Genomic DNA, 143,205 nt, shown 5'->3' with positions numbered 1-143,205 from the left:
AGAGAGAGAGAGATGTTAAATTTTTGTTTACATTAGAAATAAAGAAGAAAAGAGGTGGATGAGACATAAGACTAAGAGACATATTAGACATATTAACCAGTTTATTATAGGCCCAGCAGAGTAGGGAGACTAAGGGAGAAGAGAAAGAGGGTTAATGGCTGACTGCCATGGCCAGTCGCCATAGAGAGAGAGAGAGAGAGAGAGAGAGAGAGAGAGAGAGAGAGAGAGAGAGAGAAGCAGACAGAGAAGAGGAGAAGAGTAGAGAGTGTAGAGAGAGAAGTGTAGAAAGCATAAATGGGCAGGGTCTGTCTTTTAAAGGGGTCCTTTGCACCTTCGTGCAGACTCAGTTCCCATGGAACCCTGGGCTGACCAGGGTACTGCCTGTTCCACCAGGTAACAGGGGCAGGCCAGCATAATGCCTGAACCTTTCAAGAGTCACTGTGTACCTCTGGCTGGCCTGGAACTTACTATGTAGACCAGGTTGGCCTTGAACTCACAAAATCCATCTGCCTTGGCCTCCCAAATGCTAGGTTTAAAGGCATACATTACCACAGCTGGCCTTGCTTTCCTTTCTTGAAGCAGCAATAAATCCATTCAGAAAGTGGTTGATTACTCCCATAACGTTCTTGCCACTATTGCACCAGTGGACACATCCGTCAAGCTAGTTATAGCTTACAGGGTCACAGCTTCACAGCTGACTAAAACTGTTGATCACTTTTCTCCCCAGCAGACTATAGCGTCCTTAGGCACTAAGAAAGCTAGCCAGTAGGGATGAAATGTTCAGGTCATTAACAATTTGATTTCTCCATATCCTGTGACACAAGCATGTGGTATCTTCAGCAATAGGTCTTACTGTCAAGCTTGGGATGGCTACCGAGAGCAATGGCAACACCCTGTAATGCTTGGAAGTGGGGATTGTCTATAAGACCTACCTGTTCAACAACTCAAGGAGAGCTGTCTACATCTGACACTGGTCTTTTTGTTTGATAGCCGTTGGCATCTGGGCGCATTAGCACCTGCCCCCAGGATAGGATAACTTCATTTAAACTCTTTTTACATACGTATGTGCGTGTATGTATCTAATGATTTAGAAACCTTCTAAAAAAGATCTTTAGTGTTTATCCCTCCTGATAGCCCCCTTCTCTGCTCTGTCCTTCCATCCCCTCCCCAACTTAAACCTTCCCCTTTCTCTCTTCAAACCACTGGTGTTTTACTATCTTCACCCCTTAAGAATACTGAAAAGTTGCCGGGCATTGGTGGCGCATGCCTTTAATCCCAGCACTTGGGAAGCAGAGGCAGGTGCATCTTTGTGAGTTCGAGACCAGCATGGTCTACAAGAGCTAGTTCCAGGACAGCCTCCAAAGCCACAGAGAAACCCTGTCTCGAAAAACCAAAAAAAAAAAAAAAAAAAATACTGAAAAGTGCTAAATAAGTATTCACCATTTCAGCCTGGCAGGAACTACCTATGCATTTTGTAGTCTAGGTTCGCTAACTGCATTTGTTTGTATTTTTGTTCTGTTTTTGAGAAAGGGTCTCATATATCTGAGGCTGGCCTCAAGTTTGCCAGGTAGCAGAGAAGAAGATAACCGAGAACTTCTGGTCCTTCAGCCTCCATCTCCTTAGAGCTGGAATTATAGGCCTGTGTCATTATGCCTATTTTCATGCAGTGCTAGGGTCCAGGGCTTTGAGCATGTTTGGCAAGAACTCTACCAACTAAGCTAAATCTCTAGTTCCCCCTTCCTGGGCTTTTGAAATCCCTCCCTAATACCTCTAACAAGTAGCTCCTAAGCCTCAGCTTACAAAACTTCAGTGACAGGGGGTCAGGACCAGGTCATTCCAACTACTTAAAAGGACACCGACATGGCAAAGTCAAATGCTTCTGAGAGTCAGGTAGGTGATGAGAAGGAAGGAGACAGAATGGGTGGGGAAACAGCAAAGGGAAGTGCACATTTCCTATTTAGTGGTGCACTGCTCCTTCCCGCCACTTGCTGTCCTGAGAGGCCTCAGGGCTACATGGAACTCCCTCTTTACTCACAGAGATCCACCTGCCTCTGTCTCCCAGTGCTGGAATGAAAGGTATCCCGATTTTGTTTTTGTTTCTTGAGGCAGGATTTCACTATGTAGGCCAGGCTGGCCTTGAGCTGACAATTCTGCCTTTGCCTCTTAAGTGCTGGGGTTACATGTGTGTGCCACTCTGCTCAGCGTCATATCCTTTTACCGTTATCTCTCCATCCCCCCAATGTTCCCTGCTGGAAACTGAGGTCAGGGTGGGGATGAAGCTCCTTTGCTAGAATGTTTTCTGAGACACGTGCAGCTGTGGATTTCATCTCCAGCACTGCATTAGTGCCAGGAGTGGTGGAGCATGGCTTTAATCCCAGCGTTTTGGAGGTGGGGGGCAGGAGGATCAAGAATTCAAGATCCGGCCCTGGAGAGATGGCTCAGAGGTTAAGAGCAGTGACTGCTCTTCCAGAGGTCCTGAGTTCAATTCCCAGCAACCACATGATGGCTCACAACCATCTGTGATGAAATCTGGTGCCCTCTTCTGGCCTGCAGACATACATGCAGGCAGAACACTGTGTACATAATAAATAAATCTTAAAAAAAAAAAAAAAAGAATTCAAGATCATCTTTGGCTGCACAGAAATTTCTGGATCATCCTGGGCTGTAACCTTGAGACAGAAAGAAAGGGAAAGCTGGAAGAAGGAAGGAAGAGATGGAAGAAGGGTGGGCATAATCGCATCTAAATCTTTGGGAGTGTGTCTCATCATTTTCTCAAAACAAAATGTAAAAGTAAAAAGGTCCATCTCAAATAGCTTCTCATAACTGTGAATTTTCCTTACTGTCTGTGCATGCCAGTCTCCTACTGTCATCATCAGGGGCTTTAAACTTTCCACTCTCCACCCTTTACAATGCTGAAATTATGCTTTAAAAAAAGAAAAAAAAAAAAGCTGCTGACAAGAAATAAATGATGACTTTTTCTTCCTTTTCCTGAAGATTTGCTATGTCACCCAAGCTGTAGTCAACTCTTCTTGCTTGTGTGACCAACTATCTGATAAAAAGCAACCTCAGGAAGGAAGAGTTTATCTTGGCTCATGGTTCAAGGGGACACAGCGTACCCTGATGAGAAAGCATGGTGGCAGGAGCAGGTGGTGGCTGGTCTCACTGCATCTGCAGTCAGCAGAGACCACAGCTGCCACTTCATTGGGTTTTTCCTGTTTAGTCCATTCCTGAACCCCGGGGCTTTCCCACTCAATCAAATCTTTCTGGAAGCACCCTGCTAGACATGCCCAGGGGTAGGGTTCTGCAATGATTTTGAGAGAGTCAGGTTGACAAGAAAAACTAGCCACAACATTGACCTTGCACTTGCAAGCCTCCTGCCTCGGGACTCTGGGAGCCAAGATTACACGTGTGCCACCACCACCCCTTGTATAATATACTTTTCTGTCTTTTTTTTTTTTTTTTTTTTTTTTTTTTTCCGAGACAGGGTTTCTCTGTGGCTTTGGAGGCTGTCCTGGAACTAGTTCTTGTAGACCAGGCTGGTCTCGAACTCACAGAGATCCACCTGCCTCTGCCTCCTGAGTGCTGGGATTAAAGGCGTGCGCCACCAACACCCAGCTATGTCTTTTTTTTTTTTTTTTTTAAGAAACTGCTTTTCTAACTGTGTGTGAGGATGGATAGGCAGGAGAATATGTGGTGTATGTGTACATGTCTGTGTTGGGGTGGGGTGCACTTGCCTGTCCACATGGGGAACCTGAAGGAAGATATCAGATCTCCTATATCACTCTCCATCCCATTCCTTTAAACAGTCCTTCTGTCGCTGCTCCCCATAGCACTGGGGTTATGAGCTATCTCAAGACCATGCTTGGGTTGTTTGGTACATGGATGCTAGGATCCAAACTCAGTCATCATCATTTGCACACTAAACAGTCTTAACAGCTCATCAATCTCTCCAGGACCTCATCATTTATGTTTTTAACATTTGTTTTATGTGTGTGGGTGAACATGTTCCATGCCATGCATGGGGACAAAAGGGAACAACTTTTGGGAGTTCTGTCCTTACACCATATAGATCCTGAAGACTGAATTCAGGTTATCAGTCTTGGCAGCAAACATCCTTACCTGATGAGCTGGCCCTAACTTACGCTTTTTCTTGTTTTCTTTTTGACATAGGGTCTCACTGTGTAGCCCTGGCTGGCCTCACAGAGATCCACCTGCTTCTGCCTCTTGAGTGCTGGGATTAAAGTCTTTTTTGCTTGTTTGTTTGTTTGTTTGTTTGTTTTTCAAGATGGGGTTTCTCTGTAGCTTTGGAGCCTGTCCTAGAACTCATCTGTAGACCAGGCTGGCCTCGAACTCCCAGAAACCCACCTGCTTCTGCCTCCTGAATGCTGGGAATAAAGGCTTCTAATGTATGTTTTTAATAGGTGTCTTTGTGTGCTGCTATGGGCTGGTCACTGTGCTGCAGAAGATGTACATACAAAAGACAAAATCAAGTCCTGGGAGCTCCGTACAAGCCCTGCTTTGATTACTTGGCTTCAGTGACTCCTGGCTCTGATATTGACACCATTACTCTCACCATCCCTTGTCATTTACTGTGCCTTACATTTAGGGTAGTGTTTCATGCTTATTATCCCTTCAGCAAATCCTCACAGAAAGCCTTCAAGGAGACACTGAGGAAAGCGAGGTCCAAGGGTTAGAGATTTAGTTCCATGTCGAGCTTCCCTAAGAAATTCAAGGCTGTGGGTTACATCCCAGCACTGGGGGTTGGGCTGGGAGGAAGAGAAAAGAGACCCAGAAAGGTGAACATGACCAAGGTCACACAGCCATTAAGTGCCCGAGGAGGAAGCAATTATCATCCAGCTCTTGCCTGGCTTGCTTCAAAAACATCAAAGATGTGAATTTAGAAGCTGTTAGCTCCATTCCCAGTCTTCTGAGCCTCTCTCAGGTCACACAGTCTCATCCATGCTGAACCTGGGCACCTCGCCAAGTGACAACCATTAAGCCTGTCTCATGTACTTGGCCTCCATCCAAGCTCAACGTCTTATTTCCTCTTGAAAGGGGCTCAGGGATACCACCTCCTTACCATGCAATAAATAATTCCTGTTCCTTTACAGTCCTTTTACATAACCCTCTTCCAGCCTTCTTGCCCAAATAGCATCAAATATCAAAGAACACTGAGCTCTATTACAGGCAGGGCTTCTCACATTGGCGATTGCTGTTTCACTAGGATGCTAGAGGCCTAGCTAATAAAGTTTTGTGGGTTTTGGGATTTTTCCCCCCTTCTGTGTGTTAGGGATTGGAACCCAGGGCCATGTGCATACTTTCCAAGTGCTATAGTGCTCACTCCAAAGTTCAAGCTAGACTTGAACTCCTAATCTCCCTGCTTCTCCAGCCTCCCAAGTGCTGGGATGAGAGGCATGCTACATCATACCAGACTCCATATTTTATTTAATCTTTATAATAAACCTGGACATTGTCACTTGTAGATATATTTTACAGATGGGGAAACTGAGTACTAAAGAGGTGAGTGATATACATTGTGTCACCTGCTAGATAAGAAAGGAATTGGAATTCAAGTCCCACATTGTCTATTCCTGAAATCTGTTAGCCTAGAACTGTGCTGTGCAGCAGGACAGCCAGTAGCCACAGGTGACAACTCAAACATGAATTAATCAAAACAAAGTAAACGGGACTTACTTTCTCAGAAGCTCTGGTGTCATTTTGGAAACTAAGGGACTACATGTGACTGGTGGCTGCCATATTGGAGGGCACCAATATAGAGCATTTCCACCACAGCCAGAGATCTGTCAGACAGCCCTGTTCTAGAATGTCAGAGAAGAAGGAAAACAGTGCTTTTGCCACACCGTGGCGAGCCAGGCTTTACTATTGGTCAACTCTGTAGGAAGTTCATTAGGAATTCTTTCTTGTAGGCAAGTTCATAATACAGGCCAGGGATGCTAGCACAAGCCTTTAATTCCAGTGCTCAGGAGACAGATGCAGGTGGCTCTCTGTGAATATGAGGACAGCCTGGTCTACACAGTGAGTTCCATACATAGTGAGAACCTGTCTTAAAAAAAAAATCACAGTAAAACCAGCCATGGTGGTCTAGAGTGATAGCTCGGTGAGTTTGTTGCACAAGCATGGAGATATGAGTTCAGTCCCCAGCACCCACATTTAAAAACCACATGGGACAGGCAGTGGTGGCTCAAGCCTTTAACTCCAGCACTTGGGAGGCAGAGGCAAGCAGATCTTTGTGAGTTCGAGGCCAGCCTGGTCTACATAGCGAGTGCCAGGACAGGCTCCAAAACTACACAGAGAAACCCTGTCTTGAAAAACAAAAACAAAAAACAACAACAAAAAGCCACAGCCACATGGGGCCTGGAGAGTGGTTCAGTGGTTAAGAACACTTACTGTTCTTGCAGAGGATCAAGGTTCAGTTCCCAGCACCCACATGGCAGCTCACAACTGCCTGTAACTCCAGTTCCAGTGCATCTGATGCCCTCTTCTGACCTCCTCAGGAACCAGGCAATCACATGGTACACATACCTACATGCAGGCAAACACTCTTACACATAACATAGTAAAAAAGAATTCTAAAAACTATTAAAAAGTCATGTGATAGCATGCTTTTGTAATCCCAGTGCTTGGGGGCAGGGGCGGATCCCAATAAAATGCTTTCTTTTATTAATTTCAATGGCCATATGGTCTTGTAAGCACAATAGAAAAATAACTAATACAGGGACCCTCTCCTTTCTGTAATATGAGATGGATTAATTATCCCCCTCCATCTAGGAAAAATCACCCCTTAATTGGTTCAAACTTAAGAAACATCCTATGGATTGCCCCTACATTTCTCTTTCCCAGGTTCTCAGGAAGAAAGCACCTTTAGACTATGATGCTTTCTTGACATCCACGATTGGCATATGGCCTCCTGGGACCCTATCATGATGAGGATTACGATTATAATACGCAACTGTTCCTAACTACAGATACAACTTCTCCACAACCTTCATTCAGGCAGTAACTTGGCACATGGAGTTAGTGCCTTTGACAAGAAGCTCAGTGGCAGGAGACCTGGTTCTCCAACTGGAGGTGGCAAAAAAGCCAATGCTTGCACTCAGAGCTGCGGCAGCTGCAAAGGAGACATAAGTGACTGGGGAATTCAGTTCTAAGCTAAGGTGGCACCAATATCCACCTCTTGGCTAAGAGGCCAAGGCACTAAAGATGTTCAGTATCCTAACAAGGGGTCCCCCTAGGGGATACTTTGGGAATACACAAACATACACACACACACACACACACACACACACACACACACACACCTTGCTCTCCTCCTTAAGGAACATCCCTATGGGTGAAACAGACCAATAGTTCTCCATTTTTCCCCTCCTTTGTCTTCTCTCCTTTCCATTGCAGGCCATCATGGAACACTTACCGTTTGGCCTCTCCCCTTGAATGTATTCCTAACCACTGCTTTGCTGAGCCATATGATCTCAGAAAAAGCATATTACATTTTACTGAAATACCATGTGGCCCCAATACCAGCAACAAGGCAGAAAAAGACAGCCTTCAAGTGGCAGCTTTAACTATAACCCTGCCCTTCTGTTAGATCTTGACTGTAAAAAGCAAGAAAAATGGTCTGAGATCCCACATGTCCAGGCATTCATGGCCCTTCACCAAGACACTTCCAGTTATAATAGAACCAGGGAAACCAAAGAGGTTTCAGAGGTTTAGTCCATTTTCATCAAGGAGGGGGGTGGTGGTGACACACAGGAAGACACTGTGTTGGAGAAATAGCTTAGAGTTCTACCTCCAGATCAGCGGGCAGCAAGAAGAGAGAAAGAGCCACTGGGCCTTTCTGGTTTGGGCTTCTGAAACCCCAAAGCCCACCCCTAGGACATACTTCCTCCAACAAGGCCATATGTCCTAATCTTTCAAATAGTGCCACTCCTTATGAGCCTATAGGGACCATTTTCAAACTACCACACCATCTTCTGGCCTCTGAGGGCGCCATGCATGCACATGGCACGCATACATACACAAAAATAAATAAATGTGGTTAGGTATGGTGGCACAAAACTTTAGTCACATCACTCAGGAGGCAGAAGCAGGTTATCTATGTGAGCCCAAGGCCAACATAGTCTATGAGTTGCAAGCTCAGATGTCTACAAATGAGCATGCTAACTTGATGTCTTAGAGGGGAGACCAGCATCCTTCCACAGAAGAGGCAGATGGGCACGGGGAAGTGCTGGAGTAGGGACACAAAAGCTAAGAAGAGAGAAATGAGGAGGAAAAAATGATAAGCCGAGTTCACAAGGAACAACTCTAAATAATGAAATTGTAGAAGAGTTTTGAAGACGCGAGAAGAAAACTACTAAAGAAATAATACATTTCTAGATCAGAAGCATATCAATCTCTAAGTGAAAGAACCCGACTAGCATTGGATGGACACATTGGAGAAGTGTTTCCAATTGTTTTAATGTCACAGATAAATAGGAGTATCTGGGGGTTGAGGAGATGGCTCAATGGATAAACTGCTTGCCATGCAAGCAGAGGACCAGAGTTCAGGTCCCCATGACCCATGTAATGACATAAATAATAGTATGCTTCTGTAATCTTTTTTTTTTTTTTTTTTGAGACAGGGTTTCTCTGGAGCCTGTCCTGGCACTCACTCTGTAGACCAGGCTGGCGGTAAATTCACATAGACCTGCCTGCCCCTCCCTCCTGAGTGCTGGGACTAAAGGTGTGCGCCACCACTGCCTGGCCTGTAATCTTAGTATATCTGAAATGAAGCATATAAGCCAGGTAGCCTGTATACCCGGCAGTGAGCCATGAGTGACCTGCTTCAAGTAAGGTGAAAACAAACTTCAGCCAGGATTTCTTTTTTCTTTTCTATTTTTTTTTCGAGACAGGGTTTCTCTATTTTTTCTGAGATAGGGTTTCTTTGTGGCTTTGGAGGCTCTCCTGGAACTAGCTTTTGTAGACCAGGCTGGTCTCAAACTCACAGAGATCCTCCTGCCTCTGCCTCCCAAGTGCTGAGATTAAAGGCGTACACCACAACCACCCAGCCTCAGCCAGGATTTCTATCCTTGCAAAACTGAGTCAGCCAAGCATAGAAGACAGGTTAGTGCCCTGGGAGTCCATTTGTTCTTAGTGGTGCACACATCCCCATTGTAATGATGCACTCAGTATCCTAGTTCCTTCACTTGCACACATAGCCATCTGCAAGACATGTACCCAGCAATTTGAACCCCTACCTTCATGAACTACACATACACCCATCTCTGAGCAATAGTGTAAGTTTTCCTACCCCTAGTAACAAGCAAATCAAGACAGTTTATATTCATATGTATTTACAAGGCATCCTGATGTGAAGAGTAGAAGGGCCAATCAGACCTCAACTAGTTTGGCCGCTTACACAGTCAGGCAAAAGCATGTCCTTCATAAACTTTTAGGAAGAATTCTCTGCATGTCATCTTATGCTTATGCACAATTGGACATGTGTATGATTAAAATAAGATGCATTACAGAAAACAACATTTGCAGTTGACACGATGACTTAATTTTTCAGGCAAAAATAGAGAAACACTCAAGCATCTTTGTAACCAGCTCCTTCTTTTCTTGAATTCCATAGGAGGAAGCTTCCAACAAGAATTGGGGTTCTTGAGCTTCCTCATTCATGTGGCTTGTCACCCATCTTGACAGTCTCTCCCTCTATAATCTATACTCTTGCTTTGTTCTTAGTAAAGTCATCTTGCTTTGTTTGCAAATCTGTGTGAGCTCTTATTTTCAGTTCTTCGGATAAGAGGCCAAGAACCTGGAAGCATCTTGCCTGGACTCCGTTAGCAAAACCATGAGTCAAGTGTGCAAACAGTAGAAAGACATTCCGACATTCAAAGACTAAACACTTGTTTCTAAGCATCCTTTCTCAGGAATGCACTGGATGCTGTACTCCCAGGAAATGGGGAGCAATACAGAAGACACAGGGTCCAGGGCAGACAGCTCAGCCTGCATGTAGGATATAGGGCAATGGGTACCAGGAAGCCTGGAGAGCACAGACAGGTTTAGAACTGAAGTGTTTGGGACCAAACGAAGAAGGTAATCACCAACTACTGGGGTGCTTAAGCATCTAGAACAATTAGTATTGTACTAGAGATAGAGGATAAGCATGGCGACTCAGACCCATGATCCCAACACTCAGGAGGTTGAGGCAGGAGGATTACCATAGGTTTCAAGCCAGCCTGGGGTACAAGGTGAAAGCTCATGTCTTAAAAAAATAAAAACACGGCTGGGCGATGGTGTCTCATGTCTTTAATCCTAGCACTCGGGAGGCAGAGGCAGAGAGAGGCAGAGGCAGAGGCAGAGGAAGGCAGATCTCTGTGAGTTCGAGGCCAGCCTGGACCATACATCAAGTTCCAGGCAGCCAGGGCTGTTATACAGAGAAATTCTGTCTCTAACAGGCAAACAAATAAAATAAAACACAGGGGCTGGAGAGATCTCAGTGGTTAAGAGCACTTGCTGTTCTAGCAGGGGACCCAGGTTTGGTTCCTAGCACCCACATGGTGGCTCACAATTGTCTGTTACTTCAGTTCCAAGGGATCCAATGCCCTCTTCTGGCCTCCTTGGGTACCAGGCACACAGGGGTTACGCAGGCATCCAAGCAGGCAAAACACCCATACACATAACATTAAAACAAAACAAAATAACAACAACAAAAACGGCACCAAGAAAACAGGTCTGGGTGATAAGAGTTCACATCTAGCTTTCACGAGGCCCCAGGTTTCGTCCCCAGCACCACCTGGGCCGGGCCACTAGCGCCTGGCACAACTGTGTACATTTGTTTCGATATTCCAGGAGGGGATCCAATCTGGCCTCGACCTTGCTGTCTGGGGATGATCCTGAACTGTTCATCCTCCTGTCTCCACTTCCCAAGTGTTAGGATTATAGGCGCGAGCCATCATGCTCAGCCAAGGACTTTTGACTTGATGGTGCGAATAGCAGGACTCTCAAGATGCTCTCAAGGGTGGGTGACGTGTTTCAGGTTTTAAAATTATTATTCAGGTCATCTCATCGGGAATGGATTGTCAGAGCAAAAAGTCTATAAACAGAGAGAGTAGGAATTGCAGGCAAGGCTAAAGATGACGATGGCCTGGCCTTGTTTGTGGTGCTATCCCTTGTTGGTGGAGAAATGCAGCGATATTTTAAAGGCTGACCGAGGGACGCTGTAGGTGAATGGAGGTGACAGGCAGAGCAGAGGATTTTCCTAAGGATTTGGCTTCATCCCTGGGTGAACCCTAATTGGGAGCCACTCAATACTAATCTGAGACCTAGATCAGAGAACTGACGCGAAAGAGCTTTCGGGAGGGGACGATGAAATCGCGCAGTGCGGCCAAGGCACTGAGCTCCGTTTCACAGAGGGAGAAACAGGGACAGGAGAGCCGCGGATGGAGTCCGGGGCCCTAGGTGGGTCAGAGTGTCGGCGCGCGCAGGGAACCTGGGAAGCCCGCTGCACACCGGGTCCCGCCCCTCGGTGGGCTGTCCGCGTCCCGAGGCCCAATAAAGTTATTGAAATTGACGCGGTTGCTAAGGAAGTGGGTCGCCGAGCCGGGTTGCTAAGGAAGTGAGCGGCCGCGTTCTCTCCCCATCCGGGGCAGCGGGGAATGGCTGAGCCCGGGGTTCGCCGCCGCCGCCCGGTCTCGGCTGCGGCTGCAGGTGAGTTCGGGATGCGGGGTCCCCGCGGGGCGCCCAGCGGCGTCGCGGCGTCGCTGTTCCGCGAGCCGCAGTATCCTCTGCCTGGCCTCTGGGTTATCTTCCCCGCCAGGCTCCTTCTCGGGCGCGGCCGGCACGACCCCTCATCGCGGCCGCCCCTGCTAAGTCCTCACGGCCGGTTCGCGGCCGTAGTCCCGGGTCCTGGCTGGGAATGCAGCCCAGGAAGCAAGTGCCTGAGGTCCGAGGCTTGGGGCTGTGCCTGGCTCGCTGTGTGACCTTGGACAAACCCCCTTGCCCTCTCTGGCAGCAGCAGACCTGTCTGCCCAGTGGGGTCCTGACACTTGCTGAGAAGACGTGTGCATGAAAGGGCTCCAAGTGGGAAGAGGGAGAGTGGCCAGGGTACTCTACGTGGGGACCAGGAGTCCTGTTTGAAGTCTGTGTGCTTGAGTTTGAAGCTTCATCGCGTGGCATTGAGTCCTCTACCCATCTGTAAAGTGGGATAATGGACTGCTGTGGGAAGCCAGTGTGGCAGGGCGTCTGGAGTAGCTTGGCACATGGGGCTTAATTAGCAGATGTTAATTACACAAAATGATGAGTTTCATTATGACGTTTCATGTCTCATTCCTGTGTATAATGTATTTTGGTCATGTCCCCCTCCCGCTGGACCTCTCCCTTCTTCTAGTCCCTTCTAATTCCATGCTGTAGGGCAGCTTGCAAGAACTAGGTGCAGGGTTCTTTGCAGGAGCATGGGCATTTTACCAATGGCTACACCACAGAAGAAAATGCCTCCTACCCCTTCAAACACCATTAGCACCGCACCTCAGGAATGGGCGGGGTCTTGTGAGCCCCTCCCCCTAGCAACCGTTAACTGCCTATAAATCCTCGTGTAGGGGTGGGTACTTGTGAGTTCCCCCTCTACAAAACACCTGGTTAGTGCTTAACACACCACAGTGAGGTATTGGAATGGGATGGAGCCTCCCAGGACGGGAAAGATAACTTGGGACCAGAGGGCTTAGGTGTGTAGCTTGTCAGCTCACGGGTATTCCTACCACCCTGGTCATTCCCCACCCACAGTTTTACTACTTGGTCTGCTCAAAGAAGGGGAGTTGTTGACCTCTTAAGTGGTACTGGTGGGAAGAAACCCAGAGATAAAATTTTGTAGGTGGCGGGGTTGTTATGGTTTTGTTTTGTACTTGTGCCATGTCCATCACGGGGTATATTTATAAGAAGAGAAAGGGCATATTTATCCCTTCTGGGAAGTGCTTAGAGCAGTAGTGATCATTTACAGCTTGATGATTAAGAAGCTTTTTTTTTTTTTTTGAGGCATATTATCTCATTTAATCTTCACAGACTTTGTCAGGCAGCTGGTGATGTCACCTGTCTTGTAGATGAGGAAACTGAGCCTGAGAAAATTGAATTGGCTTGTCTAAGAATCTGAGGCTTACAGTGTGATGGAGCTAGACATGCATTTTACCCCCCCCCCCGCTCCCCAATGCCTCTGCTTTCCCAACAGTAACTGCTAGAAGGCCACAAGGGTATTTTGAGTTGCTTCTAATTGCTTTGGCTAGAGGTTGTTCTCCCAATGGCATGGAAACAAGATCTCAGAAAAAGCTTTGTTTGTTGAGTTTGTTACTAGCATATATTCATTTTTAATAAATTTCATTGGCCTTTAAAATACTTTTATTACTGTAGTTTGTGTGTGTGTGATGTATGAGTGTGAGTGTGTGATGTATGAGTGTGTGTGTGTGATGTATGAGTGTGAGTGTGTGATGTATGAGTGTGTGTGTGTGATGCATGAGTGTGTGTGTGTATGTGTGTGTGATGTATGTGTGTGTGTGATGTATGAGTGTGAGTGTGTGATGTATGAGTGTGTGTGTGTGATGTATGAGTGTGTGTGTGATGTATGAGTGTGTGTGTGTATGTGTGTGTGATGTATGAGTCTGTGTGATGTATGAGTGTGTGTGTGTGTGTGTATGTGTGTGTGATGTATGAGTCAGTGATGTATGAGTGTGTGTGAGTGTGTGATGTATGAGTGTGTGTGTGTATGTGTGTGATGTATGAGTCTGTGTGTGTGATGTGTGTGTGAGTGTGTGATGTATGAGTGTGTGTGTGTGTACGTGTGTGTGATGTATGAGTCTGTGTGATGTATGAGTGTGTATGAGTGATGTGTATGTGTGTGTGTATGTGTGTGTGATGTATGAGTCTGTGTGTGTGAGGTATGAGTGTGTGTGAGTGTGTGATGTATGAGTGTGTGTGTGATGTATGAGTCTGTGATTTATGAGTGTGTGTGAGTGTGTGATGTATGAGTGTGTGTGTGTCTGTGTATGTGTGTGTGATGTATGAGTCTGTGTGTGTGATGTATGAGTGTGTGTGAGTGTGTAATGTATGAGTGTGTATGTGTATGTGTGTGTGATGTATGAGTCTGTGTGTGTGATGTATGAGTGTGTGTGTGTGTGTGTGTGTGTGTGTGTGATGTATGAGTCTGTGTGTGTGCTGTATGAGTGTGTGTGAGTGTGTGTGTATGTGTGTGTGATGTATGAGTCTGTATGTGATGTATGCGTGTGTGTATGTGTGTGTGTGTGATGTATGAGTCTGTGTGATGTATGAGTGTGTGTGTGTGATGTATGAGTGTATGTGTATGTGTGTGATGTATGAGTGTATGTGTATGTGTGTGATGTTTGAGTGTGTGTGAGTGTGTGATGTATGAGTGTGTGTGTGTCTGTGTATGTGTGTGTGATGTATGAGTCTGTGTGTGTGATGTATGAGTGTGTGTGAGTGTGTGATGTATGAGTGTGTATGTGTATGTGTGTGTGATGTATGAGTCTGTGTGTGTGATGTATGAGTGTGTGTGTGTGTGTGTGTGATGTATGAGTCTGTGTGTGTGCTGTATGAGTGTGTGTGAGTGTGTGTGTATGTGTGTGTGATGTATGAGTCTGTATGTGATGTATGCGTGTGTGTATGTGTGTGTGTGTGATGTATGAGTCTGTGTGATGTATGAGTGTGTGTGTGTGATGTATGAGTGTATGTGTATGTGTGTGATGTATGAGTGTATGTGTATGTGTGTGATGTTTGAGTGTGTGTGAGTGTGTGATGTATGAGTGTGTGTGTGTCTGTGTATGTGTGTGTGATGTATGAGTCTGTGTGTGTGATGTATGAGTGTGTGTGAGTGTGTGATGTATGAGTGTGTGTGTGTGTGTGATGTATGAGTGTGTGTGTGTATGTGTGTGATGTATGAGTGTGTGTGTCTATGTATGTGTGTGTCTATGTATGAGTCTGTGTGTGTGATGTATGAGTCTGTGTGTGTGATGTTTGAGTGTGTGTGAGTGTGTGATGTATGAGTGTGTGTGTGTCTGTGTATGTGTGTGTGATGTATGAGTCTGTGTGTGATGTATGAGTGTGTGTGAGTGTGATGTATGAGTGTGTGTGTGTGTGATGTATGAGTTTGTGTGATGTATGAGTGTGTGTGAGTGTGTGATGTATGAGTGTGTATGTGTATGTGTGTGATGTATGAGTGTGTGTGTCTATGTATGTGTGTGTCTATGTATGAGTCTGTGTGTGTGATGTATGAGTCTGTGTGTGTGATGTATGAGTGTGTGTGAGTGTGTGATGTATGAGTGTGTGTGTGTGTATGTGTGTGTGATGTATGAGTCTGTGTGATGTATGAGTGTGTGTGAGTGATGTGTATGTGTGAGTGCCACCACCTGCTATGCTATGTGGAGGTGAGCAGTCAGCTTTGTGAATGAAACTCAGGTCAACTCAGGTTGTCAGACGTGTGTAGCAAGTGCTTTACCTGCTGAGCCATCCATCTCCCCTGCCCCATTGTGACTTTTTTTTTTCTTTTTCGAGATAGGGTTTTCTTCCTGTAGCCCTAGCTGTTCTGCAACTAACTCTGTAGACCAGGCTGGCCTTTAACTCAAACAGACCTCCTGCCTCTGCCTCCCAAGTACTGGGATTAAAAGCATGCACCACCACCGCCTAGTAGTGAGGGGTTATTTATAAGAGTACAGGCAACTTATTCATGTTTCAGTGATTGAAGGAAGTGCTTCTTCCTCAGCAACCATTAAGAGCCTATATTATATATCCTCAGGGAGGAGTGGGGCCTTATGGCCCTTCTCCCTCCATGACTGAATATCGATGGGCTCAGTCTCATGTATCTCTACACAGGTAGCCGCAGCTGCTGGGGGCCACAGCTATATCCTACCCAAAGACAGCATTCCACGCTCCACTCCCTTTCCTCTGCCTCTTTTATTTCTGCCCCCTCCTCTGTGATGTTCTCTGAACCTGGGAGGGGGTAAAATGTTCCCATTAGGCTGAGCACTCAGCAGTCCCTTACTCTCAACACCTTGACCAGTTATGAGTCTCAGGAAGCTTCTGTGAGCAAAGCTGACTCTATCGCTAAAGACTTCAACCTAAATACTTAGAACATTGTTTGACAGATATATCATGTCTATTTAGTAATACAACAGCAGTGACTTCCCCACTAGGGCCTATGTCCTCTCCAGCCAGGGGCTTTTGACCACATGGGAATTCCTTTTTGTGGTAAGGGCCTCAAATCCAAGCAGAAGGTTGTTACTTACCCTGTGACAGTCCCGCCACTACTTCACAGTGGGCACATCTCCCTGGGCAGGTCATTATTACAGGATGAAGCATCTGCAGCCCAGTGACACTGTTGGTGACAGTTCTTCCCCAGTAAGCTGCACAGCACCCATCGTTCAACCCCGTGAACCACAGCCAGCAGCAGGGAAGCTTCCAGCTCAGTTTCAGCTTGGGTTCTCTGTTATGAAACCAAAGTTTATGGTATCTTAAGCAATAAGTTCTTACTATATCATTCTGGTGGGCAACCAATAGCGGTGGCATTAACCTGTTTTGGTCCCTCAAGGGCATCTCCAGTGATTTGAATGGGGACTGCTGAGACATCCAGCCCTGTGGATTGAACAACTGCCTGTTTCTTGGCCTCTATGGTGAGTGACAGCCATTGTTGGACTACTGCATCCTGTAAGCCAGTCTAATAAATCCCCTTTTAATAAATACTTTCATTCTCAGTTCTGTTCATTTAGCAAACCCAGACCAAAATAGTATCATTCTCCAACAGCTCATGGAGAGGTAGCCCACCCTTGACACTGAAGTTTTCCCATAATAATTTTATGGCTTTAGGAGGGAAGCATCATTGAAATAGATAGCATTCAGAGTATGAATTCCCACCCCCTCCCTGTGCTGGTATGTTTAAAAGCAGCATTCAATATCTCTCAGCCCCTCTTTAGTGAGGGGTTTGGGCCAGATGACACTAAAGGCCCCGTCAGTGCTGTTGTGGTCAAAAGCACACAGTTGGGCTGCTGGGTTAATAAAATCTTGGTCAGCCGCTTTCAGACTGTCTGCCACCAGCAGTTGCTTTATCATTTGTGTCACAGTTCTTCACCCACAGAGCAGGTGATAACATTAACATCTTATTGGGCTAGTAGGAAGAGTGACTTGAGCCTGATCTGTGTGAACTGCCTGGCACATTTGGTAAACGTTGGCTGTCATTATTTGGGTTTAACCTACCACCTGTACTATGTTTCATATTCTATTTGTGGTTGATGAATGAGTGCAGTGTGTGGTTATAATCTCAGATCTGTCAATCTTACAAGATCATCATAAGCATGAGACACTTGCCACTGCGGCTTATATAAATGCTGGTATTATTGCAGGCTTTCACCAGGAACCAGCACTTCCATGCCAGGATGGGCTGCAGAGAAAGGAAAAATAGGGGCAGGGCTGTAGCTCAGTTGGTAGAATGCCTGCCTAGTGTGCATGAACACTGGATTTCATCCCTGGAGCCACATAGAGCCTGACATGGTGGTGCATGGCTGTAATCCCAGCACTCAAGTGCTGAAGGCAGAAGAATCAGAAGTTCAAGGCCGCCTTGGCTCTATGTCAAGTTTGGGTCAATCTGAGCCACATGAGACATTGTTTCTGTTTGTTTGCTTTAAGGAGGAAACTGGCTATAGAATTCATGATTTTGTTGCTTGGCACCAAATTCGGTAAATGTTTATTACATCTCTATCCCAGGTATATAAAGGCTCTTGTACCCCCACAGCCTTCAAGGAACCCAGAGCTTAATTTGCAAGTAGCTGTCATTTGACAGAATTTGATCTCCCCACCCTTTCAGTTTTAGTGGTTTACTAAGGCTTTGTGCACTCGAGGCAAGCACTCTGCTAACCGGCCCCACCTCCTCTTGGTTTTTGATTTTCGATAGGGAGGCTCACCTTGTTGCTCTGGCCACCCTCTAATTTCCTAAGCTCAAGTGATCTTGTCACTTTAGCTTCCCAAGCAGATGGGACTGTGGGTGTATGTCAACATGCCTTGACTTGTCTGAATGGATTCATGTGTTTTGTTTGGGCTGGCCACAGAGTAAAGTCAATGCTGTCCACTACTGTGTCCTGAGGTGTCTGATAGGTACCTGGGGGTGGGAAGGGGTAGGAGTGGGGAGCCTCAGGTTGCTCCTACACCTCTTTATTTCCTTGTTATCATTCTATTTCCCCTCCTTTACCTTTCTCCTCTCGTTTTCTTTCCATTTCTTCTTGTTTTCCCAGGGTTCTGTTCTGTAGCCCAGGCTGGCCCTCCTTCATGCCAGGTCCATACACATTTCATCTATGGGTTTTCAGGTCACTGAGGAAGAACCTTGTCTTGTGGTAGTGGACACACAGCTGTCTGTATGGATATTGATGCTTTTGAGCTCTGAAATGGGCCATTACTCAGTCTCACTGGTACTCTTCAGGAAGGGGAGGTGCAGATTAAGCTCTCAGTGGACAATGGGGGAACTCAAGGAAGAGAAGCCATGCTGCTGGGAAGTAGCTAACCTCACAGTGCTCTTGCTGCTGTGCTCCTTGGGCTTCGTTTGTGTGACATTTGCTGAACAACTGCTATGTGGTAGCCCTGTATAGTCTGGGGGTGATAGTGAAGAGATGGATGAGGCCCTTGTTCTCACAGTTACAGTTCAGCAGGCACAACCTGAAAACCAAAAAGTAGACAGACGAGGGAATCTGAAGAGGATAAGCACTGTGGAAACAGTAGCTCAGGGGTGGGCACTGCTGCTGTAGTTGAGTGATGAGAAAAGTCGTCTATGAGGTGATGGCATTTTTGTTGAGGCTTACTTTCAGGAAATGGCTCACTGTTTGAGGGGATACCACAAGGACAAAGACTTCAAGGTGGGAACAAGCTTGGTAAGTTCCAGAAACTGCAAGAAGTGGCTGTATCGGGGTGAGTGGAGAGGTGGCTGGGGGTGCCAGTGGGAGCTGTTACCATAGAGGGACTTACAGGCTAGAGTAGTCTAAAAGCAATGGGAGCCATTGAAGGCTTTTGAGAAGAAGGTGTCATGATCTAGGTGTTTTTTGTTTTTCTTGTTTTTTTAATGTGTGTGAATGTTTTGACTGTATGTATGCCTGTGCTCCACTTTCGGCATGTCTACAGAGGCCAGAGGGAAACGTCTGATCTCTTGGGACTGGAGTTACTGAGGGTTGAGAACTACCATGTGGGTATTGGGACCTCTGGAAGAGCACTTACTGAGCCATCTCTCCAGCCCCTAGTTGCTATTTTAATTTATTTAGCATTTTTGGAGATGGGGTCTCATGTAGCCTAGGCTAACCTTAAGCTCTCTATGTAGTCGACTAAGTATGGTCTCAAACTTCTGATTCTTTTGCCTGTCTCCTGTGTGTGGGGTTATAAGTATATGTGACTGGGGCTGGAGAGATGGCTTAGAGATTAAGAGCACTGACTGCTCTTCAGGAGGTCCTGAGTTCAATTCCCAGCAACCACATGGTGGCTCACAATCTCATGCATTATGAGATCTGGTGCCCTTTTCTGGTGTGCAGATATACATGGAAGCAGAATGTTGTATACATAATAAATAAATAAAATCTTAAAAAGTATATGTGAGCACATCAGTGCATGTGGGTCTGGGGCTGAACTCAGAACCTTGTGTGTGCCAGATAAGCCCTCTACTAACTGAGCTTTACACCTGCAGCCCCTAGTGTTTTGTTTTGCTTGTTTTTAAACCACTTGGAGGGCAGATAATGAGGTTCAGTGAAGAGTGCTCTCCTAGTGTGCTTATGCCCTCTGTTCTGACTCCAGCATCACACAAGGAAACACAAAAGAACGTGAAATCATTCCGCCCTCTGACCTATGAATCTGACAGAGTTTTCAGTGGCAGCCAGAAGGCTAGGTAGGAGGTTAGTAAGATGGTGGCCTTCTAGGGTGGTGGCAACAGAAGACATGTTTTGGAGGTGGGGCCGCAGGATGGGAGCATTAAGGTGACTCCTGGGTCTTTTGGCTTGAGCAGTTAAGTAGATGTTAGAAGTGCCATCTGCCTCTAAAATGTTAGAGGGCTTTTTGGTGAGGTGCCATGAGAGAAACAACTGAAATATTCCAAGAGGCCCAAGGTGCAAACAATACCGTAGGCCCCTGGGAGGGGTCCCCCACCTTCTGCTGAAGGAAGACAGCCAGGAGGATGACAGAGATCCTTGGGCATCCAGAAGACCTGCTTTTTTCTAGGCTGGCTCTATGCCAGTCTGTGGAGCAACAAGTGTGGGCTCTGCTAGGGTCGTGCTTACCTGTCTCAGGCTGTTAGTTAGCATTGTTGTCCTGGCTTGTGGATGGTGGCTGATGGAGGTTGGATGAGCCTAGCCAGCCAGCTCTGGGGGAGAGCATAGACTCACTAGCACAGCTCACTTCCAGCACCTCAGATGGCTATGCATTCCCTGCCAAAGTGCCTCTTTCCTGGCCACTGGACAGTAGGTCTAAAGGTTCAGAGCATTTTAGAAAAAGGGAAGGCTTTGAAAAGCTGCTATATTCTGCCAGAGTTCCTAGAGCACTCTTGAAAGGAGCAGCTCATCCAAGCAAGGGATCCAGGCCCCATTTCACATGTACCAAGAACAGCCTTTGCAAATCTGCCATCCAGTGATGCATGTTCAGGGTTGTAGACCGTGACATGTAGGACCATACTGCCTGCTATGTTATCTCTGGTGTTTATGGTGCTTCCTTCCTGGGCTTCTCTCCAGCCGATCCTCAGTCGTGGTCATGTGGAGTATGAGCTGTCCTGTTTTCAGGTGAGGACACTGAGATACTGAGAAGCCATTCCTGTTTGTTAGTGTATTAAGTACCTGCAAGTGCTGAGGTAGGTAGATTCTTGCTGGTCCAAGTGTGTTGTACGTGACAGAAGTACTCTAGAAAATGCAGTCTAAGCCTAGATTGGAAAAATCAGGGTCTGAGTTTTACCACGATCCCTAGGTACACTCGCCTAGGAGATCCCTAGGTACACTCACCTAGGTGACCAAGCAAAACTAGGGACTCTTTCCATTTTTCTCTAACCGGGCCTTGGTAACTGCAAGCAGCCATGGCAAGGAGCTAGCTAGCTACTGGAAAATCTGATGGTGGAGCCTCCCAAACAGCTGGATGATCTGAAGGTAGAGCTATCCCAGCTGCAGGTCACTTAAGTCACTGTCGTTGTCACCATCAGCTGTGTATTCAAGATCCAAGTTGTCAAATCCATCGAGTGAAAACCCTCTGGGCAAAAGTACAAGTCCCGGACCTAAAGCCTTAGGAGCTGAGAGCCATCCACACCCCCACCTCCTTCACCGTGGAGTGGCTGTGCCTGTTCAAGGCGGTGGTCATGTCCTGAGGTCGCCCCAGTGGTGATAGTGATAATAATGAGATGATAGTGTGTCGTGATCGCTAATGTTTGCTGAGCCAAGCACTTGTAAGCCTTCTTTCCTTCCACAATAGTCTGTACAGAAGTGTTTCTCCCACTTCCCAGAAGAGGGAAGTAGAGACACCGAGGGTCAAATACTGATCCCACATATGCTGATCCCAAGTCCACTGTGTGTTTGTGTGTGTGTAGATGTGGGCAGGTGGAAATCAGAGGACACTTACTGTAAAGTCAGTTCTCTCCTTCCACCTTTATGTGGGTCTCTGTTGCCCACTGAGCCATGCCTCTGGCCCTCTACTGCCCAGCATGGGTCTCTGTTGCCCACTGAGCCGAGCCTCTGGCGTGCTAAGCACACAGTCTACTACAGAGCTCCACCCTTAGCTGCATCTATTTTTCAGGTGAGCAGTGACCACAGCACCCATGAGCTTTGTCAGAGGCCTCTCTTCTGTTCCTGGGTAACTAATTTGAAATGCTAACAGAAACAAGTGATGTCAAACCAGGTGCAGTGGTGCTTGGTTATAATTGTAGCACTCAGGAGGTGGACGCAGAAGGTCGGCTGGCCTTGTAAGAGATGCCATCTCAACACACAAAGAAACAGACCAAAAAGTGATTTCAAACCTGTTTGAGGAGATAGGACACTCCTCAGGCGTTTTAGAGTAATGATGAGTCTCAGTATTTGATGACTGAGGCTACAGAGACCCAGCTGAGGGCCAGCCTAGGCTAGTTCCAGACCTCACACAGCCAAAGTTGGACCCTGACCTTCTCTCCTGAGTCACTTAACCCCAGCTCATTCTTATTCCTGCCGATTACATTCCAGTGGGAGAGAAGAGGGTGATGGGAGTCTGCGGTGCCTTTAGAAAGTTTCTTGTCCAGGGCTGGGAAGATTGCTTAGTGAATAAAGTTGCCTGGTGACCTGAGTTGAAAGTTGAAGACACACTTGGTGGACAGAGAGAACCAGTTCCTGCCTCACGTGCACAGTGATGTTCACCCATGGGTGCACACACAAACAGATCAACACAATATAACAAACATTTTTAGGAATTGAAAAAAGCAAACAAAGCTGTGGTAATGCATGCTTTTAACTCAGCACTCAGGAGGCTGAGGCAGGTGGATCTCTGTGAGTTCAAGGCTATTGTGGTCAACATAGCCAGTTTTAGGCTTGCCAGGGCTAAATGATAAGACCCTGTCTCAAACTCAGCCCCCCAAATTTAAAAGTATTTTAAAAGATTTATTGGCCAAGCCTATGCTAGCACAGAAAATCCTGGCAGGATTTTAGTAGTAATTCTGCCACTTGTGCTGTGACGTGACAAATCAGTGTCTGTCTCTCCTTGTGTATGTTTATGTATGTCTGTTGCTGCAGACACAAACACATGACTGCTGTAAGATGGATGTTTTCTTCTCTCTTGGTACCTCTGTGGTGGGCTTTCTCCTAGATCTTGTGGGTAAGGCTTTCAGGGCACATTCTTAGAATTGTCAGCTCTTGTCATTGCCACCAATCTGCATCTTTATTTACATATCTTTCTATCTATTTATTTAATTTTGGTTTTCGAGACAGGGTTTTGCTGTGTAACAGCCTTGACTGTCTTAGAACCCACTCTGTAGACCAGTCTGGCCTCAAACTCACAGAGATTCATCAGCTACTGCCTCCCAAGTGCTGGAATTAAAGTTGTGCACCACCACCGACTGGCTGCCTTACATCTTGAGGTGGGAATGTTTAAGGATCAGTTAATCCCGGTGACACATTGTGTCTCCCCACTTTGTCACCTGATGGCAGACACTGAGCTCTTTGCTGCTGGCAGATCTATCTTTAGCAGACTGTTGTATTTAAATCTTCGTTTGCATTAGAGATCTCTCTCATCGGTGATAATAGGTTTTTAGTTTGGGCAAGCATTTATAGCATTTTCATTTTCTTACACTAGAACACAGTATAGATGTGGATGTGGACCAGGTGAAGTAGAAAGATGACTGGGATTTGGGACATTAACACAGTCACCCACACTGGGGTCCTTCATAGCCTCTTCAGCACTGGTATCAGTGGGGCTGTGTGGCCTTTTGTGTAGGACACAAACTAGGTAGAATAGGAGCTCTAGCAGCCCAGGGGTGGCAGCAGTCATCACTCTGCTGATGACTCAGGGGCCTGAGCTAGCTGCTCCATCATGGAACAGAAGTGTCTGCTCAGGTGACTGAGATGACTGCAGAAGGTGGTCTTTGGTTTTGCAAGAGGAGCAATAAGGAATTGGAGACACTCTGAGAAATGGTGCCTCTTCCATGATGCTTCACTTGGCAGCCTTTTTAAAAAGGGAAATTTTTCGTGAAAATAAAAATTATTTCCATTGGGGAAATATCAAGGAAATCGTGAAAAGATCAAAGTAAGGTTCACCCCAAGTCCTACGACATAGAAATAACCCTGTTAGCTGTTACTGTGCATGTGCAAATATATTCCGAAGTGTGTTTTACCTTAGAGATGTGCCGGTTCTGTGTGTTTCTCCCACTGTCCCCAAGGCTGTTTCCATGATTTAGAGACTTAGTATGCTACTAAGAGAATGAGGTAGTGATGGTTTTCCTCATGCAAGTCCATCCTTTGTCCACATTTCTGGTTTTTTGTTGCTGTTGTTTGTTGATATGGTATTGGGGACTGAAACTAGTGCCTCTTGCACATTGACCACTAATCTGTGTCCCCAGCCCATTTCTTCTTTTATGTTGAGAATTCAAACTGGCCTTGACTCTCCAACGTTCTTGCCTCAGCTCCTCTAGGAGCTGAGACTACTGGTATGTTCTACTGTAGCTAGTAGTAAGTGTTTATATTTTCAACCATGATTAAAAGAAATTTTTAATGAAAAGCCGTTGTCCAGAGGGTGTTTTTCTGCTTTCCCATTTTGGAAACCTCAAGCACAGAAAGTAGAAAGGAACCAGGTGTGGGTGCACACCTTTAGTCCCAGCACTCGGGAGGCAGAGACAAGTGGATCTCTGTGAGTTTGAGGCCAGCTTGGTCTACAACTCGAGGGCCAGGACAGCTAGGGTTGTCACACAGAGAAACCCTATCTTGAAAAACAAAACAACTACAACAAAAAAGAAAGTAGAAAGGAACTGTGACCCATCGCCTCCAGCCTATACCAGCAGCAGGCAGTCCCCTCCACTAGCCCTATGTACTTCATCCTGCAAATTATAGATGGTATAACTTTATCTGAAAATGATTGTATCTATCTCTGAAAGATAAACTGTGTTTAAAATACTGATTTTTATTTTATGTTTATATGTGTGTGTGCAACACATGCAGAGGTTTCCATGGAGACCAGAAGATGTCAGACCTTCTGAATTACAGGTGGTTGTGAGCCACCTAATATAGATGTCATGAACCAAATTTGTGCAAGTACTCCTAACTGCTGAGCCATTTCTTCAGTTCCTCTTTTTACAAACATTTTATTTTATTATATGTAGTATGTGTGTGTATAGTATGTATGTGCGTGCAGGAGTGTGTATATATGGGGTATGTGTGTATGTACAGTATGTATTATGTAGATATATGTGTATGTAGTGTGTGTGTGTGTGTGCAGGTGAGTGCTGGGGTTAAAGGCGTGCACCACCAACACCTGGCCAAATTCAGGTTTTCAAGCTTGCTCGGCAAGTGCTTTTTACTCACAGTGACCCTAGAAACTTCTTGTCTTTCCTGGATCAATACATTGAATGAGAAGTTTTTGGCAGGAGGCTTTTCCAGCCCAGTGGGAGTTCAGAGTGTGGTTCTGATTGTCTGCTGACATGGGGAATGGGGGTTGCACAGTGGGTGAGTTGACAGATGGTACAGCCTGGAGAAGGGACAGGGCAGCACCCTCTGTCAAAAGGAATGTGTGCAGCATCTTCTCTTCTAGGAGTGGCTCCTACTGGTTCCTCCAAATGTCTTCAAGGGCACTCATGCCAGCACTGGAGAAAATAACCACCCTATGGCATTTAGCCATGACTAAAAAGCTCAGCTGGCAAGAGAAGAAGAACTGTTTATTGTATACCCCACCTGAGTTACTATTTTTCATAAAGAAGTAGGGTGTGGCACTGGGAGGATGGTCATCTTAGTAAAGTGCTTGTCGTGCACCCACGTGGACATGTGCTCTGATCTCCAGAACCCACATACAAAGCTGGGCATGGCCGTGTCAGCCTGTAATCTCAGTGCTGGGGGTGTGCTGCTCCCCAGGCTAGCAAATCAGTGAGCTCCAGATCCAATGTGAGACCCTGAATGGAAAAGTAAGTTGGAGAGGTGATAGAGGAAGATCTCTGTTTTCTACTCCCACACCCATGGACACCCACACACAGGAAGTAGAGAACAAGGCAGGTGTGGTGGTGCACACATATAATCTCAGCACTTGGGAAGAGAATGCAGGAAGGTCAGGAGTTCAAAGTCATCCTCAGCCACATAGTTCATGGTATGGGACTAGGTACCCTACGCTACACGAGACCCTGCCTTAAAAAGGACAAAGAATGGTGAGGCGGATATGAATGGAGCTTTGCTGCACTGTGTGTGGGGGCTGTTGACTGACACAAAACCCCAGGCTCACTGCGGGGTGTCCTGGAAACTTGCCTATATTTGTAGGAAATTTATGGGTATTTCGCTATTAAATACAAAAAAGGGGTTTCTGCCCCACCCCCGGGTAAATGCTTTGTTTGTATCACCAAATGGCAGAGTATCCAGTACCAGTTTGTATTCAGGGCACGGCTTATCTTACTAGGCTGCACTTTCAGGTTGTTTTCTTAGAACATGTCTGTCTTCAGATGCTCAAACCCCAAATGAAGGTGCTAGCCTGTCTCTCTAAGCAGGGAATGGCTTTATTGCTTCTTCTCACCTTGATTATAAAAAAGCAAATAATAAACCCATCAAAAATTCCAAAGAACAGAAAGAAAGACAGACAAAAGAAGACATGTAAGCTCACCAATCAGAGAGCACTGTGGCCTTGGGTTCTAGTGCCACTCAGGGGCGCAGTTCTTCAGGGCATGCTTCTTGATGGAAGCCTCACTTGACCAAACTTTTAGTTTTAAACAGGGTCTAACAGTGGCACTGGCTGGCCTGTTACTTTCTATTTAGATCAGGCTCGTCTTGATTGAACTCAACCACCCGCCACTCCCTCTACTGGGATTAAAGGTGTGCACTGCCACTGCCCGTTTTGCATGAGATTCTTCATACTGAGAGCCAGTGAGGGGCAGCATAAGGGCTTCTACCTATGAAGTTCTGACACTCACGCTTGCATTTTTTTTTTCTTTAGTCACAGTAAGCATTTTTTTTTTTAGATTTATTTTTATGTTATGTGTTTGAATGTTTTGCCCACATATATGTCTGTATACCATGTGCACACACACACCTGGTGCCTGAAGAGGTCAGAAGAGGGTGTCAGATCACTGGGAACTGGAGTTACAAATGGTTGTGAGCTACTGTGCAGGCTCTGGGAACTGAACTCAGGTCATCTGCAAAAACAAGTGCTTGTAACTGCTGAGCCATCTCTCCAAATCCTACCTACATTTTAAAAAAGATTTATTTTTATTTGTGTGTGTGTGTGTGTGTGTGTGTGTGTTGTGTGTGTGTGTGTTGTGTGTGTGTTGTGTGTGTGTGTCCATAAGAGGAGGGCAGATCCCCTGAAGCTGGAGTTATAGACCATAGTAAGTCACCATGTGGGTCCAGGGAACTAATCCTGTGTCCTCTGTAAGAACAGGCAGTGGTCTTAACCATGGAGAGATCTCTTTAGCCCCCTAATTTAACTGCTTTAATTAGGTAATATATTGAAATTATTCCAAAATGTTTTTGTTTCTGAGATAGGGGCTCATGTATCTGCAGCTTAGGTCAGCTTCAAACCAGTATAACTGAGAAGGACTTTGAATTCTTGACCTTGTTGCCTCCACCTCCCCAGTGCTTGTATGATAGCTGTGGACCACATGTCTGCATTTATTTGGTGCTGGGGATCAAACCCAGGGTTTCATTTATGCTCAGCAGGCTTCTACCAACTGAGCCATAGCTCTAGCTCAGGTTGCCTAGGTTGGAGAGATGGCTCAAAGGTTAAGAACACTGTCTGCTCTTCAAGAGATCTTGAGTTCAATTCCCAACAACCACATGATGGCTCACAACCATCTATAATGAGATCTGTTGCCCCCTTCTGTGCAGAACACTGTAAACATAATAAATAAATAAATCTTAAAAAAAAAAAAAAAAAGGCCGGGCGTTGGTGGCGCACGCCTTTAATCCCAGCACTCAGGAGGCAGAGGCAGGCGGATCTCTGTGAGTTCGAGGCCAGCCTGGTCTCCAGAGCGAGTGCCAGGATAGGCTCCAAAGCTACACAGAGAAACCCTGTCTCGAAAAACCAAAAATAAATAAATAAACAAAATAAAATAAAAAGGTTGACTATTTCCACGCAATTTAAAATCCAGTAGGTAGGGGCTGGAGAGCTGGCTCAGAGGTTAAGAACACTGACTGCTCTTCCAGAGATTCTGAGTTCAATTCCCAGCAACCACATGGTGGTTCACAACCATCCCTTATGAGATCTGGTGCCCTCTTCTGGTGTGCATATATACATGGAAGCAGAATGTTGTATACATAATAAATAAATAAAATCTTTTAAAAAAAATCCAGTAGGTATTATAAAAGTGCACACAGTGAAGTTCTTTTCCTGCTCTTGGCCCAGCCACCTGGCTCTTTTAGGGAAACCAGCTGTACCATTACTGCTATCTCTTGCATTTCCCTCCAAATATTTGGAGGTTGGATGTGTTGTTATTTTTGTTATGTTTAGACAGAATCACTCAATGTTGTCCAGGCTGACCTTCAATTCACCATCCTTTGCCTCAGCTTCTTGAATGGTTTGATTACAGGTGTGTGATACCACACCAGGCTACCCTCCAGACATATTTTATGCACTCACAAGAAAACTAATCCCTCAATGCAAATACCATATTCTCTTAAATATTCTATAAGGTAGTGATGTTTTGTAACTAGAGATGAGCAAAGTGTGTGTGTGTGTGTGTGTGTGTGTGTGTGTGTGTGTATGTGTGTGTGTGTGTAGATCAGACTGGCCTTGAACTCACAGTGATCCACCTAAGTGCCTCTGCCTCCAGAGTGCTGGGGTTAAAGGTGTGTACAACATGCTTTGATAATGTCTCATTTGCTCACTTTGGTTTTAAGAGAGAAATTATAAAATATTGCAAGTTAAGTTGAATCTGTTTCCATCTCTAATTACATCTTCTCACTTGTTTCCTCCATTGTCCAGTTTGGACAGCTGGTAGTCATCATTGGTGTGTACCCTTCTCTACGACTTGGTGTTGGTTGGTTGGGTTTTTGGAGATAGGGTTCCATCATGTAGGTGAGTCTGGACTAAATCTTGCCAATTCAAGGACTGGCTAACTTTCTCTGCCAAAGTCCAGACTGGTAATTATTTTTGGGGTGAGGGGGGGCTCATTTTCTCTGTTACAGCCACTCCACTCAGCCATTTTATAGTCATTGTAGATCTAGGCATCTGCAAACAAAGGGTTATCGCTGTTTCAGTGAAATGCTATTTAAAGAGATGGGTGTGGATCAGATTTAGGCTGTGGCTTGTTTTGCAGACCTCCTATTTATTACTTTACTGACTGCTGTACTGGGCCATCTGTAATATGGATGTACTATATTTTAATTTTGATTCCCCTATAAATTGATGTGTAGGTGTCATTTTTTTTCTATTATAACATTGCTGGGGGATGGATATGTAGCTTAGTTGGGGGAGTAAAAGCAGGAGAATCAGAAGTTCGAGTTGGTCTCAGTTATATGGTGAGTTTGAGGCCACCCAGTATCAAAAACAGAAAAGAAGCATCCTTAGCTTTGTTTCTCTTTGCACATGTGCAGGATTCTATTAGGATGTGAACACATGGAGAAGGAGAAGGCGGAGGTGCTGAGGGTTTTCATGCTGGAGAGTGACCCCTGGAATTCCCATATGCTGAGCACAGCTGCACCACAGAGCTGTTATCTTTCTGTTTGTTTTCTTTGAGACAGGAGTCTCACCATGGAGCCCTAGCTGTCCTGGAACTTCCTACGTAGACCAGGCTGTCCTTGAATTCAGAGAGCTCTGCCTGCCTCAGCCTCCTTAGTGCTGGGCTGTTTTTCTTTTTTAAATAGTTGCATCTATGTATTGTGTATGGATGTGTTTCTGAGTGTGAATGTGTGTGAGTGTAAGTATATGTACAGCTATATGCATGTCATTGTGCTTGTGGCTTCCAGAGTTTAAACTAAGGTTGTCAGGCATTGTAGCAAGCATCTACCCAATTAGCCATCTCACTGGCCCTTTCTTGATTTATTTTTATTTTTTCGACACTGAGTCTAACAATGTAGCCCCGGCTGGCCTGGCCTCAAACAGAGATCTGCCTGCCTCCACCGAGTACTAGGATTAAAGGTGTGCAGCACCAAACAGGGCATCCCTTTTTAAAAATTAATTAATTAATTAATTAATTAATTAGTTTTATGTTCCAGCCACATTTTCCCCTCCCTCCTCTCCTCCCGTCCCCCTCCCCCTTTTTTAAACAGCACACTAGTCAATAAAATGTAAGCAGACGGCTGGGAGTATGGTTCAGTGGTGGAGCACTCTTGTAGCAGCACATGCAAAGCTGTGGCCTCAATGACTGACTACTCAGACACTTTATAAAACAAAACCATTTCATGAAGAATGTGACCAGTTTGTGACCTCTGTCCTAGTAACCGAGAGTTGCTCAGAATGTAGTCCACACCAAATTCTAGACTTTGAGGTGAGTCTCCACGACAACCAGCAAAGCAGCTTGTATCCAAAATGAAGTGCTCAGCAAAGAGTGTGGAAGACTGTGGCTCCCCTGAGAAACATGTAACTGATCTTCTCAGCAGGCACAAGCCCCGAGGTTGGAGAACTCCGCTCTGCACAGCCAGCCAGCCAGTGGGGCTTAACCTGAGATGTGGGTTCTGACAGAGAAGGTTCTCCCGAAGCAGGCGGCTGGCTGAGTTTCTCTCAAGATTTATCACTCTGTGATTAGACCTACAGGAGAGCAGAAGGAAGGTAAGCCAGCATCCTCCTGAGAATGCCCTCTCTGCAGAGGAGGACCCAGAGCAAGACTGGAAGCTCCGGAGGCAGGAAATCGATTTAGTCTGTCTTCTTGACGTAAGACATCAATAACACATGGCTACCACTCTAGCTGGGTGAGCTCTGAAAAGAAATGTGTTCAGAGTTGACGAGATTTAATGAGAGGCCTCATCTTTAGGAGTTTTTGTCAGGAGTTTTGAAGATAGAGATTGAATGTGGATCATTAAATGCATTCTTTTGTTTATATCATACTTTGTAGCTCAAAAAATGTAGTAGCCAGGCCTGTAGGTATTTGCTATGGGCTTTTTATGGAGCAGGCTAAGGAACATTGTTTTCACAGGTGTGAGTGGGGACAGACTGCCTCCCCAGGAGGACATGGTGCACTGGACCCTATCCTCTCTAATAGGTTTTCTGTACCATGATGATAGGTTTCTCAACCCACGAAGTATGCCAGATCAAGCCAAATTGAAAAAGCGAAAGAACAGGTTTATTTGAGCAAAGCAACTTCCGGGTAAGTCCTCGAGCCCCAGAGATCAGGCAGGAGAAGTCACGTGGCCAAACTAAGGCAGGGAGCTTATATACCCTGTAGGCAAGGGATGACTCATCCTCCACAAGCTGGGTTTGTGCCCTAGTATGATGAGAAACTGACTGCTTTAGGTGGGGTCTTGGGCCGAACTGTGCCTCTGGTGCCTTTTCTTTGTTGGAGATTCTCTGAGAGGGTAGGGTTTGGAGAGAGAGGAATGGGGCTTTCTGGATCAAGCAGGAGTGAGCTGGAGGTTCCAGCTGAACACTCTCACAGCCCTGCCCTTCTTCACCCTCCATACCTTTACCTTCTTGAACTCTACAGTCTACCTGTTTGACTGGCAGGTGCTGTATCTGCAGCCTTCCCAAAGGAGGCTCTAGGGCCAGTGTTTCCTTTTGTGCTCACACCAGATTTGGTAGGCCTCTGTTGGAATTTTGAGAGCTATGGCATGTCCTAGTTTGCTTTGTGTTGCTATGATAAGACATCATGACCAAAAGTCACTTGGGGAGGAAGGGGGATTATTTGGCTTACAGGTTACAGTCCATCATGAAGGGAAGCTAAGGCAGGAACTTAGAGAACACGTTCAGTGAGAGTAAGAGATCTGGCTCTTCATCCTAATTTTTACTTTTACATTTTATGTAATATTTTTATCAATTCTTTGAGAATGCTGTACAATGTATTTTGATCATCTTTACCCTCTACCCTGCCCCTCCTTTTATTCCCTCCTAGATTTACCCTCCCTGGCCCCTTCCAACTTCATGTTCTGTTTTCTTCTTTTCTTTTCTAATAATCCACCAAGTCCAGTTTATGCTGTTCATTTACTCGTGGCTATCGGGCCATCCACTAGAGTGTGGGTGACCTACCAGGGGCCACACACTCAAAGAAAGCTGACTCACTCTCCCTCAGAAGCCATCACTGGTCAGTAGCTCCTCAGCCGGGGCTGGGGGCTAGTGAGCCCCTCCCCCACGAGTACTAGACTATTGACTGACTTGATCTTGTACAAACTACTACAGCCGCTGTGAGTTTGTGAGTGTAGTAGGCCTGGCATGTCCAGAAGAATCTACTTCATTCCTTTCCTCCCTGACCTCTGGCTTCTGCAGTCTTTTTTGCCTCGTCTTCTACCATGGTCTGTGATCCTTGTACACGGGGCGGGTGATATAGATCCCCATTTGTGGCTGCACACTCTCCACAGGGTTTTTTCTCTGCACTTGGCCAAGTGTGAGTTTCTGCATTAACTACACCAAGAAGCCTCTCTGATGAAGTCTGACAGCTGCACTGATATATGGGTATAGATATGCAAATGCAGAGTGCAGTTTAATATTATGTCGATTTATCAAAATCATGGCAGTAGGTTCACTCTTGGAGTCTGTAAGCTCCCTCCCTATTCATGGGTTCTTGGCCAGATTTACTAGGCATGCATTTCTCCCTGTGTTGTGGACCTTAAATCCAACCGGAAATCAGTTGGCCACCTCCACATCATTCCTGGTAACTATTGCACCACCCATGTGCACAGTTTATCCCACCAGTCATTGTAGTCAACAGGACTCACAGCTGAGTCCTCAGCAGCCTCATAGCATCTTCAAGAGGACGAAAGCTAGCCTGCAGGAAGGCTGGGTACCAACTTGATTTCTCCATTCCTGTGACCACAGGAATGTGTAGTGTCTTCAGCAGTAGGATCATACCATTAAGTTCTGGTGTGTAACCAAGAGCAGTGACCATAGTCTTTATTATTTGGGGGTCTCTGTGTCACACTGACCAACCACTTGAAGGGAGGTAACCTATATGTGCCACTGGACTTTTTCATTTGGCAGCTTCTGGCTTCTGGGAGGAGCATTGTCCTCTGTGTAGCATAACTCCAGCTCTTCTGCATGCTACAGTTACAGATGCATGCATCCTTTGACTTAGCAATGCAGCCTCTGAGAATTTACTTTTACAGGTATGTTTGTCCACACATTAAATGATTATGTATCCTAGGTTTTCACAGTGGACTATCAGAAACAGCTCAAGTGTGTCTTTTTTGTTGTTGTTATTTGTTGTTGTTGTTGTTGTTGGTCATTTATTTGAGACAGGTCTTATTATGTGGCCCAGCCTGGCCTCAAGCCCATAATCCTCCTGCCATAGCTGGGTAAGTGCATCGATTCCCAGTATGCACCACTACATCCAGCAACGTAAGTGCTCCTGTAGCAGAGGTAAAATAAGTTATGATGTATCTGTACAGTGGGATAGTATGCTGCTGTCACAAAAGAGAAGGCTCCATTTGTTGAGGACACGAATTTCAAGATAGGTTGTAGTAAGAAAGAGCAAGATGTAAGCCATTGTGTGTTTCTGTGCATAATGTCACATTATTTAAAAAATTATTAGATTAAAAAAAGTCTGATAATGGGATTAGAGAGCTACATTAAGAGAACTGACTGTTCCTCCAAAGGACCCGGGTTCAATTCCCAGAACCCACATGGCATCTCACAACTGTCTGTAACTCCAGTCCCGGGGGATCCAGTGCTGCCTCCATGGACTGCATAGACATACATGCAGACCAAACATCCACACCCAAAATAAAGATAGAAGGCAAAGGTCTGATGATGTCAGTCTGTGGACAGGAGAACTGGGTGGCTGGAGAATGGCAAGGGAGCAATGTGTGTCTCTAAAAGGGCTTTTGAATACTAATTTTTAAAACATGAATTGTCTATTTTTTTTTTAAATTCCTCGCACTGAGGTTATTGGGAGTTTTCAGTCTTTGTGTCCCTCTTGGCTCTGATCTAGTCTCTCTTTTGTCTTTCCTAAGAACACATCCAGCCACCTATTCTGCCTTCTGAGTTTCCTGACAGCAAACAAGCTTCTGTTTTTCTTTTTCTTTTCCTTTAAATGTTTTTACCCTTTTCCTGTTGCATTTGAAATCTATTAAATTGATGGCTGAATGCAGCGCACTATTCCACGTCCACATTTTGCATAAACCATTTTATTGATTCTTAAAATTGAGAAGTATTCCCAGCACGAGCTAGCATCCAAGCCAGTGCACAGTTGAGTCCTCTCTAAAGTGTCCTGTGGCCCATGCCCCCCCCCCCCCCGTCAAGCCTATTTTATGCATAACCCCCATTTTATGGTGCTAGGGGTAGAACTCACAGTTTTGTACATGGCACCTGAGCCACCCTAAACAAGGCCATGTTATGAAGTACAGACTGACCTCTAATTCAAAACAGTGCTGCTTGAACCTCTCAAATGCTAAGACTACAGCTGCCCCGCCCAGCCCCCCCTCCAGACTTTTTTTTTACCTTGTTTACTTGTTCATTTTCTTGTGTGCCTTTCATGTGTTTATTTTGGTGCTGGTATTGAGTCAGAGGCTTTGTTTGCTAACATATACTCTATTGCTGAGCTATACCTCAGTCAGTAGTTCCATTAGGGTTCACTCTTATGTCCCCTGTTAAGCTCATACTGTGTAAACTACACACTGTTCTTCGCTTATTTACCTATTAGATTTTGGGTATGAATTTGCTTAGAATAACATTAAAAATAACTACACTGGTTTCCCCTGTATGTATGAATATATGTAATCATGCCTCTCAATGGAAACTGGAATTGTCTCCATTCTTTTTTCTTTTTTTCTTTTTTCTTTTCTTTTCTTTCTTTTTTTTTTTTTTTTGAGACAGGGTTTCACTATAGCTTTGGAGCCTGTCCTGGCACTTGCTCTGTAGACTAGGCTGAACTCATAAAGATCTGCCTGCCTCTGCCTCCCAAGTGCTGGGATTAAAGGTGTGCGATACCACTGTGCAGCTTTTCTTTCTTTCTTTCTTTCTTTGTTTTTTTTTGGGGGGGGGCAGGGCAAGGCAGGGTTTCTCTGTGTCTGTAGTATTGGATGACCTAGAACTATCTCTGTAGACCAGTCTGACTGTGACCTCACAGAGATCCGCCTGCCTCTGCCTTCTCAGTTCTGGGATTAAAGGTGTGAGCCACCACCATCCAGCAAGTTGTCCCCACTTTCTTGCTATCACAGTGCTACAACACATAACCGAGGAGAGACATACCTCTATATAAGACATTTATTTGTAGGATAAATTCTGAGGATTGTTAGGCATGGTCTGTACGTTGAAAGGTTGAAAATGATTTTATTACAGTTTATATCTCTGTTGTGTGTGTATGTGTATGCCTGTGTGCACAAGTCTTGGAGTGTTTTGAGGTCACAGGGTAGCATATTAGAATTCTCTCCTTCCACCATGTGGGTCTTGTGAACTGAACTCAGACCCTTAGGTTTGGTGGCAGGTACCTTTACCCACAAAGCCATCTTGCTGGGCCCTGTACATTTAAATTTTTGATCATTTCAAGTTGCCTTCCTTAGACATTTAGAAGTTCATAGGATATAAGGTTACCTAGGCTTTTAATACACTTCCAGTGAGGGTGGGAGAAATGGCTCAGTGGTTACGAATGCTTGATGCTCTTCCAGCAGGGTGGAGGTGAGTTTCCAGCACCTCTGGTCAGGTAACTCAGAGCCTTTTCTAACTACAGCTTCAGGGGATCTTACATCCTCTTCTGGCCTCCATGGGTATCTGCACATGTGCACATTCCCACACAGAGATACACATATACATAATTTAAAAATAAAATAAATCGTCTGGGCGTTGGTGGCGCATGCCTTTAATCCCAGCACTCGGGAGGCAGAGGCGGATCTCTGTGAGTTTGAGGCCAGCCTGGTCTCCAGAGCGAGTGCCAGGATAGGCTCCAAAGCTACACAGAGAAACCCTGTCTCGAAAAACAAACAAACAAAAAACAAAACAAAACAAAAAAAAAAGTGTGATACTTCATGCTTGTAATCCTAGCTTTTGGAGATGGAGGCAGGAGGATTAGGAGATAAGGCTGAGCCCCTTTCTCTAAAAAAGGAAAGCAAAGAGCTTCCTGTAGTTTCTACTTATAGTATAAAATCAAGTATTAATTGAGGGTGGATAAGAATTAATGTTAGTGGACTGGAGTCTTTTACTACTGAAGGTCCTATGAGGAGAAATATTCAGTGTACTAAAATGATTAAATATGGCTCTCAGAAGGTTAGCAAGTGAAGATGGCTTGTGTACCCGCTGCTGTCAGGCAGCCTCTGATGACGGCTGTACCATACTCATTTCTTTTCTTTCTTTCTTTTCTTTTCTTTTCTTTTTTTTTTTTTCTAGGACCTTAGCATCCTGAGCCATTTTGGATTCATAGCCCTCAAGGCTAAGCTGGTCAGAATTCATCATGTCCAAGTTAAAAAGCTCGGAGTCAGTCCGGGTAGTGGTTCGCTGTCGGCCCATGAATGGCAAAGAAAAGGCCGCATCGTATGACAAGGTGGTGGATGTGGATGTGAAGCTGGGGCAGGTGTCTGTGAAGAACCCCAGAGGCTCATCCCATGAGATGCCCAAGACCTTCACCTTTGATGCCGTCTACGACTGGAATGCCAAGCAGTTTGAACTCTATGATGAGACGTTCCGACCACTCGTGGACTCTGTCCTACAGGGATTCAATGGCACAATTTTTGCCTATGGACAAACGGGAACTGGGAAAACCTATACCATGGAGGGAGTCCGTGGTGACCCTGAGAAAAGAGGGGTGATCCCCAACTCATTTGATCACATCTTCACCCATATCTCTCGATCACAGAATCAGCAGTACCTGGTCAGGGCTTCTTACTTAGAGATCTATCAGGAAGAGATCCGAGACTTGCTCTCAAAGGATCAGACCAAACGGCTGGAGCTCAAAGAGAGGCCTGATACAGGCGTGTACGTGAAGGATTTGTCTTCCTTTGTCACCAAGAGTGTGAAGGAGATAGAGCACGTGATGAATGTGGGAAACCAAAACCGGTCTGTCGGTGCTACCAACATGAACGAGCACAGCTCACGGTCACATGCAATCTTTGTCATTACAATCGAATGCAGCGAGGTGGGCCTAGATGGTGAGAACCACATCCGGGTAGGAAAACTGAACCTTGTAGATCTTGCTGGCAGTGAGCGGCAAGCCAAGACTGGCGCTCAAGGAGAAAGACTGAAGGAAGCAACCAAGATCAACCTGTCCCTTTCAGCCTTGGGTAATGTTATCTCTGCCCTGGTAGATGGCAAAAGCACCCATATTCCATATAGAGACTCAAAGCTGACTAGGCTTCTCCAAGATTCCCTTGGTGGCAATGCCAAAACTGTTATGGTAGCCAATGTGGGGCCTGCATCTTATAATATAGAAGAGACCCTGACCACTCTGAGATATGCCAATCGTGCCAAAAACATTAAGAACAAGCCAAGGGTCAATGAGGACCCAAAGGACGCTCTGCTTCGAGAATTCCAGGAAGAAATTGCTCGGCTCAAGGCCCAGCTGGAAAAACGTTCCATTGGCAGGAGGAAGAGGCGAGAGAAGCGGAGGGAAGGTGGTGGCAGTGGTGGGGGTGGGGAAGAGGAGGAGGAGGAGGGAGAAGAGGGTGAGGAGGAAGGGGATGATAAGGATGATTACTGGCGGGAACAGCAAGAAAAACTGGAGATTGAGAAGCGGGCCATTGTAGAGGACCACAGCTTGGTTGCAGAGGAGAAGATGAGGCTGCTGAAGGAGAAGGAGAAAAAGATGGAGGACCTGCGGCGGGAGAAGGATGCTGCTGAGATGCTGGGTGCTAAAATCAAGGTACCGTGCCCTTCCTTAGGTCCCTTTCCCTTTCAGTGCCATTTCTTTGATCAAAAGAATTATATAGTGGGGGCTTGGCATGGTGACAAACACTGTTAATCCCAGCACCCAGGAGGCACAGGCAGGTGGATCCTTTGTAAGGCCTATGTACAGTAAGTTCTAGGACAGCCAGAGCTACAGAGTGAGACTTCATCCTTCAATCTCCCAAAATAAAAGTCAAAAACAAATTCCATTCATGATAGTTCTTTTTCTTTCTTTTCTTTCTTCCTTCCTTCCTTCCTTTCCTTCTTTCCTTCCTTCCTTTTTATAATTTTTTATTTTTTTGTTTTTTGAGACAGAGTTTCTCTGTATAACAGTCTAGCTGTCCTGGAATTCACTCTGTAGACCAGGTTGGCCTGGAACTCACAGAGATCCACCTCCCTCTGCCTCCCAAGTGCTGGGAGTGCACCACCACTGCCCGGCCTCTCTTTTTTTCTTTAAGAAAGTAGGTATCATTTTAATTATTTGATGTTTTTGTTTGTTTGTATTTTTGAATCAGGGTCTTGCTATCTAGACCACTCTGACCCTGACTCATTAGCAATCCTCCTGCCTCAGCCTACCAAGTATGCACCACTGTGCCCAGCATTTTTTTTTTTTTCAAAGCAGGTTCTCATGTAGCCCAGGCTGACCTTGAACTTGATAGTAGCCAAGAATGAGCACAGGCATATGCCATCATGCCCATTTTATGTGGTGCTGGGGCTCAGAGCCCTGTCTTGGTGCATGTGGGCAAACACTACCAATGCAGCTATAGCCTCAGCGTCTTTCCTTAGGTGCTCCTGTGTTCACTCCTCCAAGGGTAGTCATCTGGAATCCAGTGTTTGTTGTTGCCTTGCTCTTTTTTTTTTTTTTTTTTTTTTTGGTTTTTTTGTTTTGTTTTGTTTTAGCTCATCTGTCTGGTTTCACTGGGCTTTTACTTAAGGTGCTACCACAGTTTGTGGTACAGGTATCAGTAGAGAACCTGTACTGATGCTTGTAGTTGTATCCATCACTATTACTGCTCTGAATATTCTGGGATGTTCCAGTCTCCTCTTATGGGCTGTTTGTTTCCATGTTCTGCTATGACTGATATTGTACCTGGCTCCAGGAGACTTGCTGACACCCTTAGATTCTAGAGTGAATCTTTTTTCTTTTCTTTCTTTCTTTCTTTCTTCTTTTTTTTTTTTTTTTCATTTTCTTGAGACAGGATTTCTCTGTGTAGCCCTGGCTGTCCTGGAACTTGCTCTGTAGACCAGGGAGGTGGAGAACTCAGAGCTCTGCCTGCCTCTGCCTCCTGAGTGCTGGGATTAAAGACTTTCGTCGCCACTGCCCTGCTCTAGAGAGAATCTTGTGAAGCACCCACTTTACTGCTCATCCCACCAGCAATGGTGATTATCTGACTAACTTCTGTATATAGTGAGAATAAACAGTGTCTGTGGGATTTAAACCCAGCCCCGTTTGTGTGCTTGTGGTTAGCTCTACCCCCCATCCCATCCCCACCCCCGCTGACAGTTTCCCTGTGCTGTTCTCTTAGGAGGGTCTCTGAACCCTGTTGCTGGTGCGCTTCCTGACATCTGCTTTGCTTTTCCTCAGATGCTGGACAGTATCCCAGAGTATGACATCTCAGTTTTGTGGCTTCTATCTAGTGCAGCGTGCTGTTCCTTGGCTGCCTAGACCAGGGCTGTCAGTGTGTTCTTTCTAACTGAATTTATTTTATTATTATTTTTTTTTTTCAAGACAGGGTTTCCCTGTGTCTTTGGAGGCTGTCCTGGAACTAGCTCTTGTAGACCAGGCTGGTCTCGAACTCACAGAGATCCGCCTGCCTCTGCCTCCCAAGTGCTGGGATTAAAGGCGTGTGCCACCACTGCCCGGCTCTAACTGAATTTATATACATTTTAATTTCTTCTCTAAAATATATCCATGTTCTCTTCCTCTATCTACCCTCCTCCCTTTCTGCAATGTGACCTCACTCTGTAGCCCTGGCTGGGCTAGAGTTCGATATTTAGAATATGCTGGCCTCAAACTCACAGAAATATGTCTATTTCTGCCCCAATGAGTGCTGAGATTAAAGGTGTATTACCACACACCTGGCCCCAGCTAAAGTTTCTTTTCTTTCTTTTTTTTTCCGGGGGGGGGCATTTTTTTGAGACACGGTTTCTCTGCGTAACAGTTCTGACTAGCCTGAAACTTTTTTTGTAGATCAGGCTGGCCTCAAACTCACAGAGATCCACCTGCCTCTGCTTCCCAAGTCCTAGGATTAAATAGGATTAAAGGAGTGTGCCACCATGACCTGACTAGCTAAAGTTTCTTAAGAGCAAGGCCGAGAAGGTTTCGTTGGTTCCCCTGGCCTTAGCTCCATGTCCCTGCTGAGTCTTTCAGTCTGTTATCGCCTGTCCATAGCTGTCTTCTAGCACTTGGGCCCCACAGCCTTCTGCTGACGTCAGCCATCAGAACAGCCTTCTACTTCCTTACATCAGTGAAGCTAGACTCCTAAGAGTTGTCCTTGCTTGCTCTTTGTCCTCTCTTTTTATGGTCTCCTCAGTCCCAGGGCTTCTTGCTCTTACCTCATCAGCGAGCGCCTTTGCAACCCAGATACCACCACCACCACCACCACCACACACACACACACACACACACACACACACACACACACACACGTACGCACACACACACACTGCTCAGTAGCCCTCCTGCCTGCACTCCAGCAGCATGCCCTCTTCTAGGAATTCCCCTGTTTTAAGAGTTCCATCTTAAAACACAGTTTGACTACATGCACTCGTGCTCCCTAAGGCTCTCAAGATCAAGCCTGTTTTTTTTTTTACTTTATTTTTTAAAGATTTATTTATTTATTATGTGTACAGTGTTCTGTCTGCATGTTGCCTGCAGGCCAGAGGAGGGCACCTGATGTCATTACAGATGGTTGTGAGCCACCATGTGGTTGCCGGGAACCGAACTCAGGACCTTTGGAAGAACAAGCAGTCAAGCCTGGTTTTTTAACAGGGCTCTGAGACTTTTGCATCAGCCTCTACTGGTTTTGTCAACTTCCTTATTCTACCATCTCACTAACAAAAGTCTTTTTTTTTTTATGTTAGAAAATTCTTATTCTTTACTTCAGCTTTTTGTGTAGATGTCCCTTCAGACAGGAAGCTGTCCCTAACTTCCTCCAAAAGCCTGACTCCTCTCATTTTGTCCCTCCCATTAGTTACTCAAACTTACCTTACAATAGCATCTCATACCATCTGGCTAAAGGCTCCTTACTTGTCTGTGTCCCTCAGTGGGCTGTGAACCTCACAGTCCTCCCTGGCAGATCTCCAGTCTATAGCAGCCAGTCAGGTTTAGTATATCTAGAGTGGAATTAGTGCTCTGGATAAACGACCCAATAAAGGACTTGGTTAAAAAACAAACAAACGGGCTGGAGAGATGGCTCAGAGGTTAAGAGCACCAGCTGCTCTTCCAGAGGTCCTGAGTTCAATTCCCAGCAACCACATGGTGGCTCACAACCATCTGTTATGAGATCTGGTGCCCTCTTCTGGTGTGCAGATATGCATGGAAGCAGAATGTTGTATACATAATAAATAAATAAAATCTTTAAAAAAAAAAAAACAATCAGGGAGCTGGAGAGAGGACCCGGGTTCAATTCCCAGCACCCTAATGCCAGTTTACAACTATCTGTAATTCAAGTTCCAGTAGATATGACAACTTCATACAGATAAAGATGCAGGCAAAACACCAATGCAGGGGCTCGAGAGATGGCTTGGAGGTTAGGAGCACTGACTGCTCTTCCAGAGTTCCTGAGTTCAATTCCCAGCCACCCACCACATGGTGGCTCACAACCATCTATAATGAGATCTGGTGCCCTCTTCCGGCCTGCAGGCATACATGCAGGCTGAACATTGTATCCACCAATGCAAATAAATGAAAAATGAAACAAACAAACCCTGAAAGCCACAGATGTCTCAAACAGCCAGACCTTCAGTGTCAGCAGTGTGAAGACCCATCCCATTATGGACAGGGGACATTTGTTTTTCCCTAGAGTAATTTTTTGCTTGCTTGTTTTGGGGTTAGTGGTTTTTTGTTTGTTTTTTTAGAACAGGTTCTTAATATGTAGCCCAGGCTGGCCTATAACTTGTAATCCTCCAGCCTCAGCCTCTTGAATGTTGGGACCACAGGCATGCAACATCATGCTTTGCCAGTCGTGAGAGTGTCCTTCAGGTCTTCCTGTGAGGGGTTATGTTCTGGCAGAGACCACAGAATGGGTTTTACTTTGTTTCTCACTCAGGCCATGGAGAGTAAGCTGCTTGTTGGAGGAAAAAATATAGTAGATCATACGAATGAACAGCAGAAGATCTTGGAGCAGAAACGCCAGGAGATCGCAGAGCAGGTAACTTTGCGTTCTTGTGTGGGGAGGAAGGCATGGACTGACATGATTGAGGCCACAGAGCTGACACCTGTGGTATGAGAGCAGCTCCAGAGGGAATGGAGAGGAGCTGTCAGCCCCATGCTAGCCGGAGACCGACTGCGAGCATCCAGACCCATACTGTGTAGACATGGTCGCTAGGGCAAGCTGATGAATTTTGTGGTATCGCTCAGAAACGTCGAGAAAGAGAAATCCAGCAGCAAATGGAAAGTCGAGATGAGGAGACATTGGAACTCAAAGAGACTTACACCTCGTTGCAGCAGGAGGTAGACATCAAGACCAAAAAGCTCAAAAAGGTAAGAGGCGGAGGTGCTGGGAGCCCTGGAGGAGGGGTGCGCCCTCTTTGGACTGCCTGTACTCATCTCTGTCTCCCCTGGCTTCAGCTCTTTTCCAAGCTCCAGGCTGTGAAGGCTGAGATCCACGACCTGCAAGAAGAACACATCAAGGAGCGCCAGGAGCTGGAGCAGACGCAGAATGAGCTCACCAGGGAGCTAAAACTCAAGTGAGTACTTGGTTGGCAGGATCCTGCCATCCACTAGGTCCTGGAAGACCTGTCCAAGGATAGCCCACCTGCTTCTTGCCACTCTTTGCCACCCCACTGTCTGCTGCTGTTCCTGACAAAGTCACTTTTCATTTCAGTCTGTTTCTGTGAGGTTACCACACCATCTCCCCATTCCCTAACCCTCACCCTTCTTGCCCCTTTGAGATGCTCTGGCCTCGCCTGTCATTCAAGAGAGAATCTTTTATTACTTTTCATGAACTTCTTTCTGATTGATTAAATGAACACCTTCGTACTCATCAACCAACCAGATTAGTATAAGAACCATTGTTCTTATGAAGTTTGGGCATCTTTCTTTTTGGGACAGGGTCTCATGTAGCTCAGTCTGGCCTCAGATTTGTTGTGTAGCCAAGGATGCCCTTGAACTCCTGGTGGTATGTGCCATCATGCCTAGTTTATGTGGTGCTGGATATTAAACCCCAGGCCTTGTGCAAACACTCTACCAACTGCACTGCATCCCCAAGCCCCTGAGCAATGTGATGTTAGTGTTTCAACCAACCAACAAGCCAACAAGAAGGATCTCTGGATCTTTTTCTTTATTTGTTTTCTGAGACAGGGTCTCATGTTGTAGTCCTGGTTGGCCTGGAACTCATTAGGTAGATTAGGCTGGCATCCAACTCTTAGAGATCTTCTTGCCTGTGCCTTTGCCCCTGCCTCCTGAGCACTGGGATTAAAGGGATTTTCTTTTATCTTTTTTTGGTTTGGCATTTATTTATTTAGTTTACATATCTACCTTGTTTTCCCCTTCTTCCTCTCCTCCCAGTTCCTCCCCCTCATCTCCTTTGCTCTACCTCAGCCCATCCACTCCTCCTCCTTTTCTCTTCAGAAAAGGGCAGGCTTCCCATGGATATCAACCAGCCATGGTATATCAAGTTGCAGTGAGACTAGGCACCTCCTCTCCTAGGACAAGGCTGGACAAGGCAACCAGTAGGAGGAAAGGGTCCCAAAAGCAGGCAACAGAGTTAGAGACAGCCCCTGTTCCTACTGTTAGGAGTCTCACAAGAAGACTAACTCACACAACTGTAACATATATGCAGAGTGCCAAGGTCAGTCCCATGCAGGCTCCCTGGTTGTTGATTCAATATCTGAGTCCCTACGAGCCGTGCTTAGTTGATTCTGTGGGTTTTCTTGTGGTGTCCTTGGCCCCTCTGCCTCCTACAATCCTTCCTCCCCCTCTTCCTCGGCATTTCCTGAGCTCTGTCTAATGCTTGGCTGTGGGTCTCTGCATCTGTTTCCATCAGTTGCTGGGTGAAGCCTCTCTGATGACCACTGGGCTAGGCGCCAATCTGTGAGTGTAGCAGAATATCATTAGGAGTCATTTCATTGACCCCCCCCCCAGTCATGTTTGGTTCTATCCTTGTCTCTGGGCAGTCTCCCCTCTTGGTCCTGTCCCTCCAGCTAGTGTCAGGAGTGAGCTCTCTCTCATGGTATGTGTCTCAAGCTGGACCAGTCATTGGTGGCCACTCCTACAATTTCTGTAACGCCTTTACCACAGCACATCTTGTAAGCAGGACATACTGTAGGTCGAAGGTTTTGTGGCTGGGTTGGGGTCCCAATTCCTCCACTGGAAGTGTTGCCTGGTTCCAGGAGATGGCTAATTCAGGCTCCATATCCTCCATTTCTCGGAGTCTTAGCAAGGTCACCCCCATATATTCCTGAGGGTTTCTAGTGCCCCTCATTCCAGTTGTCTCTCCCTGTACTCTCTCCCTCCATTCTCCCCTGACCCCCCCCCATTCCTATCCACACCGCCCCCAACCAGACCCCTCCCCTAAAGGGATTTTCAAACAGGTTCTTTTCCTGATCAAGTTTTAAATTTGGAAAGAAGCCCTTAAAATTCAATGTGTGTAAGGGGATTGAAGAGATGGCTCAGTGGTTAAGAGCTCTTGCTGCTCCTCCAGAAAACCTTGGTTCAGTTCCCAGCACCCACATGGTGATTTATAACCATCTGTAACTCCAGTTCCAGGAAATGCAACACCCTCTTCTGGCTTCTGTAGGCACCACAGTGGTGCCCAGACATAGATTCAGGCAAAATATTCAGATGCATAAGGTAATCTAAAAAAATTCTCTGAGCGCTGGTGATTCACACCTTTCATCTCAGCCCTCAGGAAGTAGAGACAAGCGGATCTCTGTGAGTTCAAAACCAGCCTGGTCTGCAAAGTGAGTTCCAGGACACGCAAAGCTGTTAAACAGAGAAACCCTGTCTTGAAAAAAAAAAAAAAATTCGGTGTATGGGGTCTGCTGAGATGAATCACTGGTAAAGGTCCTTTGCTCTGCAACTCTGGTGACTGGAGTTTGATCCTTAGAGGCACATAAAGGTAGAAGGGGAAAATTTATTCCACAGAGTTGTTCTCTGACTTCCACACATGCACTGTCGCAATGTTATACACACAAATTTACAATTTCATGGTGTTGCAGTTCTCTTTGTAGGCATGTACTTCTAGACTAGACAAAAGATCAGAACAAGAACTGTCAAAATAATAATAATAGCCATCCATGGATACTGGTATTATGAATAATTATATTTTCTAATACATAAATAGAACCTTTGCAATCAGAAAATCATGTTGTGAAAAATAATTCTTGAAATATCAAACAAAAGAGAGAGAGAGAGAGAGAGAGAGAGAGAGAGAGAGAGAGAGAGAGAGAGAATGCCACATCCTCAAACTGTTTGGGGAAGCCATTTTTTTCTTAGTACCCTATACTTCTGAGGCATTTATCCCATGTCCATTCCATAGTAACACCCCTTTAGCATTGTTTGTTCTAAGGTTTTGGAATAACGGAGGTAAATATGGGCCAGTCACAACCATAGTGATAACCTAGTGAGGTCTCGTTTCCTGTTTAATTTATTCCTTTTGCTTGGTAGCCCTGGTCTGCCTGTAACTCACTGTGTAGCTCACACTGATCTTGAATTCATGGTCCTCTTCCTTTAACCTTCAAGTAGTGGGACTGCAGTGTGTCAGCTGCCAGGTTGTCTGATGCTCTTTTCAGCCACTGGTCAGGCAGAGGCTCTCTGGTCAGGAATCATCTTTATTTTGGAGTTGGAAGGAGTTCCATTCATTCCTTCTTACTAACCTGGGTGATTAGAATGGACAGTGTTCCAGCTTGGGCAGCAAGTCACAGGACTGGGTCTCTCTCTCTCTCTCTCTCTCTCTCTCTCTCTCTCTCTCTCTCTCTCTCTCTCACACACACACACACACACACACACACACACACACACACACACACACGCCCCCACGCCCACACATCCCCCCCCCCACACACACACACTATCCACTCACTGCCTGGGTAGGAGTGACCTTTCCATATTTCTGGGACAACCCACTCTTAGCACCTGTCCGTGCTGTACTGCTTTCTCTTTGTATCAGGTAAGGACCAGGTGTCTTCCATGTTTGTATCTCAGCTCTGTGTATAGTATTAGCTTATAGTACTTGCTCAATAAATGTTTGCTGAGTGACTGGACTCTTACCCTTATTTTGTTGTTGTTTTTGGAGAAAGGATCTCACTCTAGCCTAGGATGGTATCATAGATTCAGGGGGACCTCCTGCCTCAGCTTCCCAGGTAGCTGCTATAGGTGTGTGCCACCGCGTGGTTCTGTGTGCCTTCTTCATTTGTATTTATCTATGTGTATTCTTATAGGCATCTTATTATAGAAAATTTTATCCCCTTGGAAGAGAAGAATAAAATTATGAATAGATCCTTTTTTGATGAAGAAGAAGACCATTGGAAATTACATCCTATAACTAGACTGGAGTAAGTCACTGCTGACCTGAAGTAGACTTGCTGGTGGGAAAACAGAAGGCTGCATGATTGGACTGGGCCACTGGGATATGGGGAGAATGCATTGAAACTTGGAGCCTGCCTGCCTGATTTTGGGGCAGCCACAGGCCCAGGAAGTATAAGCTGGGTCCCAACTATGATATGAGAAACTGGGAAGCTTCATCACTTATGAACTAGTTTTAGCCTTTCCCATGACCTCAAATTTTCCTTTTCCCTATCAAGGGAGGTGTGCTAGGGAATAGGACAGAGTACTTTGTGTGTCAGTCGACACCTAGGCCATGCTGGGGATTTGGAGCTGTCTGTCAAGGATGCAGGGACCGTAGTGTTGGTAAATATGCGTGTCTGCTGTCTGAGAACAAGACAGTGACTGGGGTCCCTTCCAGATTAAAAGAAGCTTGATGCCCACATCTGGATTACATGGCTCCTCAAGCAGAAAAGCTAAGCAGTTAGCACCTGGCTTCATTAGCCTTAGTCCCGGGAGTTACTGCTTTCAGTTCTCTCTGGCTTGGAGAACTTCTCTGAGTGCTTATCCTATTGGCCTGGTCCTGGCCTTCGGGGCATATTCCAGCAAGGCCTTAACCACTGTCATCTGTCTTCAGGAACCAGCAGATGATGAAGCGGCCAGTCTCTGCCGTGGGATACAAGAGGCCCCTGAGCCAGCACGCACGGATGTCTATGATGATTCGACCAGAGCCCCGCTACAGGGTGAGAAGACTATATTTCATTTTTTCACCCTTTGCTCTTTGACTCTTTGTTCTTTGCTCCTTTGGGGGCCCGACACCCAGCTCCCAAATAAATTACACAGAGTCTTATTCTTTCTTATGAATGCCCAGCCTTAGTTTGGCTCGTTCTAGCCAGCTTTTCTTTTTTTATTTTTGTTTTGTTTTTTGTTTTTCTAGACAGGGTTTCTGTGTAGTTTTGGAGCCTATCCTGGCACTTGCTCTGGAGACCAGGCTGGCCTCGAACTCCACCTGCCTCTGCCTCCCGAGTGCTGGTATTAAAGGCATGCGCCACCAATGCCGGGCCGCTAGCAAGCTTTTCTATATATATATTATTTATTTATTCATTTATTATACAACATTCTGCTTCCATGCATATCTGCACACTAGAAGAGGGCACCAGATCTCATAACAGATGGTTGTGAGCCATCATGTGGTTGCTGGGAACCGAACTCAGGACCTCTGGAAGAACAGTCAGTGCTCTTAACCTCTGAGCCATCTCTCCAGCTCCCCAAGCTTTTCTTAATTTAAGTTATGACGTCCACCTTTTGCCTCTGGGCTTTTAATCTTTATCCTACATACCTTTCTTTACTTCTTACTCTGTGGCTTGCTGTGTAGCTGGATGACTGGCCCCTCCTTCTCTCGCTCCCTGATCTTCTCTTCCCGGATTTCTCCTCCTATGTATTCTCTCTTCCTGCCAGCCTCACTTATCCTTTCTCCTGCCTTGCTATTGGCCACTTGTCTCTCTCTTTTTTTTTTTTAGACCAATCAGGTGTTTTAGACAGGCAGAGTAACAGAGCTTCACAGAGTTAAACAAATGCAACATAAAAGAATGCAACACATCTTTGCATCATTAAGCAAATGTTCCACAGCATAAACAAATGTAACACATCTTAAATTAATATTGCACAACAGAAGACTGTGGATTTTTAAAAATTGTTTAAATGGCATTCATTTTTTAAATGTGTGCACATGTGTGTTTGTGGGGACAGGGAAGCATATATGCACATGCTACAACAAGAATCAGAAGACAGCTTGTGGAAGCTGGTTCTCTTCCTCTACCATGTGGATCCCAGGGATCAAACTCAGGTTGTCAGGCTTTGCAGAAAACATTTTAACCCACTGAGCCACATCACTAGACTCAGAGTGTGTGTGTGTGTGTGTGTGTGTGTGTGTGTGTGTGTGTGTGTGTGTGTGTGTGTGTTTTCTTTCAGAGGAGTTTAGATTTGAGAAGTCCTCAGACACCATTATGCTAAGTCATGGGTGTTTATCTGAGGGCATGTACAATACTTTTAACAAATAATACATGAAATTGCAAGTGGATGATGAATACTAAATGGAAAGGCAGGGATTGGGGATGACTTACTCAGTAAAGTGCTTGTGTTTTGAGCAGGAGGACCTGGGTTCAAGCCCGGAAACACACTCAAGCACACCATAAACAGCATGTGGCGGTCAGAGGACCACTTGCAGTTGTCTACCCTGTGAACCTGGGCATTACACTTATGTCAACAGGCTCGACGGCATGCGCCTTTTCTCACAAACCGCCTTGCCAGCTCTGGTGGTGTGCCCTGGTCAACAGTACTGTCTCTTACAGGGAGATTCCTGGGTCTTGCTGGCCAGCCATGTTAGCCTAATTTGTGAGCTCCAGGCCATTCCTGAGGATGATGCCTGAGGACACTGTCTGGCTGCCACAGGCATGTACATACACGTGCACCTGCAGTCACACACAGAGATTGAAAACAAGAAGGGTAGAGTGAGATTTAGAACCCCAGGACAAGGAAGGGGTAGGGAATAAGCTCCCTGTCCACAGAGGCCAGTAGATATTACCAGTTAAGGAAAGACTGACGGTTCTGTGAAACCTTTAGAAAGGTACAGATATTTAGTGGTGGGACATGGGCCTGTCCTAGGGAACTGCTACTTCATTTAACATATTTGTCAGTTGCATAGTCACGTGAAATGACATAATTGAGCACTGCTTAATGACCCCCAAATACCTTGCAATAAAACACTTCCTGTCTGCTGTGCCTATTCTTGGTATCTGACTGTCCTCCCTAGCTGAACTCCCCCATCTTTCCTGTGCAGTCAGTCCTGTTGTTCAGAGCACAGGTATAGCAAGTGATGGACAGGGAGACAATGATGCATTACTAAGTTGTAAAGCAGTGTGTACTATTCCAGATAGCATACATCTGCAATCCAGTATGCAGGAAGTAACTAAAGCCAGCCTCATCTATATAACATGTTCCAGATCAGCCAAGGTTATATATAAAGACCTTATCTCAACAAACAAAACAGAACTTTAAAAAGTTTGTGCTAGAAATGCATATATGAATTAAAAATGTGTTGTGTGAAATACATGAAAATGTGAACTGCTTACCCCTGATTGGTAATGAGTACTCAATTTAAAGTTTTCTCATTTTACTTAATTGTATTTTTGCAACTGTCTATGGGCAACCTGTGTTATTTTTGTAATGAAAGATATTCACAGGATCATATTCTGTAGCTCAACCTGGCTTCGAACCATTATGTAGCCCATAATAGCTTCAAACTCATGGCAATCCTTCTGCTTCAGTCTCCTAAGCATTTGCAATTATAGGTGTGAATCATCCTAAGTGGCTTTGGTTAATATTTTATTTATTTATTTATTTTGGTTTTGTGAGACAGGGTTTCTTTCTCTGTGTAGCTTTGGAGGCTGTCCTGGCACTCGCTCTGTAGACCAGGCTGGTCTCAAACTCACAAAGATCCACCTGCCCTGCCTCCCAAGTGCTGGGATTAAAGGCGTGAGCCACCAACACCGGCTTTCAGTTAAAAATTTAAAAACATTTTTTCATCTCCCTTTAAGCCAGAGCCAGATGAACTGGGTGCCATTTGTCCTGCTGCTTAGTCATTTAAAATTGAGAAAGAAAAGCAAAAACTGCCTATTACGTGGGGTTTTACATAGAGGAGGAAGGGCAGCGGTAGGCAGAAGCCTCAGAAGCATTTTTCTGTCAGTTTCAGATGGTGCATAACTTGCTAGGGTTTTGTAATTTAGAAAAAAAAGAAGTCTTTAAAGTGCACAAATAAAATACATGACTTTTCAGCAGACAGACATGACCAAAAGTGGAATTGAAAGCAGTAACTCTCGTTGTTTGGTAATCAGTCTGCTCCACTGGGGAAATTCTGTGCAGTCTGGATATTTAAAACTGATGAATGGGCCTCTCTGGAGCCCTAAGGCTAGACTTCCTGGGGGCAGTGGCAGCAGCTGTGGGTGGTGTGTGCTGCTCTCTCTCTGGACACTTGTCTTTGGAGCTAGGAAGGGCTCATTCGCCACGTGATGTTCTGTGATGGAGGCAGGTCACAAAGCAATCATGAAGCAGGGCCAAAAACTGCTTCTTCAAGTGGAGCTCAAGCATACACCTTGCCCCGTACCTGCTCCCCGGGAACACACAGATGCTGCTGCCTCCAAAGCAGCTGGAACATCTGTGTCAACTATTAGTGATTTTTGTCCTTGTACCTTTTCATATCTTATTTGAGACATGTTTAGTGCAAACAAACAAACAAACAAACAGAAAAGCAAGGTAGAAAATTAAAAATCACCTGTCTAGAGTATGATGGGCCACACCTGGGAGGATGAGGTAGGAGGATTGCCGTGAATTTCAGGCCCCTTATGTACATAGGATAATTAGGATAGGAGAAAACCACAGGCAGGGGAAGGGAGAGAGTAAATTCAGAAGATAGCTAGAAAAATCTATAAATATCTTAGAAAATAAGGCAAAATTGTTAAGTGATTAAAAAAAATTATATAATCATAAACATTCCAAGAAGATGCTAACACTTACTTACAATCATGTATACTGGAAAGCCCAGATACATGAAGCCAGACTGAACTGAAGGGAGAAACAGACAGGTCAAATATAATAGTTGGCGGCTTCACTGATTTTCACTAATGGATAGAACATCTCAACCGTAATTAACAAGGAAATGGTAGTCTAAACAACGTTATAGACAAATTAAACCTAACACATCTGGGAAATACTTAACTCTCTCTCCCATCCCCCCCCCAAATAATTCAAAACATGCATCATTTTTAAGTATACATTGGATATTGTGTTTATCCCAAAGAATTGAAAACACATGTCCTAGTTAGGTTTAATTGTCATCTTGACACAGTCTAGAGTGGTCTGAGAGGAGAAGAATTATGTAGATCAGATTGACCTGTGGGCATGTCTGTGGGGAGTTACCTTACTATTAATTAATGCAGGAGGGCTCAGCCCACTGTAGTTGGCATTATTACTAGGTAGGTATCCCTGGGCTGTATAAAAAAAGCTAGCTAGCCAAGTATGAGGTGAGTGAGCTAGCTGGCCAGCAACATTTCTCCATGGTTCCCACTCTACTCCCTCACTGTTAATGTGTTCCCTGGTCAGAGTTAATGCTGCATTTAATAGCAAACAGGCCTGCTTTCAGGTTCCTGCCTCAGCCTTCTGCCCTAACTTCCCTCAATGATGGACTATGGTCTTGAAATGTAATATGAAGTTCTTTCCTCCCCAGGTTGTTTTTGGTCATGGCATTTATCACAACAACAGAAAAGAAACTAGGACACATGTTCACACAAAACCTGTATATGATGAATTGTCATTGCATCCTTGTTCAATAACTCAAAAGCCAGAACGAATCAAATGTCCATCGCCTGATGAATGTACATGAATTGGGATAATTATACAGTAACTTTTATTGGCCATAAAAAAGAGAATGAAGCATTGGTCTGGAGTGCAATACAGATGACTCATAAACATTATTAATTGACATCTCTGATTTTGAGGCTAGTCTGGTCTACAGAGCAAGTTTCAGGACATCCAGGGCTACACAGAGAAACCCCGTCTTGAAAAAAACAAAACAAAAAGACAAAAAACATGAAACAAAACAAAAGCAAAAAGAAAATTAAATGAAAACAGCAGACATCAAAGGCCATATGTGAAGCATCTTGAATTGACCAATCCATAGAAAGCACGCTTGTGTTTGCCATGGCCTGTGGGAAGGAGGAAGTAGGGTAAATATGTCATACATAAAGGATTTCTTTAGAGGGATAAAAATATTCTGAAAATACCTTGTGATAATTGTACTAAATACTACTGAATTTTACATTGCAAGATGGATAATTGTGAATAGTATGTTATATAGATTTTATTTTAATTAAAATTATAACCTGGTGTTGGTTGCCCAGGCCTTTAATCTCAGCATTCGGGAGGCAGAGGCAGGTGGATCTCTTGAGTTTGAGGCAGCCTGGTCTATGGAATGAGTTCCAGTACAGCCAGGGCTACACAGAGAAACCCTGAAAAATAAAAGTAAAACAAAACCAAAAAACCACTTTCAGTCCTACCAGGAACAAAATTCCATAAAACATAATTTCTGGGGCTGTGGAGGTGACTAGGTTTTTGGTTTTGGTTTTGGTTTTGGTTTTTCGAGGCAGGGTTTCTCTGTGGCTTTGGAGGCTGTCCTGGAACTAGGGCTGGAGAGATGGCTCAGCCGTTAAAGGCTAGGCTCACAACCAAAAATATAGGCAGGCTCTTTTTAAACATTTTTTTTCTATTACATTTATTTGTGTGTTTGGATGCACATGTGTCATGACGTGTGTGTAGATCAGAGGACAGCTTGTGGGAGTCCATTCCTTGGACTTTGTGGGCTTTAAGGACTGAACTCAGGTCATCAGGCTTGATAGCAAGTACCTTTAGTTGCTGGGCCATCTCGCCAGCCATCCTGGGAGGAGGCTGTTCATGACAAGTAGCTTGCAGTTCCATTCTCAGCTGTTTGTTGTCTGGCTTCCTTGTGCTTGCTGATGGCTGCTGTGCTTGTGCAGGCGGAGAACATCATGCTCTTGGAGTTGGATATGCCCAGCCGGACAACCAGAGATTATGAGGGCCCAGCCATTTCCCCCAAGGTCCAGGCTGCACTAGATGCAGCTCTGCAGGATGAAGATGAGATTCAGGTGGATGCATCATCCTTTGAAAGCACTGCAAACAGAAAACCCAAGGCCAGGTGAGTGGCTTGTGGTGACTTGTGTCTGAAAGTACTAGTGAATACTTTAATCCCAGCACTCAGGAGGCCCTGAGTCCCAGCCCGGGTTTTTTTGGCCTGCACTTGCTGAGCATCCAGGTCCTTCCTTTCAGGTTTCACACCTCTCCTGGACGGTGTGTTAGCCAGGCCCAAATGGTCATGCTCATCTAGTCTAGTGGGTTTATAGTTCAAAGAATCCTGGTTTTCAGCCCTTTGAGGAAAGGCCACCTTCATATGTGCATGCTGCTTGGTAATGTCCACTTGTTTGACTTTTACAGGCCTAAGAGTGGCAGGAAATCAGGATCCTCCTCATCCTCCTCAGGAAACCCTGCATCTCAGTTTTACCCACAATCTCGGGGGCTGGTTCCCAAGTAACCCAGCACCCCCTCCCAAGGTGGGAACAGCATTGTCTTCTGAGAGAAGATCGAGCACAGAACTGCAGAGATGACTTGAGCCTAAACAGAACCGTTCGTTCCCTTGAGGAGAAGAGATTGCCTCTTTGCAGATTAACCACCTCAGTCTGCCTGAACATGCTGGTCCTGACTTGGCACTCAGCTCCTCTGGGAAGTGTCCTTGAATTAGCATCTCAGAAATGCATGGGTAAGGTAAAGTGCAAAGTCCAAGTGGACAGCAAGAAAATGACCACAACCTTGCTTTCCTTCTTCCTCCCCCCCCTCCAGCCTCTTCCTCACACCAGGTTCCCTTTTGTTAAACAATATGACTGTTGAGGCCTCCTTAGGACCTTATGTGTGGAGGCTTGGAGTAAAATGACAGTGGAGCTGGGAAGTAAAAGCCCTAGAACTCGAATAGGTGCCTGCTTTTGTCAGGTGAAATGAGAGATCTCACTTGGAACCAAGTCCCAGGATGGCACCACCAGTGATCCAGCTTCCAGGCCCCTCAGTAGGAGTAGATCTGCCTGTGGAATCTGTTGAATGGGGCAGAGGCTTCCAGTTCCTGCTCCAGAAGTACATGGTGTTGGAAGCAATAGAAAAGACATTCCCTTTGCCTCCTGGGAGAGTTTGGGGAAATAACTTTTTTAAAACCTCAAAACCATGACTTTCCTGTTAAAGACCTAAGTCTATAAACCAGTGCCATGTCCATCTACCATGTCACTTTACTCTTCATTTGTCACCGTCTTCCCCCAAATGCATACACTCTTGAGTGGACTCATGCAGACCCACCTTAGAGTGTGGCTACAGAGTGTGCTTAGAGGTGGGCCTCTGTATGGGAGAAGGGAGGCTGGCTCTGCCTTCTCTGGTGGCACTAGAGTTGGGGCAAGGCCTCAGGAAGGGACACTTTGGAATTCCCCAGTTGGGTCCATACTATCATGGGGGCAGAAGAATGACTAGGTGATGCAGAGCTGGAGGCAGGGGACTCACAGCAGGGGGAAGGGAAGACAGAGATGGAAGCAAAGGAACCCTGTCTGCCTGGAGCAGAAAACCCCCTGACTCTCAGAAGTGCACCTCCCCTAGGTGCTGGCAAGAAGAGGCTCTGAGGAGAGTTCACACTTCCCGTTTACATAGACAAGTTTAGTTTCTAAGTTTTAGTTCTTCATATTATGGCCCCTCGAGCTTTGTTTTATGTTGGTCATTAGGTGACAGTTACTCATTTTCCCCAGGTGAAATGCATGAGTGTGTGGGGCTTTGTGTGTCTGTGTTCTGTGTGTGTCTGTAAGAGAGAGTGAAACCTTGCCCAGTTTTAGAAATACTCCAACATGCAGTCTTTGCCCCTGTCTGTGGTAAAGGCCCAGTGAATGGCTAATCTAGTCTAGAAGCATGCCCCCATGCGTGTGTGAGTCCGGGATCCAAGCCTGAGGGGCAATCTTAAGTCCTCAAGTCTGCCTGCCACACTGGTGCACCTTGCTGGCATGGTGCCTCAGGAAGATGGTAGGTAACTCAGGTGGGCCTTGAGATGTATTTTTAACTCAGTCTCCAGGTACATTTCTGGATCAGAACCCATGGGATGGAGGAGGTACCAAGTGTAATGTCTTGACATTCTGCAGAATGGAGATCCATTTATCCCCATGTTAGTGAGCATTCTTTCTGAGCCCAGGGCCCTATTCAGCAGTTCCTAGGGTATAATGGAACCTGTCCTTACCTTTTCTTGGGTGCAAACCCTGCTTCTTCCTTATGTACTAAGAATTTGCCTGTTTGAACAGGAACCAAATGATGAGATGTGTGGTCTAAGATGGCTGTCTGCTGGTGACACTGTCTCTCTTACCACATTTCCTCACAGCCAGTATGCATTCTGTAGGCTGAAAACATTCATGTAGTGAAGCGAAGGATCACAAACTTCAAATAATACCATACCTTAAAACCGGTGTCTTGAAGTGGCTAATGTGATGGATGGGCTGCTGGTGGCGGTTTAAGTGATACACAGAACTTTTCCCGCAAACAAAAGAAGAACGCCACTGACAGTCATGATTATTAAAGCGAGCCTGTCCTCAGCTGTGTTCCCGCAGTGGTCTGTGGAAACCAAGTAGAAGGGCCACACATGTGGCCATGATGCTGTCTCTTCCGAGGCAGCCTCTGGTGCTTCTCTTCTCAACATGGATCCGATACTGAAAAGAGCAGATGCTAAAATATCTTGCTGCCCCCAGAATGTTGCTGCTTTGAGCTCTGAATGGAGCCAGGAGTAGAGGACAGATCAAGCTCACTGAGGGACCAAAGCTTTATGTTGGTAGTTATCTAGAATGTTCTGGGATGCTGGAAGGCCCTCATGCCTGCAGCAGCTGTTGTAGTCTAGGAGCAAGTCTTTAAAAGGATCTAAGAAGAGCATCTGGCAGGTGTTTGAGGCTGCGCATACAATCCTCATCAGACTCTCTTTTCGTCTCATCAATAGAATGTATCTGGCTTCAAATCACACAATTCCCAGACCCCTAGATTCAGAATCAGAGGCCACAGATCATAGGCATGAAGCACTTTCTTAAGACTGACCTGTGTTGAATTGCTCCTGTCGGATGCCTGCATGCTGCTTGAATTGCTCCACCTACACCTCCATGACCAAGGGTGCCAGAGTGTGGCACAGCTCAGGCGTGGGCCACTGTCTGCCCTTCCTGACTCTTCCTAAGCCCTCCCTTGCTGAATGTAGACTCTGCCAAGTTTCTGAGAAGCGTCGATTCCCTGCTAACATAGGCTATCAGTTCTGCCTCCCTTTCGCCTCTCAAGTTTGAGGAGTACTCTGTGAACACCTTGGACCATTCAGACACCATCCATGGATGAAATGGGCTACTCATGTACTCTGAAATCCATTAATGCAGAACGCTCAGAGGGAACTAGGTAAGGTCAGCGTGCCCTGCAGTTACCAAGTGAGTCTTGGTCTGGTACTTTCCGATTCTGGCACCTCCCTCTCTGCCCCATCTTCCTGAATGAAATGCTCCTGAGGTTATTTATGAAAGGAATGATATAGGCAGGCAGGAAAGGGGGGGGGGCTTGATGGCTCTTTGGAGTTAATAATGACCCTGACCTTCTCTTCGGCTGTCTTTAGACAAAGAATATGTCAATACTTGGGACTCTTAGTTTTACAATTGATATTTATTTGTATTATCTCTTTGTTTAGCGATGTAAAAGTGATTCTAAACTAAGATGTGTAATAAAAATCAATCAGATTTATTGTATCTACAACAAGTTGTCCTTGTAAGTGATTAGTGCCTTTTAAAGAGATTTGCTGTAGCTGGATATGCTGTGATTTTCTTTCAGTGTTTAAGCTGTTACAGTTAGAGGAGAATAGCGTTGAGTTGTAATACTGACATTCAAAAAATGCAGCTAGGAAAGTGACAGAATGAGGACAGGGCTGGGGGTGTGGCTTAGTGGTCGAACTCTTGCCTAACTTGTGCAAGGCCCTGTCTTTGATCCCCAACATCACCAAAAGGAAAGAAGAATAGAAAGGAAGGAAGGAAGGAAAGAAGAAAGAAAGAAAGAAAGAAAGAAAGAAAGAAAGAAAGAAAGAAAGAAAGAAAGAAGACAAAAAATATGTGTCATGTTTTGTGGCAGTTCTGACCTGAGGTCCTTGGGCCTGGGCAAGAGTCATGAAATTTTTCAACTTTATATTTTGTCTTTTAAATTTCTTTTGAAGCTATTATAGATTATACAATGTATTTTAAAATATACCCATGTCTCTTTTAAAAACAAAACGGCATGTTGTTTACCATTAAGAAACCAAAATATCAAAATTGGGCCTCATGTCTTATAGATTCTCATATCCCAAGGCATGCTGGGTGAACCTCAGCAGGTTGCGAACCTCCTCCTGAGAAATGGGACCAACAGAAGGAACCTTGAATTTTCATTGCTTCTGTTGCTATGAAAAAAGTCAGTGGTCAAACACAATTTATAGAAGAAAGAGTTTACTTTGGCTTACAGTTTCAGAGAGTAGGTGTCCATTGTGGCAGGGAGGCATGGTAGCAAGTATCAGGAAGCTCAGGCATCACATCTCAGCCACACACAGGAAGCAGAGAGGAAGAACTGGAAGGGCAAGGCTATAAACTCTTATCGCCCACCCCCAGTGACGACTTCTTCCAGCAAGGCTCCTCAAAGTTCCACAACCCCCTAAACAGCCGCCAACTGGGGGGAGTTTTAAATCCATAAGCCTATGGGGGATGATTCTCATTTAAACCACCCAAACCCCAGACTTTGGACTCTGAGATGAGTTTGAATTCTAGCATTGATTTGGCTTTCTAGCTCTGTGAATATGAGGAATTTAATTTACTTCTCTGGATTTTGGAGCCCCTGTCTGTCTGGTGGGGTGAGAACAGCCTTGCAGGGAGGATCCTTCTGAAGATTAGCAGTATAGTGAAAGCAACCAGCACATTGTGTGCCCCAGAGCAACATTCAATAGTGTGGTCGTTGTTAAATAAAGCTGTTTGTTTAGGAAGATGTGCTGAACAATTGATAGCACAGGAACCAGGGGCCAGTACTGAGCAAACCAGCTTTACATTTGATTTTAGCCAAAGGCTTACAAACCATCTTTAGCAGATTCTAAAGAAAAGCAGCTCATCATTTATCATCATCAAGTACCTACTGTATATATACCAAGCCACTAGTGAGCTAGTGTAACACTAAGATGGTTCCTGGCACATGGGAAAAGGATGCCGTTTGCACTTTAAAGGGGAGGTGTTAACCAAGTGTGTGTAAATTTAGGCTTCAATCCCAGCACGTTGGAGGCAGAAGCAGTGAGTTCAAGGCCAACCTGGTCTCTAGAGCAAGTTCTAGGACAACCAGGGCTGAGAAACAAACCCTGTCTTGAAACAAGAACAAAACAAAACAAAAACAACAAAACCCATATACTCTTCATAAATCCTATAAAGTAGCATAACAATATAAGGGATAGTTAAACAAAGGATGGACTTCTGAAGAAATACACTGGTAGTGAGGTCGAGAGTACAGGAGTGAACTGGACAAGGAAGAAGGAAAGAATTTGTGATCAGGTGGGAACAGCACTGGTGAAGGCCTTGTAGAAGGGGGACTTGTGCCCTGCGGGTGGTGCTGAGGCTCAGGGGCTGTCTTTGCACGTGCTGAGCAAGCACTCTTCCACTGAGCTGCTACCTCCAACCCCCCTGCAGTCCCATATTCTCCCCGGAGGGAAGTAGCAGAACTTCTACAGAAAGGTTATGTAGCGTAGAACTCTCAAAATACCAACAAGAAATTTCACACATGAACTGGAGAGATGACTTAGCAATTGAGGTCAAACACTGTTGCTCTTCCAGAGGACCTGGGTTTGATTCCCACCCTTTAAATGGTGGCTCAGAACTATAACTCTGGTTTCGGGGGATCCAATGCCCTCTTTCGGCCTCCACAGGCACTAGGCACAAATATACACGCAGGCAAAATGCCCATTAACACAAAATGCGTAAAAAATTCACACAGCACTAAGATAACAACTTGTGTGACTTAGGCAAAGTTTGTTTCTCTTCATAAAATATACTCAAACTATGTGTACTATGCTTTTACTTTCCAACCCATTCCATAAAGGAAACCCAAAGCCTGCCTTGACTTAGTAAGTACTAGTGGAAAATAGTCAGAATCCATTAAGTAGAAACCAAGTACTTGAACGGCGACCTGAATTGTGTGTTCTTAAAGCATATTAGAACTCTGAATTGGGTCAGGGACTATTTCAATGAAGATAAACCCAGGACAGGGTATCCAAGTGACTTGGATATCCCTGCCAATTTAGTTGTATTTTCATCTTAGACATTACTTTTTTGGTTTTGTTTTGTTTTGTTTTGTTTTTTCGAGACATGGTTTCTCTGTGGCTTTGGAGGCTGTCCTGGAACTAGCACTTGTAGACCAGGCTGGTCTCAAACTCACAGAGATCCTCCTGCCTCTGCCTCCCGAGTGCTAGGATTAAAGGCGTGCACCACCACCCAGTTAGACATTACTTTTAAAGAAATTATTTGAGAACCTACTGAATCTTGGAGACTGCTTTGAATTTCACACCGATCGTGTAATCTTGGGGCCTCTGGTTTTGACAGGCCCTCTTAGACTAGAGTTGAGTTGCCATCGGATTGAAGTTTACTCTTGAGAATTTGGTATCCACACACTATGTGGTGGTCACATCTGCCAATGGAGTTGTTAGTGACATTTGTCAAGGATGTAACTGTAGCTCTTGCAGCTGCTGTCATTGCAGCCCTTGTTTTTTATCACTGGGTTTGTGGTTAACCAGTCACCGGTTGCTTCAGTTAGGCAAGCCAACTGGGGCCTTGCTGGCAGGGTAGGTGTGTGCAGAGGCAGAGGTCTCTTGCTGCAGCTCTGAGGACCATGCAGCTCATTGGTAGCTGGTGTATACACACTCTATGTTAGGGTCTTGTTGCCCAGGACACAGGGAGAGCAAGTAAGATGTATTGTGACCCTTCTGAGCAGGTGGGGGTATGATTTTGAGGTTCTGGTACATTTGAGCACTGCTCCTTGCTTCACACTGCCTTCCCAGACCTTTGAGGCTAGGCTGTACAGCCTTCATTTGGCTCTCTTCTTGCTGGCAGATTCATACATGTACTCTGCCTAAAAGCATTCTTTCTACTCTACATGGATAATCCCTACTCATCTCTTGGTTACCAGGGTGGGTTTTTTCCCCACCTAGGGGGAATGGGTGTTCTGTTTTTTTGAATGTCCATATGTAGCCCAGGCTGGCCTTAACTTGAAATCCTCTTGCCTTGGCCTCTGGGATTATGGCATGTGCAACCATGCCTGGCTCTCAGGAACCATCTTAAGTCATCGCCATAGTCATCTTGGTTTCTTCCTGTCTCTGCCTGGCTGGAGGGTCTCTTGTACCTTGTTCCCTTCTTAGCCCTTTTTTAACTTTGCATTTGTGTGTGTTTTGGCCAAATTCCCTGAAGGGATGACTTGATGACCTTCTCTGGGTCTGGCATTTAGATGGCTTGGTAGGTACTGACACCTGCAGCCAAGTAGTCATATGTCAGAGGAAGAGTGATGTGCTCCAGGAGTGGACAAAAGCTTTGTGGAGGAGGTGACAAGTACTGAGTAGGTGTTGTCCACTTGGCAAAAAGAGAAGAGCAAGCCAGACAAAGAGAACATGAGCAGGTGCCTGGAGCATTCCTAGTGACTGGGGAATCTGTATGGCTTCGAGTGATGGAGGACCAGGGGGGAGAACTGCTCAGAATTGCAACTCCACAGCATGTTCTGTAGCTACTGTGTCAATATGTATCCCTCACATGGGGAAAGCACAGCCCTGTTCATACCCTAGCATGCTCTAATTAAACCTTGAACGCTATTATTTCCCTTTGAGATAATAGAAAGTAATTTTGTTAAGCTCTTAGAGTGAGCCTGTTTGCCATTCACATGGGTTTTCTGGGTGTGGGTGGCAAAATGGCCACCAGGAGTTTTCTCTGGCACAGCTCACCATGCAAGGCAATATTCCAAGCACTGTTTCAGCTTGACACCATAGTTTTGAGCCCGTAGGAATGGGGCCAGGCCTCTTTTCAGAGCAGGACCTGGGAGGCAGCTCCCTTGCTAGGATTTGAGAGTGGGTCATTTAAACTTCGGCCATTGGCTTTGAAATATACCTTGTACCGAACAAGATTCCATCTGCCATTCATAACTCTCATGGGCTACAGCCATGGATCATACCCTTCCCCAAACTGATAGGTGAGTAGTGACACAGATAGGATTTCAGATTTTCATAAAGGACATCCTTTTTGCTTCTTTAGGTTTTCTGACACAAGGTATTGTTATGTAGTCCTGCCTGGCCCAGAACTCACTCTGTGGATCAATCTGGTCTTGAACTTACTATGTATCTCATGCCAGTTCTGAATGTGACCTGTTTGCCTCAGCCTCCAAATTCTGGGATTATAGGCACACACCACCACCACGCTTGGCTCAAAAGGGATCACACAGTGATTGCTACCTTTGCAAGTTTACCCCAGTAGTAATGAGAGCAGCCAGGGCTTGGTGGCAGGTGAGTAGTGTTCTATGCTCTAGGCATACAGGATGAAGCTTCAGCACAGAGGGATGTCACATCTATTGGTGAAGCCTAATGGCTAGCAAAGTCAGTTGTAGAACTGTGCCAGGTGGTCAGGAGGTGGATGGAGGTCCCCAGGGCACCTCACAGCCAGGCTCATGAGAGCCAGATTGAAGTCCATGGCTGCCAAGTGATTATTTTACTCTGCCAGATGCAATTTGAAGGTGGCAGAGCTGTGTGAAAAGTTGGCAGACAAGATTTTGCAACATTCTCATTTACATAGTATGTGGTATGCATGTTTAAATGCATAGTCTAAATTTAAGCAGTGCAGTCAAACCAAGTGCTACAAAATGGAGATGTCAGGCCATGCTGACGAGCAAAGACTCAGTGAAGGGAGTGTGCCATTAGATCAGTAGGAAAGGGTGCCATAAACAGGGGGGTTTGAAGCCACAGCTTCTCCCTGGGTAGAACAGATCCTGCAGAGTTGCTAAAGGGGTTAAAGCAGCCATCCTTCAGGCATGCAAGAGGAGGCATATATTACTAAATAGCTAATGGTACTAATAGTAGTGGTGCAGCGTTATGGAAAGTTCCTGTGTCATCCAGACCCACGTCCAGATCCGGCTAACATTATTTTTTACTTATTTTATGTGTGTGTGTGTGTGTGGTTTGTTTTTTGTTTTTCCAAGACAGAGTTTCTCTGTGAAGCCCTGGTTGTCATTATTTTTTACTTTTATTTTTTGTTTTGTTTTTTCAAGACAGAGTTTCTCTGTGTAGTCCTAGCTGTCCTGGAACTCACTTTGTAGACCAGGCTGGTCTTCAACTCACAGAGATCTGCCTACCTCTGTCTCCTGAGTGCTGGGATCAAAGGTGTTCGCCCCTCACTGCCAGGCTAACTTATTTTTAAATAGACATCAAAAATCTGATTGTATTGTGCCAGGATTTAACATCCTTGCTGGTCTCTTAAGGGGTTTAAACTATTATATGTGATGCTGTACTAGCAACCTTGAACACAGATTACTGTTCACTTATTTACTTATTTGTTTTTTTCCTGGGGCTAATCCTAGGTATACATCACAGATCCCTGTTAGCTACATCTGTGTTCAAATCCCATTCGCTCAAAACAAGTATGGTTGTTATAGATTGCCAAACTGCCTCCAAAACACTACACAAGCTTAGGCACCTGGAGGTAATTTATGGTTATCTTCCTATGCTTGGTAAAACTAATTTCTGCCAGTAACATTAACCCTTGCCAGTCTGACCTATCCCCATCTGAGATATTTCTATTAACTTTTAAGAATTGTTAAGGCAGGGACGGTGGCCCATGCCTTTGATCCCAGCACTCAGGAGGCAGCGAAAGATAGATCCCTGTATGTTTGAGGCCAGTCTGGTGTACACAGTCAATACCAGGCCAGCCAGGACTGCATAGTAACCCCATCTCAACAGAACAAGAACTCTTTACTAAGATGTTTTTTGCTGTTGTTAGGCTGGTGAGGTTTCTCTGTGGGAAATGTTGCCAAGTCTGATGACCTGAGCTTGACCCCCAGAACCTAAATAGTGGAAGGGGAAGCAAGTTGACCTCTGACCTCCACACATGTGCTGTGGAGAGTGTGCTCCTCCACACGCACATACACAAATAAATATAGTGACTTCTAAATTTCTAAAAGAGATTTAAAAATTTCTAAAAAGCAAAAGCCATAGTCTCATATAGCCCAGGGTGGCTTCAATCTCAAATCTTGAACAGATACTCTTGCTTCCATTTCCCAAGTGCTAGTGTGTGACACTATTCCTCACTATTAGAAATTTTAAATTTATCATAAGGGTGGGAGATATTCCACTCATGTTATCATCTTTACCTTCATGTTGTTACTGCATAGGACTTAAATTTATGTAGTCAAATCAATTGACTTACTTGATAGAGCTCTTTTTACTATTCTGGATTCCAGCTCCAGAAGAGTAAAGGTGTTTTTCTTCCAATACTTTCATTATCACATGTAAATAAAACTATAAAATGTATGCTGGAATGTGTTTAGATTTAATAAGGGAGATGGGATCCCAGCTCATTTGCCTTTGCTGACATCCACCTTTTCCCCTGTTTATTTTTAAAGGTTTGTTTCTAGGTGTGTGTGTGTGTGTGTGTGTGTGTGTGTGTGTGTGTGTGTGTGTGCTGCACTGCACATTGTGTGGGGGAGCCCGTGGAGGCCAGAAGAGGCCTTTAGATCACCTGGAGCTGGAGATGCAGGTGGCTGTGAGCTGCCGTAGGTGCTGAGAACATAACTGCTCTGCAAGAGCAGCAACCACTCTTAACCATTGAGCCCAACTTTTGCTCCTCCTCAACTGTCACTTTCCATCCTGCACTCCAATTCCTTATACACCTGGCCCTCTTCTCCGTACAATTTAGTAAAATAGTTCTGTCTGTCCTTTGTTGAAATTGCCCCATTGTTGTAGCTGCCTAATATATTTTAATATCTGGTTGAAAAAAACAAATCATTAATCTTGAGGCTTTTCTTGGCAGTAGAGCAGAATGGCTGAGTTCATGGAGCTTGACGCCTGACCTCTGGGCCCTTGAACAAGTTTGGTTTTGTTCTCCCTCTGAATCCGTGCTCTCTAATCTGCTTGTTACTAATGATGGTCCTTAAACCTCAGAGTGGTTTTGTTGTTGTGTTGTTTGTGAAGTCCTCTGATGGGGCCTGGCACATGGAAAGTGGTCAGTAAATGTTAGACCTATTGGTTTGAAAATGATGTATCTATTTTCCCAGTTGAATTTTGGGATCATGTTGGCCTTTAAACCTCATTGGGGTCTTCACTGGACTGCATTTACTTGGCAGACAAATTTGGGGATATCAGTACTAGAGGATTTTCCATTTAAAGGGAGTGCCAGTTTCCACTGACTCATGACAGTACTCCTTGGTAGAATTTTTATATTTTTATTTTCTTAGGATCTCGGGTAGCCCAGGCTGGTCTCCCACTTTCTCTGTATCCTTGGGTGACCTTGAACTTGTGTTAATTTACTTTTTGACCATAAGCTTCTGGTCCTGAGTGCAGAAATTACACACTTGTGTTGGAGTTTATTCACTGCCGGTGATCAAACCCAGGGCTTCATTCACACAAGACAACTACCAAATGAACCACATCTTAAGAGCATTTGTGTCCCCCATTATTTTCCAAAGTGATTATTAGTACATAAAAAAGTGGTTACTTTTTATTTTGGGTTGGGGTCTAAAATGCCCAGGCTGGCCTTGAACTTGAGATTCTCTTGCCTTTACTACCCAAGTAGCTGGGATTTTAAGAACATCCTACTTTTGGCTTGGAAATTAATTTTAAATGTTTATTTTGCCCCCAAAGTAGCTATAATTGTTAAGTTTTGAGATAATTCCTCCCCAGCTCATAGTAGCCAAGAGACATTTCCTAACTCCAGCAGTAGTGCAGTTTTTTTTTCTTTCAGATTTTTATTTGAATTAGAAACAAGATTGTTTTACATGACAGTTTTCTTCTTCCTCCCGTCCTCCCCTCCCACCCCCCAACTAAAACCCTACCTATCACATATCCTTTCTTCTCTTCTTCCCGACTCAACCTTTCTGCTCCCTCATGACCTCTGCATCCTTCCTCTTCTTCCCTTCTCATTCTCGTAGCTCCCTCCCCCCTCTTCTCGTGCTCTCAATTTGCTCAGGGGATCTTGACCCTTTCCCCTTCTCCAGGGGACCATGTATGTCTCTCTAAGGGTCCTCCTTGTTTACTAGCTTTTCTGGCAGTGTGGATTGGAGGCTGGTAATCCTTTACTCTATGTCTAAAATCCACATATGAGTGAGTACATATGTTTGTCTTTTTGTGATTGGGTTGCCTTGCTCAGAATAGTTTCTTCTAGTTCCATCCATTTTCCTGCAAATTTCAAGATTTCATTGTTTTTTTCTGCTGAGTAGTAAGTAATGAAAATGTGTAAATGTACCACCACATTTTCTCTATTCATTCTTCGGTTGAGGGGCATCTAGGCTGCTTCCAGTTTCTGGCTATTACAAATAGTGCTGCTACGAACATCGTTGAACAGATGTCCTTGTTGTATGAATGTGCTTCTTTTGGGTATATGCCTAAGAGTGGAATTGCTGGATCTTTTGGTAGACTGATTCCCATTTTTTTGAGGAGTTGCCTTACTGATTTCCAAAGTGGCTGTATAAGTTGGCACTCCCACCAGCAGTGGAGGAGTGTTCCCCTTTCTCCACATCCTCTCCAGCATAAACTGTCATTGGTGTTTTTGATTTTGGCCATTCTGACAGGAGTAAGATGGTATCTCAGAGTTGTTTTGATTTGCATTTCCCTGATGGCTAAGGATACTGAACACTTTCTTATGTTGGGAAAGTGGACTTTCTTATGTGTCTTTCAGTCATTTTAGATTTCTCTATTGAGAATTGTCTGTACCCTACTTTTTAATTGGATTGTTTGGTATTTTGGAGACTGGCTTCTTGAGTTCTTTGTATATTTTGGAGATCAGTCCTCTGTCAGATATGGGGTTGGTGAATATCTTTTCCCAGTCTGTGGGCTGCCATTTTGTCTTGCTGACTGTGTCCTTTGCCTTACAGAAGCTTCTCAGTTTCAGGAGGTCCCATTTATCAATTGTTGATCTCAGTGTCTGTGCTACTGGTGTAATGTTCAGGAAGCGTCTCCTGTACCAATTAATTCAAGGGTATTTCCCACTTTGTCCTCTAATAGGTTCAGTGTGGTTTATGTTGAGGTTTTTGATCCATTTTGACTTGTTTTGTGTATGGCGATAGGCTTGGGTCTATCTGTAGTCTTCTACATGTCCGCATCCTGTTATACCAGTGCCATTTGTTGAAGATGTTCTCTTTGTTCCAGCATATAAATTTGGATTGTTTGTCAAAAGTCAGGTGTTTGTAGGTGTGTGGGTTAATATCAGGGTTTTCAACTCTATTCCATTGGTCTACCTGTCTATTTTTGTAGTAGTGCAAGTTTCTATAAACTAAGTACATCATCAGCTTGCCATTGGCCCATGCACTGCAGGGATTGTGTCTAAGTGGGCTGCCAAGTCCCCAGGGTTCGACACACAGCTCACATTCTAGTAGGAAGCTCTCAGTGCCAGTGAAGTGAGTGGTCCATGCTGTATGTCTGCTGTTTTCTGGGGTAGGGGAGCCCCTTGTTAGGAGGACAAGGAAATGACTAAGTTTCTGGCTTTATCAGACTGACTGTTGTCTCACTTGCAGCAGACAATGAAGTCATAATCAATGTTAAGAGTAAATTGGGGGGGGGGCGTTGGTGGCGCATACCTTTAATCTCAGCACTCGGGAGACAGAGGCAGGAGGATCTCTGTGAGTTAGAGGCTAGCCTGGTCTCCAGAGTGAGTGCCAGGATAGGCTCCACAGCTACACAAAGAAACCCTGTCTTGAAAACAAACAAACAAACAAACAAAAAAGAGTAAATTGGGTTTTCCTAATTATATTTTAAATGGAGGCTTTAGAGAACACACATCACAGGGGAAATTCAGCTGGAAAAATATTCCAGGAATTATAGTGGATGACTCCGTAACTTAATCTTGGCTTTTCCTTCCCCACTGCAGACCAGCTTCAGCACCCAGGACTGGCTCAGTGATCATTCAGCAAAGGCTTCTGAGCACCTGCTGTCAGGCCCTGGGCTGTGGGGCTGGGTCCCTGCTTGTCACAGGAGGTGCTCTCTGCTCCTTTGCTTGAGCTTAAGCTGAGAGGTAGATCATTCGCCTTTGGTTCGATTCCCAGCAGCACACAAGCACGGTAGCCACACTTCTTGTACTGGACTGCTGGCCCTCCTTCAGCATTTGCACTTTTCCATGTACACTGAAGTCACTCCATCACACTCATGTCCTTGTTCCTGGAGCTTTCAAGACCTAGATAAAAGTACCAGCTCCTCATGAAAGTCCCCAGTGTTTGTTGCTACATTTTTGTTGTTCTCTAGAGAAATATATTTTGTTCTGAGATAGGGTTTCTTGTAGCACAGCCATCATGCACCCAAAAGTGACACTGAATTCACCCCCTGGCTCCATGTCCCAAGGGCTAGGCTTATAGGCCTGTGCTACCACAGCTGGCTTTTTGTGATAGTTTTACTTTAGCTGAGGATGGTCTCAAACTCATGGTAATCTTCCTACCTCAGCTGCCAGAGTGCTGGAATTATACATGTGCCATTATGTGCAGACTTACAGTGTCCATCTATTATGATCCCATTAGACCAGGAGGCCCTTGAGATAGTGACTTTGTCTTCGTGAGTCCATAGGAATTACGATCAAAATGGGGCCAGAGAAATGTAGATTATGTGATTAAAGTGGCAGGGCATGGCAGCACACACCTTTACTCACAGCCCTGTGGAAGGAGGCAGATTTCATTGAGTTCAGGACCACCTGGTCTTTGGAGCATGTTCCAGGGCAGCCAGGGCTACATAGTAAGATCCTGTTTCAATAACAGGAAATATCCAAGTGGCAGAGACGAGGAAGGGAGGGGTACAGATTACTCATCTGACAGCCGTGGTTTAGACCTCATAGGTCTATGGAAGCAGCTCAAACTGGGTTAGTGTGAATCCTGGCTCAAGATTCAATCCAGGAACAGAGACAAGTGGGGTGTTTATTGTTGCAGCACTAAGGACCAAAGCCAGGGCCCTATACAGGCAAATGCAAGTAAATGCTTTGCTTCTGAGAGATATTGCTAGACCTGAACATTGCTTTTCCTTCCCTGAATGCCAAGATAAAAATACAGCACCACCACTGTGGCTACTGCCGTTATCCATGGGAGCTCCGGAGGGGCTGGGAACACCCTGGACTGTTACAGAATTTTGTGTAAGTACTTTTGCCAAGAGGGCAGTCACAGCAACAACTACTTAGAAGGGAGGCACTTTCATTATTAGGTATCAGCTGGTATGTAACAAATTACTTCAATACTTAAGTGACATTGAAAACAATCCATTATCTCCCAAATGACGTTAATTCATTATCTCTGATTCCATGGGCTTGGGATCCAGCTTACTTGGGTGATTCTGCTCTGGGCCTCATGGGTTTGCAGTTAGCACTGTTGGCCATGGCTGAAGCCTTTTGAAATCGTCCCGTCTGTAGTTCTAAGGCTGTTGGAGTCCTCCTGTGAAATGGTGGCTGGCTTCCCTAAGTGTGCAATTCCATAGGACAAGGCAGAGCGGTGATGACTTTTATCTGTCTTTAAGAGCCAGTGATCAACACAGGCCTGGTGTTGGTGGCGCATGCCTTTAATCCCAGCACTCGGGAGGCAGAGGCAGGTAGATCTCTGTGAGTTCGAGACCAGTCTGGTCTATGAGAGCTAGTTCTAGGACAGCCTCCAAAGCCATAGAGAAACCCTGTCTCGAAAAAAAAAAAAAAAAAAAAAAAAAAAAGAGCCTCCTGTCTTCAAAAAGCAAAATAATAGGCAAGCATGGTGGCACACACCTTTAATCAAGCACTTGGGAGGCAGAGGCAGGCAGATCGCTGAGTTCCAGGACAGCCAGGGGTCAACAAAGAAACTCAAAATCATCCAAAAAGCAAAAATAATAACATTAGCAGCCCCCCCATCACTTTAAAAGTGTTTTTTTCCCCATGATTATAGAGGGAAGGGCGTAAATTTAGATCTAAAGGATCCATGGTACCTTGAATGTCTTTTTCCAGCATTAAGAGAGATTAAAAGTTGGACTGAGTCTTTAATGAAGAAATTTCTACCAAAAAACCTTGACGAGCCAGGGAGCTGTCATTTTCCGGTTTTGATAAAACTAGCATTAGTCTCCCTTTGGCTGTTTTAAGTCCAACAATACTAACTAAAATGGGAAGAGAGTTCATCATTATCACAGGTGTTCTCCCACTATTGACAGATATTAATAAAAAATATTACTTTTAAGAACACGTACATTCTGGAGATGGAAGATGTAAAAGAAAAACTATTATCATAACTGCCACCTTAATCTAACTGCTCTATTTTGTGTCTGAAACGGAAAAAAAATTTTTTTTTTTTTTTGAGACAGGGTTTCTCTGGGTAGCTCTGGCTGTCCTGGAACTCATTACATAGACCAGGCTGGCCTTGAACTAAGAGATCTGCCTGCTTCTGCCTCCTGAGTGCTGGATTAAAGGCATGTGACACCATGCCCAGTGAAAAAACTTTTTAAATTAATGTAATGTTAGGTTGGAGAAATGGCTCAGCAGTTAGGAGCACTGGCTGCTCTTTTAGAGGTCTCATGTTCAATACCCAGCACCTACATGGTAGATGAAATCTATAAATCCAGTTCCAGGGGATCCTACATCCTTACACAGACAAACATGAAGGCAAAACACCAATGTACATGAAATAAAAGTAAATAAAAAATTTAAAAATGTAATGTTTTGTAGGGGATAAGTACTGGTAAGCTTCCTGGTCTAACAAAACCTAGAGATTACTACTGTAAACATTTTGGTAATTTAATTCTTTTCCAGAGTCATGGGAGACTGAACAGTAGAATTTAAATGATGGTGAATAGCACTTGAGCTATGAATTAAGTCAGCCATCATGTGGCAGATTTGGCAACTCAATGGGAATGGATGCCATGAAGTCTCTACTTAGCACCTGTAGAGACCCGTTTGGGTAAAATCCTCTGTCCCCGCACCCCTAAAAGCTGTTATAAGAGCATTCAATAGTGGATCATTCTTCAGAGACTGAGATTGGCTCATACACCAACAGTTTGGCTACCTACTACATGCCCAAGACTATGGCTGGCATTAGCGAGTACAGGAAACAGAAGCAGACACCAGCATGCGCATGTGTGAAGGGCGGGAAGGCTCCACATTAGCTGATCCTCTGCATCGAGGAAGCTCAACAACTGGGATGTCATTTATTGTTTTGAATGGGGCCTTCCTGTGTTATGCAGGATGGTCTCCAACTTTTGGGTTCAAGTGATCCTCCTGGTTCTGCCTCTTAAGTAGGCAGTGCCACTCTCTCCAGATCACCCTTTGATTCTGTCATGTACTCTGCTGTCCAATGACAATGCTAGGTTGATGAGGTTTCATAACTTGTTCAAGGGCACACATGTGGAAAAGGCTTCAGTTTCAAGCCTGGACCCCACTGGAGTCCAGAACCAATGGGGTTTTTTTTTAATTAAAAAATTATATGGTGTTCTGTTTGCATATATATCTGATTGAATATGTGAGATAGACAGCTGTGTTCTAACATGTGGGGAATTGAACCCAGGTCCTCTGTAAGACAACTTAGTGCTCTTTACCACTGAACCATTTCTCCAGCCCCAGAACTAGTGTTAATATATCACACTGAGGACCAGGGATGCTGTGTCCTTTTGTGAGTCTCTGGAGTTTGTTGCTTGTATTATTTGTGTGCTTTGTCCATAAATGAAGACAATGACTCATCTCCAAACTGGGCAGGGTTGAATAGCAGTTCTGTTTATTTTACTCAGCCCATAGCACCTGTGTTAACTTTCAAAGGTAACCTATAATAAAAGCACAGTGATAAAAGCAACATAAAAACACACACACACAAAAAAAAAAAAAAAAAAGAAAAAGAACATGTATGTGTTTTCTGCTTCTGGCAAGAAAACACATTGATTCTTGTTAACTGAAAACAAACAAAAATGTTTAAGGATTAATAACCAAAGCTAAATTTCAAGTACCCCCCCATAATGAGTCTCACTGTATATCCTAGGTTGGCTTCAAATTCATTATAGTCCAGGCTAGCTCTGAACTCAAAATCCTCCTTTCACCTCCAAAATAGTGAAATTAAACATGAGTTGCCTCACCCTTTTCCAACAGTCCTCTAAACATACTTTCTCTTCATGCTTAATGATGGCACTGTCATTAGTTTGATTCTAAAAGGGCAGAGACCTTCAAAAATTCACATGTGGATTTTCCCACAGCCTGACCCATTTGTGAGAACTAGGCAGTGTTTGCTGAGATAAACTAAAGGGCCTGTCACATTACTAGCATTAGCCTTTGTTGGCTGTAAGAAATTAACAGATGTAGTAGTTTGAAACACACATTTAAAATGCCCCATATTTCTCTGGGCCAGAGTCTAAATACTGAGTGGGTGGGTTCCAGGGGCTCCTGCTTCAAGCTGAGGCTGAAGTCCAGGTGCCTGTTTTCCTTTCTGAAGATTCTAGGATGGATGATCTTCCTAAGGGCCTAAATTTGATCTGCAAAGCTCCTTTTCCCATTGAATGGAATAAGTTCTGGGTGGGGTGGTGTACATGGATGAAATATTGGATACTTTTGGGCAGGAATTGCTTTCTATAGCACTCATACTCTGAACATAAACATTTTAGTCCGATCTGGTGGCACAGGCCTGTAATCCCAACTATTCTGGGGAGGTCGAGGCAGAGTGACTGCCTGGTCAAGCCAGCCTTTGTGGCTTTGTAAAAATCTGAAAATAAAAGGTAAAAAGGGCTCCGAAGGTACTTTAGTGGTATAGCATTTAACATGCATGAAATCCTGAGCTCAGTTCCCAGCACAGCAAAACACAAAGCATGCATTTTATAGTGGCTCTTGCTATTTAATCCCTCCAAGTGTATGTGTTGGGAGGTATGAGTGATCCAAAACTTTTGAAATAAGTTACAGTATCCTCTCAGGTGACAGTTCAGCTGCAGACTGAAAAATACAGAATTGTAAATAAAAAACTAAGTCAGGCATAGTGAGGCATGTATTTTAATCCCTCATGTATTAACGGAAGCAGAGCCAAGAGAATAGTACCCTGTTTGAGGCCAGCCTGTCTATTTTATGAGATTTTGATTAAAAATAATAGTAAAGGGTGCTGGAATATAGTTCAGTGGTTGTGTGGGGCCCTGGGTTCAATCCTTAGCACTAACCACCTCCCTGAGTTCCAGGCCAGCCAAGGACTACATAGTGAGATCCTGTCTCAAAACAAAACCAAACCTAGTATGTCAAACAAATAAAACAAATTTAGAAGTTATTCTTCAACTCCCTGGTGGGATAAAATCAAGTGGGGGATGTAAAAATATGTAAATTTCACCTTCTACAGTCTATTCATTTGATTTTTTGCTAACAGGATTTTAGCCTATGGTGACCAGAATTAAGAACTGCTGGGCCCCTTAGGTGCTAAGGGTGGGACTGCTCTGTGATTGCTTTGTCTCAGCACTGGCTGCCTGTGTTCTGATACCATAGAGTATAGAGAGTTTCCTCATCCACAGAAATCGCTTTTTTACAGTTTTTGTTATTTTTAATGGACCATTAATGCAGTTCAAGATAGACTGTAGAAATGTTTCTGGACATCGATCCAACAAATGCACAGAGAAAAATACTTCATGTTCTGGGTGCTCCAAACCTCATCCTATTTCACACCGGCAATCACTGTGAGCATGTAATAACAGCTATCATTTATTCCATGCCAGAAGCCAAATCACACGAACCTCATAATACGAGGATCCTCCACATTCTCCCCGCCCGGATCTTGTAGGCAGTCCATGCTAATTTGTACCCCATGTTGTGGGATACTATGCTAACACAGGTCAAACTGAGGCTCAGAGGGGTTAAGAGGAGTCACGGAGTGGCAGCTAGTTTTCTAAATCTAGATTCGGTTGATACTAGGACTTGACTTCTCTCCAGGGTACTGCCTTTAAAATAACACTCAGGTGCATTTTCATCTACATGGCCCTTAAGTCTTTATCTACCACCGCATTACCAAATTCACCTGACAGCAATTCTACTGTCGACTGCAGGTGCACCCTCGGCAAATACATAGCGGTATGAAAGTACAAGAGGAAATGGGTAATCGTCTAGGTCGGTCAATCGAGAAATAACCGTTGTACTGATATGAATGTCTCTTTACTTATTACTGTGCGCCTGTTGAGTCATTTAAGGGCGGACCAAAAGGGAAAGCCCTGCTCCTTACCCACCAGAAGTGCAGCAGAGAAGCGGTCATGCAGGGGGAGGCCCAAAGTGGAAGCAGGGTAGCGAGTGGATTACCAACTCTGGATCCTCTCCCTCCCTGGACACCCGGCCCTAGCACCCGAAAGAAAGGCTCGCAACGGGTTAAACGCGGCCAGGGGGAATCCAGCCACCGCCCCTTCCCAGCAACACCTCCCAGAAACCCTCAGGGCTCCGCTAGTTCCCGAACCTCGCGAGACCCCGCCCCATCCTTTCCTGACCGATTTCCCGCCCCCTTCTCTACCGAGCTCGGAACGCAGCAGGGTACGGAAGAGAGTGGGCGGAAAACACGTTCCCGGAGCACGCCGGGAGATGTGGTCCAAGCACTCCAGGCAGCCATTTTCTTCCGGAGCGGGGGAGGCCGAGGAGCTAGTAAGGACTACAAATCCCAGCTACCCTTTCGGTTTGTTTTTGTTCAAAAAAAAAAAAAAAACCCACACTCCCCCTCCTCACTCTTCCCTCTCACACACGCGGACACACACATACACACACACACACACACACCCACGGCTGACACACACGGACCCGGGCGTCGAAGGGAAAGCTGCGTCTTGCCATCCCGGCTCGCCACCAGTCCGGTCTCGGTTTCCCAGCAGCGCGGGAAAGCGGAGGCCCGAGCCGTGACCTCTGACCCCGTGGTTATGCGGAGCCGCCGCATTCCTTAGCCATCGCGGGGCTGCTGCCTCTGCCGCCGCCGCTGCCGCCGCCGCCGCCGCCGCCGCCACCACCGCCGCCGCCACCGTGGGCGACTGACGCAGCGCGGGCGCGTGGAGCCGCCGCCCCTCCCCCACCGCCCCTCGCGCCGGGTCTCGCGCCAGCCGGTCCCGGTGCGCCCGCCGCCCTCTCCGGCCGCACCCGAGTCCTCGCACGCGCCGCCGCCACGCGCCCCCCGCCGCTGCCGCCTCCACCCGAGCCCCGCGCCGCCACGCCCCGACCCGCCCGCCGGAGGTCCCGCGTGGAGCCGCCGCCGACGCCACCGCCGCGGAGGAGGAGGAGGATGAAGGACAAACAGAAGAGGAAGAAGGAGCGCACGTGGGCCGAGGCCGCGCGCCTGGTGAGGCGAGCGCCCGGGGGGCCGCGGCGGGGGGTCTGGGGGTGGGCTCCCGCGGCTCCCGGGGCGGGGGAGGGGCGAGGCCCTGCCCCACCGCAGCAGGGGGCGGGGCCGGCCGAGCACCGAGGTCCCCGGCCGCCCGGCCGGTGGGCTGCGGCGCCTTTTTCTGCACACACCGCCTTCCCCCCCCCCGTGAATTCCTGCGGAGGGGCGAGCTGGCGAGCGGCTCCTCCCCTCCGGGCGCCCGGGCTTCTGTCTCCCCTCCCCCACGCTGGCAGCGGCAGGGGGTCCCGGGAAGCGCCGTTTATTCATCTGCGGGGAGTTAGGTTTCCGGGAAGGGTCGGAAGTGCTTCCCTGACTACTTCGTGGGCAGTGGAGTGTGGGTCACTGGACACCGCGGGGGTGGGACGCCTCCCCTGGTTTCAAGGACACGAGAAGCGTTTAGAGTGTGGGCAATTTAAACCAGGTGTGTGTCGGGAAGCAATTGCTAAGGACCAATCTCGTCCCTGAGCAGAGTGGTTCTCAAAGTTGAGTGCCCAGTGGGAGTATACCTAGGGACTTTTGTTCAAAACGCTGTTTCTAGGACTCATTTGAAACACACTGAACCCGAGATTCTGCTTAGAAACAGTACTTTAGCCAGCTGATTAAGGGATTATTATGCAGGTGGCCCGTGGACATTGCAATCACACTGAACCGCTGTGACTGCACTAGAGGTAGGCACTTTGCAGAGGAACTGAATACACTTTGCAAAGAATTTATGTTCATACAGAGGCTCTTGTTAAGAGGGTTTAGCAAGAAAAAAAAAAAAAGTAAATTGATTGCTTGAACTTGAGCTAGCTGCCTGCCCAGAGTGTTTGTGAACTCGTGAGACCACTTCCTTTTGGTTATATAAAGCCAAAAGACTTGAGGCATGTTCTTATAAAATATTGCTGATGACAATCCTAATGGGATGTTACTTCCTCAGTCGCCACAGTGCAAGGTTATGGTGCATCCTACTTGTCTGTTGACGCCCTGTATTTTATATGTAATTGTTATAATTCAGTTTTAATGATGGAGTGAAGCTTTCTTATTGTCCCTTTTACTGAAAAGTGAGTTCTGCTTCAAAAGTGTCAGAGGTTGATAAAAATCTAGAGTGCAACCTTGTCTTTTCTTGGACTCATGAAAGCCAGTTATTGATTTAACCAGGCTGTTTGAGCTACCAGAGAATTTCCACTGGCGTTCCTGATCATCTTCTCTTGTTACCCTGGGAACAGTAACGGGGATTGTTTGTGTGAAGGTTGTAGTTCGGTTTATTTTTTTTTTTCTGGCATATGAAAATTGAAACTCCTTGGTGGTGTTTTTGCCCCCCCCTTCTGTGATTCAATCAAAAACTAGAACATTTGGAAAAAGCTGAAATATAAAGCATGTTTTATTTTGCCATGGAGGTTGTTGAGTCTTGACTGTTCATTGAAATTTTGAGTTTCTGTGTGCAGGTGTTTATGATTCTGGGCACCCAAAGAAAATTTGCTTGCCCAGAACCCTACTTGTTAGAGGTAGGTGAAAGTACTTTCAAATCCCGTGTTATTTGTGTCCTGGCAATTCTAAAAAATTTCTCATCTCAAAGCTCCTTTGATTCTTATTAGTTGGACAGCTCTAGCAATTTGGAATTGCTTTTATTTTAAGCCTCTTTAGGTTCTTAAATTTACTGTGGTTTGAATTCCATGGTTAAGGTTGCTATTTCTATTTTATCATTGGCTCACCTTCAAGCTCAATTATCTTAAGTAAGTTATTTCTCTTTTTTTTCTTTGACTCTTCAGTTAAAAATAGTAATCCGAACAGGAATTTCTTTTGTGTTGTACATTTGAAAGAGGACTTGTGGGAACGCCGTATGCAATTTTGCATATCTTTTATGTGGTTTTGTGTTTTAGAATTTTCTGTGTCTTTGTGGGGGTGAGAGGGAGACTTGAGTCTTCTTCCCATTTAAAAAAAAGTCTTGTCCTACTGAGTGCTGGGGAATTTATTAGCTTCTACTGCATAGGGAACACCTGGCCAGCAGTGAGTGACAGTGCCAGGGCTGTTCATTTTGTAACAGAATTATTATTAACTACTTTTGGACAATTGAATTCAGTGTTTGTGGTGACCACATACATTAGTCAGGTGGAAGGTTCTAATTGCTCCTGGCCCCTCTCAGATTGGCAAGAAGATAATAACCTTATAAATTCTGTTTTGGTGTAGGAAAACTGAGAATTCAGGAGAACTCCAGTGGAGTAGCATAACCCTGCAGATGTTTTTTGCAGTTGTTTTAAGAAGTGGACATTCTTCTTTCAGATGCCTTACAGTGTAGTGTTGTGGTTTGTAGCTGCCTAAAGTAGAGGAGGGGGTAAATTTGCCAGATTGTTAGGAACAATTTGGGAGAAACAGTCAAGGGGATTTCCTTTTAAATTGTGTACAACTCTTAAATAGATTCCTATCTTGCTCTTATTCATGGCTGACCATTCTTAACATCAAACATTTTTTTCCTTTTAAGTAGAAGAGATACTTTTTTCTTTCCTTCAAAAAATGTGCATTCTATAGAGAAAGACAGGGAATAGAACATAGCTGGATTGTTCTGAAAGCTAGTGGTATATGCAATTTTAATGAAAATGAATACTTTGTATCTTTAGATGTAACTTTTCTTTAGAAATATTCTTCTGTTTTAAGGTTCTCAAGCTCTTCTGGCTACTATTTAAATAATTGGTAGATATTTTTTCAGAGTCATGCTTCTCTAAAAAATGTTTGTGGGAAGATTTGCTAGCTGAGCTAGGATCAAAAAGATGGTATCTTGTGACAGTGGACATTAGTAGCATGTACTGTTTTAAGTCAGCCTTGCCTCTTGGCACTTGGGTAATGTTAGACTATGAAGGGGAGGTGAGGGGCATTCAGAGGCAGGAACAGAAGAACTACAGGTATACGTGTTAGTGGAGATGCACAGATTTAAACTGGTATCTTGGTTTTTGCTTCTTGTTTAGGAATAAATATGCTTACTTCCTCACGTCCCTTAGAAGTACCCTGGCTTGGGAGATAATTACTTGTACTGTGGGACGGTGGGAATACCATAAGAGAGATTGGAGTCGGCCTGGCATAGATCAGGGACTGCTTCCAGAAGTGAAGTTTTGAAGCTGAGTTTTGAAGGGTTAACGGAAGGTAGTGAGGCGTATCCCAGAGGAAGCCATGTATGCAGGAGCTGATGAAAAAAGAATGGTCGAGGGAGGGGAGGAAAAATAGATTGATGAGAATTTATATTTGCAGAGTGCAACTGGGATGGAACAGAGAGTAATTGGTGGGACACAGGTGTGCAGTGCCAGTGAGGTAGTCTTGTGGGGAGAGACAGGCAGGTGATTGGAAGGCATTGTGTGCCCAGCCTCTGAGCACCTACAGCTCCCTACTTATTATGTTCTCTTTAATCTGAAAAGTGACCCTGAGAGGATCTCCAAATACTTAAAGAGTGGAGAGGACCTTTGGCTCAGGTTGGGCAGGTACTTGCTTGAGGCTAGAGACTAGAATTGAAATCTTGGCCTATCTAATTGTAAAGCCTGTGCTGTAGTGGGGGCAGGGTGGGCTCTGGAAACTTACCTTCTGCTGCATGTGGAAAGACATAGAGTTGCTGAAGATGATTTTGAAATAGAAGCATGATGAAGGTAGACTCTGGATCCCTAGAATTGGGCTTGGCACAAAGCAGGTATTCCCGGTGGTTTTAAATGAGGGATAACCACAAAAAGGGATATGTTTTAGGAAAACAGGGCCTTACCGAGTATTAAAGGGTATTCTTTAATACTTTAGATTCTTTAATACTTTAGATTCTTTAATACTTAACAGCCTCCAAGGCTGTTAAGTTGGGTCATTGGGTGTGATAATGAACCAGGTATATGAGAGTGAAGGATGCCACATGTGTGTTGCTGAATTAGGCAATTAGAAAGGTGTGCATGCCAGCCAAGGTAAGGAATATAGGGAGAAATAGGACTAAAGGGAGGTGAACTAAAGTCGCTGAGATGAATTAGAGGAGAACAAATTAAGAATGGACAGCTAGATTGATGAGTCATGCAGAGCTACTTGAATCTGAAGCTTGGGAGAAGTCAGGACTAGAGAGAGGGAGATAGGATCAGAGTCATCAGAATTAGAAGCAGTGTTAGTAACTGACACACATCCAAGAGCAATGTAAAAATTAGGAGAGAGTCTAAGGAGGAAGCAAACAAGTTTTCTTTTCCTGGTCACTTCTCCAAACCTTGATTTCCTTTAGTCTTCTGTAGCCTTACTTCGGAACTTCTGCTTCGCTTTTTTTGGGGGGGTATCTTGAGAAGACGGGGAGAGCTTGGGTGTTACACTTGTTTCTTGGAGTACCGAAGCGGCTGCACGGGTGTAGAAAGTAAGATGATGATATTTTTCTTTTCCTTTCTTAGAAGAGGAACATTTCTGAAACAGCTCAGCTTCTTAGAGTGAGAACTACAGTTGCTGAGGAAGTGCTGACTTAGTTACAGATGAACTAACACAAGCAGGACATTAGGTTCCTCACTGTTTTGTTATGTCAGTCACACAGAGAACCACAGCATCATGTTATCAAGTGGCAAAATGTCCTGTGGCAATTAACCCCAAAATTTCACAGTGTAACAGAAAAGAACTGAAGATGGTCATGACACACTCTTGTAATCCTAGCACTTGAGAGGTAGAGATGATGGTATCAAGAGTTCCAGGTCATCCTTGGCTGCTTGGCAAGTTCAGAGCTAGCCTAGCTTTTCTCACAACAAAACTCAACATACAGCCCAGAATGGGGGGTGTACACCTTTAATCCCAACACTTGGTAAGCAGAGGCAGGTGGGTCATTATGAATTTGAGACTGATCTAGTCTACATAGTTCTGTGCCAGCAAGAACTCTGCATAGTAAGGCTGTATCAGAAACAAAAACTGTATATGTATACACATAGCCATATATGGGTACTAGTCAAAACTTTTTTTTTCTTTTAAGACAGGGTGTCAAGTAGCTTGGCTGGTCTTGACCTCAAGACTAGGCTGACCTTGAACTCACAGACATCTGTCTGCTTCTCCTGGGATTAAAGGCATGTGCAACCACACTTGTCCTGAAAGTTCCTGGGGAAAGAAAATTTGAATGAATTTCCATCTTATATATTTTTCAGCAATTTATTGTTATTGTTTTTATTTTTGAGACAGGCCTCACAAAAGATCCACCTGCCTTTCACGTGCTGGGATTAAAGGTGTGCCCTCAATGCTTGGTACCAGAGCTGTAGGTCTTGCATACTATTCATTACATATAGATATTAAGATAGCTATCCTTAGAACTGAAGATGAGAATGTTTCACCTAATTGTGGTATTTGTAAATAATTGTATTTAACGTTCAGTATACTGATAAGAGTGTGATTTCTAAAGTAATTGTTTTAATGCCATGCTGGGGATAGAACCCAGGGCCTTGCACTTCAGCCACTGAGCCACACCCCCAGTACCAAAGTCGTTTTGATTGTGGGAAATCTCATCTGGCACTGGCAGCTCCTCATAGCAGAACTACCAGTCATGGTAGAGACTGATGAATGTAATGGAAGTTTCACACTGAAGTCAGGACGTTTATGTTTCTTCAGGTGTTAGAAAACTACTCGGATGCTCCAATGACACCAAAACAGATTCTGCAGGTCATAGAGGCAGAAGGACTAAAGGAAATGAGGTTTGTATCGCTCTTGTTGCTTAAATGAGGGCTTCACATGACATGTGTCTGTGATATGCAGTAGTAAGTCCACCTGTTGGTCTATCTATGCTTGTGTATCTGATGGTAGTGTTATGTGTCCTGAGTGAAGGGTGGGAGAGGAGTGGGTGAACATCCATTTATTTTCATCGGAAATACAGTGTCTTTCACAAGGCCTCGCCTAGATTTTGAACTACAGCTGGAGTTAGGTTCTTATTTTTCCTTAATAGAATCAGTTAAATTTTCTAGTACATTTTTTTTTTTTTTTTAAAAGATAAGGTCTCACCATCCTGGTTTCTCATACTCTGTTTTTAAGTTTTAGTAATACAGAGGGACCAAGCCCATATATGCTCTTTTCTCCATACTTTGCTACCACTGAAGTCTTTTTCTTTTGGATCCAAGAAGGGTGGTCTCTGTGGCATAAAACCCTCTGGGTACTCAAGATTTGGCCTTTCTTTCTTGTTTTCTGAGACATTCTCTTGTGGCCCAGGGCAGTTTTCAACTTACTACACAGCTGAGGCTTACCTTGAACTCTGACCCTCATGTTTCTACCTGTCACATGCTGGGATTACAGGCAAATACCATCACAGCTAGCTGATTTTAGTCTTTGATGATACAAATCTACTAATGAAGGGGCTGGAAAGATAGCTCTCAATGTAAGAGTACTGAGTGCTCTTCCAGAGTACCAGAGTTCAAACCCCAGCACCCACATGGCAGCTTATAACTGTAATTCTTAAGATCTGACACCCTCACTCAGACATACATGCAGGCAAACAACAGTGTACATAAAATAATAAAAATAAGTAAATTTTTTTTAATATACTAATGAGTAACCTAGAATTAGTGTAGTTTTCCTGGAGAAATAGCAAGTATGAAACACAGAAGTAACTGGAGGCATGAAAACTAGGGGTTATCTTTGATTCAACTCTCTTCTCACCATTTATATCAACCCCTTCTTTTAAAAATTCTACCTCCCAGACAGGGTTTCTCAATGTCACTCTTGCTGTCCTGGAACTTATCTGTAGACCAGGCTGTCCTCAAACTTGGGGATTTTCCTGCCTCTGCGTGCTGGGATTAAGGTGTGTGCCACCACTGCTTAGCTAAAAATAATTTTTTTAGTTATTTGTGTGTTTTACCCGAGTGTATGTCTGTGCATCATGTGCCTACCGTGCCCATGGAGGCCAGAAGAGGGCTTTGGAACTGTTGGAACTAGATTTACATGCAGTTGTGAGCTGCCATGTGGGTGCTCTTAACTACTGAGCCATCCCCCTAACCCCTTTCTTTTAAGTGAGGAAGGAGGAATCTACATAACAGCAGTTCCTTTTGGGTATTCTGAACAAATAGCATTTTAATAATGGGGGATATTGTATATATGTTTATGTATGTACATACAGATACATGGTGTGTATGTGTAGGCCAGAGGTCAACCTTGGATGTCATTCTTGCCTTGCTTTTTGAAAAAGGGAGTCTCTCACTGGGACCTACTGCTTGCAAATTAGGCTGTGCTGCTTTGCTTCCAAGCCTGTATTTGTCTCTACAGCAGTGGAATTACAAGCACCTGGCTACTACACCAGCAATTTATTTTTTCTACATTTGGGTTTTGGGGTATGAAAGCTTATTCAATAAAGTACTTGAATAAACTTAGCAAGCAAGTACTTTATTGAATAAGCTTTTCTCCCCAGCCCTAAGCAGTTAGTATATTATGTGGATAATCAAACTGTAGCCACTTGAAATGATAAAAGTTGTTCACTTTCCTCAGATCATATATTCTTGAATGTTTTGTGGGGAGGGATGCTGCTTAAGGGTTGCCTGTAACCCCAAGCTGTAATCATCTGTTTGACTTGTACCTATGCACTTTGCATTGTGATAATTGTGCTTTATTTTCATTTTCATGGGCTATTCCCCATCATGCTGATGTCTGCCCTGCTGTTGGATCACTATGCCTGTAGAAGGTAAATTAGTCCCTTGTTTCTGCTTTTTGCTGTTCTAGGAATTGTAGCATTCAGGACGAGTGAGCCTCTCTGTCATTGTAGCTAGGTATAGTGTGTAGGAGTCACAGAAGGACTTGCTGCTTGTTATGCCCTGTAGGAGATGCTAACACAGCCATATGATGTTCTAGATTCTGTACCAGGTTGCTTTTAGTGACTACTTTTTGTTAAAAGTTATTTTTAGCATCCAGTGTGTTTCATTTTTTTTTAATGGCTTTTTACGCTCAATCTTAACACTATGTAAATTAGGGCTGCTAGTTTTGAAAAATAAGGGCTTAAGATTTTTTTCTTAAACATTGAGAAGAGGGAAGAAAACATATACAGGTGAAGTATAACATTATTTATACTAGTATTAACATTCTAGTCACAAATTTAATGGTAATAGGCATTTGTCAGTTTTTGATACCTTTTTATGTTTTAAGATTTAGTAAGTGTCCTCCGTCTCATGAAGTTGTCATTTTATAGCCTAGTGTTGTGGCAGGGACCATGGAACTTATACTGTCTAGTTAGATGTTTAAACATAACTGAATCCATTTGATGGCCTTTTACCTTGTAAATGAAGTCTATAGATGAGAGTCATCCATTCCCTGTTATAACAAAGAAAAATCAAATACTGTGCTTCTTGTGTGCTTTTATTAGAAAATTTTCAAGTGCCAAAATAAAGTATGAGCATATTATGAGGATATAGTGCTAGTGAGTGTTATTTTCTTTCTCTTTTTTTGAGACAGTTTCTCTGTATAATAGTCCTGGAACTTACTTTGTAGACCAGGCTGGCTGGCCTCAAACTCACTGAGATCTGTCTGTCTCTGCTTCCCCAGTGCTAGGATTAGAGGCGTGCATCTAGTGTTATTTTCATACAATTAGTGGCAATATCTGAGAATGATATGTATATTACAGTGTAGATACTGGGAAATTTGTTTTTTATTCAAAATGTTTATTACATTTTACTTATTCTGTGTGACTGTTGGGAAGTGGTATGTAGAGGTAAGAGGACAGCTTAACAGGAGTTGGTTCAGGTCTTTTACCATATAGATCCTAGGGATAGTGGTTGGAGCCTTTACCTGCAGAGTCATCTCAGTGACCAAGGACAGTTGTTGATTGTGTGTGTGTGTGTGTGTGTGTGTGTGTACACTCGCGTGCGTCTGCTCATGGAGGCCAGAAAAAAAAGTGTCAGCTCTCCTAGAACTGGAGTTCCTGACAGCTGTTGTGAGCTGCCTGATATGGGTGCTAGAAACTCAACCCCAGTCCTTGGCAAGAGCAGTAAGTATTGTTAACTGCGGAGCCATCTCTCTGGTCCCAATAACCAAAATATTTACTTTATTATTACTTTTTTTTTCAATTGATATGGGGGCTCTATAATGTAGCTCTAGCAGCCCTGGAGCTCTGCTGTGTAGACCAGGCTGACCTCAGGTTACCAGAGGTCCACCTGCCTCTGCTGCTCATGTGCTGGAAGTAAAGGCATGCAGCATTATACCTACCTGAAAATATTTATTTGTAATAGTAAAATTTTATTAAGTTGTACTTGTTTCTGTTTTTGAGCAGATTCTCATAATATTGCCCAGAGTGGCCTGGAACTGAGTATGTGGCCTAGGCTTTGTGGTAGGCCTCCTATCTCAGTTTCTGAATACCAGCATACCTAGCTAAGATAAATGTGCTTTAAAATTTGTTAACATACAAGTTGGAAATTTTTTATTTTTAATTTATGTGAGTCTGCATGTGTGTATGGCATGTATATGTGGCTATGCTCACAGACCACTTGTATGAGTACCCCTCAGAGGCCAGAAGAGGGCATGGGAGCCCCTGTAGCCAAGTGTTAACAGGTTGTGAGCCACCCAACATACATACCAAGAACTGAACTCTGGTCCTCTTTGAAAGCAGCAAACCTACTTTTTTCCCTCCCTTTGAAACAGGAGAACAGGTTTCTTCACTGTGTAGATCAGGCTGGCCTCGAACTCAAAGATCCACCTGCCTCTGCCTCCAGAGTGCTAGGATTAAAAAAAGTGTGTGCCACCAGGTCTGGCTTGAAGTAAGCATTCTTAACTGCTGAACTCTCCAAATTTCTTGAGAATTCAGTTTTTATTGTTAGAAAACACTAAAGATGTGCTTGGTATGTACTCTTGAGTTATTACACACAGGCTAGACCCCTCTAAGGTGGGATTTCTATGGGCTTTAGGTGCTTATCTTTTACTGCTTTCATAATAGATAATAGATTTGTGGAGTTACTTCTTGGTTTGAAAATGAATTAGAGGAGCTTTGTGTTTGGTAAGTAGAAAATGCTTTTTGTGACCCATTTCTATCGTTTTATGTTTTACAGTGGGACATCCCCTCTTGCGTGCCTCAATGCCATGCTACATTCCAACTCAAGAGGAGGAGAAGGGCTATTTTATAAATTGCCTGGCCGAATCAGCCTTTTTACACTCAAGGTAAAATTACCATTTGATGCAATGGTTCTCAAAACATCTTTTGTTTTTTTGTTTGTTTGTTTGTGACAGGGTTTCTCTGGGTAGCATTGGCTGTCCTGGAACTTGCTCTGTAGACCAGGCTGGCTTCAAACTCAGAGATCCACCTGCTTCTGCTTACCCAGTGCTGGGATTACAAATGTAATCTACCAATGCCTGGCCAGTTCTTCAAACTTTTAATGTACACAAGAGAAATCTGGTGGGTTTGGAATGGTGCTCTTGGATTGTCTCTCCTACTACTCAGTCCTAATAACACTGATGCTTTTGTCCTTAATGGTACTTTGAGATGCTGTGGTGTGAACAGACGATTAGGAGTCATTAAGTTATTTCAGCTGTTGTTTCTGTGTTCAGCTTTGCTGATTTGTACCTTAGTAGGTTATACAAAATTAAAGGATAAAGAATGTGTAGTGATAATTGAAAAATGTGCCTTAGTGAGGATTTCAAAGGATAAATTACTGGGCAACTAATGTAATACCTATTCTATGGAAAGTAACAATAATGTGAATATCAGTATTTACTGAGTAATACTAATTTAATAAACTTAAATAATTGGGCTGAAATGAGCAAGCAATTTTTCTGCCATTTCTTTTATATTTGGCTATCTTGTGGTCTGAAAACTTTTGTATAAAGTGCTAATAATAGATAATTTAGATTTTTGTTGGCCTATTGGCTCTGTCATGACTGTTCAGCTCCATCATAGTAGCAGGAAAGCAATCATGGACCATGCACAAATTGAGGAGACTATTTTCCAAATATTTACTTACTTTAGTTTGAGACAGAGTCTTATTATGTGGCCCTGGCTGGCCAAAACTCACCTCAAACTCATAGAGGTTGCCTGTCTCTGCCTCCCAAGTGCTGGGATTAAAGGTGTGTGCCACTATGCCTTGCAAGTTCTACTTGTATTTTATATAATTTGCTCTGCATGCACTATGTTTGTCTGGTGCTGGCAGAGACCAGAAGAGGGCACTGGAGCTGGAGTTACAGACCATTGTCATCTGCCGTATGGGTACCGGGAACCAAATCCCTGTCCTACAAAAGCTACAAGTTCTCTAAGTTCTGAGCCATCTTTGCAGCCTGTTTTCAGCCTTTAAGCAAGTGCTTATTTTATTTACAAAAACCAGGAGGTAGGCCAATTTTATTGTAGTAGACTTAGTTGAGTGACCCTATTTATAGTCACATTTGGTGACTATAGGGAAACTAAAAATTTAATGCTGATCCTTTTAGTGCTCCATAATGTATTTTAAAATGTATATATACAAACTTTCTTCCTATGAATTTGGTTTATTTGCTAAGCAATTAATTAAAAAAATTTAAATATCTGAATAAATATAAATTATATAACTTATTTTGGTAGGATTGTATACATGAAATATTTGTTGAAGAAGGAGTTTGCTTTGTGCTCTGTCTCAAACTAAGAGTTTCCAAGGATCCTTCTTTAAGAAATCTTCACTGTTCAGCCTCCTAAGCAGCCAGACAACTTTCTGTTTTGTTAGTTTTATGAGGCTGAATATTGACCCCAGGACCTTCTGTACCGTGGTAGGTAGTCCCTACCACTGAAGTATATGTCCAGCCCTGATATTTTTCAAGTTTAGATTTTTGTTCTGTTTTCTAAATATTTATTACTAGTAGTTTTGACTTTTTTGTTTGTCTTGCCTTTATTTTTGAGAGAGTATAGATTTCTAGACCTTGCTAGTCTGGCCTTTACTTCTTGAATGTTAGGATTATTGTCGACTACCATTTTGTTTGACTTGGACTTTTTTCCATGTTCTGTCTGTTTATTGCTTTGTTTGTTTATGAATGAATCGGGGTCTCATTATGTAGTTCCTGCTGGGCTGGAACTTGATATATAGACCAGGCTGGTCCCAAACTCAGAGATCTGCCTATCTCTGCCAGTGTTAAAGGCATATATGCTCTCATGCAGCACACATAAAAGTTAGGTTGCCAGACTGTGGCAAGCCTTTACCCACTGAGCAACCGTGTGGGTCCCTTGCTTTGATTTTTTTAAGGACAAGGTCTCTATGAAGCCCAGGCCTGCCTTGGACTTGTGGGAACACAACTGTGTCAGCCTCTGAAGTGCTGGGATTGCACAGGTGAACTACTGTGTCTAGCTTTTTTTGTTTTTTGGGTTTTTATTTTGCTAAGATAGAGGTCTCCCTGTGAGTATAATTTAGAGGTATGACACTGGGCTAGTATGCTGAAGGTCCTGGTCACCACAGACACTTGTGTGCAAAAGAAAAAAAGATCCTTTTTCTCTTTTTTTTTTTTTAATTTGATTCAGGGTCTCAGTGTATAGTTCTGACTGCCCTGAAACTCACTATGTAGACTGGGCTGGCTTGAATTCACAGAGGTCTGCCTACATCTACCTCCAGTGTACTGATGTTTAGTTGTGTGCCACTGTGCCCAGCTGCCCATTATTTTTTAACAAAACTATTTTAGATCTGCCTCAGGCATATAGCTCATATCTTGTGATTTTAATAGAATTTCAATTTGGATAATTACCTTATGATGTTTTTGACTTACTAAAGCAATACATGTCCATGTAACAGAAAGTGCAACAAAGTAGGTAAAATTCTCCTTGTAATGCAAACAATAGTTTATATTACTGTCTGGAAGCAGATGAGCTCCTCATGGTGATGTGTGCCTGTAATCCTAGCACAGTGGAGGTTGAGATAGGAACCAGAGTTGGGGGTTATCCTTGACTCCATTGTAAAGCCAATCTGAGTCTAGGTTACATGAGACCCTGCTTCTTGTTTAACTCAGCAGCTTTTGCTGTTTTGGAGGTACATCTTTTTAAAAGAGTTTTTATTGCTGTTTCTACTTCATAGAATATTCTTATATTGGAGACAGTGTCTTTGTAGCCCAGGCTGGCCTTGAATTAATTCTATTGTCCAAATTGGCATGGAACATGTGATCCTCCTGCTTTGCCTTACAAGTGCTGGGATTGTCACCATGCCCAGCCTTACAATGTTGCAAATATGGAAAAATACTTTGGGGCTAGCCAGGCGTTGGTGGTGCACGCCTTTAATCCCAGCACTCGGGTGGCAGAGGCAGGCAGATCTCTGTGAGTTTGAGGCCAGCCTGGTTTCCAGAGCGAGTGCCAGGATAGGCTCCAAAGCTACATAGAGAAACCCTGTCTTGAAAAAAAAAAAAAAGAAAACAAGCTGATTGGCTGGTAGCCAAGCAGGAATTATAGGTGGGACAACCAAACTAGGAGAATGATGGGAGAAGAAAGGTAGAGTCCGAGGGGGCACTAGCCAGCCACTGAGTAAGCAGGTTGTGTAGAAAATGAGGTAACAAGCCATAAGCCAGGTGGCAAAGCATAGATAAGAAATAAACAGGTTAATTTAAATGTAAGAGTTAGCTAGTAACAGCCTGAGCTATCCGCCGAGCTTTTATAATTTATATTAAGTCTCTGAGTCAGTTATTTGGGAAGTGGCTGCCACTTATTTGGGAACAGGAAAAGTCCACCTACAGCTAGGCATGACTATGGACACCTGCCCATGACCCTAGCATTTTGTCGGGTTAAAGACAGGAAGATGGCTGGGGCTTGTTGGCCTAGCCAGCCTAGCTACAAGTTCCAGGGAGAAACTGGATCTCAAGGGAATGAGATGGAGAGTGATAGAGCTAATGTTTTCCTTTGGCCTCCTCGTGGGCACACCTGCATATGTGTTTAGGTTATATACAAGCATAGAAACAGTGAGCAATTTGGGATGGAGATACAGTTCATGGAAGTGTTGATCTAGAATGTGTGCGACTCTGTGTCAATCCCTATTTAGGGTAAACACAAGCAAAAAAAGCAATTTTTATTAGAGGAAAAAGGAAAGGAGAGAAATTAAAGGAGATAATTGTTCCATTCTCTTATTTGATTTTGTTTTTGTTTTTAGATAGGGTTTCTCTGTGTAGCTCTGGCTGGTCCCAAACTCTAGATTAGGTTGGCTTCTAACTCAGAGATCCTCCTGCTTCTGCCTCCCAAGTGCTGGGACTAAAGGCGTGTGCCACCACCACCCAGCTTAATTGTTCCATTCTTGCAATGTTATAACCACTATTGAAATTTATATACACAGCTCCATACCAGCAGTTCAGAATTATCACTGTACAAAGGAAAGAATGAGAATAGAGTCTAGATTTAGTTAGGATAAAATCATAGCCACTGCGATTCGAAAGGCAGTATCAGAGTTCATTTGGGTTTTAGTAGGTATATGACAAGCAGTGGTCTCTCTCTTTTTTTTCGAGACAGGGTTTCTCTGTGTAGTTTTGGAGCATATCCTGGCACTCACTCTGGAGACCAGGCTGGCCTTGAACTCACAGAGATCCGCCTGTCTCTGCCTCCTGAGTGCTGGTATTAAAGGAGTGCCACCAACGCCCCGCCAGTGGTCTCTTTTAAAATGTAGATTACATTGCAATCCTAGTTGGCTCTTCTCTATTCTGTGCTGCTCTCCTAAACTTATGCTTAATCAATAGCTCTGGATTAGTTTCTGAAGCACCTCAAACCTGTGCCACTGGCTGAAAACTGCTGACATTAAAAGTCAGTCTGTCTTTCCCAGGCTGTGGCCACAATCTGTTTTCTTTTCATTGCTAAAGAAAGATGTAACATTACGCCAGCATAATGGGTTAGCAGGTAAAAGGTGCTTGCCACCACTTCTGATTACCGTGGTGGAAGGAGAGACCTTGTCCTCTGACCTCCACAGAGGTGATAGGGAATAGGTGCTATGGCATGTGCATGCACACAGCCTCTCCACCAATGAGTAAAAAAAGTACAATAATAAAGAGCTTAAACTAAGCATTTTTTAAAAAATATGTTGTTCCTTTGTAGAGTTTGAACTGTAATCATTTTGAAGATTTTAAAATAAAGAAACTCATTTAAAATGCATCAACATATTTAGACATTACCTTTTGTACTTACTGTAACTCTTAGGAGGAAAAGAAGGCATTCTTTCTAATGCTTAAAATCCTAAAATTTTAATGAAAGAAGGAATGTCAAGTCATCTGCTCTATTTTCACTTTACAGATTGAAAATGGACTCCCAGCAGATAGAATGCTGTATCTATAATCATCTCTGTGTGTGACAGTACATATAGCTGAGATGGGGACTAGAATTCAGGTCAAATCTTTAAGTTTGGTGGCTTTTTATTATGTAAGTTTAAAAGAGTTTTTCTTAGGTTTTGCAGCTTTTGGTCACTTCATCATAGTTCTCAAAATGTCAATTTTATTTAAAAGGCAAAGATTTTTCTTTAAGATTTATTTTTATTATAAGTGAAGGATCGTTTGCCTACATGTATGTATGGGCACCACATGTATGCTTGATGCTTAAGAGGTTAGAGGAGGTCAGGATCCCCCCTAGAACCAAATTTACAGATGGTTGTGAGCTGTTATGTGGTCTCTGGGATCCAAACTTGGGTCCTGTGTAGAACTGGTAGTGCTCTTAACTACTGAGCCATCTCTTTAGCTCCAGTGAAATTTTATTTTTTATTTTATTTTGCTTGATGTGTATGTTGTTTCTGCATGCATGGATGTCTGTGCACCGTGTGTGTATCTGATGCAGAGGCCAGAAGAGGGCATTGGATTCCTTAGAACTGGAGTTCAGGGGTTGGAGAGATGGCTCAAGGGTTAAGAGCAGTGACTGTTCTTCCAGAGATTCTGAGTTCAGTTCCCAGCAACCACATGGTGGCTCACAACCATCTGTAATGTGATTTGGTGCCCTCTTCTGACACGCACTGTATACCTGATTGATTAATTAATTAATTAATTTTTTAAAAAAGGAAATGGAGTTCAAGACATGTGAGTTAGCTGCCGTGTGAGTGCTGGGAATTGAACTGGGGTTCTCTCCAGGAGCAGCAGTAAGTGCTCATAACTGCTGAATCATCTCTCCAGCTCCAAGGTTTACTTCTGATGTTAGCAGATTCTTTCATAGCTTTAGGTAGAACTACTCCAATGGGGGCAAGAAAAAGTATTCTTAGATATTATATTAACTTGCTGAACAGTAAGGAAAAAATTACCTAAAATCTGCATATTCTTTTTATAACAGAAGTAGAAATAAGCAAGAGGGAATAAACAAAGCAGCTGACTTGAGTATGGTAGCATTATTGTAACAATTTTCAGATCCTGAGATAGGAACTTTTGTTATGCCTGTTTGATTTGAGAATTGAGAGTCTTCCTTGCATTTTATTGACGTTTCTTACTGTTGGCTTCTGTTTGTGTTAGAAGAGTGGTTGATGTATGGCAGTGCTAGTGCTCTGGAAGCAAGCACACTCCTTGTAATCTCACACTTCAGGGGTAGTGGTTGCAAGATCAGGAGCTCAAGGTCATGCTCAGCTACACATGGAGTTTGAAGCCCTCAAGACTATGTCTTAAAAAAGAAAACTGGAGCATTGGGGTAGAAGTCAAGGTCAGAGTTGTAGCAAAGCACTTCTTGGATTGTTTAAACTTCTGTCTTTTAACACTGCAGAGTTAAAATTGATAGCTCAAAAATATGTAAAGCCACTTTGTATCATAACATGGAACTATAAAATATAAATGGAGACTTAAATTGCTATGATTGAAACAATAATGAAGCATCTTGTGTTTTCCATCATTGCCTCTTCATGGCTTAAGCTCCTAAGGCATCTTCATGCACTCTACAGCTCTTTTAAATACTCTGGGTTAAACACCACTTTGCCATTTTAGCATCTAGAATAGGTCATTCTGTGTGAAAGGTTAGCTAGCCGTGGGCATTTTCTTTCTTGTTCTGTGATATATTTGGTATTAGTGGCTACTGACTTCTTCCTTCAACTGTTTTACTTACTTGGTGGTGGTGGTGGTGTGTCTGTGATACTTGAGGTGAGAGGATAGCTTTGTGGGGTTGGTTTTCTTCCACTTTTACATGTGTTCTGGGAGTCAGACCTAGGTGATTGGTGTCTTAGTTATTTTTCCACTGTTATGATAAGATGCCATGGCCAAAAAATAAATAACTTACAGAAGAAAGACTATTTGGGGCTTACAGTTTGAGAGGGTTAGATTCTATGACTGTCATTAGCAGCAAGCATTGCAGCAGGTAGGCATGCAGGCATGGTGCTGAGCAGTAGCTGAAAACTTACATCTTTATTCACAAGTGAGGGAGACAAACATTCTGGTAATGACATTAACCTTTTGAAACTCAAAGCCCAATCCCAGTGACTCATCTCCAACAAGACAACACCTTCTAATCCTTCCCAAATAGTTCACCAACTATGGAACAAGTATTCAGATATTTGAGCCTATCAGGATCATCTCACCACAGGTAGGCTTATACAGCAAACACTCTTAACTTGCTCAGCTATCTCACCAGCCCCACTGACCATTGTTATCTGAAACCTACCCTGTGCTATAGGAAGTCTGTTTAGAATGCCTGTTAGTTTGGTACTATTTGCTCTGGTGAATTGAAGTAGCAGTTTGGATTTGGAGGGGGGGGTGACTTCTCAGCTGGTAAAACACATTTGAGTACTTCTTAAGTTAATATCTACCTTTGAAAGGTGGTGTGTACAATTGTCTGAATTCCTAGTCTACTCTAGTAGCAAGAGGGAACTTGTTTGTTTTCAGAGCCTTGGTCAGAATATGTTTTTTGCCTGTCTTAGGGTTCTATTGATGTGAGGAGACAACATGACCTTGGCAACCCTCATAAAGAAAAATGTTTAATAGGGGTAGCTCACTTATAATTCAGATGTTTAGTCCAGTATTGTCATGGCGAGAAGCAAGGCAGCATTTAAGCAGACATGTTACTAGAAAAGGAGCTGAGAGTTCTTACATCTTTACTCACAGGCATCAAAAAGTGAACTGAGTGTGGCTTGAGCATATATGAGACCTCAAAGCTCACCTCCACAGTGACACACTTCCCCCAACAAGGCCACACCTCCTAATAGGGCCACTCCCTTTGGGAAGTTTTCTTTGAAAGAGAGGAACTGCCTTTGTTTGTTTTTTTTGTTTTTGTTTTTGTTTTGTTTTGTTTGAGACAGAGTTTCTCTGTGTAGCCTTGGATATTCTGGAACTCACTGTGTAGACCAGACTGGGCTCAAACTCCTGAGTGCAACTCCTGAGTGCTGGGATTAAAGGTGTTTACTACCACTGCCTGGTGCTATGTGTGTGTCTGCATATGCCTCATGAGTTGAAATGCTTTTGGAGGCCAGAGTCGTTAGATTCTGTGCTTCCTTAGGATTGTGTATGAGAAAACGCTTAAGGGTTTTTTTTGGTTTTTGGTTTTTTTGAGGTCAGCCAGGGTAGAAACGACTCAATGTCTCAGTTCTTTAGATCAGACTTCAGGGAGAAGAATTTGTTTATTCTGGAAAAAAAAAATCACTTCTTGCTTAGCTAAATCTGGAAGGGAGGATTATGACTGATAAGAGTGCCCACCATACTTCATGTTCTTCAAAGTGTTTTTTTTTTTAATATTTATTTAACTTTATTTTATGTACATTGGTGTAAGGATACAAGATCCCCTGGTACTGGAGTTACAGACAGGTGAGCTGCCATGTGGGTGCTGGGAATAGAACTGGGTCTTCTGGAAGAGCAGCCACTGCTCTTAACCACTAAGCCATCTCTCCAGCCCCCAAAGTGGTTCTTTTGACTCACAACTACAATTGCATGGACAACCAATCTGAGGTGTAAGTGCCACAGTCACTTTTCTTTGTTAATTTAGAGATTCATTTTAACACAGTTATAGCTAATTATGTCAACTGGATAGCTTTGTGATGCTTAGGATCTCAGGTTAGATCATGAGACTAAGACCAAATAAACAAGCTAATCATTTGATGTTTCATCATGTGGTGGCATTATTAGGATGTTGTCAAAGGTAGGAATTAGGGAAGTATCGGGAAAAATCAGTTAATGGGGTATCTCCTTTTGGGGGGCTTTATCTTGCCGTGGCTTTTTCCTGTTTCCTTGTAGGTGGAATTTTCTGTCTAGACCGCCAGCTGTTCCCCACATAACCACACAAAGACTTATTATTAATTGTAAGTGCTTGGCTGATAGCTCATGCTTGTTACTAGCTAACTCTTAACATTTCTTTTCTTTCTTTCTTTTTTTTTTTTTTTTTTTTTTTTTTTTTTTTTTTTTTGGTTTTTTGAGACAGGGTTTCTCTGTGGCTTTGGAGGCTGTCCTGGAACTTGCTCTTGTAGACCAGGCTGGTCTCTAACTCACAGAGATCCGCCTACCTCTGCCTCCTGAGTGCTGGGATTAAAGGCGTGGGCCACCACTGCCCGGCATAACTCTTACATTTCAATTAACCCATATTTCCTATCTACCCCTTGCCACATGGCAGCACCGTCTTTCAACACGGCATGTTCATCTTATTTCTCTCTGGGTCTGTTCACTACTCCTGAGCCTCCGCCCTTCTTCTTCCAAGCATCCTCTGTCTTGCTGTCCCATCTATACCTCCTGCCTAGCTACCTGCCTGTCAGCTCTTTTATTAAGCCAATTAGAAGGCACTTGGCAAAGACACATCTTCACAATGTACAAAGATTATTCCACAACACTTCCTCTCTTACCTAGTGAACAGTTTTCCACTACCACATGCTCTCTGGTCACCATAATGCTCTGCCCAAATGCATGGACCATGCAGCCATGCATTGGGCCCTCTGAAACTCTGAGCCCAAATCCTTAAGTTGTTTGTGTCAGATATTTTGTTTACAATGATGAAAAGCTAACTCGAATACAAAATTGGTACCAGACAAGTAAGTTAAGGTATGATGGTTTCCTCAAAAACAAGCTTCTAGATAGATATGTGAAAGATTATTTAGCATTGGATTTGCTTATGAGGGATTGTGTTAATTGGGTTCATTGAGGTGGGAAGAGCCACCCCAAATGTAGATCCTGCCTCTTCCTGGGTCTGGTTCCTAAACTACATTCTTTGTTCTCTTGTGACTAGATGCATTGTAACCAATTGCTTCATACTCCTGCCTTGTGTTCTAGTGCCATAATTAACGGTGGGCCAAAATAAGAGTAAGTCTTATGGGGAAAAAAAAAAGCAAAAGATGAAGAAGAATGGCAAATGCCACCACATTCATCAAAAATGCAGCTCTCCTCTACTGACTTTTGGCTTTCACCTTGCTTTTTCTTTTCTTCTCTAATAATGGTCCTTTCTGTATCTCAGGGCTTCTGTGGTCCTTTCCTCTCACTTAAAGCATTTTCTAGTCTCAAAAGGAATGTATCTTATGTGTTGTTGGTGTCCTGAGACTTTGAAGTTGAAATAAAAGTAGTGATCTAATTAGTTTGACAGAGGAATTTTTAATGCAGGATAATGCTCAAGAATTGGAATGGTTCTTGTTGGCAGTTTTTAGTCAGATTATAGTGAAGATTAGCAGAAAGCAAAGCAGAAAGACTTAATACATATACATGAGACAGAAAGTATGCATATTTGAATCTGTAGACAAGAAGGGTCTATAGTTAGTGCCATTATAAGGAAGTCAAGTGGACAAGGGTGGTGGCTTAATACACACACAGTGGAAGAAACACAAGTCATCCTTACACATGTACTATGGCATGCAAACATGCCCACAAACATATGTGTTTATATTGAACAGTTGAGAAAAAAATGCCTTTGAGGGCGACCATATCTCGCCTTTGATAGTAGGTTCCAGATTATAAAATTGTAAGTTCATTGGAAAGATTTGTCACTTGAGAAGAGGAGCTCTTGAGGCTCTGAAGTGTAGAAGGCCTCCTAGAGAAGTATTTTCTCAGGATCAGCTAAAGTCTGCTACTGCATTGTGGTCCAAAGGAACCCAGATGCCAATTGAACTGGCAATGGACTTTTGCATTTTTCACATGATGCTGGCCTTGTAAATGTGCAGATACAAGAGTGACCAAGCCTTAGAGTCTTCCATCAAGATTTCAGAGGGAGGTGTGACATCAGCAGCCATTCTGGCAGCCGGAGAGAGTAATGCATGAAACTGAGCATAAGACCTCAGCTATAGTGGATTCTCTGGGATGTGAAGTGTGAAGGTCTAGCTGACCATGTCTGTTATCAAATATTTGAGAGAAGCAATTTAAAATGTGTGAAAAGAATAATTTCAAATTATTTGAACGTCAGTGTAAGTATTGGATACCCAGTTATTGGGTTCCTCTGCTGATTCAGTGAGCAGAATTAATAAGTCAGATTTAATAAACAGGGCAGTGCAAAGCAGAGCACTCCCAGGTAACTCTCAGGAATGCAGGAGAGACACCAAGAGAACACAAGTGGTAGATCTATGGATTGGGTCTTAAAATAAGTCTATAGGGGGTCTTGAGCAGTTTCAGGGAGAGCACCTGCTGATGGTGGGCTTTCTCAGGGGCAGGGTCTGGAATAGGAGGTGTGGGGCTGAGCGGAGCTTCTCAGCAGTCACAACTAAGGAGAAGCTTAAGGAACAAAAAAGGATATCTTGTTTGGAAAGATACTGTCTTGTGAGCCAGTGTGTTAGGATAAAGCTTAAGGGGGTTCTTGTGTAGGGGACCATGGACCATGGCAGGCAGGGTGACCGAGGGGGGACGGACGGACAAACACACCAAGCAGACAGAGCTTAAGTGACAAGTTTTATTAGAAAAGGGAGGGAGGGAGAAGAAAAGAGACACAGAGACAGAGGGAGGACAGAAGAGAAAATGGAGACAGAAAAAGTCCTCTCTGCCCCAGGGGAACAGTGGGAAAGAGAACTGGAAAAGAGCAGAGAGAGAGGAGAGTGGAGAGAGAGAGAGAAGAACCAGAAAGAGCATGCAGACTCTTGGAACCCTGGGCTGACCAGAGTACTATCTGAGTGCATTCTGCTTGGTAATAGGGGCAGGCCAGTATAATGCCTGAATCCTTACACAGTGGCTTTAGAAATGTATGCCATAGCTGGGCGTTGGTGGCGGACACCTTTAATCTCAGCACTTGGGAGGCAGAGGCAGGTGGATCTCTGAGAGTTTGAGGCCAACCTGGTCTATAGGAGTTCGTGCCAGGATAGGCTCCAAAGCTACAGAGAAACCTTGTCTTGAAAAGCCAAAAAAAAAAAAAAAAAAAAAAAAAAAAAAGGAAGTGTATGCCTTAGTATCAGCTGATCATTTGTTTTAGTCTCTTCTTTTGAGCTACAGATGATTCTTTTTGCTAGTTTTTTCTCTGGAAGTCTGCCCTGAGAATTCTGTTTTCCAAATATAGCCAGATGTGATGTTATACACCTTTAATCGCAGCACTTGGGAAGCAGAGGTCAATGCCAGCCTGGTCTGCATAGTGAGTTCCAAGCCTGCCAGAGCTATATAGTGAGACTCTGTCTCAAAAACAACAGACCAAGCAAGAACAACAATTACAAAAACTAAAAACATTTTTTTCTTTTGGGCTTGGGGAGGTCTCCATGCCCAGGGGTATTACCGTAGCCTATTACCGTCCTGTGTGAATACTAAAATAGCTCCTGTCTAGGCTTCTGCTTTCACTTTCTCCCTTGACAAACAACTGTTTTGCTCCTTTTAAATTCACATGATAGTTAAAGTGATGTTTTTTCCTAAAACATCTTGTGATCATGACATGTTTTTGTTTGATACTTGTCAGTGATTCTCATGGCATTGATTAAAGGTCTAAACCCTACTCAAAAACCCTTGGCTTTCTTTAGGTTCTTTGGATCTCTCAAAACTTGTAGTTTTAGGCTTTTCCATTTCAAACTCTTCATTTTGCCTGGCTATGTAGTTTAAGAACTGATAAATTATGTTGTTTCTCAGAACTTCTTTGACCCATAATTGGATTTTCTTCTAGGGTCTAAACTACTGGTTTTAAAAGTTAGATTTTTCATTTATTTTATGTGTGACTTTTATCTGAATGTATGTGTGTGCGCCACATGCTTGCTTGGTGCCCTTGGAGATCAGAAGGGCATCACACGCCTGAACATGAATAGATGAGAACCACCGTGATGGGGCTTGGAATTAGCTCTGGTCCTGTGCAAGAGGAACAAGTGGTTTTCATCTCGGAGTCATCTCTTCAGCCTCCTGGTCTGAACCTCTTACCACTTACAACTATACAGTTTCTGCTTTGTGTAGTTTGAGTGCCTAATAAATCTCTCCTGGTTATGCTGAGGGGGCCAGATGTGGTGGGACACACTTTGAAACCCCATCACTCAGAAAATGGAAGCAGGAATTCAAGGCTATATATAGTTCGTTACATGGGAGTTGACTAACCTTGGCGATGTGAAATCCTTTCTCAAAAGGAAAAATGTTTGTTGGATAAATGTAGTTGAAAAATACATGAAGGAGATTATTTTTACCTTGCTTTTGGAGCTGGGGATGTAGCTCAGTGGTAGAGAATTTGGCTAACACAAAACCTAGAGTGATTCCAAAAACCACAGGAAGAAAAAGAGTAAAAAAAGAAACCAGTTACAGTAGAAATGTTTGTTTTGTTTGTTTTTGAGATATGGTCTCACTGTGTAGCCCAAGATGGCCTGGAAATCACTATGTAACCCCCCAGGCTGGCTTCAATCTCGATCCTTCTCTCTGCCTTAGCCTCTCAAGTGCTGGGAATGTAAGTGTTCAACACCAACGATACGATAGCGGTTCTCAAATTGGTTCAGGATAGGAATTTTTAGTGGGGAACTAGCAAGAATATCCACTGTGTATGCCCTTTTTTAACCCTCAAAAGAAAAATGCCATGTTCATTGTTTCCTTAGAAATGCTAATGACTTTGATTCCTAATCTTTTATATGCTCTTCCTTTCCCTTCACTTTTCTCTGACAAACTTTCAGAAACTTTCCTGTGATTATATGCATTGCTGTGGGTGGGGTTTTTTGTTGTTTTTGTTGTTGTTTTCCTCTCCTTTGCTGTTAGGGTAAGCATTCTCGGGTCTGGGAGATTAAGTTGTTTTTCTGGTGTGTAGCTATCTAGATTTTTGGTTTGATACAGTTTATAGTGCCATCCCGTAGGGCTTCCAGCTCCAGCTCCAGCTGCTAGTGACTACTGATTCATATTTTGCCCCCTGCACTGCTCCTTTTTCAAAGCATCATATAAATGGAATATAAATGGAATCAGGCCTCCTTTTTGTTGGAAATAGAGTTGGTTGTGAGTTTCCCAATATGGGTGCTGGGAACAGAACCATAGTTCTCTGGGAGAACAGAAAGCTTGCTTTACCACTGAACCATCTCTCCAGCTCCTAAACACATTCTTTAACCTTTTGTTACATGTGGATGGCCATTTTGCCTGTGTTGTGCATGCAATGCCTTTGAAGGACAGAAGAGGGTATTGGGATCACCACCATCCCCTAAGCCCTGCCCCCAAATTACAAATGGTTTTAAGTTGCCATGTGGCTTCTTAAACATGGGTCCTCTGGAAGAGCAGCCAGTGCTCTTAACCACTGAGCCCTGCCCCTGAACATTTAAAGTAATTGTTATGTTTGAGTTAAATCTACCCTGGTATCTGTCTGCTAGTTAATCTGTTCTCTTGTCACATTTAGCCTATTAACTATAGTTCTACATTTGGTAGATCTTGCCTGATATTTTATAAACTGTAATGTTATCAGACAAAAAATATACCTTGAAGTATTACATCATTTCATGTAAAATGTAAGATCTTTACGATATTCTTCCATTTACCCCTTTGTAGGTTTTGTGCTAGTCATTTTGTGATACTTCTACATACTTTTTACATTTCATGGAACATTGTTACTAGTTTTGCTTTAGATAGGACTTTAAAATTTTATCTATGAGATGGATGAGTGAGTGTGTTTGTTGGGCATGCCATGGCCATCAGTGGACAACTTGCAGAAGGTGGTTCTCTCCTTCCACCATGTGGGTCTTAGGAATGAACTCAGCTTCCCAAGCTTGGCGGCAAGCACTTATATCTGTCAAGCCATCTCCCTAGTCAGGTAGTTTTTCTAAATAAGAACATTCTAAGTTGAAAAATAGTTTTTTCCTTTTCGAATTTCAGAGCTACTAATCCCTTGTCTTCTAATCTACATAGTTTCTGATAGGAAGTCCGTGGTGAATATTACATTTGTTATTACACCAGTAAGATTTTTTTTTTATCTTTTTATATTTATTATTACTGTGTATAAGCAAGGAAGGGGTGTGTGTGTGTGTGTGTGTCTGCTCTTGCCATGACACAGATGACAACTTCACTGAGTCAGTTTTCATCTTCCAACTATTTTTATCTTTTTAATATATGTTCAAGGTTTCTTACAATGGTATCGATACTTTCTGTGTGTGTATTTATCAACTGAACCATAGGTTTGGTCCCCAGAACCACAAGAAAATAAACTTTTCATAACTCAGTGATAGTACTAGCATGCAGCAAGCCTTTGCTTTAATCTCCACCATGGGGGAGGGGGGTTGCAGTTAGTATTTAAGTACCAATTTTTTGATTTGCCACTGATGTTTGCAGTAGTCCATCTTTTCTTTCTGTGTTGACTTTGTTTTGTGCCTATGAACATCATTTATAGATGTCTTCTAACAACTTGGTCTATCTTAAGACCCCCATTTTGAATTAATTTCTCAATGGATGGCTTCTTCCTCTTGATGATATTTCAGTTTGTAGTGATCTGATTTTGGTTATTGTTTCTTAGATGTTTTAGATTTATTTATTTTATCTATGTGGGTGTTTTGCTTGTGTGTGTATTTGTGTATCATGAAGGTGTAGGAATGAGTGGAATGCCATCAGGAAGGTTTTGAACCAATTGTGAATTCTGGGAATCAGATCCTCTGGAAGAGCAACAACAAGTCCTTTTAATTGCCAAGGGTATTAATTTGTAGTTGACTATTTCTGTCAATGAAAGATATTACTCTGTTTTCTGGCTCCTTTGTTTCTTTCAAAGGTTGTCTTGTTGTTACTTGTAGCAATGGTTTTTTTGTTTATTTGTTTGTTTGTTTGTAGACAGGGTCTCATTATATAGCTCTGGCTGTCCTGGAACTCACTGTGTAGACCAAAATGATCAGGTTGTCCTCAAACTCATAAACTCTGCCTCCTGAATGCTAGGAAAAAGGTATGCACCACCATGCCCAACTTACAGCAATTTTTAGACTTTTTTTGGGAAGGGTCTTTACTTCTGTGAGGTTTGTTACAGCTTGTGGTTGAGTAAATAAATTACAGTTGGGAGACTCACACTTTGAATTGTAGCTTTTTCTAAGGATCATGTTTTTCCATGTCAAACCTTCTGAATCTGTCTTCCATACTTTTTGTAATGATGGTTAATCTTCATTGTCAACTTGACTAAATTTAGAATCATGTAGCAAACACACCTGGACTGTGTTTCTAGAGTTTAGCTGAAGAGAGATGACCCCAAATGTGATGTGGGTGGCATCATGTCTGCGCCGGAGCCCTGGACTGAATAAGAAAAGGAAGAAAGCATTAGAGCATCATCATTGCTTTTTCTCTGCTCCCTGGTCTGCCCAAATACATGCAAACCCCCACTGCTGTTCTCCACCATGAGGCTATATTCTGAAAGCAAGAGCCAGAGTACACTTCCTTCTCCTATTTCTCCCTCTGTGTCTTCTTTTTTCGGGGGTCGGGTGGGGGGGTTCTAGACAGGGTTTCTCTGTGGCTTTGGAGGCCATCCTGGAACTAGCTCTTGTAGACTAGGCTGGTCTCGAACTCACAGAGATCCGCCTGCCTCTGCCTCCTGAGTGCTGGGATTAAAGGCATGCGCCACCAACGCCCGGCTCTCTCTGTCTTCTTACCACCTTGTTCTCTTAGTCTCCCTCTCCCCATCTCCCAAGTTCTGGCACCTAACTCACGATGACTTTGAACTCTTAAGTCTATTGCATCACCAGGCCCAGCTTTTTTATTATTTCTATTTATTTTATTTTATTTTGGCTTTGTGTTTTGAGATAGGGCCTTATGTAGCTCAGGCTGGTCTCAAACTTACTGTGTAGCCAAGAATGACCTTGAGCCTCCTTTTCAAGTGCTGGGATTTACGGGCATTGCGCCAGCATGCCCAGCTTGTTACCTTTTTGTCTTAACAGTCTGTAAGATTTCGTTTTTTAAATAATTGTTTATTTATTTGAGACAGTGTCTCACTATGTTTACCTGGCTGATTTATGTTGATCAGGTTGGCCTCAAAGTCAGAGATCCCCGTACTTCTGCTTTTTAGAGTTGGTATTACAGGTTGCACCAGCTGGGGCCCAAACCTAGGGCATTGTGCATTTTAGCCAATCATGTATCATTTGAACTGCATCTGTAGCCTTGGGATTTTTTTTTTCTGAGACAGGCTGTGTGTCAGGTTTGCTTGTGTTCCACTTGCCTTTCAGCTAATCTCTTCTGTGATCTTCGTGAACCACTTGGGTAGAGTGACTTTATAATCCCTACTTTGAAATGGAAACATGGTTTTTAGAGTGATACCTTGAACTCTGACCCTTTTTTGTTTTTTGTTTGTTTTTGTCTTTTTGTTGTTTTGAGATAGTTTCTGTGTAGCCCTGGCTGTAGACCAGGCTGGCCTTGAACTTAGATCTGCCTGCATCTGCCTCCTGAGAGCTGACATTAAAGGCAGGTGCCACCACTGCCCAGCTTGAAGTCTTGACTTTTGTTTGTTTGTTTTTTTTCAAGACACGGTTTCTCTGTAGCTTTGGAGCCTATCCTGGAACTCGCTCTGGAGACCAGACTGGCCTGGAACTCACAGAGATTTGCCTGCCTCTGCCTCTCGAGTGCGTTGGTGGCGAACTCTTGACTTCTAACAGACAGCAAACAACTATTTGCAGGCTGTAGATTAGCATTCATTTTTTTTCCCCTGTGTAGTTGTGGGGGTGGTTGGTTTTTGTTGGACACACACACACACACACACACACACACACACACACACACACAAAATAAGAATCACTTCTTTAAAACTTTATGTGTATGTGTGTTTTGCTAGTATGTATGTCTGTACTGTGTGTGTGCTTGGTGCCTTTGGAGGCCAGAAAAGAACTTCGGACCTCTTCAGACAGAAGTTACAGGCATTTGTGAGCCGCCATGTGGGTTCTGTGACTCAAACCTGGTCCTCTGGAAGTCTAGCTAGTGTTCTTAACTGCCGAACTATCTGTCTAACCCCAGTGGCTTCTGATACTTTGGTCATCTAATTCATTTCAGATTGTCCGTCATTCTTTGACAGGCATTAGAATAGCTCTGTCACCTGCAGAATCCTCTGCCTGGTTTAGTAATAGCTCTTTGAGGTATTTGGCTTTGAGTAGCTCTGTTGCTTTTAGCATCAAAGAATTCTTTGCTTTGCTTTTGGCCTTTATGTATTTTGTGTAGCTTTTCTGTGTATCTGGGGTATGGGAACCTTTTATGTTGAGCCTGTCTGCTGTATTCAGTGTGTGATCTGTTCGACACTTGTTCACATCTTGTAAAACTGGTGTAACTCACTGAAGTAGGAACATTTCTGAGTTATATTAAGGTCATCTGCTGTGTGTGGCAGCACATTGTATCTTAGGAGATTCTTTGTGTAGTAAATTTGTGTCCCAATTTCTCTTATTATAGTAAAATACTCAAAGTAATCACCTTATGAAGATAATGCTTGTGATATGACTTAGCAGATGCTTACATATAAGAGAAGTCAGGAATTTATTGAAAAGACAGTAATGGCATATGTACAAACAATGAACATGGGAGACAGGTATGTTGGTATGAAGCATTGGTTAGCCTCATTCTTTTGGGCCTATGATGAGGCACATCTTTGCATTTTGAACAAAACCACTTTGCTCATGTCTTAGATGTAAAAGAGATACAATGTGACTTCTACAGTCTTTCCAGGGCATGCCTGCCATGGTCTCAAACCTCTTACTAGAACCTGTTTTTGTTTCCCTCCCAATAAGCACCAACACTATGGACCAACCCTTTAACACTGCAGTTAGAGGGAGCCTTAAGTTCTAAACTATGGTACATAGCAAAACCTGACCAGAGTCTGTTTCTAATAGTACTTTTATATGTGCTTGTCTGCTATGTCTACTTTGTTCAAACAAGTACCATTGTATTAACACCACCCCTTTTTTTTCTTTTTCAGCTTTTGCTAAGGCTGGTCATAACTCATGGTTCCTCTGTTTCAGTCACCTCAATGCTGAGATAATTTTGCCCACTTTCGCTTAAATTTTTGGTGAAAATTTCACAAACTATAATGTTTTTGGGTTTTTAAAAAGTTATATCTAACTGGGTGGTAGTTGTACACACCATTATCTCAGCAGGAAGGCCAAGGCAGGTGGATCTCTGTGAGTTTGAGGACATCTTGGTTTATTAGTTTCAGGACAGTCAGGGCTACCCAGAAAAACCCTATCTCAAGAAGAAGAAAAAAAGGAAAACAGACAGAATGACTCTATGTAAATTAATTATCTCTGAACCTATATCTATAAATTGGTAACTAATAATAGCTAACAGTTAACTGAGCTGTTATCACACTTGAACTCAGCAAGTCTTTCAATTTGGAAATAGTCTTAAACTTACAGAAAAGTTGCATCTCTATATTAAATGGTACAAAACACAGCCTTAGCCAATTTACCCACATTAATCAGTTAACATTTTGCTATTGCTAGGACTGAATGTTGAAATTTTTCAAATGTGTGTTTCTGCATTTCCTGAGATACATGATAGCTTTTTAAAATATAGTCAGAATATTAACCTCTTTTTTTCCTATGACAAACTTCACTTGATCGTGATCAATTTTCCTTTTCTTATATTATTGGACTTGAGTTGCCAAAATCTGAACAATTTCTGTATCCATCTTATGAGATATATTGGTCTATAAATCTTGTGTGTATTTGTCTGATTTTCAGATACCATACTATTCTTATCGAAGAATTGGGAAGTATTTCCTACAGTGCTTGGTAGAATTTACTAGTAGAACCATCTGAGCTTAGAGTGAGCCATTTACTGCCTACCTATCTATATCTATTTAATTAATTTATTTATGAGATAGGATCTTATGTAACCCAAGCTGGCCTGGAACTCATTTGTAACTGAAGATGACCTTGAATTTCTGGTCCTTCTGCCTGTACTTTGTTGTTGGCAGCAAGTGTCATATGGGGCACAGACATACATGCAGATAAAAACTCATACACATAAAATAATAAAAATTTAAAATGTGTGTGTAGTTGGCACTTGCATACCACTTTGCGTGTGTGTAGGTTAGAAACAGCTTGAGGGGTTTGAGTTTCTTCAACATGTGAGTTCCAGGATGGAGCTCAGGCTCTTAGGTGTGTTAGCAAATTCCCTTTTATGGAGGCTGGTGTTTCATTCCACCCCACAAGATTTCCTTAAACTGTGTTTTTACAGTCTGATAGTGATGCAGCTTAACATAGTTTGCTTCCAGTTTCTTGTGCTAGATTTTGTTTACCTCCTTGGATCACACTTGATAAATATTCAGTCATTAATTCTTGAGCCAGTTTTCTCCTGCTCTATTTGGAGACTTAATTGCATATATATTGGCTGCTTGAAATTGTGCCACAGCTCCTTAGTATACTGTAACTTCGTTTTAAACTTTTTCTTCTATTTTGGGATGTTCTGCTGATACTTTTTTACCAGTAGTGTTAAATCTGTCAACCCATCCACATTCTATGTTGTGTGTTTGCCCAAAGGTGTATGGGTACATTTGTGTGCCTGTGGAGGCCACAGAGAAATTTAGATTCTCTTTCTTTGGGTGCCACCAATCCCTTATCCCCAACCCCACCTGGAATTTACCAAGTATAACTAGCTGGCTAGTGAGTCTAGGGATCTACCTCTCTTCACCTCCCCAGAACTGAGATTTCAAATGTTTGATTTTGAGATAAGGTCTCACTACCAGGCTGGCCTCTTAACTCACAGAGATCTGCCCACCTCTGAAGAATTTAAAGGCATGTCTTATTTTTTGTTTGTTTGTTTTTTCTTTTTAAACGTGTCCTTATGATAGAATTTAATTTCTTTATTCACCGAGCTCTCTCCAAATCCCCAGTTTGAAAAAAAAAAATTAGAAATTGAATTTGGGTGGTATTAAGGGGTTCTTTGTATGTTTTTTGTTTACCTGTCTCCATTTAATGGATTCATTGTTGAATACCTGAAATACAGTTATAATTGAACTATTTCCTCTTCTCCTCCTGCCTAATTAATTAATTGGCAGCAGGAGTAGGATAGGTGGGGTAGGAATCTCATGTATCCCAGGTGGACTGTAAGTCACTATATAATTGAAAATGACTTTGAGCTTCAGATTTTCCTGCCTTTTCATCTAGAGTACTGGGATTATAAACGTGTACCACCCTGGCTAATTTATGTGGTGTCGATGAGTAAACCTAGGGCTTGACATGCTAGGCAAGTACTTTGCCAACTGAGCTGTACTCTAACTCTAAAATTATATTGTATTTTTTGCAGTATGTTTGATGAAGAATTTTAAGTCTGGCTAAAACTACATAGTAAAGTGTTAGCCTGTCTAACTTTGTGAAACATCTTGTAAAAGTAAAAGTCATTTCAGAATGTTGGCTATGGTGTAAGATAACCTTTCCTTTGAAAAAGTACATCTGCTAATTGAAGCTTTGTATTTCATCTTTACATTTAAAATGTTCTGTCTGTGCCTTTTAGTTTGGAATTGCTGCTGCAGTGGCAGAGATGCCACGCCTGATGCTTGGCTCTCTTGATTCTGTATATGGTGAAAGTTTTTGTATGTTTGCTATTGGCTTCCTAGCCTTCTATCCCCACATTGTTTTGGGGGGTGGGGGTGTTTGTTTATTTTTGGTGTATGTGTGTTTTGAGGCAGTTTTAGCTGTGAAGATCTCCTGCCTCGGCTTCTCCAGTGATGGGACTATAGGCACAAGCTACAACACTTCACTCTTCAAATTAGGTGTGCAGCAACCATTCCACAACTCGATGACTTAGAACAACCTGTTATTTTACTTAGAGTTCTTTGTTTGCTTGGTCTGGTTCCATTTCGGCACAGACTTAGAATTAACTGGAGGCTAGATGTGTCAGAAAAATCTCTCAGATGATCTCTGGTGACCCTTGTCCTTGTGTAATCTGTGTGTGAGTGGATTGTAATTTGTTCTCAGCAGTAGGGTAAGCAAAGGTGAAGAGGTTTTTCTCTTTTTTTTTTTTTAGATTTTGTTGACGGTAAGCAAAGGTGAAGAGGTTTTTCTCTCTTTTTTTTTTTTTTTTTAGATTTTGTTGACTTTAACGCAGAAATGTTATTCTGGGTAGGCCTGAGTTGGTTAGATGTGGGACTCATGTTCAGATGGAAGACATGAACGAGTCTGCAAAGACGCATGTTGGCATGTGTGAGGCCAAGTGGCAAGAACTGTAAATAACACTGAGAGCAGAATGCCAAGTCCATGCTGATAGCCCTGGGAGTGACCTTAGTCCTATAATAGAAATAGTTTTCTATAGTAACCATGGACATTTGCAAGAGGCCTTGAGCTCCAGAAAGGAAATGAGCCTAGCTGACACTCTGGTTCGAAATCTGTGAGCAAGTCAGTAGGTCTATCCATGCTTGTGCCCGAAATTCTTACCCCCTGGAAAACTGAGGTGATAAATGTATGTTGTTTAGATCAGAGTATGTGGTAATGTGTCTGTCATGCAGCAAAATGAAACAAATACACCAGGTAGTCTAGGATGGCCCCCTTCCCTTGTATGCTGTTGGAGCTACTGGGAGACTGCCACATGAGTCACAGAAGGTTCCCAGTAGCAGCAAGAGGGCAAGCCCCAGTGTGTAAGTACTTCTTAAGCCTCTGTGTCACACAACATTGTTTACAGCCAAGGACTTTTTTGGTTCCCCGTATTTGGCCGTTTGTTAACTTGAGTTCTCACTGTGGAGGTGGGGAGTGGGGATAGGCCGACAGTACTGGAGCATCTTGTAGTATGCAGTGCCTCTGCATCAGTCTGTTGGTCACATCAGCTCCCAGGAGCAGTAAGATATTTCTCTTACTGAGAGGAATTGCAAAGCCATTACAGAGTGGAAAATTAACATAACCATTGATTTACAAAAGAAACCTGGAAAATGGGTAATACTACAGGGTATTCTGGTGTGTTTGTTTTCTCTTTGAGACAGGGTTTCTCTGTAAGGCCCTGGCTGTTCAGGAGCTTAATTTGTAGAGCAGGCTGTCATTGAACTCAAAGAGATCCAACTGCCTCTGCCTCTTGAGAGCTGTGATTAAAGGCACACATTACCACCTGGCTAATTTTTTACCAGCAGTTCTCTAGATTTAGAAAACAAGCGCAAAGGTGAGGGCTGAGGTTGTGGCTCGAGGGTAGATTAAGTCCTTAATGTAAGTTTGGCCCCTAGCACCACACACAATTTTTCTTATTTTCTAGAAATGTTTTAGTTTTTTGTTACTGTAAAAACAAAAAAAAAAAAGTTCATGAGCATCTTAGTCACATACTGAATCCAAGGCTAGTCTGGGATACAGGAGTTGGACCCTACTTCCAGCAAAACAAGTGCTTTGAGATAATTAAAGTGTTTGTTGACAAATTTGGAGGTTTCTGTCCATGATCAGTTGGTTCTGTTGCTCTTGGGACTGTGGTCAGGTGTCAAGGCACACGATAGTACAAAAGGCAGTTTACTTCCTATCCAAGCATTGAAATAGTAACAGAATTGTCTTCAGGAGCACCACTATATCCCATGACTAGAAGACTTCCCACTTGGTCCCATCCTTGTTCACTAGGTCCAAGCTGAGGACTATCAGTGTTCTACTGCTTTGAAAAGACGTTGTGACCATGACAATTCTTATAAAAGAAAGTATTTAATTGCTTACACTTTCAGATGTTTAGTCCTTTATCATCATTGCAGTGATCATGGCAGCAATCAGGTCTGGTGCTGGAGAAGTAGCTGAGAGCTGGATCTGGATCTACAGGTATCAGGGAGAGAGAGCCACTGAGCCTGGCTTGTGCTTTTGAAAACCTCAAAGCCCACCTTCAGTGACACACTTCCTTTAATAAGGCTACACCTCCTAATTCTGTCAAGAAGTGCCCCTCCCTGGTGACCCAGGAATTCAAATCTATAAACTATAGGGACCATTCCCATTCAAACCACCGCAGGGCCTTTGAGGGAGAACGCTTCCGATTCAAACTATTGCAGCAACACCACCAAATACACATTATGAGACCATGAACTTGAATTGAGCATGGTGGATGTGGTCATAGCTTGCTTTTTGTTGCTATGTTAAATACCATGACCAAAAGCTATTTGGGAAGGAAAGGTTTTTTTTGTTTTTGCCACCCCCTTCCCCCAAAACAAACAAACAAACAAAACCAGGGTTTCTCTGTAGCTTTGGAGCCTGGCCTGGAATTTGCTTTGTATACCAGGCTGGCCTCTGCCTTCCCAATTGCTGGGATTAAAGACAAGCTCTACCGCAGCCCAGCAGAGAGAGAGAGAGAGAATCAATTTGCAGTCAAACTTCATAACAGACAAAATACTTAAATACTTAGAGGTCAATCTGATGGAAGCAACTCCTCAATTGAAGTTCCCTCTTCCAAGGATCAAGTTGATCATCAAGAATAGCCACTATGGATATTTTTCATGCCTTTAATTCTAAACTTTTTAAGGGTGTAGGAGTGGAATCCAGGGCCAAACATACTAGATAAACACTCTTATTTAGCCACAACCCTAGCCTTTTAATTTTGTTATTATCAAAATGTAAGGAATAGGCATGGTAGTATATACCCATAATCCCAGCACTCAGAAAGCTAAAGCAGGAGGATTGCTATGAGTTTCAGGCCACACTGTTACATATAGCAAGTTCTAGGCCAGCTAGGGTTATGTGTAGCAGCAAGACCCTGTCTCAACAGAACAAAGCAATTTAGGACATCAAGTAGTATAATCAATGTCAGATAATCGTAATGTTTTTCCCAGCCCTACTGTAATTGCCACTTACCAACATACCAACAGCACACATTTTTATCACCCCAGACCCTTTCCTTTTGTTCCTTCACAGTCTGTTCTGTTCTTTACCTCCATCTCCAGGCAACTATTGAATTGTTCTCTGTCATTGTGGAAGCTTTCTTGTTTCTGTAGTTCACATAAACATATTTTTTTCTGTGTGTATAGCTTTTTTTTTTTTTTTTTTTTTTGCTCAGTGTGCTGATCGTGAGATTTAGCAATTGCTGTTGGATATAATAGTTCACTGTTAGCCAGGCGTTGGTGGCACATTCCTTTAATCCCAGCACTCTGAGTTCGAGACCAGCCTGGTCTACAAGAGCTAATTCCAGGACAGCCTCCAAAGCCACAGATAAACCCTGTCTCAAAACCAAAGGGGAAAAAAAAAGTTCACTGTTGCTCTTTAATAGTATTCTGCTATAATAATTTGATAGGTATTGATCCACTTACACATGGAAGACCATTTGGGTTTTCCAGCTTTGGACTATTACAAATAAAATTTTTTTGACTACCTGTGTACAAGTCTTTATGTGGAAATGCTTTTGTTTTTCCTAGAACAAAGTGGTATTAAATGGTAGGCATACATTTAACTTTCGTGTATGTGTGACATATATGAGTGCGCGCGCACATATGCAAAAAGGTGCAGTACCTCTTCTGTCAGTGTCTACATGTGGAGACAAAGGTCTTCTACAATGGCTCGCTACTTTGGTTTTGGGGACAAGTTCTTTACCCCAATCTGGAACTCACGTAGACTGGTTGGTTAGTGAGTTCCAGGTATCCATCTGCCTTTGCCTCCCCAGCTATGGGATTTGTGCCTGCTTTTTGTTTGTTTGCTTTTACATGAGTGCTGAGGACCCAAACTTAAGGTACTCAGGCCTGCAGAAGCAAATATTTACCTACTGAGCCATTTGTCCAGTCCCTCATTTAAAAGACCTTTATTTGGGGAATCAGAAAGCAGCATTCCTGTGTATTTTCTACAGAGCTCTTCCCAGTATAAATGTGGCCCAAAGACTACATGTATCCCAGGATGTAGTTGGATTTTCTTTGGACCGCCTGCTCCTGAATAAATGACATGGGGACTTTTTATCAATTATGAAAGCTTGGCCTTAGCTTAGGCTTATTCTCAACTAGCTCATATAACTTAAATTAACCCATTTAAATTAATCTATGTTCTGCCATGTGGCTTGTTACCTTGCCTCTGTACTGTATGTCTTAACTTGCTCCAAGTTGGGCGAGTCTTGCTGGTGAAATCCCCTCAGATTCTTCCCCCAAATTGCTCTCCCTCCCCAGAAGTATCACCTATCTTCTCCTGCCTAGCTATTGGCCATTCAGCTCTTTTAAACCAATCAGAAGCTGCTTTAGACAGGCAAGGAAGGACAAAGACATCTTCACACAGTGTGATCAAATATCCCGAAACATCAGGGTAGTTATTAATGATAGCCAATTTGTTGACCACAGTGTCTTCTCACAGTGTCATGGGTTGGGCACTTCTGTCTTAATTGTAGTACATTTAAAACTAAGAAGACATTCACAGTGGTCCAACACTGCTAATTCCAGAAGAAGCTTCATGGAGTTTAGTTTTTCTGCTATTGCTAATGCTTTTCTGTTAAGGACACAGTATTGAATGCAACACTGCATTCAAATATCTAGTCTCCTTATCTAAGAGATCGTATCTATGAGTCATTTATATCCATATTTACCTGTTATATATCCTTTTATTTGTAGCTGCATAATAATCAAATGTTTTTAAAAATTATTTTATTATGAGACATTTCAGTGTCACAGTGTGCTTGTAGGCATCAGAGGGTAACTTGAAAGAGTCAGGTCTTCACTTGGTGGAAATTAAACTCAGGTCATCAGGCTTGGTTGGCAAGTACCTCTGCTCACTGAGCTGTCTCACTGGTTCTCGCACCTTTAAATTTACTGTTAGGCTTTGCATCTCGTTTCTTACTTACAATAATACTTTTGTAATTTACTTGTAGGCTGAGTATGAAGGTGCACCCTGTAATTCCACTTGTGGACTGAGCAGCAATACATTTGAGAGTTTGCCTCTGTAGCTCTCTGTGGCTCTCGTCTGTGTGGTATCCTGTCCTGCAGACTTAGCTACCTGAGTCTCTCTGCCTTCCCAGCTATCTGTTCGAGTCAGGGTGTCCAACACCCTTCTACATAGTGCCTTTGAAATTCTTTGCAGACGATAATTGGCAGGCATGAACTCATGCCAAACCAAGACCTATCTGATTTCTAGAAAATAATGCTGATGTGATTAAAGGCATGTGGCACCACACATGGCCAAGCCTTTCTTTTTGAGAATTGTCATAGTCATAGCTTGCAAAAAAATAAAAATAAAAAATGCAGCAGTTGGTTAATGCAGTGTATTATCAGTTACAGGTACATTCCTAAGAGGGTTTTAAAAACCTGTTGCAGTGCTGTCTTTTTCTTTTATTACATTTGGTACATTGCTTGTAAATATGGTAGGAATAAAAAATGTTAAGGAACTTAATCCACATAAAAGTCTGGGTGTAGTCATGCCTACTTGTAATTCCAACACTAGGAGGCTGAGACTGGTGAGTCCTTGGAGCTTTCTGACCACCACCTGCCAGCCTAATCAAATTGATGAGCTCTAGATTTGGAGAGAGAGCCTACCTTAATCTTCATAAGAAAAAAAGATGCTAGTGAGATGGCTTAGAAGGGTGTAAAAGCACTTCCTGCCCAGGCTACACAAACCTGATGACTTGAAATCTATCTCCACATGAAGGCAGAATAAAAGAACTTTGAAATGTCCTATGATTTCTACATGCTTTCATGGCCTGCACACACACATCAGGTCAGGATTGGCTGAGGAGAGGGAAATTAAACAGTGGAGAGCAACTCTGTATTCACTTGTGTGCATATACATATACACAAACTAATAGAAACAAACAAAAGTTAGTATATCTATTGTTTAGTTCACCCCTCCACCTTCTGTAACTATTCCTAACCCTGCCTCATCATCCTTCAGTGCCCTCTTTAGCCCTTTTGATCTCCTAAGCTGGGTGGGCACCCCTCTTCTCCCAGGAATGGTCATCTCACCTGTTCACATTCTGACCTCCACTAAAAGTGACCCCCTTGGAACACTTATTTAGGCATCTCATCCTTCTTAGGCTCTGACTTCTGCATGATGTCACATTCACACATACCCCTACTCTGTGTCACCTAGCAGAAGTGAGCGCTAGTTTAAAGAAAATAGCAAGTGTTCTCAATTTTAAAATTGATTTGTCTTTTGTTTTTTGTCTGTGGAATTGAAATTTATACACACCCTGTGAGTTGTGTTGTACAACAAGAGTGTGGCTCTCAGGAAGAAGTTGGATGGCCTCTTAGTCTCTGCCGAACCGAGTCAGAGTCTCACTGTGCTGGGGCCAGCAAGCTCTAGCAGTCCATTCTCTGCCCTTGTCCCAGTGCCTGGGTTACAGACACGTATGTGGGTTTTGAACTCAGGTCCCCATGCTCACACAAGTGCTCTTACCCACTGTGCTAGGTAAGGGCAATACTGTTTCTCCATCCCAAGACAATAGTGTTTCTGTTTGCAAAACATTAATGGTCATCTAAGTGGCATTGTACCAGTGGATGGTTAATAAATGTGGCCATTCACATCATGAAATATTATGCAACTGAAAAGAAAATTAGGCACTCCCAATGAAATCATAATATGATTCCTAGAATAGTTAATATTCTGCACTTTGCTTTTAAAAATTATCTATGGTAGGCGTTTTGGGGAGCATCTCTAAGAATGAAGCGAAAATAAAACAGATGTGTATATTATCTGTGCACAAAGCAGTGCAAGGAAAAGAAAGTATGGCAGGCTGCTGTCCGAGGGGATGGGTCACAATGAAGAATTGGGGTGAGATGGTGGAGGAGGAAGGGGAGCTGAAGCCCAGCGTTCCCAGCTGTAGGTGGAAGTTTCTGCCCTGTAAGCTGCTCCCAAGTAACCACACAGAGGCTTAATATTAATTATACAGGCTTGGCCAGTAGCTGACACTTGTTATTAGCTAACTCTTATATTTAAATTAACCCATGTTTCTTATCTATGCTTTGTGGCTTGGTACTTGTTCTCTGTATGGCATGCCCATCTTGTTTATCTCTGCTTCTGCTGGCCACTCCTGACATTGTCCTTCTTCCCATCATTCTCAGTTTGGCTCTTCTGCATAACTTTATCCTTTCCATTCAGCTGTTTTGTTTTGTGTTCAGAGACAAGGTTTCTCTGTATATAACACTCCTGGCAGTCCTGGAACTTGCCCTGTAGAACAAGCTGGCCTCGAATTCTCAGAGATCACCTGCCTCTGCCTTCTGGATTTCTGGGGTTAAAGCTGTGTGCACAACCACCACCTGGCCAGCTTCTTTATTAAATCAGTCTTAATGATGTATATTCATACAGTGTAAAGGAATAATCCACACCCAGCAACTGCAAATTTCTTGGGATACAGCTGTCATTGATTTCTTCCTCCTCTTTGTTTTGAAAGTTTGGATCTCTTGCTTCCAATATGTAGCTTTTATAGGGATAGGCAGCCATCCCTGTGTGCCTAGACTGAGGGTTGGTCTAACCCAGGCAAACTGGGGCCAGTTGGTCACTTACTTGTTGGCATTCACATAGCTATTTTGTTTTTTAAGATTTTATTTTATTTATTATGTGTATCTGCAGGCCAGAAGAGGGCACCAGATCTCATAATGGATGGTTGTGAGCCACCATGTGGTTTCTAGGAATTGAGCTCAGGATCTCTGGAAGAGCAGTCAGTGCTCTTAACCTCTGAGCCATCTCTCCAGCCCCTCATAACTATTTTCTAAGTATTTGATTTTATTATTTTATGTGTATGGATGTTTTGCCTGAACATGTCTGTGCTGCTTTACATGCCTGGTGCATGTGGATGCGAAAAGAGGGCATCAGATCACCTAGAACTAAAGACTGTTGTGAGCTGCCATATGGGTGCTGGGAATCAAATCTGAGTCCTCTAGAAGAGCAGCAGCCAGTGCTCCTAACCACTGAACCATCTCTTCAGCCCTCACACAACAGTTTCTCAGGGCTTCCTTTATCTGCATCTTGGAAATTCTCTTCATTTTTCCCCTTGTTTCTTCTGGAGCTCATGAGAGTCAGTTTGTCGTAGTTTATGTGCATATTCTCTGTGCAGTTAATTCATTTATATGTAGAGCACATTTGAATTGAGTTGCCTTTTAAGAGACAGACATGTGGGAGGTAACTTGAAATCTCACATGTTTTTTATTCTGTTTTCCATACTGTGTCGGGAGTTTAGTACAGAGGCCCAAGATTTTACCTTTGCTTATTTTATTTACTTATTTGTTTGCTTTTGAATTTCTCTTTCGTAGCACTGGCTGGCTGAGAACTCACTCCGTAAACCAGGCTGGCCTTGAACTGACAGAAACCTGCCTGTCTCTGCCTTCTGAGTGCTGGGATTAAAGGTGTGTGCCATCACTACCTGGCTTACTTATTTTTTAAAAAGATGAATTTTTAATTTTAATTATGTATCTATGCACATGAGTGTGCATATCAGCAGAAGCCAAAGGCATCAGATCCCCTGGAGCTGAAGTTAGAGCAGTTTTGTGCTTCCTTCCTAGTTGAATGCTAGGAGCGGGACTCTGGTCCTCGGCTACAGCAGTATGCACTTAACCACTGAGCCTTCTCTCCAGCCTTTAATTTAGTCTTATTTCATTCTCCAAAACTGCTTTTGAGAGGTATGATGTTCTGCCTATGTATGATGTGTTCTCGTATTTTGAAATTGCATAATATGATATGAGTTGTATCTGTTTCTCTTAGAGTAGGCCTCATGCCATAATTGTAAAACCTGGAAACTTAAGTCTTTTCATTTGAGTAGTTTAGGTTTTTGTTTTGTTTTGTTTTTTGTTTCTGTTACATGCATGAAGGTCAGATGAAACTCAGTTCTTCTACCAAGTGGGTCCCAGAAATTAAACTCAGGTCATCGGGCTTGGCAGCAGCCTTTACCCACTTAGCCATTTCACTGGCCCTTGAGTACAATTTTTTGGTCTTTTTTTTTTCTGGGCCTTCTGTTTAACATGGGATTGCCTTAACTAAGGCCTGTTGTTCTTGCAGTCAGTTCTTTTTAATTTTATGTTTTTAGATTTACTTACTTTATGTGAAGGACTGTTTTGCTCACATGTATGTCTGTATCATATTCACCCTGAAACTGGAGTTAAACACAGTTATGAACTGCCATGTACAAGAATAAGTACTTTAGATCACTGGATCATCTTTTTAGTCGTTTCTCTGAGAGATAATATATTGTTTCTGATAACCTGCTTTTAGATCCCAACAGTGTGTGTCTTTGCTTATGCTTCTTTATGATTTTTTAAAAAGCACTCTTGTGCTTGTTGGGGCTCTTAGAGAATGTTTGCTGTGACATTATCTTCCTTTCAGTTTCTACTTCCATTTGTTTAATTTTGGACATCTTTGATCTAACAGCTATGCTTAAATTTTTGCCAGTCCTTGGTGAGTCCTTCATATTGAGAGAACTGACAGGGTCTCTTCTGTGAGCACCAGGTAGAGAGATGGAAACCCACATGGTTTGGGGGACTCTCCTCAGTGTTATTTGTTTGAAGGTGTGCTCTGTTAAGTTCACCTTTCAAGAGAAGGAACATTTTGTGGTAGCTGTCTCAGTGTTTCTCTCGCTCTTTCTCTGTATCTGGTACTGGGGATCTAATGTAGAGCCTTGGACCCCTGCTGCTTCAACCTCCATAGTAGCTAGGAATACAGGCTTAGGCACCTAGATATGGCAGCCCTTTGAATGCTTGCCAGTTAGCTAACAGCAGGTGAGGTGGTTTGGGGAAATCTCTGGAAGCCCCTCTGGGAACATACCTATTTTGTATGTTATCTTTGTTCTTATTTAGAGTGTGGCATCTTACTCCTCATCTCCCTTGGTCTGTGCTTATTGTCTTCCCTTCCAGAATTTCTTGGGTTGAGCCTAACTAGAACATAAATGATGCAGTTCTTCCAGAGCTGAGAGAGTATTGCTTGAATAACAGGGAGGTGACCTGAGGGATCTGCTTGTCCAGAATAATAACAAGTTCTCCTGTTGGCAGCCCCACATTTCACTTCTGTCTACACTGGTTCATGATACTTCCCCATCCCTGTGCTCTTGGACTTTTGCACCTCTATGTGGCTTACTAGTGACTTTTATTAGTGAAGTCTCCTCTGTCACATCAGATTTTGACTATTCTTCCCCTGCTGAGTCACTTAACTTTTTTCCCCAGCTCTCTTCTAGATTCTGTTCATACCCTTCACTTTTCTGTCTTCTACCTCCACTTCTCTTTGTGCACTCCAATCTTTATTATTCCTTTGTATCCATTCTTTTGATGTTTCAGGGGATGAAAGAGGCATGTTTTTGGTTGCTATGTTTTTTGTTTGTTTGTTTTGTTGTTTTTCGAGACAAGGTTTCTCTGTGTAGCTCTGGAGCCTATCCTGGCACTCCCTCTGGAGACCAGGCTGGCCTCAAACTCACAGAGATTCGCCTGCCTCTGCCTCCCGAGTGCTGGGATTAAAGGTGTTTGCCACCAACGCCCGTCTCTTGGTTGCTATGTTTAAACATAGGAGTTAAAGCCTTCCTGCAGAGAAGGTGGGGAATGACTTACACACCTATTCCTCCTCCTGCCTACCCAGAAAGCTAGGTTTCTTCCCGTATGAGGCCATGAAAAGATGTGTACTGTTTTGTTCCTATACGTGTGTTTTTACTCCTTATCTGTTTAATAGTGTACCATATCAGTCTCAACGCCATTTTATTTCCAGTACAAGTTATTAGGCTTTTCAAGATGATTCCAGTTTTTACTATTAAAAAACTGGTTGGGGCTGGAGAGAAGCTCAGCAATAAAGAGCACTGGCTGCTCTCGTAGAGGACAGGAGCAGGGTTCTCAGCACCCACTTGGCAGCTCACCCACTTGGCCTTTTCTGGCCTTTGAGGGCACGTCAAGTACATGAGGTACAGGCATACATGATGTCAAAACACCAATACACATAAGATAAAAAGAAATGATTCATTTTTTTTTTATTTCATGTGCATTGCTTGCATGTATGTTTGTGTAAGGGTATCAGTCAGATCTCCTGGGGCTAGAGTTACAGACTGTTGTGAGCTGCCATGTAATTGTTGGGAATTGAATCCTGGTCCTCTGAAAGTGCTCATAATCACTGAGATATCTCTTCAGTCCCTAAAATTTTTAAATATATATTCTTATAAAAATAATTAACTGTTTTTACACAACAATCCTTCTTGTATTCTTCGTATGAGTTCCTCTACTGAAATACTGCCTTATTTTTTCACATTTTATAATTGATGAGAAAAGTGTGATTATAAAACAGTCCTTTAAAACAAATTTGTTACTGTTGTTGATAGCCCTGGAATTCTTGATGTAGCTCAGGGTGACCTGGAAGTCACAGTTATTCTCTTGCCTCAGCTTTGCAAGTGCTGGGATTATAGGTGTATGCCACCTTGCCCATTCTCATTAAAAAATAAAATGTTTTATTGAGAAATGTCTGTCCTGTCAGTCTCAGAAAGCAACAACATTCTTCAGGTGGGTCCTGGGACTTCAATTTAAGATCATTGAGCTTGGCAGAAAATGCTGAGTAATCTCTCTCTGGCCCTGTTTTTATTTGTTTGTTTATTTTGGTTTTTCAAGACAGGGTTTCTCTATGTATCCTTGGTTGTCCTGGAATTCACTCTGTAGACCATGCTGGCCTTAAACTCAGAGGTCCACCTGCCTCTGCCTCCCTAGTGCTGGGATTAAAGGCTTGCGCTGCCACCGCCCAGTTTGGCCCTGCTTTTAAAAGCCTGTTTATTTCACTTGGTATGTGTACACATTTTACTTTAAAAACATTAAAATGTACTTGATTATGTGTTGCTGTGGTGCTAATACAGTACTGATAATACTATTACGTTACCATTCTAAAGTTCAAGAGATTATGCATTCTAGCTGGGTGTTAGTGGCTAACGCCTTTAATCCCAGCATTTGGAAGGCAGAGAGGCAGGAGGATCTCTGTGAGTTCAAAGCCAGCCTGGTCTACAGAGCTAGTTCCAGGACAGGCTCCATAGCAATACAGAAACACTGTCTTAAAAAAATGAAAAAAAGAAATTATGCATTCTAAAGACAGGGTTCAAGGGCATAGTGAACTGTGGTTATCATTGACTATAGACTTGTTCTGTGGATGTGGGTAACCAGTCACAGAAGAGAATTTTATTTTTGGTTGATGGAAACTCCTTTTTCGTCGAATTCACACAATTTGAATTGACAATGAGAATTCACACAATTTGTCTCTTTAAACTATTATAAGAGTATGCTCCAAAAAAAAAAAAAATGCTCACTTTAAGCATAATAGTACCACCTTTACTTCTTAAGCAACTGTAATGTCAAAATGAATTCAAAACTCAATAGAACTATTTTATATCAAATCTAAGAGAAATGACAAAATCTTGGCTGGAGAAATTAGTCAGTAGTTCAGATCACTGCCTGCACTTCTAGAGGACCTGGCTCAATTCCTAGCACTCACATGGTTCCAGTTCCAGGGTATCTGATTTCCCTCTTCTGACCTCCATGGGCACTGGGCACATTTGTATATCACAGACATATATGCAAACAAAACACTCATGCACATTGAGTAAAAGAAAAGTTCTTTAAAATCAATGAAGTTTGGAGGCTGGTGAGATAGCTTAGTGGTTAAGAACACTTGTTACACTTGCAGAGGACCTGAGTTTGAGTCCCAGCACCCACAAAGCAGTTCATAACTGTCTACAACTCCAGTACCAGGGGATCCTATGCCCTCTTTTGAACTCTGTGGTCCACAAACATACATACAGGCACAACATTCATACATATAATAAGTCTAAAATATGATTAAAAATCAAGTTTTAAGCACACATGAAATTTTCTTCAATCGTTTTAATTCTTAATGTTTATTTAATAAAATTAAAACATCACTAGATGTTTTAGACCAAGGTTTACTGGGGCATGGTTCATAGACCATACAATTTTCCCCTATAAAGTGATCAATTTGGTGGCTCTTTAGTATATTCATAAAGTTATACAACAGTTACCATGGTATAATTCTAGAACATTTTCATCAAACCCTTTAGTAGTGTCATTCACTACCCCTCCTTTCAGCCTCTAGAAATTACTCATTTAATCACTAGAGCTTTATTTAAAAGAAGCATCTCCCAGCCTGGCGTTGGTGGTTTACACTTTTAATCCCAGCACTCAGGAGGCAGAGGAAGGGGGATCTCTGAGTTCAAAGCCAGCCTAGTCTAGAGAGCGAGTTCCAGGACAACCTCCAAAGCAATACAGAGAAACCCTGTCTCGAACCCCACCTCCCAAAAAAAGAAGCATCTCCCTGCTGGGCAACTTTTTAAAATAATGTTTTGAGAGTATAATAATTACATTATTTTCCCCATCCCCTTTGGTCCCTCCAAATCCTCCTCAGTCTCTTTCAAATTCATGGCCTTTTTTTTGTTGTTGTTATACATATGTATATGTATATTCCCAAATACATAATACAACCTGATCAGCCTGTATAACATTACATGCATGTAAGTTTTCAGAGCTGTTTGGTAACCAGCGAATGGGCTCTTCCCATGGGAAGACTTTATCTTGGTGGCCTGTAGTCCTTTGTCTGGGGTTGAAGCCTGCTGAGCTTTCCCCTCTCCATTTTAGCTAGTCTCTTAGTGTCATGTTTGGGCAGTCAGGTTGATGAGACTTCGGGTCTTTGCTTCTGTCTTTTCCATCAAGACACAGTCTTAACAGCAAACCCTCTTTCTCTAACTCTTGGAATCCTGCCTTTTCTTTCAAAATGACTCCTGAGCCTTTGGTGTAGGAGTTACATTGTAGATGTTTCCATTGTGGCTGGGCTGTGTTTGTGGTTTTCTATAATGGTCTTTATGTGTTGCAAAGAGAAGTTTCCCTGATAAGGGGTGCACTTTCCTGACTAGACACTGGAGAAGGATGACAGTGCCCTTTAATACCAGCAGAGGCTGCTGGATCTGTGAATTCAATACCAGCCTGGTCTACATAGTCTGTTCCAGTCTAGACAGAGCTGTATAGTGAGACTCTGTCTTACAAGAGTAATTGTCCTTATCCTGTTCTTGAAAAATACCTTTGATATTTGAGGGCCTTTGCTTTTCTATGTAGAGGGGCAGAAAGAGGGAGGTGGGTGTAGTGAGAGCTGGAGACATGACTCAGAGGTTAAGTCTACTTGCAAAAGACCCTAGTTCAGTTCCTAGCACTCACATGGTAGCTCATAACCATCTCCTAATGCAATTTCCAGAGGATTTGACATCCTCTTCTGGTTGCTTTGGACACCATGCAGGCATGTGGTTTACATATATGCATGCATTCACATACAATAAACCTTTAAAAAAAGTAAAATATGTTGATTACTGCATTGTAATTTGAGTATACTTTGGGGAAGAATTGACATTTTTCCAATATTGAATTTTCTTAATACAGTGTTGAGTCTTTAGCAATGCCTCAGCAAAGTTTGATTCCCAGCACTCACATGGTGGCTCACAACCATCTGTAAGTAACTTCAGTTCCAGGAGATCTGATACCCTTTTCTGGTCTCTTCTACAAGAGCATCAGACATCCATGTGGTTCACAGATACACAAAACATCCAAACACATAAAAATAAGTTTAAAAAATAAAAGCAAAGCATGATGTAGCCCTCCATTGAGATTTTAAATATTTCTCATAATTTTGTGTTTTTTTTCCTAAGATTATATTTCTCTTGTGGAATTTGTGTCTGGGTAATTTGTGGTCTGTGTTCTGTCCTCATTTGTGATGTTATCATTTATGTTAATTCTTTGGGAATTTCACATCATGCACCCAGTCCTGCTTACCTTCCAGCCCCTCCATATCCTCCCCTCATCTCTGTGGTTTCTACCCCCCAAAAAGAAACACCCCCCAAAATCAAAAACAAAAACCCCACCTCACTCCTCCATCTTTGGAGTACCTCTTCATTCCTCCTAGTGGCATTGGGTGCTGTGCTGTATCAGGTAATACACACCTTTATCCAATCAGCCCCACTCACAACATGTTCATTGCTATGAATTGCTGGTTCAAGGCCCCTGGCACACCATCATCACTGAACCATCACCAAAACTCCTCTCAGATATCCTGCTGCTCCCCTGAGTTACGGGGATCCTGTGGTTATCATTCTGCAGGACCAGTCTCTTCACACACTGCACCAGGCTCTAGATGGGGTAGATGTTATGGTGAGCCAACCCAAGGCCCAGGATGTGGGTCTGAGTGGTAGCTGAGCTGGTCCACTGGGACCTACCCCCCTCAGATGAGGGGCAAAGCCAGCTTTACTAGGCCCATGACATCAGAACCAACTCTCCCCACACTTCATGGTAAGGGGTAGCCATCTGTTCAAGTGTTGGGTGTAGGGCGGGGCTCTTCTGCTGTAGTGTCGGAGTAAGGGGTGGGGCCAGCTCCAACATGGCCTTCAGATTTCAACATGCATGGTTCCTATGACCCCTGTGACAGCATGGACCTGGATTATCCATGGCCCTCATGGCAGCAAGACCCACAGACACCAACATGGTCTTAGGTGGCTGTTCAGACTCTGACTGCTGCTGGGCCACAGACCCAGACATGACCCTAGGCAGCAGCCCGTCCCAGATGAACACCATGGTTTCATGTGGTAGCACAGGCCACAGACTCAGACATAGTCCTTATCAGCCGCCTAGGATTGGATGTCACCATGACCCTAGGTGGTGGCAGCACAGGCCACTCAGATTGGCATGGGTCCAGAACGCTGCCCAGACCCCTGACATCAGCATGGTCTTCGACAATATTAGGAGCCGTGGACATCAACACAGATCCTGGTACAGACAATACTATGGCCCCAGTTGTCAGTGCAGGTCACTCAGATTGGCATGGCCCTCGAATGCCATGGTTATAGATTATAGCCTAGACTCCAGGCATCCGTGTGGCCTTTGATGGCACCACAGGTCACAGACAAAACACAGACCTGGTTGTGGATGGGTGTCACCATGGCCCCAGGTGGTAGCCCAGACCCCTGGCATTTGCATGGCCTTCAATGGTATCGGGAGCCATAGGCATCAACACAGAGCTTGACTGTGGTAAGACCATGGACCTAGACAGGGCCCCCTGCTGCAGGCCACTCAGATCTGTATGGCCATGACTGCAGCGTCACCCTCAGACACCAAAATGGCCATAGGGTGATGGGCCATGGACATCAATACATACCCTGGCTCCAGTAGGACCACAGACCCAGACATTACCCTGGGACCAGGTGGCAAGCTGGTGCGACACCAGCCCATTCCTCACTGCCCTTGCTTCTTCAAAACTTCCTCTTAACACAGCACACACCATTCCACTTCCTCTTTTGCCATTCTTCCACCATATACGTGTTCATCATCATGACACCCACTCTGAGGGCACTGGGAAGGCCTGTAGATGCCTTTAGGTAGCCTGGGCCGTGAGAAGCCAGCCTGAGCCACTTTTTGTTTTTAGGATATTTATGAGTGAGGCTTCACACAATCACCTTGGGCTATACTGAGACTCATTTGTAATCAATGACCTTAAACTCCTAGTCCTCCTGTCTCCATCTCCCAAGTGTTCAGATTGCAGGGACTCACAGGTGTTAACACGGCAAGCACTCTCACGAAGAGAGTTATGTTCCCAGCTGTGCTGCTTGAGTTTTGCGTATGATCTTTATCCTCACAGTATGATACGATCTTTTCAGTAGATCTGAATCTCTTGAATCTTCCGTGTGGATAGATATGCACTGTTGTGGAAATTGTCGTACTTGTCTGTTCTAATCTTGTTTCTTAGGCCTGGTTAGGAACTGAAGTGTCCTGTTGAAGGGTCTTTAGTTTCTTAAGAGTTTAATTCTTTGTAGTAAACAGCCTTCAGTTAGCCTTTTGACAGTACTTGCTTCTTGCTTAGCAAAGGTTTATCAGATTCATGAAGAAAGGAAAATCTGAAATTTTTATTTTCTTAAACATGTGCAGGTGCCCACAGAGGCTACAGGTGTCATGGAAATTCATGCAGTTGTGAACATTTCATATGCTGGAAATTGAACTTGAGTGCTCTGGATGAGCAGCGCACGTACTGTTGACTGCTGAGCCACCTCCCCAGACCTTGCTTATCTTTTTTAAACATTGTACTCAGGAGAGAATATGTATGGTTATTGCTGATGGTTCCCACCCACCCCCCAGTTGGCCTTTATTACAGTTATTGGCAGAATCTCATTGTCTAACTTGGCTATGTAGTCCAGACAGGCATTGAACCTGCAATCTTTTTACCTTAGTTGATCCTTAAACATTTTAAACATCTGTTCAAAGGCATCTATTGCCAGACCTGATGACCTGAGTTTGACCCCAGGGTCCACACAGTGGAAAGAGAGCGCTGACCCTGAACGTTGTCCTTAACCCATGTGTGTGCCCCCACGAAGAAGTTAAATCATAGTAGAGGATTTTTATATAATGATACTTGGATGGGTAATAGGTGAATGTGTGCACAAAAAACTTCATTGGAGATGTTTGTGATATTCTTTAGCAAGTTCATGGCAAATTTGGTCTTTAAATAAGAAGACATGGTATAGCTAAGGAGGACATTTAAAAAAAAAAAAAAAAAAAAAGCCCAACAAAGCTGAGATGTTGGCCAGTGGTGGGGTGCTGCCTGCCTAGTGTTCTTGAGATCCTGTGTTCTGTCTGCAGCAGTTGGGAGGTACATCTTTAGTTTACATGGAGATCAGAGTTAAAGCCATGAAGTATCATTTCCCTGCCCATAGGATGACAGCACCAAATATTTGTGACCTATGTGGGGACTGGAGCTCTCATACAGTGAATGCTGTTGGGAATGTTTAGGATAGCTAGTGAACGTGCTTTTTTGTTTTTGTTTTTTTCCTTTTAAGATTAAAAAAATATCTGGGCCTGGAGAGGCAGCTCAGTGGTTAAGAGCACTGGCTACTCTTTACAGCTCTCTGCACAGTCTGTTATTGTTCTTTATATTAGAATCCTTTTTCCCCCCACTTCAGATAACATTCTTGAGTATGAGTGTTTTAGTTAGCATTTCTATGGCAACCCTTAGAAAGAAAACATTTAATTGGAGGCTTGCTTGTAGTTTTAGAGGTTTAGTGCATTGTTGTCACGAGGGAAGTATGTATGGTGGTGTGCAGACAGATGTGTTGCTGGAGAGGTAGCTTCAAGTTCTGGACCCAAGGGGCAGCAGGCCTGCCTTGAACTTCTGAAACCTCAAAGCCCTCTCCCAGTGACACAGGCCACATACACTCCAACAAAGGCCATGCCGTCTAATAGTGCCACTCCCTATGCGCCTATAGGGGCCATGTTTCTTCAACCATCACAATGGGTGATTCCCACTTTTTTTCAGGAACTAGTTTGTGGTAATTTATAAGGAGGTACTATCTAAGTGTTTAATGAATATAATATTAATGCATATGTAGACCATTAATTGGTTGGTTTGGTTTTTTGAGGCAAGGTTTCTATGTGTAGTTCTAGCTGTCCTGGAGACCATGTGATTTTGTTAATATTTGTGAAAAGAACTTGATAAGAAAGCTCACAGAAGATAGAAATACCAATACTGGGGCTGGAGCGATGGCTCGTGGTTAAGAGCACTGGCTGCTTTTCCAGAGAACCTGGGTTCAATTTCCAGTACCCACAATACAGCTTACAACTGTCGGTAACTCCAGTTCTAGGGAAACCAACATGCTTACACAGACACACATGAGGTCAAAAACCAATGCACATAAAAATAAACAGGTCATTTAAAAAAAGAAACATCGATATTTTAAATCTGGGAAATAGAAAACATGAATAAGTAAGACTATTCTAGAGCTGAGGGTGTAGCTTACCAAGCTAGTAGAATGCTTGCTAGCATGCATAAAGCCCATTCAGTCCCCAGTGTCATATGAAACCCAGTGTAATGGTACACACCTGTGACCCCAGTGTTTTGGGAGAAAGGCAGAAGCACAGGCAGGAGGATCAGTAGTTCAAGTTTGGACTGCATGAGACTATCTCACAACAAAAAGTAATATTTTAAATCATGGTAGGCATAGGGGATCAGTGGAACAGTCATGGAAAAGTTTGTAAATCCATCTTCAAAAACAGTATTGTGTGCATGCACTACCTTTTGGTGGTGTTTCTCTGGGCTTCAGGGGACCGTTGAGTTGGTCTGTGCAATGGCATAGCCAAAGGATCACACATGGCAGTACCACAGTTCACCTCACCACCTGTCTAAATATCCATCTTGCTTTGCGTAGTTACACCAACTGCCCTTTTACCACATTGTGGTTGCTCACAGTGTCCCAGAGATGGATGCTTCAAGGAGCAATTGGGCTCCTATGATCACTGTTCAACAGTAATGGAGAAAAACTGGTTATCCCCAATCTGGAAAGGATCCAGCATTGGAATGGCAATGGTGCTGATCTTTCTATGCCTATGGAGAAATGTCTGGGTCTTTCTGGCTTTTCCCTTCTATGTCATATAGTGATGACAAATGCTGGGAGACATCAGTGGAATTGAGCATGAGAATTCTCTTAGCCTCTTAAAAACAGAATCAACCCACCGAATCAGAAACAAACTGACTTCAGTGAGCACAGCAGTGGTTGAAAGCTCAAGGGCCCCTAAAACTCTGTTGTAGAATTCTTTCTTAGATTTGAGGGCTTTAAAAAAGGTTGTATATTTAGGAGTGTGCTGTGCTTGTTGGATTTGAAAGGTCTTGTTAGCTGAGTTTTAACTTGCTGTCACAGAAGGATGCGGTGCAGTGGTCTCGAAATGCAGCTGCAGGGGATGGAGAAGAGCCCGAGGATGCGGCTGATGTGGAAAGCTGCGGGTCTAACGAAGCCAGCACTGTGAGTGGTGAAAATGATGGTAAGTGCTAGAGCAAGAGGTGGGGAGAGACCAAGCAGTTCTGTTCCTAGCAACTAAACCTTTGTTTTCTTGTCTTCCAGTGTCTCTGGATGAGACATCATCTAATGCATCCTGTTCTACAGAGTCTCAGAGCCGGCCCCTCTGCAGTCCCAGGGATAGCCACAGGGCCTCCTCACAGGTAAGAGGTGCATTGGTGACAGGGTAAGAGTGGGTGGTGAGAGCAGGTACATGACAAGGTTATTCCATCTTCAAAAGATGGTCAGGAGATGAATGTGAAGAGTATAGAGAGTAAAATTGGTTGTTACAACATTTTATTATTTTTATTTTGAGACAGGGTCTTATTGTGTCGCTCTGGCTAGCCTTGAACTTGCTATGTAGACCAGGCTAGTCTTGAGATATTTGCTTGCCTCTGCCCTCCCAGTGTTGGGATTAAAGATGTACCACCATACTCCTCTCCTGGTAACATTTTTAGAAGCAGGCGTATTAGGCCTGAGGGTAGTGCCTAGGTAATTATGTTGATGGGGTTTTGTTTTTGTTGTTTTGATTTTTTGAGACAGCGTTTTTCTGTGTAGCCCTGACTTTTCTGGAACTCGCTCTGTAGAGCTCGCCAGCCTCTGCCTCCTCAGTCCTGGGATTTAAGGGATGCACCACCACCACCCCAGCTGTAATTATGTTTCTCCTACCATTTCTTTTTTATTTTCCTTAGCCCTCATGTAGCCCAGGTTAACCTAACTTATTATATAGCCAAGGATAGCCTTGAGCTCCTGATTCTCCTGTCATTGTCTCCTAGATGCTCCTAAGTGCTTCGATTACAGGTGTGTGCCTCCATACTTAATTCATTCTGTTTTTTGTTTGTTTGTTTTCTTTATTTTCTGTTCTGGAACTCTGTAGACAAGGCTGGCCTCAAACTCACAGAGATCTGCCTGCCTTTGCCTCCTAAAGGTGTGTGCCACCACTGCCTACCCAACCACTAGGTCTTACACGGTATTTATATCTCCAGGAGGGCAGTATAGTGCACTGAGAGTATGATAGCGTGAACTTCAGAGGCAGCAATTTGAAAAGTGACCCTGCCTTTTCTTGTGCAGTACCGGTGTTCCGATCCAGGGCCTTGTGCAGGCTGGGCAAACACTCTACCACTGGGCTGTATCTCTTGTCACTTCAGCTCTAACAAGTTCGTTATCTATAGGATGGGAACAATGGTGTAGGATCTCCTCCCCCCCCCCCATTTAAGTGGGGGGTGCTTGGTACATTCATATTGGCCCATATTTGTACTAACATTGCCTGGGAGATTTGTGTACGTGTGAACTATTTTATTTCTTTTTATTTTATGCATATGAATGTTTTGCGTGCATGTGTGTGTGCACTGTATATGTAGTCTGGAGTCGGGCCTGAAAAGCAATTAGATCCCTTGGAACTGGAGTTACAGATGCTTGTGAGCTGCCATGTGGGACCAGGAATCAAACCCTGGCTCTCTGGAAAAGAAGCCAGTGTTCTTAACTGCTGAACCATCTCTCCAGATCCTACATAAACCTTTAAAAAAAAAAAAAAAAGTGTGTGTGTGTGTGTGTGTGTGTGTGTGTGTGTGTGTGTGTGTGTGTGTGTGTGTGTGTTTCACACTAGCCACAGTTGTAGAGCTCTAAAGACAACTTTGGAGAGTCAGTCAGTTCTTGTCTATAAGATGTTGGGATTGAACAGAGGTCATCAGGTTGTGCAGCAAGTGTCTTTAGCCATTGGGACCACATCACTAACCCTTCACATGAACTCTTAAAAGTGAATGAGTAGGCTAAAGCCAAAGGAGTGCTGTAGTGGCCCCATGGATGACTCCTTTCTTTTTTTAAATCCCTCCTGGGAACGCAGGCAAACAAGCAAAAGAAAAAGACAGGGGTCATGCTGCCTCGTGTTGTCCTGACTCCTCTGAAGGTGAATGGGGCCCATGTGGAATCTGCATCAGGTATGTGTGACCTCAATGGTTGTGATGCTTTTCCCTAGGGTCCTGGAGACCTGGCTTTGTCATCAACCTTTATCTTAATATCTTAATAGCATTGTGTTACCAATAGAGTTGTTGAGTTCACGAGTCATGAAAACCCACGAAGGCGGTGTATAATTGTGATGAGGGCTTTGTGTTGGGTTCTACCTCCAGGGTCAGCTGTGAACATCTGATGATGACTTTGTCAGTGCTTTGTAGTTTGGCATAAAAGCTGTGGTTTGGTGTTCTTTAGTGACATCTTAAAGCCACACCATGAGATAGTGGTCTCTGCTAGCCAAGGACTGGGAGCCAGAAGCATGTCAGGGAGCATTGGGAGAACTCAACTTGTCAGAGAGCCATGGCTACAGTGTATGATGCTCTTGACCAATGGAATGCTGTTCCTTTAGGGTTTTCGAGCCGCCATGCCGAGGGAGAGAGTGGCAGCCCATCCAGCAGCAGTAGTGGCTCTCTGGCCTTGGGTAGCACTGCTATTCGAGGCCAGGCCGAGGTCACCCGGAACCCTGCCCCACTCCTGAGAGGCTTCCGGAAGCCAGCTACAGGTGAGTGGGTTGGCACATTTCTCTGCCTGAAAAAGAGCCCCCCTGCAAGTGGGATGGTGGTGGCACAGACCTTTAATCCTAGCACTCTGCCCAGGCAGGCAAATCTCTGTGAGGCCTGTCTGGTCTACAGAGCTGGTTCCAGGGCAGCTTAGGGCTTTTACACAGAGAAACCCTGTATTGAAAAACAAAAAACAAACAACAAAAAAGCCTCCTGCAGGACTGAAAGTAAAATGATGGTATCTTCTCCAGTTCCTTTTTCAGTTTAATTTTGCTTCTTAGATGATGTGCTGTTGTTTGTTTTTAGTTTTTTTCCCTTGAATTTTGATTATTGCATGTGAGTAAACTCATAGGTAGAAATGGAGTCACATTGTTTCTTGTTTGTCCATGTGGGGCTGGCCCATACCTGCCTTGATAGTGTGTCATAGTGTTTAAATCGCTGTCTTCTCCATGAACGATCCCCATGTCCATTTTGGAGGGTATAGCACAGTCTGTTAGATGCTCCATTGTTTCAACCTAGGCAGTGTGTTGAGTGGGAACATGTGTTGAATTTGGAGTGTGCAAACAAACTCAGTAGGGCTATCTGCAAGGCTAATATGCTGTTTGCTATTTCAGGATTGGTTTCCAAAGGCGCATCCTGCTATGGTTGTTTCGTAGTTGGGCTGTGTGAAACCATTATAAAAAGACTAGCTTTGGATTCTGTGTTATTATTCTCAAGTGGAAATGAGCTTTCAGTGTCTTGATGCAGTTACAGTTTAGCTGTAGTGCTTAATCCAAGATCTCTAGGTCTCTCATTTATGGTGTGTGCCCCCCCCCCAATAAAAATAGCATTTGCATGCTTCAAAGAGCTATAACCCTTCACTTGCTTTTTTTTCTTTGGTTTTTTGAGACAGGGTTTCTCTGTGGCTTTGGAGCCTATCCTGGCACTCACTCTGTAGACCAGGCTGGCCTCAAACTCACAGAGATCCTCCTGTCTCTGCCTCCTGAGTGCTGGGATTAAAGACGTGCGCCACCAACACCCAGCTCTTCACTTGGAGAATGTACCTCATTCTCCAAGCCTTCTGTGTAGGTGTTTAGTACACTAACTTAAATTTGCTTTGCTGGTTTGACTGTGTGGAGCTTGTTATCTAATCTTAGTAGGAACCTGGCCTGTCTGGCTTTCTTGGGAAGAATATCTTACTCGGGTTTTACCCAGGGGAGGCAAGCCTGAGTGTTCTCAGGATTATTTTTATTTCTTTCTTAAGCTGAAAATCTATACCCTTGCTTCCAAAACTGCAGGTCAGCTGAAGCGCAACAGAGGGGAAGAGGTAGATTTTGAGACACCTGGGTCCATTCTTGTCAACACCAACCTTCGCGCTCTGATAAACTCTCGGACCTTCCACGCCCTGCCGTCACACTTCCAGCAGCAGCTCCTCTTCCTCCTGCCTGAAGTGGATAGACAGGTGCCAGTGCACAGCTCCTCTTGGTCTCTGTCTAGGCGGGCTCCTGCTTTCTCAGGTTGCCTTACTGTTTTGTTTTTATTTTATCCTTTGCCCCTACTAGGTGGGGACAGATGGCTTATTGCGCCTCAGCACCAGTGCACTCAATAATGAGTTTTTCACCCATGCAGCTCAGAGCTGGCGGGAACGCCTTGCTGATGGTGAGTAGACTTCGTTACACATGACTCGAGATGACTGTTGTGTTCAGGATTTTATAGCTCTGAGGTTAAGAATGTTGCCTGCTGGGTGGTGGTACACTTTGAATCCTGGCTCTTGGGAGGCAGAGGCAGGCCAGGAGGAACTCTTGAGTTCCAGTACAGCCAGGGCTACATACAGAGAGAAACCCTCCCTTGGAAAAATAATAATAATTATGTTGCCTTTTCTTTTAGAGAACCCAGGTTCAGTTCCCAACAACTACATGGAAACTCAGAATTGTCTATTACTCTAGTTCTTGGGTATCTCATGTCTTCTTCTGGCTTCCTTCTAGGGTGCTAGGTATGCACTTGGTACACAGATTTACATGCAGACAAAACACCCTTACATGTTAAGCTAAAAAAACAACCTAAGCACTGTTAACTTCTCAGGCTTTTGCCTAAGATTAAGTGTAAAATCCAAGTGCTCATTTTTACCTCTTGTTTCCTCAAAGGATATTAATATAAGGCAGGCGTTGCTCACAGTACTAATAAAAATGGTGGTTATGAGCCAGGCATTAGTGGCACACACCTTTAATCCCAGCACTCGGGAGGCAGAGGCAGGCAGGTCTCTGTGATTTTTATGCCAGCCTGGTCTACTGAGAGAGTTCCAGGACAGCCTCCAAAACAATACAAAGAAACCCTGGGGGGGGGGGAGCTAACAAATAAAAAACCCCAAAATGGTGGTTATTACTAGGAGACAGTACTCTGACAACAATATATCAGGGATATCTATTCTACATCTTTTTATCATACTATATGTATCTATACCTTCCTGTAATAGCATTTTCTATACTATATGTATCTATACCTTCCTGTAATGGCATTTTCTATGTGTATGAAACAAAGTGCCCCCCACCCCCCATATTCAGTGCCACCCTGCTCTATTTTTGTCATGGTTACTTAGAGTGAATGCTAACTTCTTTGAATTTAATTTTCTATACTAGCTTCATAATAAATGTGTAGAGAGGATCCCAACAGTGAACCCCAAGTGTTTCGTTGTTATTGACAGTTTATATACAGAACCAAGATTTATTACAGCAAAATAATACAAAGTGAAATCAGCAATGGGAGAAGGCACACGGAGAAGATGCCAGCCAACATCCAGGCACAGGTTTCCAAAGTCCTTTCTGTGGTGTTAAGCACAGTGTGAAAATGTCTACCAAGGAAGTTTAGTAAAGGCTTAGTACCCAGGAATTTTTTTGTTTATGTATGTATGCATGTGGCTGTGTGCACGAGTCCAGGTGCCTGCACAGGCCAGAGGTGTTAGATCCCCTGGAACTGGAGTTACAGGAGTTGTAAGCCACCTGATATGGATTCTCAGAACCAAACTTAACCACTGATCCTGGTACCCAGGATTTTGTTGGGGCTCATTCTGTTGGGAGCCATTGCTCGTCATAAAAGGAAACCAAACACTCATTTTTTCGCCGTCTTCTTTATTAAGAGGTATTAATATAATACATTGGTTTCTAAAAAGAAAGCAGGTGTCTTTAATGCTAATAACATTGTTAGCATCAAGAGTAGGACAGTGAGCTACTTGTCACTTAGGGCAGTGAGAGTGCTTGAAATCCAAGTTCCCAGATGCCAACAAATGAGCGGCCTCAAAGATAAATATTCAGGTCTGCAGTGGTAACTTTTTCTACATAAGGAGTAAGAATAGTTCTTCTGATTGGTCATTGGATTAGTGTATTGCTTGCTCTTGACTGATTACAGAGAAGTAAATCTTTCTTATAGTAGAAGTGTACTAGCATGCCATGAGAGGGCCACTTAAAGACAGGAGTTATGTTCCTTTTAAAACTGTCTGGTAGGAGCTTCATATAAGCATAAAGACCTGATTTTAATCCCAGACCCATCCCCCCACCCCACCCCACCCGACCCTTCCCATCCCCACCACACAATCCGTGTGGTAGCCTGCTGCCTCTTAGCAGCAGTCATCAATCCATCCAACACTGAGGAGGTGGAGATAGACTTGCTGGTCAGATAGCCTAGACAATATGGTGAGGACCAGGCCTGTGAAAAAGCTTATTTCAAATGAAATACCTCATATTTGGGTAGAGATGGCTCAGCAGTTAAGAATATGCCCTGGAGGACACATTTGGTTGGTTTGGATGCTCCAGCTCTAGAGGATCTTACACCACTTCCTAGCCTCAGCATATATCTGTATGCACATAAGGCATATACTCATAGACATAGAAGTAAAAACAAATCTTTAGGGGCTGGAGAGATGGCTCAGAGGTTAAGAGCACTGACTACTCTTCCAGGGGTCCTGAGTTCAATTCCCAGCAACCATCTATCATGAAATCTGGTGCCCTCTTCTGGCCTACAGGCATACATGCAAATGGAACACTATATACATAATAAATCAATCTTTTTTTTTTTTTTTTTTTTTTTTTTTTTTTTTTTTTGAGACAGGGTTTCTTTGGAGCCTATCCTGGCACTTGCTCTCGAGACCAGGCAGGCCTCCAACTCAGAGATCCGCCTGCCTCTGCCTCCCAAGCACTGGGATTAAAGGCATGCGCCACCAACGCCCGGCATAATAAATAAATCTTTAAAAAGTCACAAATCTTTAAATTTACATGCATGCGTGGGCAAGTAGGTAGGTGCAGATGTGCGGGTACACACACAAAAACAATGCTTGTTACAGAACCAGAAGATTTGGGTGTCTGTAGGACAGGTACATTAGTATCCAGAATTCACTAATTGGAACTCACTTTTCTCTTTAGGTGAATTCACTCATGAAATGCAAGTCAGGATAAGGCAGGAGATGGAAAAGGAGAAGAAGGTGGAACAGTGGAAGGAAAAATTCTTTGAAGACTACTATGGACAGAAGTAAGGCGCTGAGTGCTATGAGTTCTGGTGTGGGCATTTTGTGGGCACAGAAACAGTTGGCATCTAAATACAGTTAGCCATTTATATCTGTAGGTTCTGTAGTCATAGATTCAACAAACTAGCTCAGATTGTTTAAGGAGGAAGTTGCAACTTTGTGAGGGTGCATTTATCTGCACAGTCTAACAACTGCTTTCGTCACATAGTAAAACTGAATCTGCAGATGATTAGGACACCTAGCTACTCAAGGCTGAGGTGGACTTAAACCACCTCAGTGGTCAAGGCAAGCCTGAGCAATATGAAGAGAGCTCATTTTTTTAAAAGCCTATGGGCAAAAACCTAGAGCTTGTCTGGCATGTGTGAGGCCATGGATTAGATTCTTAGCATAAATAAATAAATAAATAAATAAATAAATAAATAAATAAAGTATCCAGGAGCTTCTGGGTAGGTTATAAGCATGCCATTTTGTCTAAGGGACTTAAGTCTCGTTGGATTTTGGCATCTGCAGAATGTCCTGGACACCTAGGAATGAAGATAGTATGTATCTAAAAGCATGGAGATGGATAAGGCTTGGCTCATTTAAAATGAGTCCACAGTGAAGTTACTGTGTTTTTCTGTGGTTAGTGCTATGCACCATGTAGATTTGTTTCATTCTAGCTAAGTTACCTGAAATGCATATTGTTCATAGAAATAAAAACACATGCTCTCTGGCCTGTAGTTGATGGATGTGAGTTTGAATTGCAGATTGGGTTTGACCAAAGAAGAATCACTGCAGCAGAAAGTGGGCCAGGAGGAGGCCAAAACCAAGAGTGGATTGTGTGTCCCAAGAGAATCATCACGGCCTCAGCGTGGGCCCACCACCCGTCAACGGGATGGGCACTTTAAGAAACGTTCTCGGCCAGATCTCCGAACCAGATCCAGAAGGAATCTGTACAAAAAACAGGATCCAGAACAAGCAGGGCTTGTTAAGGACACAAATTCTGCACCAGATGTTTTACTCTCCAAAGATAAGGAAACTAAGATAGACTCAGAAGGGGTGAGCAGTCCCCCTGGACCAGATGTGTCCTCTGATGCATCTGGACAGGAGGATCCCAAGTGTCCCAGTGAGCCTGTGGCTTCCCGGATCCAAGCAGAAGCGGACAACTTGGCATGCGCCTCTACATCTTCAGACAGAATCCCTAGCTTACCTCAGGACACTGTGGCTCAAGAGACAAAGGATCAGAAGAGGAAATCCTTTGAGCAGTCAGCCTCTGCATCCTTTCCCGAGAAGAAGCCCCGGCTGGAAGATCGTCAGTCCTTTCGTAACACAATTGAAAGTGTTCACACCGAAAAGCCACAGCCCACAAAAGAGGAGCCCAAAGTCCCGCCCATCCGGGTAAGAGACTTTGGTACCTAGAGTCCCAGGTGCCAGATTTCTTTTGAGGGTAGTGAGTTTTTGTCAGGGGCAGGGACAAGGGCAAGAGCAGAGGTCTTCGGGCCCTGGCATGAATTCCATGGGGTACAGAACTTTGTGTGAGCAGGCTTTTTGTGACCATCTTAAGATGGTGCTTTTCTTCACTTCCGTTACAATTATCTTTTGAGGTCAGAATCCTCTGAGGCGTTACAGTTTTATTAGTGTTACATTCTTTGTCTCATTAAATTGGACCACAAAGGTGCATTTGGTTGCTTAACCATACAATCCTAGCACTTGGAAAGCTAAAGCAATGTGATTGCTACCAGTTCAAAGCCAGCTTGGGTTACCAATGTGGAACTTTGTATCAGTAGGTAAAGAACTGGCTGCCATACCTCATGACCTGAATTTGGTACTCACATGATGGAGGAGAGAACCTGCAAGTTGTCCTCTGACCTCCACATGTGGCTGTGGCATGTGTGCATGCTTATACACAATAAATAAAATGTGTTAAGAATATTTTTTTGGCTGGGCTATGATGTCACGTGCCTTTAATCCTGGCACTCAGGAGGCAGAGGCAGGCAGATTTCTGTGCATTCTGGTCTACAGAGTGAGTTCCAGGACAGGCTCCAAAGCTACAGAGAAGAAACCCTGTCTCACAAACAAAACAATGACAAAATTTCAAGGAGGGAAAAGGGTCAGGAGATTTTCATGCAGCATAAATGATTGTTTAGTAGAGAATGCTCAGAATAAAGTGGTGTCATGGGTAGCCATTTTACTATAATTTTAATTTTTAGGAAAAAGAGTTTTCTAAGCCATGAGTTCTAAGTAACTTATGTTCCAGTTTTGCTTTGTAGTTCCTAGGCTAGCACTCTGTTAAAACTGTTGTTTATGCTTTCTTTTCTTGCAGATTCAACTTTCACGTATCAAACCACCCTGGGTGGCTAAAGGTCGGCCCACTTACCAGATATGCCCCCGGATCGTCCCCATCACAGAGTCCTCCTGCCGGGGTTGGACTGGTGCCAGGACCCTCGCAGACATTAAAGCCCGTGCTTTGCAGGCCCGAGGGGCGAGAGGCCACCACTGCCATCGAGAGGCGGCCACCACTGCCATCGGAGGGGGGGGTGGCCCGGGTGGAGGTGGCAGTGGGGCCATCGATGAGGGAGGTGGCAGAGGCGGCGGCAGTGGTGATGGTGGTGAGGCCTCTGGCCACTCTGAGCCCAGGGGAGCCCCAAGTACCTCTGGAGAGAGTGCGTCAGATCTACAGCGAACACAACTACTGTCGCCTTGTCCTCTGAATGAAGAACACACTCCGACTGAAGCTGCCATGCCCAGAGCCAGAGGAGAGGACTTGGCTTCTCTCAGAAAGGAGGAGAGCTGCCTGTTGCAGAGAGTCCCAGGTGTGCTTACAAGTGGGCTGGAAGATGCCTCCCAACCTCCTATTGCTCCCACTGGAGACCAGCCATGCCAGGCTTTGCCCCCACTGTCCTCCCAAACTCCAGTGACTGAGAAGTTAGCTGAGCAGCCTAAGTTGCTTCCAGATGGTAGAACTGAGTTTGAGTCTGGTGCCGCTTCCTGGGTGAGGGATAGTGAGGATCAGGGATCCACTTTCCCTTCAGAGAATGGTTCTGTACAGTCTCCAGCGGGAGATGTATCAGGAGGAGGAAACGACCAGGCCTTTGATAATACTCCCAGTATGAAAGAGCTTGTAAATGTGACCCCTGCTTTTATATCTGAATCGCCATTGGCTAAGTACCTACAGGATAAACCTGCTGATGATGGATTAGGACTTGGTGACACTGGCCCTCTCATAAGGGAAGGTGATAGACAAGAATCTTTGAAAACAGAGGCTTTTGCATCTGGCAGTGTTGCCCCCTGGGTACCCGTTCTGTCCAATTATGAGGTAGTGAAAAAGTCAGAGCCAGAATCTAGAGAGAATGCACCATTTCTGGAGCCCCAGGACGGAGAAGAGTGGGAGAGAGCTGAGGAGTTGGCAGCCACAGAAGGTGTGCCCCATGCTGAGAAGTGCACTTCCCTCTGGACAGCACCTCCTCCAGGAACCATGGGCAGCACTGGCCGTGACGATGAGCAGGTCGATCTTGAAAGGCTGGAGGTGAATGGCATCTCTGAAACACCGAGTCCTCATGGTGAGTCCACAGACACAGCCTCTGACTCTGAGGGCCACCTCACTGAGGACAGCGGTGAGATTGATGCAAGTGGAGCCACGGTGGCAAAGGGGTTGTTGGTGCACAGGAGTGAAAAGCAGGACTGGGACCCATCCGCCTCACTGTCCAAGGTGAGCAGTAACCTAAGTGTGCTTACAAGGACAGAAGGGATAGCGGCTTCTCAGAGCTGGGTGTCTAGAGTATGTGCAGTCCCACACAAGATGTCAGAATCCCTGCTGCTCTCCAGTACTGATTGCCAGCCCAGGTCTGTGTGCCCACCCAAGCCTGGTTCTTCAGCAGAGGTTACCAACCCTCTTGTAATGCACCTGCTGCACGGTAACCTGCCTCTGGAGAAGGTTCTTCCTCCAGGTCACAGAAGCAGCAAGCCAGAGTCTCCACAGCTGCCACTTAGAGAGCAGAGCCAGGATAGAGTTCCTGTGCAAGGTACTGGGGATGACAATCACCTAGTTGCCAGAAGCAGCCCTGGTTCTGCACTAGCTTTGAAGGAGTCTCTTCTGGCCCAGAGCTATGCAGCAGGCACTGGTCTTGGCAGGGCAAAGGCCTCCCAGGCTCCTGGAATTTCCCAGAAGATTGCCAAGATGGTTCCAAGTTTAGACTCCCAGCATCCAGTAACAGAACTGACACCCTCCTCTGGCAACCTGGAAGAAATAGATTCCAAAGAGCATTTCTCTTCCTTCCTTTGTGAAGAGCAGAAAGAAGCCCATTCCCAGTCCCAGGGCAGTGATCCAGGTACTGCCCCAAGCCAGTGTCCAGGAGATCACACTACCTCCGAAGTGCCATGTTTCTCCTCTGCAAATGTGAGCCTCTCCTTTGGTCCTGAGCAGACAGATAGGACCCTGGGTGATCAGAACAATGCTGGTGGCCAAGAGAAGAAACTGTTTGATCCTAGGAATACAGTTCCCACCCTTCAGTGCCCCAGGTCTGAAGAGCAGACACCACTACCTACTGAGGTCCCTCCAGTTTTTCCCAGTAGGAAGACAGAACCAAGCAAAAACTCCATATCTGATGGCGTGCAGACTCCAAGGGAAGACTGGACACCAAAGCCACCACCTGGCTCTGCTGGTGGCCTCAAGACAGAGCAGCCATTCTCAAGGGGTCCCTTTAAGGCAGATGCAGAGAATAGAAAAGCTGCAGGGTATAGTCCTCTGGATCTAGTGGGTCACTTGCAAGGGATGCCTTTTGTTGTGGACCTACCTTTCTGGAAATTACCCAGAGAGCCAGGGAAAGGGCTAAGTCAGCCCCTGGAGCCTTCTTCCATCCCCTCCCAACTCAACATCAAACAAGCTTTATATGGGAAGTTTTCCAAACTCCAGCTGAATCCCACCAGCTTTAATTACTCCTCCAGCTCTGCCACCTTTCCCAAAGGCCTTGCTGGCAGTGTGGTGCAGCTGAGCCACAAAGCCAGCTTTGGTGCAGGCCACACTGCATCACTCTCCCTGCAAATGTTCACTGACAGCAGTGCGGTAGAAAGCATCTCTCTCCAGTGTTCATGCAGCCTCAAAGCTATGATCATGTGCCAAGGCTGCGGAGCGTTCTGCCATGATGACTGCATTGGACCCTCAAAGCTCTGTGTATTGTGCCTTGTGGTGAGATAATAAATTATGGCCATTGGAAACATTGTATATTTAGTGTGTGTATTTTAATAATGGTTGATCTTAAATCTGTATACAGAATATCATTGATATAATGAAATCTCTAGGTGAGATAAATCTTGCCTCCCTCTAAAATTTATAGTGCTGAAGCCCTCTGTCACTTGACACCCTTCTGGTCTTGCTGGAAGGGTTTTGGGGGAGGTGGGATGGACCTGTGGTTGCCCACAACCAGCCAGCCTAAACCCTCTTTTGGAGTCAGGCAGTATAGTGTGACAGGGCAACCTGTCTGACACCCAAATGGACTTGAAATGAAGCAGGAAGGTTGGGTTCTCCGTGGATGAACTCACCTGCCTGAGCTGAGCAGCAATGTCAGTCTTCCACTGCCCTTCCCTGTCATCTTCTGCTACTTTGCTTGGGGAATTGATAGTTGCGGAAGCCACACAGGGTTGAAACAACTTCCATCATTGCCCACCAGGGGATCAAACACCTGCTGACCTTGATGTCATATTTCTGTCATTTGCCAGTTGATGGAGCCAAGTTGACCTTTGGTTCTGGTGCTTCACCCAGTTTGGACCTTTTATCTGTCTGTAACCCATGGATCCATAGATTCTTTTGGAAGCTTGAATAGCCCTTCTTGGACAGTGGGGGTCTGGAAATAGGGCTGTCTGCTATGGAAATGCTATCTATCTGTAGACCTTGAGAGTCAACTGTACAGATGTTTGCAGCTGACTCCTGCTTGCAACCCACCCCATCACATTTGACTCTGTGGGAGTGGGCACCCATGCACCACCTGTGTATGTGAAAGTCATTTTACATTTCCAAGCAGTCCGTTTCTTATTTTTATATTTTTAACTCTATTCTTGGATGTATAAAGTGAACTTTTTGGCTTCTGTAAGTATGCTCTATGCACCTCTGATGTTTTATCCTGTATTTATATGTTGTACACAGTACTGGCCAATTCTGTAAATGGATGAATTGTACAGAGAACATGAATGTCTCTTCCTTATTTTACGTCTTCAGCACCCTTGATTAAAATGGTGTTTACTTCTGTGCACCAATTGTCAGAGCCACTGAGTGCTGTGCTGCCTGATGTGAGAAGGAAGTTACTGACGTGTGACCTATGAGGTTGGCCCTGTGCCTTGTCACCTGTCACCAGGGAATCTACCACAGCCTACAGCGCCACAGACAGCTGCTCACACACCACTGGGCAAACATGTCTTGTTCCTTGTATTCTCTTCCAGCCTTGAGTGGCTGCTCTGCTGCCATATATGACAAATTGCCATCACCAGTGTTAAGTGCTTCTGGATTCATGGGTGAGTTCCTTGGGCTGCCCCCAGACAGGCCTTCTGGATCTGGCTCCAGGGTCGTCACCTGTCAAAGCAATATTGGGGATCGCTAGGCTCCTTTTGACTTACTTTTGACAGTAGGTTTCAGGGGAACAAAGCCATGCCTGCTGCCTGCCTCTCTCCTAACACGTTTCCATCAAATAGACACCCTTAGTATGTGTCTGACCTCGTCCCAGTTCCTACCCTGTTTCTTGTATCTTTACTTGAAAGTTGGGAGTCCTTGTTTGATTTCGCTGTCTCCTTGTGCGGTTGCTTCTGTATGAAGTATAAAAATTTGTGTGCCTTGAGCGAATCTCATTTTCTCTGTAAGCTGCCTCTCCCCCGTTTCATCTGAGGTGGCTCTTTTTTTGGGGGGGGTGGTTAGGGGGTCCATCAAGTGTGAGTGAGGAGTTGGTAGTGGTGTGATTTAAATTCAGTATTGGCCAAGTTCATTTTGTGTGCTCAAAAGTCTCTACCAAAGACCAGGAGCAGGAGCCAAGCATGTCTAGTCTTCTTCTAAGACCTTTGGGGTCTCAGAGGTGAAACTTGACAGTGGTCTGGTCCATGGAGCTACTCAGAAAAGCGCTGCTCTTGTATGTCTCATTGGTATTGGAAAATAAACCTGTACAACCTGCACTGTGTCTTTGTCATTTGTGATTGTCGGTCTGGGGAGGGTGGGTTAAGTACAGAGCTGGACAGCAAGGAACTGGACAGGTTCTCTTGATGGGCTTTTTTGCGCTATGAAGTGGCAGCTCCACTGGTCTTTGAACTTCATTTAATGACTGTTTCCACCGGGTATAGCACAGCCAGAAAGCTAATGGAAGTAATGGGAACTTTGCACATGGAAACTGTAAAAGGCTTCCTCCTCCTAGGAAGGCATCCATGCCACCTGCCTCTCTCACATGGAACTCGCCATATGGATTTCCATGGTTGGTGACCTCCTGACAATGACTAGTTCTGGCCTTGTCATGGTGTGAGGCAGATTCAGGGTCATTGCTGCTTGACCAAGCCTAAATGGATGCCTGGTGCTTCAGGAGTAACTATTTCAGGAGTGCTTAAGTGCCCGGGTTGATGATTGTAGTCAAACATAACTAAGCAGGATTGACATGATGGGGAAGAGAAACCTAAGCATGTAATACCTGTGAGTGTGAGAATCGTGGGCACTTGGGGTACAAGTTTTGTAGGGCTCTGTTGAGCAGTTCTATTGGGTAATATAAGCCCCTGCTGATGAAGATTTCTTCTTATGCATCCCTGTCACCCACATCCACTTGTGCCTCATGTCTTCAGGAGTTTAGACTCTGTTGGGCATAGCTGTGCCACTTGAATCATATCAAAGAGGCAGGATGGGGTGGTGGTTAGAGGACAGGCTGCATCCCATACCATTCTGAGGGCTTGGGCATAGCACTTTGCTTGCCACGGTCTTGTTCAAATGAGGGTGCTAGTTGCACTGACATGGGGTGATTGGTACACTTGCCACCTAGGAGGTTACTTAGGCCAAGCCAGGATTAATAGCTCTTTAAGACTTGAAGTAGCTATTATCACATGTCAGGATCCAGGCCTGTGGGCTGTGCTGAGGTAGTTAGTGCCAGGCAGTCTATGAGGTGACACTCTTGGTGTTCAGCCTCACTCTACAGCTACCGAATGCAGTGCTGAGATTAGAAGGCCAAGCTCAGAAAAGCACAAGGTATGCATGATGTCTGTTTGATGACCTAACATGCTCTTGATGAAATAGGACTTTGGCTGTGCAGTGGTGGCTCATGCCTTTAATCCCAGCACTTGGAAGGCTGAGGCAGGCTGATAACTGTGTTCAAGGCCAGCCTGGTCTACAGAGAAACCCTTTCTTGAGAAAACCAAAACGAAAAGTAGGCTTTTGTTTGAAAGGGCTGGGGTCTGTGTACACACTGGAAATACCAGACTCAAGGTGAGTGCCCATAATGGCTTTTCCTCATACTAGGGTACTAGTTATTGTAAGCTATAGAGAAGGTGGGGCTTGTGACCTGGAGATAGCTACTCACACCCCAAATTGAGCAGTAGTCCTGTTTCTTGTCTCCGTTTCACATCAGTTTGAAAGCCTAGCACAGTACTGTTGGGGTGCTGCCTTGCTTCAATAGGTGGGTGTTCATTCTGGGAACACACCTGGGGAGTGCACCTGCTGCACACAAACTCTTTGAGGCAACTAGGCTCTTTATGTAATAGCTCCTGGATGGTAAGGGAGATAGACCTTTGTAAAGATTAATTGGGATTTTCTAAGTACTAGGCTCTCCCATGTGTTGGTTTTGTTTTATTGGGTTTGGGGGATGATTTGATTTTTTTTTTTTTTTAAGACAAGGTCTCAAATAGAGAGACCTGTATGGCCTAGAATTTACTATATAGACAAGGCTAGATGTCAACTCAGATCCCCGTGTCTCCTGAGTGCTGGGATTAAAGGCACGTACCACCCAGTGGTATCATTTTTCACAGAGTCTCATATATCCCAGGTTTGATCCTGCCTCTACTTCTCAGGTGCTGGGAATGGACCACTGCACCTAGTTATATGTGGTACTGGCAACTAAATCCAGAGCTTTGTGCATGCTAGGCAAGCCCTGTACTAATTGATTCACATCCTCAGCTCAGGCCCCTAGGACATTTCAGATGATTTTAAAAGACACGTGTTTGTTCTCCCAAGTGGACAAAGGAAGGTTGCCAGTATTGTTGAATGAGCTTCTCTCTGCTTTAAGATGATATTTCCCATTTGACGATGTCTTGTGTCAACTGTTAACAGCAGTGGTCTGAAGCACCACCTAAAGAAAGAGGAACGATCCAGGTGTTTTCTGTACTCCAGCAGCTTCCCCTGGGATTCCCGTGTTCTGAGGAGCAGCAGCCTCACTGGGGAGGTAGGTGTTTGTTGATGGTTGAAAAGCCACTAGGATCTGCACAATGTTGTTCTATAGATACTGCCGGGGTTGTGGGCTTTTGTGGGCCCCTAGAGAATCTCAGGAATCATTTCGGCAGGATGGGAACTTTCTTGCCATTACTGAGGATTTGCTTGCCCTTGGGCTTCACACCTGGCAAGGGTGAGGTGTGGAAGCACATCTCGCGCTGTGCCATACCTAACCCCATCTGCGCAGCTCAGCTGCACAGTCAATGAGGGCTCCAGACTGCTCACACGAAACCTTTAACTTGAGCGTTTGGCTGCTTCAAGGAATTTCTGCTGGAGGCTTTAAAACTGGTAATGTAGCCAGGTGTGGTGGGCACACCTTTAATCCCAGCACTTGGGAGGCAGAGGCAGGCGGATCTCTGTGAGTTTAGGGCAAGCCTGGTCTACATAATTCCAGGACAGCCAGAACTATGTAGATCCGTTTCAAAAACCAAAAAACTTGCTTATAAATCTGCATATACTGTTTAAATAGTGAAAATTTTGCTTTTAACTTTTACATTCATGTTTTTTTGACTCATAATCAACTTGTTCCCAGCCATCTTTCTGTAACGTTTCCTAAAAGCTTAACCTAAATGACTGG

General features: G+C 43.9%; 2 protein-coding genes across 9 annotated transcripts; both read left to right on the top strand.

The window, feature by feature from the left end:
* Window positions 1-11,597: 11,597 nt before the first annotated feature.
* On the top strand, window positions 11,598-56,700 carry Kif3b (kinesin family member 3B). Of its 5 annotated transcripts, XM_027421465.2 has the most exons (12): window positions 11,598-11,709; window positions 16,586-16,667; window positions 29,907-30,124; window positions 30,234-30,405; window positions 36,103-37,570; window positions 41,865-41,966; window positions 42,176-42,298; window positions 42,386-42,504; window positions 46,198-46,311; window positions 46,938-47,043; window positions 52,888-53,066; window positions 53,363-53,459. In XM_027421465.2, exons 5-12 carry the CDS (start codon window positions 36,167-36,169, stop codon window positions 53,457-53,459), a joined length of 2,244 nt encoding a protein of 747 aa, XP_027277266.1. In that variant the 5' UTR covers window positions 11,598-11,709; window positions 16,586-16,667; window positions 29,907-30,124; window positions 30,234-30,405; window positions 36,103-36,166. The 5 variants fall into 5 exon arrangements, with proteins under 5 accessions (XP_027277266.1, XP_027277265.1, XP_027277264.1 ...); XM_027421464.2 differs by lacking the exon at window positions 29,907-30,124; XM_027421463.2 differs by lacking the exons at window positions 29,907-30,124; window positions 30,234-30,405.
* Window positions 56,701-73,803: 17,103 nt separating this feature from the next.
* Asxl1 (ASXL transcriptional regulator 1) lies at window positions 73,804-140,344 on the top strand. 4 transcript variants are annotated; one of them, XM_027421455.2, is made up of 13 exons: window positions 73,815-74,428; window positions 80,030-80,112; window positions 82,080-82,082; window positions 84,433-84,541; window positions 126,077-126,197; window positions 126,278-126,375; window positions 128,055-128,148; window positions 128,571-128,723; window positions 129,999-130,162; window positions 130,263-130,359; window positions 133,113-133,218; window positions 133,960-134,590; window positions 135,516-140,344. In XM_027421455.2, exons 1-13 carry the CDS (start codon window positions 74,372-74,374, stop codon window positions 138,384-138,386), a joined length of 4,587 nt encoding a protein of 1,528 aa, XP_027277256.1. In that variant the 5' UTR covers window positions 73,815-74,371; the 3' UTR covers window positions 138,387-140,344. The 4 variants fall into 4 exon arrangements, with proteins under 4 accessions (XP_027277258.1, XP_027277259.1, XP_027277256.1 ...); XM_027421456.2 differs by lacking the exon at window positions 82,080-82,082; XM_027421457.2 differs by lacking the exons at window positions 126,077-126,197; window positions 126,278-126,375; window positions 128,055-128,148; ... (4 more) ...; window positions 133,960-134,590; window positions 135,516-140,344 and adding an exon at window positions 103,479-106,559 and having other exon boundaries at window positions 73,804-74,428.
* Window positions 140,345-143,205: the final 2,861 nt, after the last annotated feature.

The sequence above is a fragment of the Cricetulus griseus genome, chromosome 6 (genome assembly GCF_003668045.3).
Source record: "Cricetulus griseus strain 17A/GY chromosome 6, alternate assembly CriGri-PICRH-1.0, whole genome shotgun sequence".
NCBI classification, from domain to species: Eukaryota; Metazoa; Chordata; class Mammalia; order Rodentia; family Cricetidae; genus Cricetulus; species Cricetulus griseus.
Note: the sequence above shows the minus strand (reverse complement) of the source record. Positions and strands in the feature narration are given on the sequence as shown.

What these genes read in the sequence shown, in the direction of transcription:
- Kif3b (XM_035446336.1), top strand. Translation starts at nt 36,167, where the DNA reads ATGTCCAAGTTAAAAAGCTCGGAGTCAGTCCGGGTAGTGGTTCGCTGT. An exon ending in AGACCAAAAAGCTCAAAAAG is followed by an intron (nt 42,299 to 42,385) that starts GTAAGAGGCGGA and finishes CCCTGGCTTCAG; the next exon opens with CTCTTTTCCAAGCTCCAGGC. An exon ending in ACCAGGGAGCTAAAACTCAA is followed by an intron (nt 42,505 to 46,197) that starts GTGAGTACTTGG and finishes GTATTCTTATAG; the next exon opens with GCATCTTATTATAGAAAATT.
- Asxl1 (XM_027421455.2), top strand. Translation starts at nt 74,372, where the DNA reads ATGAAGGACAAACAGAAGAGGAAGAAGGAGCGCACGTGGGCCGAGGCC. An exon ending in CTTCCGGAAGCCAGCTACAG is followed by an intron (nt 128,724 to 129,998) that starts GTGAGTGGGTTG and finishes CCAAAACTGCAG; the next exon opens with GTCAGCTGAAGCGCAACAGA. An exon ending in CCAAAGTCCCGCCCATCCGG is followed by an intron (nt 134,591 to 135,515) that starts GTAAGAGACTTT and finishes CTTTTCTTGCAG; the next exon opens with ATTCAACTTTCACGTATCAA.